Raw genomic sequence first — 140,320 nt, 5'->3', positions numbered from 1 at the left:
TCACCTTCCGCCGTCCACTGATGCGCGCGATGCTGCCGCCAGCTTTCGTTCCCAGTGATGCATTGCGAAATTACCCAGATGACTTAGCGGTCTTGTGAGACCGCCAAGTCATCTGGGTAATTTTGCAATGCATCACTGGGAACAGAAGCTGCCGGCAGCATCGCGTGCATCGGGACAGCTTCTGTGGACACCGGAGGGTGAGTATAACCATTTTTAATTTTAATTTTTTTTTTTACAGGGATATGGTGCCCACACTGCTATATACTACGTGGGCTGTGTTATATACTGCCTGGCTGCTATATACTACGTGGGCAGTGTTATATACTGCGTGGGCAGTGTTATATACTGCGTGGGCAGTGTTATATACTGCGTGGGCTGTGTTATATTACGTGGATTGTGTTATATACTGCCTGGCTGCTATATACTTCGTGGGCAGTGTTATATACTGCATGGGCTGTGTTATATATTGCATGGGCTGTGTTATATACTATGTGGCTTGTGTTATATACTGCGTGGACTGTGTTATGTACTGCGTGGGCCGTGTTATATACTACATGGCCTGTGTAATATACTATGTGGGCTGTGTTATATACTACGTGGGCTCTGCTATATATTACGTGGGCTGTGTTATATACTGCCTGGCTGCTATATACTACGTGACTGTGCTATATACTATGTGGCTGCTATATACTACGTGGCTGTGCTATATATTACATGGCTGTGCTATATACTACGTGGCTGTCTGTGTTATATACTACGCGGCTGTGTTATATACTATGTGGCTGTGCTATATACTACGTGGCTGTGCTAAGCACGACGTACATACATACATGCATATTCTAGAATTCCCGATACGTTAGAATCGGGCCACCATCTAGTTATCTATAAAATGATGGCAGAATCACATTCAAACAGTAGTGGATGGTGAGATATGGAGCCTGAAATTCAAAAGTTCAAAACATTGTTACCCTTTTGTTTGCCAATGTAATTAGCCAAATATGTATTGTGGGAATGCTGCTCACTTGGGTGCATAGGGAGGCGAAAAAGGAAGTGTTACCATTTAAATATCCATGCTGGTTCATTGCTGCTTCATAAACCAGCCATAAGCAAAGGAAGAAATAAACAGCCTTCAGTGCAGACAGAACAAAATAAACAGTTCTTTTGACAAAGTCTCCGTAGAGCCATTCCTAGTCACACAGGCTGGATAGCATCCAGTATACAGTATACAGTTCAGTCTGGATATCCTACACAGCAATACTCCAGGATAACGTAACAGATGAGAACTATCTCTGTGATACATACCTCCCATCAACTATGTGTCCGATAGCTGCCTTACATACCTTCCCCCTCTGTGTAAAGCTCTGCACCTTCTACTACTACTGTAGATACGGTATTCTTGATAGGGCATCGACATTACAACGTAGCTTCCCAGCTCTATGTTCCACATGGTAGCTGAAATCCTATAGGGCTATAAACTAGCTGGTGACCCTAGCATTTTTACCTGATTGGAGCATGGTCTGATACTAATTTAAATTTTCATCTTAAGAGATAGTACCGTAATGTGTCCACCACCCACTTTATGGCTAAGCATTCTTTTTCTACGATGGAATAATAATTTTCACTTGCAGATAGCTTCCTACTTTAGTAGAGAATAGGGTGCTCTTCTCTGTGTATTACCTAAGAAAGGATAGCTTCTAGACTGACATCTGAGGCATCGGTCTGGAGCACAAATTCCCTCTTGAGGTCAGGGGAAACCTGGAACGGTTGCTTACACAGACCCACTTTCAGTTCTTGAAAGGCCATCTCTGTCTCCAGAGTCCATTCTGTCATAGCTGATTTCCTCCCTTTAAAGAAGTTAGTAAGGGGTGTGACCATCAAGGCAAAGTTTGGGATGAATCTCCTGTAGTATCCCACAATTCCTAGAAAAACTCTAACTTGCTTCGTTGAGAGCGGTCTCTGTCAGTTTTGCATTGCATCCACTTTACTGATTTGGGACTTGATCTAGCCTCCACCTACTACATATCCCAGGTTTTTGGCCTCTTCTTTCCCCATGGCACATTTTTTTACGTTTATCGGAAACCCCAGAGTTTCAACGGGCTCTCTGTCTTGCCACAGTTTGTTGAGATTAATGTGGTACATCTGGTATGGCTTACGTTTCTGGTTGATGAATTTTGTAATTCACTTCACCAAGCTTTTCCACCACCTCATAAGGCACTTGGCCCAGAACTTACTTTACATGGGGTTAATTAGTACGAGGACTCTGTTCCCATGGTTGAACTACATCACTCTGGCTGACCTATTGTAGACCTTAGCTTGGGTTTCTTATGCCTGGAGGAGATGTCCTTTTACGATGGGCATCACCTTCGCAATCCTCTCCTGCATCTGTGCTCAGTGATTCTCTAGTGGGGCGTGACTTCGGCTTCCCATTTTACCTTCGCTATATCAAGAAGACCCCGTGGATGTCAACCATAAAGAAGTTTGAATGTAGAGAACCCAGTAGAGACCTGTGGAACCTCCCAGATAGAGAACAGTAGGTATGGTAGGAGACAGTCTCAGTCACTGCCTTCCTTTTCTATGGCCTTCCATTGAAGCATACTCTTCAATGTTTTATTGAATTTTTCCACAGGCCTGTCTGTCTGGGGGTGGTATACTTATGTCTTTAGTTGTGTAATTTCCAGGGCCTTACACAGTTCCCTCATCACCTTACTCATAAAGAGTGTTTCTTGGTCTGTCAGGATCTCCTTCAGTAATCCTGTCTGGGGAAAAAATGTGAAGCAACTCGTGAGCTACACTTTTCACAAAGCATTTTTCAGAGGAACCGTTTCATGGTATTGCATAGCAGAGTCCATGATGACCAACATATATTGATGCACATGAGCACATTTAACCAAGGGACAGACTAAGTCCATGGCAATTCTCTCAAATGGCAGTTCTATGATGGGTAATGGCACAGGAAGACTTCAAAAGTGAGAAGTGAGGGTGGTTAGTTGGCACGTGGGACAGGACATGCAATACTTTAGGATTTCCCAGTGACATTCGGGCCAAAAATACCGCTGCATGGTCCACTATTGAGTTTTGTCCACCCCCAGCTGGCCACCCACATGGGACTCAGTACCTTGGGATGTTTCAATGTCCACTCTGGCCACTGGATAGACTATAGCATCCCCATGAATGCAGTGGATGACAACCTTCATTCATGGAATCAGCAGGAGAGGAAGTGTAGCAGTCACAAGGGTCACCAAACTCCGAGTCTAGCAGTCCAGTTACTTGCCAACCATTTACCTTTAAGGGACAAGCTTGTGGCCCATCACTTTTATCACTTTTATTAGATATACCGGGTATTAAAATAGAAAGCAATTCTTAAATAGTAGCAATATATTATGGCCAAATATTAGTCGCTTATCTGCAAGGCAGTATAGAAAGTATACATTCACTCTATGCTTGGTCTGAGGTCACCCTACCTTGCCTCGGTATATGATTGCACCTTATCTTTTTCTGGCCATGTCTCCCTTTAATAGGACCTCACAAGGGCAAACAGGGAGAGTCGACCTCTGAGCGGTGGCGTCATTGCTCAAGCGTAGGGTACAAACTAGAGATGAGCAAGCACTAAAATGCTCGGGCGCTCGCTACTCGAGCCGACCAATTTCTAATACTCGCATGCTCGTTTCGAGTAACGTGTATAATGGGAGTCAATGGGAAAGCCGAGCTTTTATCTGGCAGACCTTATAAAAAGGTCTGCGGGGCAGTGAAAATGTTGAAATGGATGGGAAAAGGGCTGAATGGAAGGAGAACAGCATGGGGGAAGACTCCTAGAAGCATTTCTGATCCCCAGATCGCTGCCGAGAACAATGGTGTCACAGTTTTACTTCACTTTAAGGACTGACAATAAAACGTTCCAAACCCACAGGAAATTGAATTTTACAGGAATGAAAATGTTAAGAAACATTTTTTCCTATATAATCACTTGTATGTAAGGCAAAATGTAAAAAGGATTTAAAACAATATATATATAGAAAGTGCCTGTCTGTTATTACGCCCTCTGCCCCAGCTGCATTAAAACCTGCTCAGATGAGATGCTAGCGGCAGGCAGCATAACACCTCCAAGGCATAGAGGGACAGGTCATGCCAAGTGACTTTGAGATCCAATAGTTCAAAGTCACAGAAGAATTAGGGAGTATGCTGTTTTGTCGGCTAGGTATTGCTTGACTATGTCCAAAAACTTTTCCCTCCGTGTCAAAAATTCCCGGTCATCAGACCCTGGACTGATGTCATAAAATCGTCTCAATCCCTTGATAGTGTACCCCTTCCTCTGCTCTGTGTCTCCCTGGCCTTTCCTCCTTGGTTGGGCAAGTGAGCGTGCCTCCTAACGCTAGCGTGGTTTGATGGGAACTTTGTCAACATATTTTCTACAATGGCCTTCTGGTATATCACTATTTTAGAAGACCACTCCACCTCAGGAAGAAGAGATGCAAAGGTCTTCTTGTAGGGTTGGTCTAGAAGGGTGAACAACCAGTACTCTGTTTTTGACCAAGATGAATATAATGTGAGGGTCACGGTAAAGGCAGCAGTACATAAAGTTAGCCATATGTGCCATGCTCCATAAGCCAACATTTCCCTGTCTCCACCTTGATGACAACTCTCCATCTCCTCCTCCCTCTCTGCCTCCTCATTCCCATCCTCAGCCTATCCATGTACGAGAGGCAGGACGAAAGTTTTGCGACTACTAGCCTCTGTTGCGTTAGCCACCAGCTCCTGTTTCTCCTCTTCCTCCTCCTCCTCAGCATCCAGCTCCTCATTGATTCCCAATTCATGCTGAGCAGAAGATAGGCTCAGCTGGCTACAATCTCCCTGTGTTGTGACTTCATCCATTGCTATCTGGTTCGCAGTGACTGTTTAAGTAGGCACAGAAGTGGAATAGTTGCGCTGACTATAGCATCATCATCGCTCACCATCTTTGTGGAGTTCTCAAAGTCTTGGAGAACCGCACAAATGTCAGACATCCATGCCCACTCTTTAGTTGTTAAGTGTGGAGGCTGACCAGAATACCGACGGGCATGTCGGTGCTGGTACTCAACCACTCGACTCATCTGCTCACAAAGCCTAACCAACATGTGCAGTGTGGAGTTCCAGAGCATGGTGATGTCGCACACCAGTTGGTGATCTGGAACTTGCATGCAATGCTGCAGCACTGCCAGAGCAGCGGCAGCTGTAGCCAACTTGAGGAAATGGGCGCTGACACAGCATACCTTGACCAGAAGCTCTGGCAAATTTTGTTAGGTTTTCTGAAACCGCTAAACTATCAAGTGCCAAGCATGGTATGGGTGTGAGCTTGCCAAGCTTCACAGCCCTCCCCCAGGTTACGCCCATGATCACACATGACTATGCTTTGTTAGAGGTTCAGCAGCAAAAAACACAGATCTATTTGGTCTATTATTCGTTTAAGTAACTCTTCATACAAATTAGCTTCAGCAGATCCTGTTGGCACTTTGCTGAGGCAGTGCTGCAGAGCTTTCAGCTTCCGGTTGATGTGGGCGACGTGCTTTGAGATAGAAGATGGAGGATGAGGAAGATCAGGAGAGGGTGCAGGAACTGCTGTAGGAGGTGGAGGAAACCCTGAAATAAGTAGGGGCAGCAATACTCAGCGTCAGGAGCACATGCCATGCAAGGGTGTGACTCGGCCCTAGCCTCCACCATATTCAGCCATTGTGTCGTCAGGGAAATGTAGAGTCCCTGGCCACAAGTGCTTGTCCAAGTTTTGTGCATCACTTAACAGCATATGTCCTCCTTTCCCTCTTGGAGCATGCAGGCTTAGAGTCCACAATCAATAAATGTTGTTGTAAAGAGCTCATCTGACTGTCCTAGTGTGAGATAACTAGTCTCCTGGGACTCAACATGGTGGGTGGAAGGAGGATCAGGGTGAGGATTAAGTGATCCAAACTGTAGGGTGGTGAGAATGGACCATGTGGAAGACTGGGTTGTGCTGCCAAGCCTTCTGGAATCATGATCTGCAAATTCGCACCTGCCCCACATCCTTGGCATCTGCGTACACCATAGGCACTTCCACGTCCCTTACCGCACACCTTACGCATTTTGTAATTGCTAGGTCTCTTGGAACTAAGTTTATTTTTAATTAAAAAAAATTGGTCACCAGCAGCAGTCAAAACGTTTAGGGAGTTTAATACCACCATAATGTAACAGAATGCAAAAGTGTATTGATGACAATCAAATTCAATCCAGAAAAATGTTTCAACTCTTTTTTGGAGTATTATATGCCACAGAAATGTACCACAAAGCACGTCTTACTGTATGGGAGAGAAATTTCACCCAGCAAATTTTTGAAAAGCTTAATTTGAGTGTTAGATAATATCACAGAAATTTACCCCAGACCACGAAATAGTGTATGGGTGAGAAATATAATCTAACAATTTTTTTGCTGTTTTGGAGTGTTAGATATCACAGAAATGTACCACAGAACACATGAAATTTTAAGGCTGAGAAATTTAAGACTGCAAATTTTTTTAGCACATTTATTCAATTAAATAGATCCCAGAAAATGTCCCCCAGACCGCGGAATAGGGTATGGATGAGAACTGTAATCCAGCCAATATTTTTTTAACATTTTTTTGAAGTGTTAGATATTATCACAGAAATTTCCCCCAGACCACAGAATAGTGTATGGTTGAGAAATATAATCCAACTAAACTTTTAATGCTTTTTGGAGTGTTAGATATTACAGAAATGTACTAATCCCTAGTGCCAACCTCCACAGCAAGGTAGAATCACATTAGACCTTTTATAGGGTAAACCTTCTTCTCAAATGAGCAATGAAGATTCTGACAGTATGAGGACTGCACGGCTATACACACAGTTGTGCTTAAAAGTTTACATACCCCGGCAGAATTCTTGCTTTCTTGGCCATTTTTCAGAGAATATGAATTATAACACCAAACCTCTTTCTCCACTTATGGTTAGTGGTTGGGTGAATCCATTTATTGTCAAACTACTGTGTTTTCTCTTTTTAAATCATAATGACAACTCAAAACATCCAAATGACCCTGATCAAAAGTTCACACACCCTGGTGATTTTGGCCTGATAACATGCAGAGAAGTTGACACAAATGGGTGTGACTGGCTACTAACGGTAACATTTTCACCTGTGACCTGTTTGCTTGTAATCAGTGTGTGTGCTTAAAAGCTGAGTGAGTTTCTGGGATCCAGACAGATATTTGCATCTTTCATCCAGCCACTGACGTTTCTAGACTGAGTCATGGGGAAAGCAAATGAATTTTCAATGGATCTATGGGAAAAGGTAGTTGAACTGTAAAAACAGGAAAGGGATACAAAAATATATCCAAGGAATTGATAATGCCAGCAGCAGCGTTCAAACTGTGATTAACAAATGGAAGATCAAGGGCTCTGTAAAAGCAAAACCATGGACAGGTAGACCAACAAAAATGTTGTCCACAACTGCCAGGAAAACTGTTTGGGATACAAAGAAAAACCCACAAATAACATCAGTTGAAATACTGGACTCATACGAATTTGGTATCTTTGTAAGCGTAACAACTTGTACGATACAGTGAACAGATTATTTAGGATGATTGGTAAATGTGTAAAAAATGAAATACAGGTTAAATGCTTTTTTTTTTATCTATTAATCCCATAAAAATCGATTATACAAGTCTAACACATTTGTTTGACAACATGGCCACTACAAAACCTACAGTTCATCTTGAAAAAAAACAAGGTTTCATATGATGAAGCGCACTGTTACACTGTTACACTGTTACTGGCCTATGCAGCATTAATAGTAAAAATATGTCATGTTAAAAATAATAAAAAAACAAAAAACCTGCTATACTCACCCTCCATCGCCTTTCCCGCTCCTCGCAACGCTCCGGTGACTGCTCCATGCAAGCGGCAGCTTCCGGTGCCAAGGATGGTATGTGAGAAGGACCTGCCATGACGTCACGGTCATGTGACCGCAACGTCATCACAGGTCCTGCGCTCATACCAGCCCTGGGACCGGAAGCTGCCTCGTGCGGTACAGGGCCAGAACTTCATCGGAGGGTGAGTATATGTTTATTTTTTATTTTAAGTCTGTATACTACGTGACTCTGTGCTGTATACTCCGTCGCTGGGCAATATACTACGTGGCTGGGCAATATACTACGTGGTTGGGCAATATACTATTTTGCTGGGCAATATACTACGTGACTGGGCAGTATACTACGTGGCTGGGCAATATACTACGTAGCTCAGCAATATACTATGTGCCTGGGCAATATACTACGTGGCTGGGCAATATACTACGTGGCTGGGCAATATACAACGTTGCTGGGCCATATACTCTGTCACTGGGCAATATACTATGTGGCTGGCCAATATACTATGTGGCTGGCCAATATACTATGTGGCTGGCCAATATACTACGTGGCTGCCCAATATACTACGTGGCTGCCCAATATACTATGTGGCTGGGCAATATGCTATGTGGGCTGTGCAATATACTGCATGGCTGTGTTATATACTACGTGGCTGTGTTATATGCTGTGTGGGCTGTGCAATATACTACGTGGCTGTGTTATATACTACGTGGCTGTGCTATACGCTATGTGGGCTGTGTTATATACTGCGTGGGCTGTGTTATACACTACGTGGCTGTGCTATATGCTACTTGGGCTGTGTTATGTGTTACGTGGGTTGTGTTATATGCTATGTGGCTATGCTATATTTCTCTGCTGTATCTGCATCATGAATCGTGCTATGTGTTAAAGGGGGGGCCCACTGAGACTCTTTCGCCCGGGGCCCTCTAAAACCGCGGCCGGTGCTGCAGCTGTTTAATGCTATTGACGTGCGGGCCCGAGCCCGCACGTCAATAGTTAACAACAGCCACCAGCCATTTGGAGGCTGGCAGCTGAAATCAGCCGCAGCGCACACGTCACCGGCGTCTGATGTCATTGTCAGTTGCCGGCGAGTGTGCGCTGCTGGAGGGAGCTCGCCACATGGAGCGCTGGTCAGGTGAGGAGACTGTTTTTTTGTTTTTTTGATAAGCTAACGGTGGACACACTGGGGTAATGCTGGAGACACTGGGGCAATGCTGGAGACACTGGGGGCAATGCTGGAGACACTGGGGGCAATGCTGGAGACACTGGGGCAGATTGCTGGACACACTGGAGGCAATGCTGGAGGACACACTGGGGCAATGCTGGACACACTGGGGCAATGCTGGACACACTGGGGCAGATTGCTGGACACACTGTCTGGGGGGCAATGCTGGAGACACTGGGGCAGATTGCTGGAGACACTGGGGCAATGCTGGAGACACTGGGGCAGATTGCTGGACACACTGGGGCAGATTGCTGGACACACTGGGGGCAATGCTGGAAGACACACTGGGGCAGATGATTGCTGGAGACACTGGGGCAATGCTGACGTCATTGTCTGTCGCCGGCGAGTGCACGCTTCAACTGCGTGGAGAGAGCAGGAGCGCGAACTTGTTTTTTTTTCTTTTGCAGTCCCGATCATGCGTGTTGTCCTATTTTTGGTAACCTTTGTGTGTATTGAGCCGGGGGGGGGGTGGGGGCAGGGCGCCAAACTCGGGAGCAGCCCCGGGTGGCAAAAGCTCTAGCTACGCCACTGCTTCTGGGTTTTTTATTCACAATTTTTGATATTTTGTCTCATGGTCTCTGATGAGTCCTTTCTTTGTGAGATCCATTGCCCTCGGTTTCTTCAGTTCTTCAGAATAACTGTCTATATCAGTTATGTGCATTCAGTAGAGTACGTGATACACATATACACTGTAGATCTGTCCATGTTTAATAATAAAAGCATAAACCTTGAGCTTTATGGTTCCTTTTATCACACCCTAAGGTATTATTTCCTAATTATTCAGTCACACTGAGGTCACATGGGTTAATATATTATGTGCAAGTTTATGGCCGATTCTCGTTGGAGGTAATAATGAGTTTGAACTCAGGAAACCAGGGATTGCATATCAGCGATAAAGCTAAATCGTTAGTGACCATACGCAGTAACACTGGGAGACCCCCCTAATCTAATGACCTATGTTATACTTTCGGAGGTTCCAGGAAGTTGAGATATGGGGAGCCGCTTGGTCGGGGCCTCACAATGTTGAGCTGAGGTAGCTGTCCCTGTTCCTGTTTATGAAAGAGGGACACCGGCAGAGGCGTACATCACCTCCCAACAGTTGGTTCTCCATTCACATTCCATCTAGGAACGTATACGTAATGTCCCAGAAATGGTCTACTACCGGGCATCCTTGGAAAGGAGCCCAAATGGAGTCATCCGTTTCAGATTTTGGAGTACGTTTGCCTAATTAGGGCTTGATTCAGAGACGAGTTATGAACGTAGGGCCGAAACCTGATGAAAAAGTTGAAAAACTGGAAATTTGACACCAATACAATGATAACTCCTGCTCTAGAGATTAGAAGCTAATCTTGACCTTTACAATTACCCTTTTACTCCCTTATATCTAAACAGTTGCCTAATATGACATATCTGTTAGTGTCAGGTGGCCAGGATGGCAGTCAGCACTTAATTTACAAGGATTTCCCATTGTAATGATTTATAAATATTGTAGGTGTGAATCTGAGCATTCCGATGCTACCGATCACGATGTAAGTGATCACTATGTAAGTGAACTCTTGTAGAAGAATGCAATTCCTGAGGTCCTTTGGCATACTTATGTAATGTCTGGTGGTAGAATTATTTTTTTTAATCCCTATAAAACAGATGACCTGATTTGCAATCCCTGGTAGTCTGCTGGCTTACTCATGTTATCTTTTTTTACCCAGCAGTATAATCACTGGTGGTAGAGTAACTTACTTGTTATTTATTGCCCAGCTGTATAATTACCGGTTATAGAGTATCTTACTTTTGTTAACTCTTCTAACCCAGCAGTATAATCACTGGTGGTAGAGTGACTTAGTTATGTTATTATCACCCAGCAGTATAACCACTGGTGGTAGAGTGACTTACTTTTGTTAACTCTTCTGGCCCAACTTTACAGTCACTGTAGAGTAACGTACTTAAGTTAACTCTTCTGGTCCAGCAGTATAATCACTGGTGGTAGAGTGACTTACTTATAGTATTACCCAGCAGTATAATCACTGGTGGTAGAGTGACTTACTTATGTTATTACCCAGCAGTATAATCACTGGTGGTAGAGTGACTTTCTTATGTTATTACCCAGCAGTATAATCACTGGTGGTAGAGTGACTTGCTTATATTATTACCCAGCAGTATAATCACTGGTGGTAGAGTGACTTTCTTATGTTATTATCCAGCAGTATATTCACTGGTGGTAGAGTGACTTTCTTATGTTATTACCCAGCAGTATAATCACTGGAGGTAGAGTGACTTATGTTATTATCCAGCAGTATAATCACTGGTGGTAGAGTAACTTTCTTATGTTATTACCCAGCAGTATAATCACTGGTGGTAGAGTGACTTTCTTATGTTATTACCCAGCAGTATAATCACTGGTGGTAGAGTGACTTGCTTATATTATTACCCAGCAGTATAATCACTGGTGGTAGAGTGACTTTCTTATGTTATTACACAGCAGTATAATCACTGGTGGTAGAGTGACTTATGTTATTACCCAGCAGTATAATCACTGGTGGTAGAGTGACTTTCTTATGTTATTACCCAGCAGTATAATCACTGGTGGTAGAGTGACTTTCTTATGTTATTACACAGCAGTATAATTACTGGTGGTAGAGTGACTTACTTATGTTATTACCCAGCAGTATAATCACTGGTGGTAGAGTGACTTTCTTATGTTATTACCCAGCAGTATAATCACTGGTGGTAGAGTGACTTATGTTATTATCCAGCAGTATAATCACTGGTGGTAGAGTGACTTTCTTATGTTATTACCCAGCAGTATAATCACTGGTGGTAGAGTGACTTAGTTATGTTATTATCACCCAGCAGTATAACCACTGGTGGTAGAGTGACTTATGTTATTACCCAGCAGTATAATCACTGGTGGTAGAGTGACTTTCTTATGTTATTACCCAGCAGTATAATCACTGGTGGTAGAGTGACTTATGTTATTACCCAGCAGTATAATCACTGGTGGTAGAGTAACTTATGTTAACTCTTCTGACTCCGCAGTATAATCACTGGTGGTGGAATAACTTACTGATGTTATTTTTTTGGCCCAGTAGTACTCTATAACGATTGGTATTAGAGTGACTTACTTATGTTAATTTTTCTGGCCCAGCTTTATAGTCACTGGTGCTGGAGTGGCTTGCTTACATACGGTAACTTTCGGTGGTCCAGTTCTAAACCTGACCCCAACTGTTGAGTGGTTTTCCAAGGATTAAATTTTAGGTGACTATACTCTCTGTACCACACAAATTTATAAAGTTAATTGGACCTGCCGCTACTGAACAGAGGGTGTTCCACTGACCACCAGGTGTGGCCTTTATAACCATGGGTGCTCCAATTGATTTTTTTGATCAAATTTGTGACTAAATTATGTAATCCTAGGTGGTCATTGGTCAAATCTTTTTTGACTGGATCTATAATTTCTGATGGTTTTATGACAAAATTATGTAATCTCTTTATTAGAATGGTTTATGTTAAACGCGATGACGTGATGTTTAATACCTGGTGATTTAGTGGCTTGATAATTAAATCTCTTTTAGTCCATTGAACGTTACCATCACCTTTGGTAGAATGTATAGATTATACAATTGTCTGTGATCCAATGCTGAACCTTGATCCTGGTGATCAGTTACGCATTTCCTGTTTAGCACCAGGCGATCCCATAAAATTTTATAACCGTTCATGGTTCAATACATTTTGTAAACCCAGACAACCAGAACACCTGATCTATAATCCCTGGTGGTCTGGTGGCTTGATTATGGAATCTCTTCTGGTCAGTTGAGTGTTGCAATCACTCTTGGTAGACTGGCTTGATTAATTAATCTGTAATAGTCCAATGATGAACCTTGGTTCTGGTGTGGTGGAGCGTTACCTCTTTTGTACTCATAGTTCAGTTGTTTTGGTAATTTTAGTTGATCAGATGAACTGATTTGCAATCCGAGGAGGTGCAGTGGCCTTGTGTAAGATGTTGGATCATCCCTGTTAACCAATAATCTACCTGAACATTTAGAAGTCATTGCATTTCCAACTCATGCTTTACTGGATGGTGACTTACAGTGGGGCAAAAAAGTATTTAGTCAGTCAGCAATAGTGCAAGTTCCACCACTTAAAAAGATGAGAGGCGTCTGTAATTTACATCATAGGTAGACCTCAACTATGGGAGACAAACTGAGAAAAAAAAATCCAGAAAATCACATTGTCTGTTTTTTTAACATTTTATTTGCATATTATGGTGGAAAATAAGTATTTGGTCAGAAACAAACAATCAAGATTTCTGGCTCTCACAGACCTGTAACTTCTTCTTTAAGAGTCTCCTCTTTCCTCCACTCATTACCTGTAGTAATGGCACCTGTTTAAACTTGTTATCAGTATAAAAAGACACCTGTGCACACCCTCAAACAGTCTGACTCCAAACTCCACTATGGTGAAGACCAAAGAGCTGTCAAAGGACACCAGAAACAAAATTGTAGCCCTGCACCAGGCTGGGAAGACTGAATCTGCAATAGCCAACCAGCTTGGAGTGAAGAAATCAACAGTGGGAGCAATAATTAGAAAATGGAAGACATACAAGACCACTGATAATCTCCCTCGATCTGGGGCTCCACGCAAAGTCCCACCCCGTGGGGTCAGAATGATCACAAGAACGGTGAGCAAAAATCCCAGAACCACGCGGGGGGACCTAGTGAATGAACTGCAGAGAGCTGGGACCAATGTAACAAGGCCTACCATAAGTAACACACTACGCCACCATGGACTCAGATCCTGCAGTGCCAGACGTGTCCCACTGCTTAAGCCAGTACATGTCCGGGCCCGTCTGAAGTTTGCTAGAGAGCATTTGGATGATCCAAAGGAGTTTTGGGAGAATGTCCTATGGTCTGATGAAACCAAACTGGAACTGTTTGGTAGAAACACAACTTGTCGTGTTTGGAGGAAAAACAATACTGAGTTGCATCCATCAAACACCATACCTACTGTAAAGCATGGTGGTGGAAACATCATGCTTTGGGGCTGTTTCTCTGCAAAGGGGCCAGGACGACTGATCCGGGTACATGAAAGAATGAATGGGGCCATGTATCGTGAGATTTTGAGTGCAAACCTCCTTCCATCAGCAAGGGCATTGAAGATGAAACGTGGCTGGGTCTTTCAACATTACAATGATCCAAAGCACACCGTCAGGGCAACGAAGGGGTGGCTTCGTAAGTAGCATTTCAAGGTCCTGGAGTGGCCTAGCCAGTCTCCAGATCTCAACCCTATAGAAAACCTTTGGAGGGAGTTGAAAGTCCGTGTTGCCAAGCGAAAAGCCAAAAATATCACTGCTCTAGAGGAGATCTGCATGGAGGAATGGGCCAACATACCAACAACAGTGTGTGGCAACCTTGTGAAGACTTACAGAAAACGTTTGACCTCTGTCATTGCCAACAAAGGATATATTACAAAGTATTGAGATGAAATTTTGTTTCTGACCAAATACTTATTTTCCACCATAATATGCAAATAAATTGTTAAAAAAACAGACAATGTGATTTTCTGGATTTTTTTTTTCTCAGTTTCTCTCCCATAGTTGAGGTCTACCTATGATGTAAATTACAGACACCTCTCATCTTTTTAAGTGGTGGAACTTGCACTATTGCTGACTGACTAAATACTTTTTTGCCCCACTGTATATCTGAGGCGCCATAATGATCTGCTTGGTATTTTATTGTGATGTTTATGGGTTGTATTGTATTATACAGTATGTGATACATGGGATGTTACATAAGTTTATATTATGGAAGAGAATATCTATCAGACCTTGATCCACAGGATAATCCTCAGATTATGTTTCCAATTAAGATAATACAGAACAATTTAGTCTCAGACTTTGTACTTGGCTTTAAGAAAGTATCAACGTTACAAACCGGAAGGCAGCGCTAAAAGCCTCCTCTAGAGAGCGCCATAACGCGTGATGTGCAAAGGGTGAAACAGATCTCATAAGGGGATGTGCACACAATGTCTATCTCAGGATGATTTCTTCTGGAAATTACCTAAAAAATTTTTTTTAAAAAAGCCAAATATAATGAACATGTGCACTGCAATGTCAAAATGACTTGCGGTGCACGTGCTCTGTCTTTTGTAACTTTAACAGTTTCAGGTTTTGGGAAACATGGCCATAGTGCATTGTGGTGTGGTTGGCACTGTTATGGGGCACTGTGGTGTGGCTGGCACTGTTATGGGGCATTGTGATGTGGTTGGCACTGTTAAGGGGCACTGTGGTGTGGCTGGCACTGTTATGGGGCATTGTGGGGTGGTTGGCACTTTTATGGGGCACTGTGGTCTAGTTGGCAGTGTTATGGGGCACTGTGGTCTGGTTGGCCCTGTTCTGGGGCACTGTGGTGTGGTTGGCACTGTTATGGGGCACTGTGGTCTGGTTGGCAGTGTTATGGGGCACTGTTGTGTGGTTGGCACTGTTATGGGGCACTGTGGTGTGGTTGGCACTTTTATGGGGCACTGTGGTCTGGTTGGCAGTGTTATGGGGCACTGTTGTGTGGTTGGCACTGTTATGGGGCACTGTGGTCTGGTTGGCAGTGTTATGGAGCACTGTTGTGTGGTTGGCACTGTTATGGGGCACTGTGGTGTGGCTGGCACTGTTATGGGGCACTGTGGTCTGGTTGGCCCTGTTCTGGGGCACTGTGGTGTGGTTGACAGTGTTATGGGGCACTGTTGTGTGGTTGGCACTGTTATGGGGCACTGTGGTGTGGCTGGCACTTTTATGGGGCACTGTGGTCTGGTTGGCAGTGTTATGGGGCACTGTGGTGTGGTTGGCACTGTTATGGGGCACTGTGGTCTGGTTGGCCCTGTTCTGGGGCACTGTGGTGTGGTTGACAGTGTTATGGGGCACTGTTGTGTGGTTGGCACTGTTATGGGGCACTGTGGTGTGGCTGGCACTTTTATGGGGCACTGTGGTCTGGTTGGCAGTGTTATGGGGCACTGTGGTGTGGTTGGCACTGTTATGGGGCACTGTGGTGTGGTTGGCACTTTTATGGGGCACTGTGGTCTGGTTGGCCCTGTTCTGGGGCACTGTGGTGTGGTTGGCACTGTTATGAGGCACTGTGGTCTGGTTGGCAGTGTTATGGGGCACTGTTGTGTGGTTGGCACTGTTATGGGGCACTGTGGTGTGGCTGGCACTGTTATGGGGCACTGTGGTCTGGATGGCCCTGTTCTGGGGCACTGTGGTGTGGTTGGCACTTTTATGGGGCACTGTGGTCTGGTTGGCAGTGTTATGGGGCACTGTGGTGTGGTTGGCACTGTTATGGGGCACTGTGGTCTGGATGGCCCTGTTCTGGGGCACTGTGGTGTGGTTGGCACTTTTATGGGGCACTGTGGTCTGGTTGGCACTGTTATGGGGCACTGTGGTGTGGTTGGCACTGTTATGGAGCACTGTGGTGTGGTTGGCACTTTTATGGGGCACTGTGGTCTGGTTGGCCCTGTTCTGGGGCACTGTGGTGTGGTTGGCACTGTTATGGGGCACTGTGGTCTGGTTGGCAGTGTTATGGGGCACTGTGGTGTGGCTGGCACTTTTATGGGGCACTGTGGTCTGGTTAGCAGTGTTATGGGGCACTGTGGTGTGGTTGGCACTGTTCTGGGGCACTGTGGTCTGGTTGGCCCTGTTCTGGGGCACTGTGGTGTGGTTGGCACTGTTATGGGGCACTTTTGTGTGGTTGGCACTGTTATTGGGCACTGTGGTGTGGTTGGCACTTTTATGGGGCACTGTGGTCTGGTTGGCCCTGTTCTGGGGCACTGTGGTGTGGTTGGCACTGTTATGGGGCACTGTGGTCTGGTTGGCAGTGTTATGGGGCACTGTGTGGTTGGCACTGTTATGGGGCACTGTGGTGTGGCTGGCACTTTTATGGGGCACTGTGGTCTGGTTGGCAGTGTTATGGGGCACTGTGGTGTGGTTGGCACTGTTATGGGGCACTGTGGTCTGGTTGGCCCTGTTGTGGGGCACTGTGGTGTGGTTGGCACTGTTATGGGGCACTGTGGTGTGGTTGGCACTGTTATGGGGCACTGTGGTGTGGTTGGCACTGTTATGGGGCACTGTGGTGTGGTTGGCACTGTTATGGGGCACTGTGGTGTGGTTGGCACTGTTATGGGGCACTGTGGTGTGGCTGGCACTTTTATGGGGCACTGTGGTCTGGTTGGCACTGTTATGGGGCACTGTGGTATGGTTGGCACTGTTATGGGGCACTGTGGTCTGGTTGGCACTGTTATGGGGCACTGTGGTGTGGTTGGCACTGTTATGGGGCACTGTGGTGTGGTTGACACTGTTATGGATCACTGTTATGTGGTTGGCACTGTTATGGGACACTGTTATGTGGTTGGCATTGTTATGGGGCACTGTGGTATGGCTGGCACTGTTATGGGGCACTGTGGTGTGGTTGACACTGTTATGGGACACTGTTATGTGGTTGACACTGTTATGGGGCACTGTGGTGTGGTTGGCACTGTTATGGGGCACTGTGGTGTGGTTGACACTGTTATGGATCACTGTTATGTGGTTGACACTGTTATGGAGCACTGTGGTGTGGTTGGCACTGTTATGGGGCACTGTGGTGTAGCTGGCACTGTTATGGGGCACTGTGGTGTGGTTGGCACTGTTATGGAGCACTGTGGTGTGGTTGGCACTGTTATGGGGCACTGTGGTGTGGCTGGCACTGTTATGGGGCACTGTGGTGTGGTTGGCACTGTTATGGGGCACTGTGGTGTGATTGGCACTGTTATGGGGCACTGTGGTGTGGTTGGCACTGTTATGTGGCACTGTGGTGTGGCTGGCACTGTTATGGGGCACTGTGGTGTGGTTGGCACTGTTATGGAGCACTGTGGTGTGGTTGGCACTGTTATGGGGCACTGTGGTGTAGCTGGCACTGTTATTGGACACTGGTTACATTTGTACATTAATACTGTGGTGTTTTAGATGCTGGCTTATAACATTTTGTAGATATAACGGCTTTTACTTTTTTAGAGCGCTGTGTTCTGCATTTATGGGGTATTTTGATTAGGCTGGTGACAGTGCACTCTGATACTGTTATTGGGACTCTGTGATTGGACTTTGTATGGAGTTCTGTGATCCACATTTTAATGTGCTCTGTGACTGTAGTTGTCATTGGGTATTATGGTTGCCTTGTTATTGATGAGACGTGGATGGCACTGTTATGGGGCAATGTGATTGGCGCTGTTGTGGGAGAATATGGCTGCATTGTTATTAAGGAGCTGTGGATTTCAGTATTATGAGACTTTGTAGTTGGCACTGTTGTGGCTGCCTTATTATTGGGCAACTGTGAATGTCAGTCTTATGGGGCACTGTGGTTGACATTGTTGTACGATATTATGGTTGGCACTGTTGTGGAGTATTGTTGCTGCATTGTTATTGGGGAGCCATGGATGGCACTCGTATGGGGCACTGCGGTTGGCACTAGTATGGAGTTTTATGGCTACATTGTTGTGGTGGTTGCTGTGGATGTCACTGTTATAGGGCACTATGGTGGGTATTGTTATCAGGTATTATGGATTGCACTGTGGAGTATTGTGGCTGCTTTTGGGAAGCCATAGATGGCACTGTTATGGTGCACTGCAGATGGCACTGTGGTTTTGTGGCTGTTTTTGGAAGCCATGGATGGCACTGTTATGGAGCACTGCAGTTAGCACTGTGGATTTGTGACTGTTTTTGGGAAGCCATGGATGGCACTGTTACGGCGCACTGCAGTTGGCCCCCTGGTTTTGTGGCTTTTTTTGGGAAGCCAGGGGTGGCACTGTTATGGTGCACTGCAGTTGGCACTGTGGTTTTGTGGCTGTTTTTGGGAAGCCATGGATGGCACTGTTATGGTGCACTGCAGTTGGCACCCTGGTTTTGTGGCTGTTTTTGGGAAGCCATGGATGGCACTGTTATGGCGCACTGCAGTTGGCCCCCTGGTTTTGTGGCTGTTTTTGGGAAGCCATGGATGGCACTGTTATGGTGTACTGCAGTTGGCACTGTGGTTTTGTGGCTGTTTTTGGGAAGCCATGGATGGCACTGTTATGGTGCACTGCAGTTGGCACCCTGGTTTTGTGGCTGTTTTTGGGAAGCCATGGATGGCACTGTTACGGCGCATTGCAGTTGGCACCCTGGTTTTGTGGCTGCTTTTGGGAAGCCATGGATGGCACTGTTATAGTGCGCTGCAGTTGGCACCCTGGTTTTGTGGCTGTTTTTGGGAAGCCATGGATGGCACTGTTATGGTGCGCTGCAGTTGGCACTGTGGTTTTGTGTCTGTTTTTGGAAAGCTATGGATGTCACTGTTATGGTGCGCTGCAGTTGGCACTGTGGTTTTGTGGCTGTTTTTGGGAAGCCATGGATGGCACTGTTTTGGTGCACTGCAGTTGGCACCCTGGTTTTGTGGCTGTTTTTGGGAAGCCATGGATGGCAGTGTTATGATGCACTGCAGTTGGCACTGTGGTTTTGTGGCTGTTTTTGGGAAGCCAGGGATGGCACTGTTATGGTGCACTGCAGTTGGCACTGTGGTTTTGTGGCTGTTTTTGGGAAGCCATGGATGGCACTGTTATGGTGTACTGCAGTTGGCACTGTGGTTTTGTGGCTGTTTTTGGGAAGCCATGGATGGCACTGTTATGGTGCACTGCAGTTGGCACCCTGGTTTTGTGGCTGTTTTTGGGAAGCCATGGATGGCACTGTTACGGCGCATTGCAGTTGGCACCCTGGTTTTGTGGCTGCTTTTGGGAAGCCATGGATGGCACTGTTATGGTGCGCTGCAGTTGGCACCCTGGTTTTGTGGCTGTTTTTGGGAAGCCATGGATGGCACTGTTATGGTGCACTGCAGTTGGCACTGTGGTTTTGTGTCTGTTTTTGGAAAGCCATGGATGTCACTGTTATGGTGCGCTGCAGTTGGCACAGTGGTTTTGTGGCTGTTTTTGGGAAGCCATGGATGGCACTGTTTTGGTGCGCTGCAGTTGGCACCCTGGTTTTGTGGCTGTTTTTGGGAAGCCATGGATGGCACTGTTATGATGCACTGCAGTTGGCACTGTGGTTTTGTGGCTGTTTTTGGGAAGCCAGGGATGGCACTGTTATGGTGCACTGCAGTTGGCACTGTGGTTTTGTGTCTGTTTTGGGGAAGCCATGGATGGCACTGTTATGATGCACTGCAGTTGGCACTGTGGTTTTGTGGCTGTTTTTGGGAAGCCATGGATGGCACTGTTATGGTGCACTGCAGTTGGCTCCCTGGTTTTGTGGCTGTTTTTGGGAAGCCATATATGGCACTGTTATGGTGCGCTGCAGTTGGCACCCTGGTTTTGTGGCTGTTTTTGGGAAGCCATGGATGGCACTGTTATGGTGCGCTGCAGTTGGCACTGTGGTTTTGTGGCTGTTTTTGGGAAGCCATGGATGGCACTGTTATGGTGCGCTGCAGTTGGCACTGTGGTTTTGTGGCTGTTTTTGGGAAGCCATGGATGGCACTGTTATGATGCACTGCAGTTGGCACTGTGGTTTTGTGGCTGTTTTTGGGAAGCCATGGATGGCACTGTTATGGTGCACTGCAGTTGGCTCCCTGGTTTTGTGGCTGTTTTTGGGAAGCCATGGATGGCACTGTTATGGTGCGCTGCAGTTGGCACCCTGGTTTTGTGGCTGTTTTTGGGAAGCCATGGATGGCACTGTTATGGTGCGCTGCAGTTGGCACCCTGGTTTTGTGGCTGTTTTTGGGAAGCCATGGATGGCACTGTTATGGTGCGCTGCAGTTGGCACCCTGGTTTTGTGGCTGTTTTTGGGAAGCCATGGATGGCACTGTTATGGTGCGCTGCAGTTGGCGCTGTGGTTCTGTGGCTGCACTGTTGTTGGGGAGCTGTGGATGGTTGTGGTGCCCTGCCCCGGGGTTGGCACTGTAATGGAGCACCATGGTAGCCTTTTATGGAGCCCTCTAGCTGCCACTGGAATAGGGCACTGTAGGCTTGTCATTATGGGGCACTATTGTAGTTGCTCTATTATATTATAAATTATATATAATAAGAAAATTTTATTGTGAATTTATCGTGCTCCATTTATACCTGTCCCATTTGTAAAAATTATCAGGCGTGACAGTGTGGTAGCGAGTCTATCGTTGTTCTTACAAACAGGAATTACACCTCGGGGCTTCTCTATAGATAGAACATGGACGTCTACACGGGAGAAAGCAGAAGCTCAGCTATAATTATAGACCCACAACAGTAAAACCGAAATGTGGGGTCGGCGAGAGCACAAAACTGCAAGGACTAGCACTCGATGAAACACACAGGACCGTGGACACTCGCCTTTCCGTCATGTGGAAGGAATTTCTTGGGATTCTTGCTCTATTGCCTCTAACCTTTACTACCATGAACCGTAAGTCCAAGGGTTAATAATTGTCTAATTAGACTTATTTTAAAGGGATATTCCAGGGAATTGCTTATATGTCCATTACATGGCCAAAAGTATTGACACCCCTGCAATTCTGTCAGATAATACTCATTTTCTTCCTGAAAATGATTGCAAACACAAATTCTTTGGTATTATTATCTTAATTTAATTTGTCTTAAATGAAAAAACACAAAAGAGAATGAAGCAAAAAGCAAAACATTGATCATTTCACACAAAACTCCAAAAATGGGCCAGATAAAAGTATTGGCACCCTCAGCCTAATACTTGGTTGCACAACCTTTAGCCAAAATAACTGCGACCAACCGCTTCCGGTAACCATCAATGAGTTTCTTACAATGCTCTGCTGGAATTTTAGACCATTCTTCTTTGGCAAACTGCTCCAGGTCCCTGATATTTGAAGGCGCCTTCTCCAAACTGCCATTTTTAGATCTCTCCAGAGGTGTTCTATGGGATTCAGGTCTGGACTCATTGCTGGCCACCTTAGAAGTCTCCAGTGCTTTCTCTCAAACCATTTTCTAGTGCTTTTTGAAGTGTGTTTTGGGTCATTGTCCTGCTGGAAGACCCATGACCTCTGAGGGAGACCCTGATTTCTCACACTGGGCCCTACATTATGCTGAAACATTTGTTGGTAGTCTTCAGACTTCATAATGCCATGCACACGGTCAAGCAGTCCAGTGCCAGAGGCAGCAAAGCAACCCCAAAACATCAGGGAACCTCCGCCATGTTTGACTGTAGGAACCGTGTTCTTTTCTTTGAATGCCTCTTTTTTTCTCCTGTAAACTCTATGTTGATGCCTTTGCCCAAAAAGCTCTACTTTTGTCTCATCTGACCAGAGAACATTCTTCCAAAACGTTTTAGGCTTTTTCAGGTAAGTTTTGGCAAACTCCAGCCTGGCTTTTTTATGTCTCGGGGTAAGAAGTGGGGTCTTCCTGGGTCTCCTACCATACAGTCCCTTTTCATTCAGACGCCGACGGATAGTACGGGTTGACACTGTTGTACCCTCGGACTGCAGGGCAGCTTGAACTTGTTTGGATGTTAGTCGAGGTTCTTTATCCAACATCCGCACAATCTTGCGTCGAAATCTCTTGTCAATATTTCTTTTCCGTCCACATCTAGGGAGGTTAGCCACAGTGCCATGGGCTGTACACCTCTTGATGACACTGCGCACGGTAGACACAGGAACATTCAGGTCTTTGGAGATGGACTTGTAGCCTTGAGATTGCTCATGCTTCCTCACAATTTGGTTTCTCAAGTCCTCAGACAGTTCTTTGGTCTTCTTTCTTTTCTCCATGCTCAATGTGGAACACACAAGGACACAGGACAGAGGTTGAGTCAACTTTAATCCATGTCAACTGGCTGCAAGTGTGATTTAGTTATTGCCAACACCTGTTAGGTGCCACAGGTAAGTTACAGGTGCTGTTATTTACACGAATTAGAGAAGCATCACATGATTTTTTGAACAGTGCCAATACTTTTGTCCACCCCCTTTTTATGTTTGGTGTGGAATTATATCCAATTTGGCTTTAGGACAATTATTTTTGTGTTTTTTCATTTAAGACAAATTAAATGAAGATAATAATAACAAAGAATTTGTGTTTGCAATCATTTTCAGGAAGAAACTGAGTATCATCTGACAGAATTGAAGGGGTTCAATACTTTTGGCCACAACTGTATTTAGTACTCCTTAGTGATCAGCTTTGGAAAAACTCTCTTTGTATGACATAATGTACACCATATTTTGGGGCCAAAAGGCACTGCATAACAACCCAAAACACCATACCAACAGTGAAGTGTGGAGGTGGGAACATCATGGTGTGGGGCAGAGGCGTAGCTAGGGCTTTAGCTCAGGATGGGCGAAATATCTGAGTGTGCCCCAACCCCTGAATACAAATAAGGTGGTTCACCCTAATAGTGGGTATTGAGGAACTTCAGCAGGGGACCCTGCTGTAACTGGAAATAAATCTTTATAAAGATAGATACTGATATCACGGCCATATGGTGACCATATAGTGGTAGATACCAGTCCTGCAGAACATATAAGAGATCACAGCACAGTTACAGATGGTGTCTTACCGCTGACGTTCTTTCTGATGGAGTCGTCACTTTTCCCGTCTTTTCCATGTGGCCCAGACTGACATGACAACTTCTCCAGCCATGGCTCGTCTGCAGAGAAAACAACAAAGACACATCTGACTTCTCACATTTCCTGCACCGTCCCCATCTATTCCCAACCTGCACAAACCCCTCATCCTGCTGATACCCCAATACTGAGCCTCTGCTGCCGTATGTGTCCCTATTACTGCCCCTGATACCCCAATACTGAGCCGCTGCTGCCGTATGTGTCCCTATTACTGCACCTGATACCCCAATACTGAGCCACTGCTGCCGTATGTGTCCCTATTACTGCACCTGATACCCCAATACTGAGCCGCTGCTGCCGTATGTGTCCCTATTACTGCACCTGATACCCCAATACTGAGCCTCTGCTGCTGTATGCATCCCTATTACTGCACCTGATACCCCAATACTGAGCCGCTGCTGCCATATGTGTCCCTATTACTGCACCTGATACTTCAATACTGAGCCGCTGCTGCCGTATGTGTCCCTATTACTGCCCCTGATACCCCAATACTGAGCCTCTGCTGCCGTATGAGTCCCTATTACTGCACCTGATACCCCAATACTGAGCCTCTGCTGCCGTATGTGTCCCTATTACTGCACCTGATACCCCAATACTGAGCCGCTGCTGCCGTATATGTCCCTATTACTGCACCTGATACCCCAATACTGAGCCGCTGCTGCCGTATGTGACCTTATTACTGCACCTGATACCCCAATACTGAGCCGCTGCTGCCGTATATGTCCCTATTACTGCACCTGATACCCCAATACTGAGCCGCTGCTGCCGTATGTGACCTTATTACTGCACCTGATACTCCAATACTGAGCCGCTGCTGCCGTATGCCGTATATGTCCCTATTACTGCACCTGATACCCCAATACTGAGCCGCTGCTGCCGTATGTGACCTTATTACTGCACCTGATACCCCAATACTGAGCCGCTGCTGCCGTATGTGACCTTATTACTGCACCTGATATCCCAATACTGAGCCGCTGCTGATGTATGTGTCTCTATTACTGCACCTGATATCCCAATACTGAGCCGCTACTGCCGTATGTGTCCCCTATTACTGCACCTGATACCCCAATACTGAGCCGCTGCTGCCGTATGTGTCCCTATTACTGCCCCTGATACCCCTATACTGAGCCGCTGCTGCCGTATGTGTCCCTATTACTGCACCTACTGTGTGGTGCATTAACAGCGCTCATCTTACTGCCCCACATAATAATGCCACCGCTGTGCCCCTTACACAGTAAAATGCCTCCTTTGTGACATCAAATTAGCCCCTACACGCTTTAATGGTCCCCATAGTAGCTCCTATACTGTATAATGGTCCCCACAGTAGCCTTCATACTGTATAATGGCCATCACATTATCTCCAACACTGTATAATGACCCCTGTGTTAGCTCCAATGATATATGATGACCCCTGCATTAGCTCCCATACTGTACAATGACCCCTGCATTAGCTCCCCACACTGTTTATTTATTTTCACATTAGCTCCCGCACTGTATAGTGAACCGAGCATTAGCTCCCATGCTGTATAATAGCCCGCTGCATTAGCTCCCATGCTATATAATTATTTCCACATTAGCTTCCACGCTGTATAATGACCCCCACATTCTCTTCCATATTGTATAATGACTCCTCATTAGCTCCCACGCTGTATAATACATAGTAACATAGTAACATAGTTAGTAAGGCCGAAAAAAGACATTTGTCCATCCAGTTCAGCCTATATTCCATCATAATAAATACCCAGATCTACGTCCTTCTACAGAACCTAATAATTGTATGATACAATATTGTTCTGCTCCAGGAAGACATCCAGGCCTCTCTTGAACCCCTCGACTGAGTTCGCCATCACCACCTCCTCAGGCAAGCAATTCCAGATTCTCACTGCCCTAACAGTAAAGAATCCTCTTCTATGTTGGTGGAAAAACCTTCTCTCCTCCAGACGCAAAGAATGCCCCCTTGTGCCCGTCACCTTCCTTGGTATAAACAGATCCTCAGCGAGATATTTGTATTGTCCCCTTATATACTTATACATGGTTATTAGATCGCCCCTCAGTCGTCTTTTTTCTAGACTAAATAATCCTAATTTCGCTAATCTATCTGGGTATTGTAGTTCTCCCATCCCCTTTATTAATTTTGTTGCCCTCCTTTGTACTCTCTCTAGTTCCATTATATCCTTCCTGAGCACCGGTGCCCAAAACTGGACACAGTACTCCATGTGCGGTCTAACTAGGGATTTGTACAGAGGCAGTATAATGCTCTCATCATGTGTATCCAGACCTCTTTTAATGCACCCCATGATCCTGTTTGCCTTGGCAGCTGCTGCCTGGCACTGGCTGCTCCAGGTAAGTTTATCATTAACTAGGATCCCCAAGTCCTTCTCCCTGTCAGATTTACCCAGTGGTTTCCCGTTCAGTGTGTAATGGTGATATTGATTCCCTCTTCCCATGTGTATAACCTTACATTTATCATTGTTAAACCTCATCTGCCACCTTTCAGCCCAAGTTTCCAACTTATCCAGATCCATCTGTAGCAGAATACTATCTTCTCTTGTATTAACTGCTTTACATAGTTTTGTATCATCTGCAAATATCGATATTTTACTGTGTAAACCTTCTACCAGATCATTAATGAATATGTTGAAGAGAACAGGTCCCAATACTGACCCCTGCGGTACCCCACTGGTCACAGCGACCCAGTTAGAGACTATACCATTTATAACCACCCTCTGCTTTCTATCACTAAGCCAGTTACTAACCCATTTACACACATTTTCCCCCAGACCAAGCATTCTCATTTTGTGTACCAACCTCTTGTGCGGCACGGTATCAAACGCTTTGGAAAAATCGAGATATACCACGTCCAATGACTCACCGTGGTCCAGCCTATAGCTTACCTCTTCATAAAAACTGATTAGATTGGTTTGACAGGAGCGATTTCTCATAAACCCATGCTGATATGGAGTTAAACAGTTATTCTCATTGAGATAATCCAGAATAACATCCCTCAGAAACCCTTCAAATATTTTACCAACAATAGAGGTTAGACTTATTGGCCTATAATTTCCAGGTTCACTTTTAGAGCCCTTTTTGAATATTGGCACCACATTTGCTATGCGCCAATCCTGCGGAACAGACCCTGTCGCTATAGAGTCCCTAAAAATAAGAAATAATGGTTTATCTATTACATTACTTAGTTCTCTTAGTACTCGTGGGTGTATGCCATCCGGACCCGGAGATTTATCTATTTTAATCTTATTTAGCCGGTTTCGCACCTCTTCTTGGGTTAGATTGGTGACCCTTAATATAGGGTTTTCATTGTTTCTTGGGATTTCACCTAGCATTTCATTTTCCACCGTGAATACCGTGGAGAAGAAGGTGTTTAATATGTTAGCTTTTTCCTCGTCATCTACAACCATTCTTTCCTCACTATTTTTTAAGGGGCCTACATTTTCAGTTTTTATTCTTTTACTATTGATATAGTTGAAGAACAGTTTGGGATTAGTTTTACTCTCCTTAGCAATGTGCTTCTCTGTTTCCTTTTTGGCAGCTTTAATTAGTTTTTTAGATAAAGTATTTTTCTCCCTATAGTTTTTTAGAGCTTCAATGGTGCCATCCTGCTTTAGTAGTGCAAATGCTTCCTTTTTACTGTTAATTGCCTGTCTTACTTCTTTGTTTAGCCACATTGGGTTTTTCCTATTTCTAGTCCTTTTATTCCCACAAGGTATAAACCGCTTACACTGCCTATTTAGGATGTTCTTAAACATTTCCCATTTATTATCTGTATTCTTATTTCTGAGGATATTGTCCCAGTCTACCAGATTAAGGGCATCTCTAAGCTGTTCAAACTTTGCCTTCCTAAAGTTCAATGTTTTTGTGACTCCCTGACAAGTCCCCCTAGTGAAAGACAGGTGAAACTGTACAATATTGTGGTCGCTATTTCCTAGATGCCCGACCACCTGCAGATTTGTTATTCTGTCAGGTCTATTAGATAGTATTAGGTCTAAAAGTGCTGCTCCTCTGGTTGGATTCTGCACCAATTGTGACCCCCACATTAGCTCCCACACTGTATAATGACTCCTCATTAGCTCCCATGCTGTATAATAGCCCCCCACATTAGCTCCCATGCTGTATGATGGCCCTTGCTTTAGCTTCCATGCTGTATAATGGCCCCTGCATTAGCTCACATCCTTTTGATTCTGGTCTCTGTCTGTCCCTGTATGTGGGCTGCAACTTGCACAGCCCTGATTTTTATGACAGAAAGCTATATAGAAGAAAACAGAAACAGCAATGAGGTGTGCATAGAGGCCAGCATATGGGCAATGGGGAGACTATAAATAATGAAGTGGGGGGTACGACAAATGATGAAGTGAGGGGTGATGGGTACTGCAAATTAAATTAAATGAGGGGGGAACTGCAAATTATGAAGTGGGGGTGGGGGACTGTAAATGATAAAGTGAGGTGAAGCGGGGGACTGCAAATGAGGAAGTGAGGGGAAAAGCCTGCACATGATGAAGGGAGGGGGACTGCACATGATGAGGTGAGAAAGGAGGGGCACTGCAAATTTTCAAGTGAGTGGGGGGACTGTAAATGATGAAGTGAGGGGTGAGGGACTGTAAATGATGAAGTGAAGTACGGCGATGGACTGCAAATGTTTAAGTGAGGGGGGAGGGGGACTGCAAATGATGAAGTGAGGGGGAGGGGCACTGCAAATGATAAAGTGGGGGGGAGGGGCACTGCAAATAATGAAGTGGGGGGGGGGTGAGGGACTGTAAATGATGAAGTGGAGCTGAGCCTGCAGGGGATCTTCAGTGAGGTAAGTATGAAAAACTTTTTTATTTTTCTGCCCAAAAATAGCAGCCCGCAGCCACCCAGAAAAGGCACATCTATTAGACGCCCCAATTTGTGGTGTTGACATCACCTTTGTATTTTCCGGTGACATTAAGCCCACAGGTTAGTAATGGAGAAGCATCTATAAGACACCTACCCATTATTAATCCTATAGTTATATGGCAAATAAACACACAGCCAGTATAAAGTCCTATATTTGAAAGAATGACACAGACTCCTTTAATGATTGTAAATTAAACCATATTTACGTCATCGCCCATTCCATCGATTTCATATCCCTAACCTGTCCGTCTTCCTGTCCCACAACATAATCCATGTCTGGGGGGATAAACCGTTTTCAACCTGGACGGTGCCAAGATGCTAACGTCCAGGCTGAGAAACACTGGCGACTGAGCTTCTGTGAGCGCAGACTCAGTGACTAGCGGTGATGTCATCAAGGTTACTGCCGGTTACTGAGTCTGCGTTCCCAGCCAAGCCGATGAACGATCTGGTGAGAGGCTGGAGGGACATAACTAGGTGACCACCTGGGTTTTCACTAGAGCCCCTAATACTGTGGTTAGACTAGGGCCATAGGTGGATTCCAGGTGCTACTACAGGACAAATCCCAGTACCACAGCAGCTGACCTCATGTCTGGACAGTAGACACAAATACTGGTGGAACGGATAATAGGCATAATACAGATGGGATAGGGTAATGGTACCAGTTCATGTACTGCCTGAGTGGTTTCTGGCTTAGATGCTGCATGTGCAGTTTCAGGTTCATGTCCCGCCAGAGCGGTTTCAGGTTCATGTAATGCCGGAGTGGTTTCAGGCTCAGGTATCACAGGTGCGTTTTCAGGGTCACGAACTGCTGAAGCGGTTTCAGGTTTAGGTACTGTCGGTGCAGTTTCAGGTTCCAGTACTGTCGAAACATTTTCAGCTTTAGATACTGTCGGAGCGGTTTCGGGTTCTGGAACTGCTGGAGTTGTTTCAGGTTCAGGAACTGCCGGAGTGGTTTCAAGATTGTCTCAGACAAGACAGATACTGGAAAGCAAATCTGGTAAAGGTTTAAATAGACTGGTACAGGGACCTGATAACAGGGCTATCAGCTTGCAGACTAAATCACTACAATTGTTGCTCAGGCACCTCCCTACAGGTAGAGGTGCCTTAAGAACTAAGTGCCTCCCAGCTATTGGCTGGGGACACATAGGATGGTGCGCGTCTTTTCAAGAGACCGAAGTGCAGATGCACGCATGTGCCGCCAGTGGAGCAGAGTGGTGTGCGCCAAAGCTCAGATGCAGGAGCTGGAGCAGGGGACACGACAGGGTGGCCTGGTCGGTAAGTAAGTTGGCGTCCCTGCTGGGAGGGAGTATCGGATACATGCAAGGACGCCAGCGTTACAGCTAGAATGGCCGAGCCAATCACTGGACCTGAATCCAATAGAAAATGTATGCTCAGAGTTCTTAGATGGAGCTCACGAGACCTTCAGGATGTGAAGTGTGTTTGTGTGGAAGAATGGGCCAAAGTCGCACTTGAGCAATGCCTGCGACTAGTTTCTCCATACAGGAGACGTCTTGCAGCCATTATCACCAACAAAGGCTTTTGTATGAACTATTAATTACATATCAGTAAGCGTGTCCAGTACTTTTTCCCTGTGACATTTCTTATTATTATTACACATAATTTAATTTATGGAGATCTACAGTTTGATTTCTTTGCCTGTGTGGATTGGATGGGTTATCACCGACATCTGGTGAGAAGTTAATTTCATTAGCATCTTTAAAAGTAAATATACTTAGGAAATTGGTGACATGTTCAATACTTATTCTACCCGATGTAATGTATATATATTATTGTTATAGAAAATGGATCTTCCTGCGTACCATCATTAAATATCTCACCAAACACGCAGTCCAGAATCACAGAAGGACAGGCATTAATACTAAGATGTACGGTCCAGACTTGCTCCAAGAAATTTTCCAATGTGACCTGGTGTAGGACACAAGGAGAAGACGGCTGCAAGGCTGTGACATCTGGACGGGGAGTATTCTATGAATGGGAAGACAACATGTATGTGCTGAAATTGGTGCCAGCACGTAGGAATGACACCGGGCACTACCGATGTTCAGCCAAATATGGAAGACGGCGGATAACCGGGAATGTCATCACTGTCAATGTCATAGGAGCAAACGGTAAAACGTATAAAGGGGAACCTGGTTTATCCGGACTGGCAGCGTCTGGTCTCCGGTACTACGGACCTAAAGTAATGCAGTACATAATACAAGTGATCAGATGATTGAAGTGTAATGTCTAATAGAATGAAAAAAATAAATTTAAATATAATAAAAAAAAGATAAAAATATTAGAAAAAAAACTAAACTTTTCACCATGCAAAATGTTTTAAAAGAAAACAAAAACAAGTAGTAATCGCTGTGTATGAATGATAACACCTCCTCCTGTAGAATGACTGATAACACCTCTATATACAGTAGATAACACAGGATCCACCATTCACAATAGGTGATATCACAGCTCACCTTCTCCTCCTCCTGTACAATGACTGATAACCCCTCTATATACAGTAGATAACACAGGATCCACCATTCACAATAGGTGATATCACAGCTCACCTCCTGTACAATGACTGATAACACCTCTATATACAGTAGATAACACAGGATCCACCATTCACAATAGGTGATGTCACAGCTCTCCTCCTCCTGTAGAATGACTGATAACACCTCTATATACAGTAGATAACACAGGATCCACCATTCACAATAGGTGATATCACAGCTCACCTCCTCCTCCTCCTGTACAATGACTGATAACACCTCTATATACAGTAGATAACACAGGATCCACTATTCACAATAGGTGATATCACAGCTCACCTCCTCCTCCTCCTGTACAATGACTGATAACACCTCTATATACAGTAGATAACACAGGATCCACCACTCACAATAGGTGATGTCAATCGTCAGGAGGATCTGACCATTGTTATTAATGTACATGTGTCATCTCCTGAAATAACAAAACGTTAAGAGTCTAAATAAAACCCAGTGACCAGTGTGAAAATTACAAATTGCAGTTTTTATAATATAATACAGATAGTGATATGTAAAAGAAAATAAAATTTCCAATCTTATTTAAGGAGTTGAGGTTATTATTGGCTCAAATCAATGTAACATGCACTACAATGTAAACAGGATGGACTGGGTGGGGTTTTTGTCATATGGGAACCAATATATGATGATGGGACTTTACAGCAGGCGATTGATGTGAGCCTTTATCAGAAAAAAAGAAGAAAGTATCTGCAAAAACGGATGCAAGCCACACATTGTAGGAATGGGAATTATTCACTTTCACCATTAGAGGTCTAGAGGTTAATACAACAATGATGTCTCTACAGCTTTAAGAAGTGATTAATCCTGAGTATATTATTTTTTAATATTTATAATAATACTAGATGGTGGCCCAATTCTAACGCATCGGGTATTCTAGAATATGTATGACAGAGCTTGTTCAGTAAACGTAAATGTAGCATATAACAGCCCACGTAGCATATAGCACAGCCCATGTAGCATATAGCACCGGCCACGTAGTATATAGTACAGCCACGTAGTATATAACACAGCCCACATAATATATAACACAGCCCACGTAGCATATATCACAGCCCACATAGCATATAACTCAGCCACATAGCATATAGCACAGCCACGTAGCATATAACAGCCAATGTAGTATATAGCACAGCCACGTAGTATATAACACAGCCAGGTAATATATAGCACAGCCAGGTAATATATAGCACAGCCACGTAGCATATAGCACAGCCACGTAGTACATAGCACAGCCACGTAGTGTATAACACAGCCACGTAGTATATAGCACAGTCTTGTAGAATATAACACAGCCACATAGTATATAACACAGCCCACGTAGCATATAACAGCCCACGTAGTATATAGCACAGCGACATAGCATATAGCGCAGCTACATAGAATATAGCACAGCCACGGAGTATATAGTACAGTCATGGAGTATATAGCACAGCCCACATAGTATATAGCAGTGTGGGCACCATATCCCTGTTAAAAAAAAAAATAATGAAAATATATACTCACCTTCCGGCGGCCCCCGGATCCAGCCCAGGAGTTAGTGATGCTCTCGTCAGGTCCATTCCCAGTGATGCTTTGCGGCAATAACCCGTGATGACGTAGCGATCTCGCGTGATCCTACGTCATCTGGGGTCATTTCGCAAAGCATTACTGGGAACGGAGCTGCCGAGAGCATCGCGAGGATGGGGAAGGCTTCGGGGGCCGCAGGAAGGTGAGAATAGCACGATTTTTTATTTTTTAATTATTTTTAACATTATATCTTTTTACTATTGATGCTGCATAGGCAGCATCAATAGTAAAGCCTGTCGCTGATTGGTCTCGGCTGGCCGGGCGCGACCAATCAGCGATGCGGGATTTCCATTACAGACAAACAGACGGAAATGGACCTTAGACAATTATATATATAGATTATTCTTTTAAAATCTGGAAAGATCAAGGAAAAAATAATTATTTAACAATATAAAAATAGAATTATATATATGTATATACACACATCTGCTGAACAGCAAGTTCTCTAGTGATTTTACTAAAAGATCAGAACGGAGATGGGTTCTGGAAGCCCCAATTTTGGCTGCTTTTCCATCATCCTCCACTAGGGCCCAGCTCTGATCAGTGACTCCAGCTTAGCTGCGTTGTCTATTGGGAGTCTACGGCAGTCTCAAATCCATGTCCTTTCTCATCACAAACTTGGGTTTGTTTCTCTTCCTCCATGCTTTACACTGAAGCGCTTCCTCTTTAGACTAATCATATAACAGGGACATTTGAACTTAATCACTTCTTTTGTTTTTTTGCCATCAGCGCGTGTAATTGGGGACAGAAGTAAAACATGGATCACGTACTTCTCTATAGCGCTTCGGCTGTGGATGACGGTTGTGTTCTATGTGGGGATTTATTGCATTCTGCACCAAGTGAAAGGTAAATCCCTGTGATCACTGATCAATTTTCAATTGGATTGAGATCCGGACTATTTGCCGGCCATGACATTGACCTTATGTGTCTTTTTTTCCATGAATGTTTGCACAGTTTTTGCTCTATGGCAGGATGCATTATCATCTTGAAAAATGATTTCATCTTCCCCAAACATCCTTTCAATTGATGGGATAAGAAAAGTGTCCAAAATATCAACATAAACTTGTGCATTTATTGAAGATGTAATGACAGCCATCTCCCCGGTGCCTTTACCTGACATGCAGCCCCATATCATCAATGACTGTGGAAATCTGCATGTTCTCTTCAGGCAGTCATCTTTATAAATCTTATTGGAACGGCACCAATAAAAGTTCCAGCATCATCACCTTGCCCAATGCAGATTCTTGATTCATCACTGAATATGACTTTCATCCAGTCATCCACAGTCCACGATTGCTTTTCCTTAGCCCATTGTAACCTTGTTTTTTTCTGTTTAGGTGTTAATGATGGCTTTCGTTTAGCTTTTCTGTATGTAAATCCCATTTCCTTTAGGCGGTTTCTTACAGTTCGGTCACAGACGTTGACTCCAGTTTCCTCCCATTCGTTCCTCATTTGTTTTGTTGCGCATTTCCTGTTTTGGAGACATAATACTTTAAGTTTCCGGTCTTGACGCTTTGATGTCTTCCTTGGTCTACCAGTATGTTTGCCTTTAACAACCTTCCCATGTTGTTTGTATTTGGTCCAGATTTTAGACACAGCTGACTGTGAACAACCAACATCTTTTGCAACATTGCGTGATGATTTACCCTCTTTTAAGAGTTTGATAATCCTCTCCTTTGTTTCAATTGACATCTTACGTGTTGGAGCCATAATTCATGTCAGTCCACGTGGTGCGACAGCTCTCCATGGTGTAATCACTGCTTTTTAGATGCAGACTAACAAGCAGATCTAATTTGATGCAGGTGTTATTTTTGGGAATGAAAATTTGCAGAGTGATTCCATAATTTTTTCCTCAGAATTGAGTGATTCCATCATTTTTTCCCTATGCTTGGTTAAAAAAGTAACCATTACTGATGCACATTTTTTGCTCTTGATTTCTTTTAGTGTTTCTTAAACCCAGAAAGTTGCCATTTGAAATTACTTTAGTTTTGTGCCAGGTCTGTGATCTGCTTTTTTTCTACAAAATTAAACAACTGAATGAACATCCTCGGTGATTCCATAATTTTTGCCAGGGGTTGTAGATACATAGTACAATGGCTCAGTGGTTAGCACTATATGGTGGCTCAGTGGTTATCACTGTATGGTGGCTCAGTCGTTAGCACTGTATGGTGGCTCAGTGGTTAGCATTGTACAGTGACTCAGTGGTTAGCATTGTACAGTGGCTCAGTGGTTAGCACTGTACGGTGGCTCAGTGGTTAGCACTGTATGGTGGTTCAGTGGTTAGCACTATATGGTGGCTCAGTGGTTAGCACTGTATGGTGGCTCAGTGGTTAGCACTGTATGGTGGTTCAGTGGTTAGCACTATATGGTGGCTCAGTGGTTAGCACTGTATGGTGGCTCAGTGGTTAGCATTGTACAGTGGCTCAGTGGTTAGCACTGTATGGTGACCCAGTAGTTAGCACTGTATGGTGGCTCAGTGGTTAGCACTGTATGGTGGTTCAGTGGTTAGCAATGTACGGTGGCTCAGTGGTTAGCACTGTATGGTGGCTCAGTGGTTAGTGCTGTACGGTGGCTCAGTGGATAGCACTGCAGCCTTGCAGTGCTGGAGTCCTTGGTTCAAATCCCACCAAGAACAACATCTGCAAGGAGTTTGTCTGTTCTCCCCGTGTTTGGGTGGGTTTCCTCTGGGCACTCCGGTTACCTCCCACATTCCAAAGACTGATAGGGAATCTAGATTGTGAGCCCCAACGGGGAGAGTGATGATGATGTCTGTAAAGCGCTGTGGAATATGTTAGTGCTATATAAGTGAGTAAAATAAATAAATAAAAATTAGAAAGGTACTGTGGCATGCAAAAGTTTGTGCACCCATGGTCAAATTTACTGTTATTGTGAACAGTTATGTGAGTTGAAGATGAAATGATCTCTTAACCCCTTCATGACCTTGGGATTTTTCGTTTTTCCGTGTTCGTTTTTAGCTCCCCTCCTTCCCAGAGCCATAACTTTTTATTTTTCCGTCAATATGGTCATGTGAGGGCTTATTTTTTGCGGGACGAGTTGTACTTTTGAACAACATCATTGGTTTTAGCATGTCGTGTACTAGAAAACGGGAAAAAAATTCCAAGTGCGGTGAAATTGCAAAAAAAGTGCAGTCCCACACTTGTTTTTTGTTTGGCTTTTTTGCTAGGTTCACTAAATGCTAAAACTGACCTGCCATTATGATTCTCCAGGTCATTACGAGTTCATAGATACCTAACATCACTAGGTTATTTTTTATCTAAGTGGTGAAAAAAAATTCCAAACTTTGCTAAAAAAAAAAAAAATTGCGCCATTTTCCGATACTCGTAGCGTCTCCATTTTTCGTGATCTGGGGTCGGTTGAGGGCTTATTTTTTGCGTGCCGAGATGACGTTTTTAATGATAGCATTTTGGTGCAGATACGTTCTTTTGATCGCCCGTTATTGCATTTTAATGCAATGTCGCGGGGACCTAAAAAACGTAATTCTGGCGTTTCAAATTTTTTTCTCGCTACGCCGTTTAGCGATCAGGTTAATGCTTTTTTTTAATTCATAGATCGGGCGATTCTGAGCGTGGCGATACCAAATATGTGTAGATTTGATATTTTTTTTATTGATTTATTTTGATTGGGGCGAAAGGGGGTGATTTAAACTTTTATATTTTTTTATTTTTTTCACATTTTTTTTAACTTTTTTTTTCACTTTTGCCATGCTTCAATAGCCTCCATGAGAGGCTAGAAGCAGGCACAACGCGATCGGCTCTGCTACATAGCAGCGATCTGCTGATCGCTGCTATGTAGCAGAAATGGAGGTGTGCTGTGAGCGCCGACCACAGGGTGGCGCTCACAGCCACCGGTGATCAGTAACCATAGAGGTCTCTAGGACCTCTATGGTTACCATCCTGACGCATCGCCGATCATGTGACGGGGTCGGTGATGACGTCATTTCCGGCCGCCCGGCCGGAAGCGGTAGTTAAATGCTGCTGTCTGCGTTTGACAGCAGCATTTAACTAGTTAATAGGTGCGGGCAGATCGCGATTCTGCCCGCGCCTATTACGGTCACATGTCAGCTGTTCAAAACAGCTGACATGTCCCGGCTTTGATGCGGGCTCACCGCGGAGCCCTGCATCAAAGCGGGGCTTCTGACCTCGGACGTACTATCCCTTCTGAGGTCAGAAAGGGGTTAAAGGCCCAAAATTACAGATGACACATTTCCTTTGTATTTTAGACCAATAAAAATATTTTCATCTTTTACATTGAAATAATTACAAAAAGGAAAGTGATGCAAAAGTTTGGGCACCCTGCATGGTTAGAACCTAGTATCACTCACTTTTGCATCATGACAGCTTGAAAACACTTTTTGTAGCAAGACAAGAGTCTTTCAATTCTTGTTTGAGGGATTTTTATCCATTCCTCCTTGGAGAATTCCTCCAGTTCTGTGAGATTCTTGGGTCCTCTTGCATCTTCTGCTATTTTGAGGTCAAGCCACAGATTTTCAATGATGTTCAGATCAGAGGACTGTGAGGGCCATTGTGAAACCTTCAGCTTGCGCCTTTTGAGGTCATCTATTGTGGATTGTGACGTGTGTTTAGGATCATTATCCATTCGTAGAAGCCATCCTCTTCCTCTTTTCACCTTCAGCTTTTTTACAGATAGTGTTACGTTTGCATCAAGAATTTGTTAAAATTTCATTGAATCCATGCTTTCTTCTACATGTGAAATGTTCCCCGTGCCATTGGCTGCAACACAACCCCACAGCATGATTGATCCACCGTCATGCTTAATGGTTGGCGAGATGTTCTTTTCCTGAAGTTCTGTGCCCTTTTTTCTCCACACATACCTTTCATCATTGTGACCAAAAAGATCTATTTTAACCTCACTGTCCAAAGGACTTGTTTCCTAAATGTATCAGGCTTGTTTAGATTTTCTTTTCATACTTCTGAAGCTGAATTTTATGCGGAGGACGCAGGAGAGATTTTCTTCTGATGACTCTTCAATGAAGGCTATATTTGTGTAGGTGTTCTCTGAACAGTAGAACAATGTACCACAACTCCAGAGTCTGATAAATTTTTCTGAAGGTCTTTTGCAGTCATGCGGGGGTTCTGATTTGACTCTCTAGCAATCCTACGATCAGCTCTAGCTGAAATCTTGCTTGGTCTTCTAGACCATATCTCTTGACCTCTACTGTTCCTGTTAACTGCCATTTCTTATTTACATTTCGAACTGAGAAAAGGGCAATTGACGCTTTGCTATCTTATAGCCTTCTCCTGCTTTGTGGTCCTCCACCATTTTCATTTTCAGAATGCTAGGCAGCTGCTTAGAAGAACCCATGGCTGCTGTTTATTTTACACAAGGTTAGAGGAAGCTGGGTTTTTATAAAGCTGGAAATTTTCATCATCTGACCTTTTCTAATGATGATAGTGAACAAGCCATAACCCGAACAGGCTAATTAAGGTCTGAAACCTCGGTGAAAGTTATCTGAGCACTCAAATCTCCGAGGGTGCCCAAACTTTTGCACCAACCCATGTACCTTTTTTAAAATTTTAAAATGTAAAAAATTACAATATATTTTGTTTTCTCCTAAAATACAAACATGTGTTATCTTTAACTTTATGCCTTTTAGAGATCATTTCATCTTCAACTTGCTTAACTGTTTGACCATGGGTGCCCAAACTTTTACATGCCACTGTAGATATGTCAGTGGTTCGGGAAATTCCATATTCTCAATGTTCTGTACTGTTTGACCTTTGTTATCGTTTCTTGTTTCTTCCGTTGAAATACAAACATTTCTTGGTACTTTTCTTTGTAATTTCCTTCCCATTTTCGACATTCAGAATCTAAATTCTTTTTGCATTAAATTTCTTTATTCGGTTGCGTAATTTGCAGATCGCAGATTCAGATTCTGTATTACTTAGATGCAAACATGCTGTGTGTAACCTACAGGTATAGGGCCTCATTCCTTCCCTCTGAGAGGTGGATGTACTTCTATCCATCACTGGTGTGATGTAAGATCACTGAGATAATCGCATCATGCTTTCCCCTGTACCGGAAGTCCGCTGCCTCGGAGTAACCTTTGACTCTGCCCTGTCCTTCAAACTGCACATCCACGCTCTTTCCACCTTCTGTTGCCTCCAGCTCAAAAATATCTCCAGAATCCGTCCTTTCCTCAACCGTCAATCTACTAAAATGCTTGTGCATATCCTCATCATCTCCCGCCTTGACTACTGCAACATCCTTTTCTGTGGCCTCCCTGCTAACACCCTTGCACCTCTCCAGTCCATCCTTAATTCTGCTGCCCGACTAATCCATCTCTCTCCTCGCTACTCCTCCGCTTCCCCCCTCTGCAAATCTTTTCACTGGCTCCCGTTCCCTCAGCGTATCCAGTTCAAATTACTAATACTGACCTACAAAGCCATCCATAACCTGTCTCCTCCGTATATCTCTGAACTAATCTCTCGATATCTTCCCTCACGTGATCTCCGGTCCTCCCAAGACCTCCTTCTCTCCTCCACACTTATTCGCTCCTCATCCAATCGCCTCCAAGACTTCTCCCGAATATCCCCCATCCTCTGGAATTCTCTGCCCCAACACGTCCAGTTATCCCCCACATTTTGATCCTTCAGACGGAACCTAAAAACCCACCTCTTCAGGAAAGCCTACAGCCTGCACTGACACCGCTGCTGCCTCATCACTATCGAAGCTACCGCCTCACCAACACCGGAGCTACCGCCTCACCAACATCGGAGCTACCGCCTCACCAACACCGGAGCTACCGCCTCACCAACACCGGAGCTCCTGCAACCCCCAACCTACTGTCTCCTTCCCCATAATCCTGTAGAATGTAAGCCCACAAGGGCAGGGTCCTCGCCCCTCTGTATCAGTTTATCATTGTTAATTTGTTTACTGTAAGTGATATCTGTAAATTGTATGTAACCCCTTCTCATGGACAGCACCATGGAATCAATGGTGCTATATAAATAAATAATAATAATAATCTCCCCCTACAGCTTCTCCTCCCCTATCACAGTATGCAGTCTCAGAAACTGCAGCTGCATCCCCCTCCTCTCCATACCCTTTGTGGTGATCTTGATGACTTTTGGTTTACCACATTTGTTTTTCCACAACCTTTTCTACTAGAAGAGCGGTTCTCCGAGTTGCTAAACTTGACCACACACACGAGATAAAAGTGGCTGAATCCTTGACCAACAATCGCTCAGTGAACGCTCCTTACGTTGACACAGTTTTGATCCACATTGACCATTAATTATTCAACCTGGCCATAAATGTTCAATGACACCGGGTGAAGAATGATCGATCTTTCTGGGACTATTCTTTCAACAATGGATCATTCTTGGATCTGTTTCTTGACCAGCCTATCGGCCAAATACATTTCAGACACTGACATTGTGTGATCATTCGGCAAATGGAGTCCACCGAATCTCTCAAAATTTGAATTGGGAAGATTCACTCAGCCAAGGAAGGAGAGATTTTTTTTGTCACCGGAAAAAAATTTGGGTCAAATTTTATCAGCTGGGTAAGAAAAAATGTCTTAACTTCACCACTTTTTTGGCCCATCCCAAACTTGTTACGCTGCTGTCCCTCCTACACCTTGTTTTGCAATCAGCACCTCCTCAGCTTTCTTCTTCCTGACCACCGGGCAGGCACTGACTTTGACTTCACCTGTCGTTGTCACATGGTCATCAATTCCGACCAGACATGACCACATGGGGTCTAATCATCGAAGATGCATGACCAAAGACTTAGAAGGAGAAGAAGGACAAAAAGGAGTTGATCAGTATGTAGGAGGGCCAATGAGAGGCAAGTGCAAGAATTTGTTGGGGTAATACCTTCTCAGCCCTCAGAATCAAACATAATGGCATCCACCTAGAATTCACACAAATTGAATCCCACAAAAAATTGTTTCGTCAAAATCTAAAACTTTAGGGGAAAATTATAGCAAAATCATTTTTTCTTTTACAATCTTTTTACTAATTTCTTCTAATGGTCACTAATATTATTGTCCCCGGACAATTTTTTGAATGTTTAGAGAATTTCTGAACCGTAAAATTTTCTAACATGTTCTCATAAGATTTGTAAATTGCTGAAAGCTCAGACTTGAACGTTTTAAGAAAAAATGTAAAGACGTTGTGGGTGATTTAACAAGACAAATGCGCCAGATTTCTGGCTTAGTTTGCACCATAAAGTTGTCTTTTGCGACTCGCAACATATTTGTTTAGTGTTAGACACATTTTACGACTTGTCTGACAAGGGGGCGTGTCCTTGTAGAAAATGGGAGTGTCTTAGCAGGAAAAAAGGCAAAGACCAACGCGTGATAACGTGCAAAAAATGAGCAAAGATTGCGTATTTTTGGCCCAAAGAAAGCCAACTAGACGCTCTTACAAGAGCCTGATCCGCTGTGATAAGTCTGCAGCATTTTTTGACAGTCTAGTCTAGATTTTCGCTGTCTAAAATAAGACCGTTTTTATAAATATGGCTTAATGTCGTCTTTTGAGCAACCTAATTGTGGTCTAATTTTTATTTTGCAGGAAAGACAGAATTGAACAACAAATTAATTCCTTGCGAGGTAAGGACGGGGGAATATTTCCCAATCTATCAATTATAACGATTTCCTAGATTTCCTTAAGAAGCTCCCTATAAATTTGTGCATCTTTTTATGTCACCTGACCTGTCACAGTTCACGCTGATGTTTCCTTCCTTACCTTTTCTCTTGGTTCAATACCTTCCGAAATGGTCCGAAAAGACGAGATCTTCACCCCTTTAGGACCGGGCTATTTTTCCTTTTTTTTTCTCTCATTTCCATTTATTCCTCTCTATAACTTTTTTTTATTTTTTCGTCCACATAGCCACGTGGCGGTACATTTTTTTACAAGACAAGTTGTACTTTTCAATGACACCATTCATTTTATCATGTGATGTACTGGAATGGAGGGAATAAAATCCCAAGTGTGGCAAAATTGCAAAAAAAGCAAAATTCGGCAACCTTTTTTAGTTTTTTTTTTTTAATTTACAGCATTCATTTTATGATATAAACGATATGGCAATATGATTCTCCAGGTCAGTACGAGTACACAGATATTAAACGTGTAATTTTTGTTTTATTTACGTGGTGAAAAAAAATCTGAAATAAAAAAAAAAAAATTTTGCTTTCTTGCCATTTTACGAGACCTGTAACATTTTTAATTTTTGGGATATGGTCCCGTGTGAGGGATCGTTTTGTAACCCCTCGCCAATATTTTTATTGACATTACTTAGGGTTAGGTACAATGTTTTGATTGCTTGTTACTACATTTTTTTTGTATTGTCATTGTGGCCAAAAAACGTAATTCTAACATTTTGATTTTTTTTTTCTCGTTATGCCGTTTACTGCCCAAATTAAGTTATTTTATATTTTGCTAGATCAGACTCTTACAAACGCAGCGATACCAAATATGTATACTTTTTATTTTTGTTTTATTTCTTAATTTTTTAGTGTGGGTAAAGGGGGATGATTTGAACTTTTAATATATTTTTTTATTTTTTCAGATGTTTCAAAACACTTTTTCACTTTTTACTGTATTTGTTAGTCCCCTTAGGGGACTGGAACCTGTGATCATCTGATACAGCAGTACCACAGTTTGAACGCCAGCTACTTTTTCCTGCTAAGCCACTCCCATTTTCTGCAAGGACACACCCCCTTGTCAGACAAGTCGTAAATAGGATTACCGTCATGAGAGGCACAAATGTCTTCATGAGAACCCTGGTCATCATGGCATCCCATTGGCGCCTCGCGTTCACTCAGTTCCAATAGAATGGCGTGCCCCTCCAGTGGCTGTTGAAGCACATGATGGTTGAGTATCACTGCCATCATCTGTCAGAAAAAATGTGGGCTCTGTCATATAACACAGTGCTTATATTGTGTATTGCAGCCTTTCATTGTTTTTACTAATGTGTCACGATAATGTATTGGATTTGTGCAGCAAGACATTAGTGGAGAGTTAAGGGTGGTCACATCTGTATAGTTAGTCTTCTGCCGGTGGTGGTCTCTCAGGTTGCCTAGAACTGTGTGTCAGTTATACGACAGTACCATACGCTGAACTGTATGCAACAACCGATTAAATGTTGACAACTATTTTGCAGGTAAATTATGTGCCCCCCTCAAAAAGAGCTGCAAGTGTCCAGTAAAAATAATCTCATTGAGACGTCACCCCAACCTATGGATGGAGATCCACCGACAGAGTCCTTCGATATGATTTGTGAAGATTTGGACACGTGGGACGATGAACTGATGCAGGAGTCACCACAAGAACAAGACTCCATTAATGAAGAATCAATATGCTAATCTGTTTAATCTATCTAGAAACAAATAAGTGACCAGCCCCTCTGAACAGAAGGATCTCCTAGGATGCCATAATCTCCACCATGGATGGGAAATCCCTGCATTCTAGCATCCCACATGAAGATGGACGAGTCACCCGCCTGATGTTTGTGAAGCCAATCGGATTCCTTCTGAGTCTGTATTACAACTCACAGGATGTATCATCATGTATAATTTGTTCCCTTTCAGTGAGGAGCTAAATCTAAAATGCACCGGAACTACTATGGTCCCCAAAACAGCACCCAAGTACGCAGAGGCGTAGCTAGAGTTTTGGTTCGGGGGGGGGGGGGGTGAAACTTCTGAGTGGGCCCCTAACCAGGTAAGCTTGATTACAAATGGGTATCGCACCCTAATAATCGAGGAGAACCTCAGCAGATGACTGCGATGTTACTGTAAATAATCTCTATACAAAGGCCAACATGGATATTACCGCCATATGGTGACAGTCCAGCCCTGCCGAACATATAAGAGATTACAGTACAGTTACAGATGGTGACTTACAGATGAGGTTATTTCTGATGGAGTTGTTCGCTTTCCCCGTCTTTTCCTATATACTATAATGCATCCCCCATAGGCAGATTCTATATACTATAATGTACCCCCATAGGCAGACTCTATATACTATAATGCAACCCCATAGGCAGACTCTATAGAGTATAATGTAGCCCCCATAGGCAGACTCTATATACTATAATGCACCTCCCATAGGCAGACTCTACATAGTATAATGCAGCCCCCATAGGCAGACTTTATTTACTATAATGCACCCTGTTGTGAATTCTGTTGTCGAACTCCCTCCTGTGGTCGTGAATGGTACTTCGGCGAGTTCTGTCTATGGGCTCCCTCTGGTGGCTATGAGTGAAGCTGCGGCTTCTGAGGTTCCTTACACAGGTGACGTGGTTTATCCTTTGGTTGGCTGCTCTATTTAACTCCGCTCAGATCGTTACTCCATGCCAGCTGTCAATGTTTTTGCATTTGTTCAGTTCGCTCCTGGATCTCTCTGGTGACCTGCCTTCTCCTGCAGAAGCTAAGTTCCTGATAGTCATTATTTGTTCACTGTTTTCTTGTCCAGCTGGTTATCATGATTTTGTCTTGCTAGCTGGAAGCTCTGGGATGCAGAGTGGCCCCTCCGCACCGTGAGTCGGTGCGGAGGTCTTTTTTGCACACTCTGCGTGGTCTTTTGTAGGTTTTTGTGCTGATCGCAAAGTTACCTTTCCTATCCTCTGTCTATTTAGTAAGTCTGGCCTCCCTTTGCTGAAACCTGTTTCATTTCTGCGTTTGTGACTTTCATCTTTACTCACAGTCAATATATGTGGGGGGCTTCCTTTACCTTTGGGGAATTTCTCTGAGATCCAGTTGGACCACTCATATACATAAATCAACTTTCTGGACACCACCATAAAAATTAAAACCAGTTCGATACAGAAATCTTGGTATCTTGAATCTATTGACCGGCCTCCATACCTCAGATGGGACGGCTTCCACCCCCATTAAAAAGCTAATCATCTGTAACCATCAGATGTAATTGTATCTGTTCCAGCCCAACGGACAGGAATGAACACTTGACTCCTACAAGGACACCTCTCTTGATGATCAGATCATCAGTGCCACCCAGAAGCTCAGAAATCAATCAGCTTCAATATACTTTGTAGAGAAAAAGAAGGAACAATTGGGTCCCTCTGGTAGTGACCAATGGCCGTAAGCTAGAGGTATTGAGAAAAACAGCTAGGAAACGTCCCCATATTCTACAATTGGATCACCGACTAAAACCAATATTCAAAACCTTCCCTTGTGATGCTACAGACAACCTCCAAATGGAAGAAAGATCGTGATCAAAAGCTCAATTCCCTCTGATACACCAAGAAGAACGTATTCTTGGAATGTGAGGAGCCGTACAACCTGCACTCATGTAAGGACCACAGACAGGATACAGATCCCACTGGACAGGTGTAAGGATTCCAGACTTTCCTTGTGCCTGTTTGCCCTGATCCAAGATGGACTCTTGGATCTCACCCTGTCATGGAACTTCCTGTCTGTCCCGATTATTTAAGTCCGGCTCATGTGTTCTCCTGTGCCTGAGTATTTTGTGCTGTTGGCTCCTGAGCTTCTGCCTGTTTGCTGGTAAACTCCCTGCATCTGCTGCTCATTAATTGGTGGTCTCCCTCGCCACGTTCAGCTGCCATCCATCTTCCATGTGTTCCTGGATCCTGACTGGGGTTGTCTTGAGTGCTCCTCTCACCTCTGGAACTGCTGTGAGGGGCAGCACAACCTGCACTCATGTAAGGACCACAGACAGGATACAGATCCCACTGTACAGGTGTAAGAATTCCAGACTTCCCTTGTGCCTGTTCGCCCTGATCCAAGATGGAGTCTTGGATCTCGCCCTGTCATGGAACTTCCTGTCTGTTTGATTATTTAAGTCCGGCTCACATGTTCTCCTGTGCCTGAGTATTTTGTGCTGTTGGCTCCTGAGCTTCTGCCTGTTTGCTGGTGAACTCCCTGCTTCTGCTGCTCATTACTCAGTGGTCCCCCTCGCCACGTTCAGCTGCCATCCATCTTCCGTGTGCTCCTGGATCCTGACCGGAGTTGTCATGAGTGCTGCCTCTCGCCTCTGGAACTGCTGTGACGGGGCAGCACACCAGTGGAAGGATCATCCTTGTTTGCAAAACTTTTCCCAGTGTTCTGCCTCTTTGCACAACCACAGCAGGTGAGCAAGATTCAAGTTGTGCTTTTCTCACCAAGAAAGATTTACTCATCTGCTACGCTTAGATAGCGCTCTCCCTCTTTCTCCCCTCATCCTCTCTTTCCCAGGACTTCATTCTCACAACGCACCATCTGTGTATTATTGAACTTCCACAAACAAGTACTGTGCGCCCGTGTGATCAAGTTTTGTGGACTTCCTCATATAAGTTCTGTGTGCATTCCCCCATTCTGCTGGATTCCCACGTTTAATTACTGCGTGCATTCGCACTAATAACCTACTGGACTTCCTCGTTTAAGTGTCTTGTTCGATATCGCGTCATATCCTTGCTGGACTGGTTCATACTAGTGTTCGTGCCCCGCTATTCGGTGTGCTGTGATTACCATATTGTGCTGAGCATCTCGTTACAATTGCAGGAATATCTGTGTTAGTTCTGTTTGCATTTCCGTTTTGTTTAAATACATCTTTTTGCTGCAGCTTTCCTCTCGGACTGGTTTTAGCCCACGCTATCCGATTCCTTAGTACCTACATAATTATTACAACAGGACACAACCTAAAACCATATTGAAGATGTCATATTAACCCCTTTACCCCGAGGGTGGTTTGCACGTTAATGACCGGGCCAATTTTTATAATTCTGACCACTGTCTCTTTATGAGGTTATAACTCTGGAACGCTTCAACGGATCCCGGTGATTCTGACATTGTTTTCTCGTGACATATTGTACTTCATGACCGTGGTAACATTTCTTTTATATTACTTCGTTTATTTGTGAAAAAAAATGGAAATTTGGCAGCTTTCCAACTTTGAATTTTCATGCCCTTAAATGACAGAGATATGTTACACAAAATACTTAATAAGTAACATTTCCCACATGTCTACTTTACGTCAGCACAATTTTGGAACCAAAATATTTTTGCTAGGGAGTTATAAGGGTTAAAAGTTGACCAGCGATTTCTCATTTTTACAACACCATTTTTTTTTTTAGGGACCACATCACATTTGAAGTCACCTTGAGGGGACTATATGATAGAAAATACCAAAACGTTACACCATTCTAAAAACTGCAACCCTCAAGGTGCTCAAAACCACATTTAAGAAGTTGATTAACCATTCAGATGCTTCACAGGAATTTTTAGAATGTTTTAAAAAATGAACATTTAACTTTTTTTCTCAAAAAAATTACTTCAGATCCAATTTGTTTTATTTTACCAAGGGTAACAGGAGACATTGGACCCCAAAGGTTGTTGTGCAAGTTGTCCTGAGTACGCCGATACTCCATATGTGGGGGGTAAACCACTGTTTGGGCGCATGGCAAAGCTCAGAAGGGAAGGAGCGCCATTTGACTTTTCAATGCAAAATTGACTGGAATTGAGATCGGATGCCATGTTGCGTTTGGAGAGCCCCTGATGCGTATAAACAGTGGAAACCCCCCTCAAGTGACCCCATTTTGGAAACTAGACCACCTAAGGAACTTATGTAGTTGTGTGCTGTGCACTTTGAACCCCCAATTGTTTCACTAAAGTTTATAATGTAGAGCCGTGAAAATTAAAAAAATCCTTTTTTTCCCACAAAAATAATCTTTTAGCCCCCAGTTTTGTTTTTTTCCCAAGGGTATCTGGAGAAATTGGACACCGAAAGTTGTTGTGCAATTTGTCCTGAGTACGCTGATACCCCATATGTGGGAGAAAACTACTGTTTTGGCGCGTGGCAGAGCTCGGAACGGAAGAAGTGGTGTTTTGGAATGCAGACTGATGGAATGGTCTGCAGGCATCACATTGCATTTGCAGAGCCCCTGATGTGCCTAAACAGTAGAAACCCCCCAATTCTAACCCCAGCCCTAACCACACCACTAACCCCAACACACTCCTAATCCTAATCCCAACCATAACCCTAACCACACCCCTAACCCTGACACACCCCTAACCCTAACTTTAGCCCCAACCCTAACCCTAACTTTAGCCCCAACCCTAACTTTAGCCCCAACCCTAACCCTAATGGGAAAATGGAAATAAATACATTTTTTTCATGTTATTATTTTTCCCTAACTAAGGGGATGATTGGGGGGGGTTGATTTACTATTTATAGCGGGTTTTTATAGCGGGTTTTTATGATTGGCAGCTGTCACACACTAAAAGATGCTTTTTATTGCAAAAAATAGTTTTTGCGTCTCCACATCTTGAGAGCTATAATATTTCCATATTTTGGTCCACAGAGTCATGTGAGGTCTTGTTTTTTGCGGGACGAGTTGACGTTTTTATTGATACCATATTTGGTCACATTAATTTTTTGATCGCTTTTTATTCCGATTTTTGTGAGGCAGAATGAGCAAAAACCAGCAATTCATGAATTTCTTTTGTTATTTACACACAGAAATGTATTTATTGGAGCAATATTTTATTTTTTTTCTTTATTTAGGAATTTAAAAAAAATATTTTTACACAGTGTAATATTTTTTTTAACATTTCTATTATTTATTTATTTCATTGTCCCAGGGTGGGACATCACTATATAAAGTCAGATCGCTGATCTGACACCTTGCAGAGCACTGTGTCAGATCAGCGATCTGACAGGCAGTGCTGGAGGCTTGCCGGCGCCTGCTCTCAGCAGGCACTGACAAGCCACCTCCCTGCAGGACGTGGAAGGACCATGTGGCCATCTTGGATCCGAGGGCCTGCAGGGAGGAGACAGTAGGAGATGCTCAGATCTCAGGGAAGCACGCAGGGAGCCCCCTCCCTGTGCGATGCTTCCCTATGCCACCGGAACGCTGCAATCATGTTTGATCGCAGTGTTCCGGGGGTAAAAGTGCCGGGAGCGGTCCGTGACCGCTCCTGGCACATAGTGCCGGATGTCAGCTTTGATAATCAGCTGATACATGGCCGCAATCATCCACACTATCCCGTAAGCGCGGCTGATCGCATATGACATACTATCCCGTCGATGGTCATATGGGCCCAGGTCACCTCGACGGGATAGTACATCTAATGTCAGAAAGGGGTTAAAAGGCTTCTGCAAATCATAGAGAAAGAAGGGTCTGGGAACACAAAGTTATCACTATCTATGACACTACGAAAGACAAAAGGGGCATTTACACTGCAAGATAATTGTGTACAAAAGTTGTTTCATGATTTTTTTGACCATGTAAACAGGTTGCTGATGATCACACAATGAAAAAACAAAATGCTTGTTCGTCTCGTGAAATGATCTTTTAAGCACAGCAAAAAGGTCATAGTTATCGGCAGCACATTATTCTGTGCAAAGAACACTTGCGCTGCCGAGAACTATGGCAGCCTTGTACAGCTCACACATCGTATGCTTTGGTCTACCTGGGCATTTACACAACCACCTATCTGTAAAAGTTTACCGATCAGTGGTCGTATCATGCCGCCGGTCAGTCCCTCTAAACGAACCCTAAATCTGATGTGAGGATTTATCTCTTAATACAACATCCTTTGCTTATTCGCTCTCACTTTATGCTCAGATAAGACCCTACTGTGCTTATTGACTCTCCAGTTTATTTCTCATTTTTGTATATTTATGAGTTTCTCCATATACTTTGCTATACCATGCCTGATGGAGAGACAGAAGTAGTCCACATAACTCTCTGTGTAACTCCATTCATGTTATTTTTGTAGCAACTACAAGGTATCATATCTACATGATTATTATTTTATGTTTTTCTTTAACATTTGTAATAAATCACCAAGAGTGTCACCCTCAACGCGCCCCCTCATCACCTCCCCACACCATCACGCCTCCGCCTCCATGCTTTGCAGTTGCACCAGACATGTAGAAACCATCCGCTATCCACTTTTTCTCACAAACGTAAGGTGGTTGTGAGTCGGGACCAAAAATTTTAAATTCTGACTCATTGAAGCACAGTACAGATGTCCACTGATTTAATATCAAGTCTTTGTATTGCTTTCCTCAAAAGAAATCTCTTCTTGTCTTGTAGCAGCTTCTTTGCAGCAATTCAACCATAAAGACCACTTTTCATAGTCTTCTCTATGCATCATTTATCGGGGCTTATCTGAGCTGCTGTCAATTTGCTGGTAATTCTGGTGAACTTATCCTCTGCAGCAGAGGTCATTCTTGGTTGTCCTTTCCTGGGGTGGACCTCATGAGAAGCAGTTTTATTATAGCAATTTATAGTGTATAAGACTGCACTTGAGGATATATTCTAGCAATTTTCTGGATTGACTGACCTTCATGTCTTAAAGTTATGATGGATTTTTGTTTCTCTTTGCTTTGTTGAGTGGTTCTTGCCTTGTTCTGGTTTATAACCATTGTGAAATTAGTATAGTATGAATGTGTCTAAGCGTTTTGTCTGCACACCTGATGGTTTTGAACACTTTCTGAAGGCCAGTGATTCCAAAAAATAGGCTCGGATGAGGTGACCTGTTCATTGAAAGCCATTCCAGGTGATGACCTGATGTATCTGCTAGAAAAATGGCAAGGGTGGCATAATATAGTTGTCATCAGAGTAAATAGGGGGTATTCTCAGGAATCTAAAGTGTAACATTATATTCCGCTTTGTTTAATACGTGTTTCTTCGCTCCTCGTTCCCATATCTGCTCCTTCGTGGTTTTACTGCCTTCAGTCAGAATCCACCATGTGCACAGTCCAGTAAGAACAAGGAAAACCATTGTATGAATGGGGTGTCCAAACATTTGACTGGTATTGTATTTGCATTTTTCTATTAGCTCTTGGGTGTAGTATAGGGTTGTATATTGCAAATGTAATGTGTTTTGGCGATCATGCAACCCTTATCTGCTTGACACCAATTGTCTCTTAGACACCATTATTTTTGTTTAGTTTATTTGTCTTTTAACATTTTTGAACAATTTTGAGTGGCTCAAAAATGTGGGACATTTGGAAGGTGTATTATGCCAGAATTGGACAAAAATACCATGATGAATCGAGGGCCTTTGTCTTTTTTACTTTTTGTTTTTAGGCAGATCTATATATCTAATGAATCGATCTATTCTAAGGATCGCTTGCTTTCTGGCAGCGCTTCTGGTGTACACAGACACGAAGCTTCTTGGTGCAACAGGTAGATTTTTTAAAGGAAAGCATAAAGGAAAACAAACTGCCTTTGCTCCAGTATAATTAAGGTACATAAAATGAACGAACCTACGGCTCAAAATTAAATCCAGTGTTAGTCAGTCTTTAGCAGAGACTGACAAGCATATAATAGGTCTTTCCATCTCCTCCCACGGACAGCTCTGAGGCAGCACAGCTACCTTAAATAAGCCTTTCAAATCTCGGAGTGGAGGCATGGGAGCAATGAGTCCCACACAGCTCTTCTAGCCTCTCCTCAAACCCGGACCTAAAAATCAGGGCCCATTAGAAAACCCTCTTAGCAACTATTGTTCCTGGAACCTTCTTTTCCAGGACTCACATCACTGAGGTTAGCACCCTCGGTACATACTTCCCATAGAGGATCTTGTCAGCTATTTTCTTACACTAGGTATCTAACTATCTGTCTATCTAAAATCAGAGGATAAGGTTTATAGAAGTACAACATGTAGACTTAAAAAATACGTGGTTATCCATGGTTCTATACAAGCAGTTGACAATTCTTCTGAAATCCCCCCATACACATGGACCATTTCCTGTTGCGCAGTTTGTGGACCTTCGCTTGTTTCAGGTTGTATTTGTGAAAGATGGACCAATTTCTCTAGCATTTTGTTTGAACTCTGGTCATGTACTTTGCCTCCCACAAACAGTAAGTGTAATTTTCTTGTCGTCGTTTCCCCTTGATAAAAAGTTTTCTATTTTTGGTAACGCAGAATTATTACAGCCACCACATGAAGCTCTTGTGTGAATAAGTGCGTGGAACACTGAAAGGTGACTGAATGTCATAAAGTGTCATCTGAAAGAGTATTTCCATCAAGTTTAAAAATAAAATTAGACCTTATAGTGAAAATATCCGCACATTGAAAAGTCTTGGTTCTCAGCGCAAAATCTGTAACAAAGGTCACTCCACCAAGAATGAGTCACTTACCACATCTTCATATTTGCAGAGATTCTTTTAGGCAAACGATAGACACCAGGACCCAAGTATGACCTATTCACCATAGTTCACTACATATCTTCATGATGGCCAAGGTGTTTTTGGGCAACTTGTGGACCCCAGGACCAAAATGTGACAACTTTTGCTGCCTGTTTCACACCATCACTGACGTTGATAATTGAGTCTCGCCCCAGTCCTTTTGGGCAATATCACAAGACCATGTCACCAAATAAACTTTTAGGCAGAGTTTGGGACTATCCCTGAATTTATGGGATACTTTCTAAAAAAATTGAGACAGTCCCCGAAAATTCAGGTCTGTTGGCAACCATGAAGTTGAGGCAATGACCCAGAACATAGGTCTTTTGCGGAAAGAGTCTACCTGCATATCTCCCTATATCAACATTTCCTGCTCCGTTCCTTTTCATTTTAGTGACATAAGCCCTTAGAAGTTGGATTGAAGCACAATTTCCCTCCCTCAAAAAATCAAGATTTGAGCTATTGCATTGAGGCACCGTTTACCTATGATAACACTCAACCACCAGGGCATAAAGGAAGAAGAGTTGTAGGGTCAGTCAAAAATTATTTTGACTTAACACTTTGTTCCTTCCAATGTTCCTACAACTGCCGTAAAATGTGAGAATCCACAAACAGCTCCTCATATGTCAGCTTCAGAGAAGGAGAATTTTCAGGGAAGTTATAGTTTACCGTTCAATTCCAAGGGTACATGTAAAAAATAAGTGTACTTATCAACTCTCCTGGTAAGTTTAGGAGGCTTGGAAAAAAAGAGAAGACACCCTAGACTCCAAAAAGAGTTGGAAAAAATCCCGGGCACTGCGAAAACCATCACAACCCAATGATTCTTAAGGTTTTGTGCCCTGGTGTCCAATGGCATGTTAGAGGAGGTGGGGAACAGGGCTGGGTGTGGGTGTGAAGTGGGCAGAAATGGTCATTAAGGGGGCATGGCTTATAAAAGGAGTTATGGGTTTGACCAAAATATTTTTACATAAGGTTTAAAAAATCATTTTAATGCCCTGAATCTTAACTTTCAAGTGATTGAAAGCTCAATCATCCAACAAATGATTGCCCGATCAACAAATGTTAAGCCTTAAAAGGATATAGGGCTTGTAATAACAAGCACTTTTGCAATCTTCTGCTAATTAAAATTAGTCGGCATTTTTCAGATATTATCTCTTTTCTTATGTTTACAGCTCGTTGCCTAGAATACCGACCACCGCTGCTGTCTACTTTGTAAGCACTGTATTGAGGCTGGCCGCAAATAGGAGGTAACAGCGCAATTTAGCGATCCTTGCCAGCTTGAAAACAAGTGCTTACAAACTCAATAGAAAAGATCCTGTAAGCACTGTGCATGCTCTGCTATTTAGCCACGGTGGTCGGTCTCCAAGACAATGCGCTTTAAGGGTTGAAAATGTTAATAAGGAGCAAATTACAAAATAGTCTGTATTCACAAGAACTATCTGACAATATCCATTTATGAAGGTGGGAATAAACCTTTGACAGTTGTTCAAACACGCAATACATGCTGAAAGGAGGAACAATGTTATGGGAATATTTCTTAACAGTTAAGAGCATTTTGGATAAAAATTTTGAACATGGTCGACTTTACAATGACAATAATTTTTTTTACCACTTCACTATAATGAATATTTGTTGTTAAATTTCACCTCATTAACGATATGTACAAACTTCTATGACTGTGGGTGAAGAGGATACAGAATCTGTTCTTCGTTATCAGCTCCTCTTACCAATCACAATCTGCCACGATCATCTTCTTCCTGTATACACACTGCTCAAAAAAATAAAGGGAACACTAAAATACCACATCCTAGATATCACTGAATAAAATATTCCAGTTGTAAATCTTTATTCACTACACATCGGAAAGCATTGAGAGCAATAAAACATAAAAATTATCAATGTAAATCAAAATTAATATCTCACGGAAGTCTGGAGTTGGAATGATGCTCAAAATCAAAGTGGAAAATGGATGCAGGCTGATCCAACTTCAGTGGAAATGCCTCAAATCAAGGAAATGATGATCAGTATTGTGTGCGTGGCCTCCACGTGCCTGAATGACCTCCATACAATGCCTGATGAGGCGGCAGATGGTCTCCTGAGGGATCTCCTCCCAGACCTGGACTAAGGCATCCGCCAACTCCTGGACAGTCTGTACTGCAACGTGACGTTGATTGATGGTGCAAGACATGATGTCCCAGATGTGCTCAATCGGATTCCGGTCTGGGGAATGGGCGGACCAGTCCATAGCTTCAAAGCTGTGCAGGAACTGCTGACACACTCCAGCCACATGAGGTCTGGCATTGTCCTGCATTAGAAGGAACGCAGGGCCAACCGTACCAGCATATGGTCTCACAAGGGGTCTGAGGACCTCATCTCAGTACCTAATGGCCACCTCTAGCGAGCACATGGAGGGCTGTGCGGCCCTCCAAAGAAATGCCACCCCACACCATTACTGACCCACTGCCAAACCGGTCATGCTGAAGGATGTTGCAGGCAGCAGATCACTCTCCACGGTGTCTCCAGACTCTGTCATGTCTGTCACATGTGCTCAGTGTGAACCTGCTTTCATCTGTGAAGAGCACAGGGCGCCAGTGGCGAATTTGCCAATCCTGGTGTTCTGTGGCAAATGCCAAGCATCCTGCACACTGTTGGGCTGTGAGCACAACCCCCATCTGTGGACATCGGGCCCTCAGACCATCCTCATGGAGTCGGTTTCTAACCGTTTGTGCAGACACATGCACATTTGTGGCCTGCTGAAGGTCATTTTGCAGGGCTCTGGCAGTGCTCCTCCTGTTCCTCCTTGCACAAAGGCTGAGGTCGCGGTCCTGCTGCTGGGTTGTTGCCCTCCTACAGTCCCCTCCACATCTCCTGCTGTTCTGGCCTATCTCCTGGTAGTGCCTCCAACCTCTGGACACTACGCTGACAGACAGAGCAAACCTTCTTGCCACAGCTCGCATTGATGTGCCATCCTGGATGAGCTGCACTACCTGAGCCACTTGTGTGGGTTGTAGAGTCCGTCTCATGCTACCACGAGTGTGAAAGCACAACCAACATTCAAAAGTAACCAAAACATCAGCCAGAAAGCATTGGTACTGAGATGTGGTCTGTGGTCCCCACCTGCAGAACCACTCCTTTATTGCGGGTGTCTTGATAATTGCCGATAATTTCCATCTGTTGTCTATTCCATTTGCACAACAGCATGTGAAATTGATTGTCAATCAGTGTTGCTTCCTAAGTGGACAGTTTGATTTCACAGAAGCTTGATTTACTTGGAGTTACATTCTGTTGTTTAAGTGTTCCCTTTATTTTTTGAGCAGTGTACTTTACTGTTTTCAGTTACTCATATGAGGAAAGAATACAGAAACTCCTGTCAATCTCAGCCTGTGTTACTGTCATCTATTTCCCTGTACTGCCTTCAATATCCTAGGGTGAGGAATACAGAAACTTTTCTTCACGTTATCACCTTTCTTAACAATCTCAGCTCGTTACTGTCATCTCTATCCATGTACTTCCTCCGGTGACCCAGGAGGCGGAACACAGAAACTTTTCTTCATGTTATCACCTTTCTTAATAATCTCGGTTTGTTTACTGTCATTTCTTTCCCTGTATTGCCTTCAGTGACCCAGGGTGAGGAATATATAAACTTTTCTTCATGATATCACCCCTCTTAATAATATCAGCTTGTTACTGTCATCTCTATCCATGTACTTCCTTCAGTGACCCACAGGGAGGAATACAGAAACTTTTCTTCATGTTATCACCCCTGCTGCTAGTCACAAATTGTTAATGTCATCACTCCCAATATAAGGTCTCCATCAACAAACTCCATTCCTCTGTAAAGCTACATAAATGTCAAACTTCATGCCATAATATTTTGGCTTAACGACAAAATTGAAAACCTAGTATTCTGTAACTAGCAAGCTCTGTGCAACAATTTGACATATATAGGGATTTAGCACAGATTATTCACATATCCTTTAACATAACCTTGTACTATTCTCTGTTTTTGATATTGGGGGTATTGACGCATCTAATGTTGGCTCTTGGTCGTTGATATGGATCAGATCACCGCAGGTTCAATACCATGTCCGTAAAAGTCTCAACTATCAAAATATAAAATGAATTTACCGTGAGCGGTAAATGCCATAACAAGAAAAAAAATTAAAGCATCGGTATTGTGGATTTTTTCAGTATTGCAATGACACACAAAAAAAGAAGTAATCAAAAATGACACCATGAAAAACATCAGCTTACCACACAGAAAACAAGCCCTAAAACGGCTCCAACAATTGAAAATTGAAAACGTTATGGGTCTTGTAAAATGGGGTGACACAAGCAAATTCTTCTTTTTTGATAATTTTCTGAATTTAGTTTTACCGCTGAAGTATAAAAGTAACTTTATAAGTTTGGCATCACTGTTGATCGTACTTACCTGAAGAATCATGTTGTTAGGTAATTTTTATCATAACATGGACACTGTAAAAAAAAAAAGGAATTTGCGGAATTTAGTTCGGAACTTGTCCCCATTTTTCATTTTATTATATGTTAAAATTATTGATGAGCAAATACATTTGAGTGGAATTGAATTGTACTCAAATATTACAAAAATCCGCAATTGCCAAATTATAGATTTTTTTTGTAATTAGCTTCCACATGGATTCAGCCAAATTATGGATACTGGCAGCCACTTTGCTTGAGGGCCAGCAAAAGGTTATAAAATAAAAAGATACTTCTACAAAGGGGTTATAAATGTAGGGATGGACCACTGGAGGTTTGGGTCCATCGAGTTCGGCTAAACTTTATAAAAAAAAAAGTTCGGCTTGGGTTCCAAAACAGTTCCCGAAGTCGATCCTTAACCCAGATCCTATTCAAAATCAATGGGGGCCTGAACATTCTGCGGTTCCCATGCTGTCACTTACTGACGTAACCGCCGGTCACAGCGATGTGGTTCCCATGCTTTCGCACAGATGACAGTGTGTGAGCCAGCAGCTGTGACCAGCGGTGAAAAGGTTACTGATTGTCAGGCGTCAGAAGATGAGTACTGCTCTCATCAGATTACGCCTGGTCTCGCTGATAGCGGGCGTACGTTGATGAAAGTATGCACTAGCGCCTGTGCATAGTAGAAATACGTCAGAGAGAAAATTACTGCAGTGTGTGTGTAGCTTTCTGTACATGTATTTACCTAATAAATGAAAAAAATGGCTTGGGGTCCCTCTTATTTTTACAAGCCAGCTGAAGGAAAGCAGACAGCTGCGGACTGGTGTAGTTATTCTGGGAAAGGGCCAATATCCATGAAGCTTCCCGGGCTATTAATATCAGCTCACAGCTGTCTGCGTAGCCTTAACTGGTTATTAAACTGGAAAGACCCCCACCAAAAAATGATGTGGGGTCCCACCCTATACTCAATAACCAGCAAAAAATAAAACAGACAGCTGCGGGCTAATATTAATAGGCGGGGACGTAGCCATGGATATTGGCCCCCTCCCAGACTAAAAACACCAGCCCTCAACTGCCCCAGAAATGATGCAACCTTAATGTCATCACCGCCGGTCACATGAAGCTGTGTTCTCACTCTCAGCTCAGTGTGATTTAGTTGCCGGGCTGAGCGGTAACATTACTGTTACAGCTCAGCAATGCAACCAGATGTAGCAGAGTTGTGGATCGTCATGGGACATCATTATTGTGGATTAACGGCACACAGGTGAGGATTACTTTGGGTTTTTTTTATTTTCATGTTAATAAATGGGAAAAAGAGGGTAATTGTCGTGAAGTGTTTTGTTCAATTAAAGCACTATTTTCTGTGTGTGTCATTATTAATTTTCACTATGGGGTTAGTAATGGGGGTGTCTGATAGACACTTCTCCATTAGTAACCCCTGGGCTTGATGTCAGCTGGCATTACAAAGCTGACATCAACCCCAAAATATTATCCGCTTGCCAACGCGCCAGGGTAAGTGGGAAGAGCCGTGCCAAAGCACCAGAATTGGCGCTTCTAATCCAGTGGGCCAAACATCCATGGCACTTCCCAGCCTGAGAATGTCAGCCCCCGGCTGTCTGCTTTAGCTTGGCTAATTATCAAAAATGGGGTGATCCCACGCCGTTTATTTAAATAAGTTTAAAAAAACAGTGTAGTGACCCCTTTATTTTTGATAACCAGCCAACATAATAAAGCTGATAGTTGTCTGCTTTACCTGCGCTTGTTTTCAAAAATAGAGGCAACCCCACGTTTTTATTCATTTATTTTTTTTAAATCGGCCTCCGGCCAATCACAGCCATGCCAATACTTGACATGGCTGTGATTGGGTTGAAATGCCAAGCACAGAAAAGCCCAGGAAAAGCGTGTTCATTGACTGGCTGTGCTGCAACCTTTAATAAGCTTTGTTCAGTCTGCCGAACACTGACACGGACATCCAGGAGAAGTCTTTGTTCAGGGTCCATACATGCACGCTAGGTGTCCAGCAGGGACTCTGAACTGTGCCGTTCAGGTTCGCTCATGTCCATTAATAAGAAATTCTGAGACTAGTTATCTTTATATGAAAATCACATCATTATTTTCTTCTATTTATATTCTTTTCACTCAGTTTTTTTTTACTTTATACTGTCATTCGCAAAGTATTTGGTGGGAATTTCTTGTTACTTTGAAATTCAATAGAGAGCTATTTTCCTGGCTCTAAAACCCAAATTATTCTTCCAAAACAAGCAGCAAATGCTGAGAAAATTACAAACTCAGGATCACAATAAACTATTCATATTATTGGCTGCACTTGGACTCCACTTCTGACCTCTACCTCTCCATCTTCTTGGGGCTATATGCTACATACACATATAAACCACGGATTATTGACCCAGTGTTGAAAAGTCCATCACCCAATGGGTCTTGTCATGCCCATTTTTGCATTTTTGTCATGACTGTTCCCCTGTGAACACGAGCTTCAGGCTGGAGTTCAAGGAGACCATGATTTTTCTGTACACAGCAGTACTGCAGTATTACTGTGTGAAGTGCAAGCGATTGGATAACCCCAAGTTTAAGTCCTTTAAGGGGACTAACAAATACAATGAATAGTGAAAAAAATAGTTTTTAGAAATAGGAACAAAATATATAAAAGTTGAAATCACCCCTTTCAAAGTAATGAAATAAAAAAAAACGCACATAATTAGTGTCTCTAGTTCCGTAAAAGTCTGATCTATTAAAATCTAAAATTAATGAACCTGGCCTGATAACTCTGTAATAACAGAAAAAAAAAAATCAAAACGCCATGTTTGTGTTTTTCAACCTGTCACACCACCACAAAAAAATGATATAAGAGGCGATCAAAATATTGTATTTATCCCAAAATGGCATCAGTAAAAAAGTTGGCTCAGGGCAAAAACAAGTTCTCACACAGCTCTGTGGACTAAATATAGAAAATCTTACAAGTCTAAGTTGAAGGTGACAACATAATTTTTTTTTTAACAAATTTCTGAGTAAAAAAAAAAAGAAAAAAGAAGGTATTGTCGTAAACATACTGACCTGGAGAATGTTATTGCCAGATTATTTTTTTTACCAAATACTGACCATTGTAAATAAAATTAAAAGAAACTATTGCGGAACTGCACTTTTTTTTCAAAATGTTGCTGCTTTCCAGTACATCACCTGATAAAATGAATGCTGTTAATTAAAAGTACATAGCCATGACGTGAAGGGATTAACAAAGGAAAGCACTATAAATAATAAGAAAGGACACTATGTAATAATGGACGTTGCCATACATAATACGAATGATGCTATGTAATAATCTTCTGTGAAATACATAATAAGGGAGGACATTATTTACATAATATGAGAGGACACTATGAAAAGAGAGGCAGTGCTAGACGTAATAAAGGAGGAAACTATGCAATAAAGGACAATACTGTGTACATTATAAGGAAGGACACAGTTTAACAAGGAAAAGCACTTTCTATATTACGAGAGGACAATAATTAATACTAGATGGCACTATACATCATAAGAGAGGGCACTATGTAATAACTCTAGTCCTAGTATATCAATAAAAATGATATCTGGCTTGTAGTAATTGTATGTGTCAGCGCTGAGAAACTGAACATTAAGTCTCATGCAAAATAGCCTTGAAGTGCTTTTGGGGGTACAACAACGCAATCTCATACTCGCAGCTTAAGGATGGCTTGTTTCACCTGCATGGACAGCTCCTTTGACCACATGTTTACTTCACAGCAAAACCTTCCAAATGCAGCACCACATCTCAAATCAACTCCAGGCCTTTTATCTGCTTAATTGAGAATGACATAACGAAGGGATTGCCCACACCTGTCCATGAAATAGCCTTGGAGTCAATTGTCCAATTACTTTTGGTCCCTTTAAAAACAGGGTGGCACATGTTAAGGAGCTGAAACTCCTAAACCCTTCATCCAATTTTAATGTGGATACCATCAAATGAAAGCTGAAAGTCTGAACTTCAACTGCATCTGAATTGTTTTGTTTAAAATTAATTGTGATAATGTCTATAACTAAAATTAGCAAAATGTTGTCTCTGTCCAAATATATATGGACGTAACTGTATACAATACAAGAGAAGATAGTATTCTGCTACAGATGGATCTGGATAGGTTGGAAACTTGGGCTGAAAGGTGGCAGATGAGGTTTAACAATGATAAATGTAAGGTTATACACATGGGAAGAAGGAATCAATGTCACCATTACACACTGAACGGGAAACCACTGGGTAAATCTGACAGGGAGAAGGACTTGGGGATCCTAGTTAATGATAAACTTACCTGGAGCAGCCAGTGCCAGGCAGCAGCTGCCAAGGCAAACAGGATCATGGGGTGCATTAAAAGAGGTCTGGATACACATGATGAGAGCATTATACTGCCTCTGTACAAATCCCTAGTTAGACCGCACATGGAGTACTGTGTCCAGTTTTGGGCACCGGTGCTCAGGAAGGATATAATGGAACTAGAGAGAGTACAAAGGAGGGCAACAATTAATAAAGGGGATGGGAGAACTACAATACCTAGATAGATTAGCGAAATTAGGATTATTTAGTCTAGAAAAAAGACGACTGAGGGGCAATCTAATAACCATGTATAAGTATATAAGGGGACAATACAAATATCTCGCTGAGGATTTGTTTATACCAAGGAAGGTGACGGGCACAAGGGGGCATTCTTTGCGTCTGGAGGAGAGAAGGTTTTTCCACCAACATAGAAGAGGATTCTTTACTGTTAGGGCAGTGAGAATCTGGAATTGCTTGCCTGAGGAGGTGGTGATGGCGAACTCAGTCGAGGGGTTCAAGAGAGGCCTGGATGTCTTCCTGGAGCAGAACAATATTGTATCATACAATTATTAGGTTCTGTAGAAGGACGTAGATCTGGGGATTTATTATGATGGAATATAGGCTGAACTGGATGGACAAATGTCTTTTTTCGGCCTTACTATGTTACTATGTTACTATGTATGTGATACCAAAATAAAGTAGCAAGTATTTGTGAAGTATAATGGAAATTATACAGGTTTTCTAATTATTTTAAAAATGTAAATCTGAAAATTGCGCATTTGTATTCAGCCCTCCCGAGTTAATACTTTGCAGGGCCACCTTTGGTACAAATTATTGCTGCAGTCTTTTGGGGTCTGTCTCTACCAGCTTTGCACATCTAGAGGTGACATTTTTGCCCCTTGTTCTTTGCACACTCGCTCAGTGAGATTGGATGGATATTGTCTATGATCAGCAATTTTCAAGTCTTGCCACAGATTCACACTGGGATTTTGGTCTGGACTGTAATTGGCCGTTCACATACATGAATATGCATTGATCTAAACCATCAATTGTAGTTCTGGCAGGATGTTTAGGGTCATTGTCCTGCTGGAAGGTGAACCTATTCCTAAGTCTCAAGCCATTTGTTGCCTCTAACAGGTTTTCCTCCAGGATTACCCCATTTTTAACTCCATCCATCTCCCATCAACTCTGACCAGCTTCCCTGTCCCTGCTGAAGAAAAGCCTCCCCACAGCATGATGCTGAAGCAATAGCCGGGGAACCACCACAGTGCAGGAAGACTACTGTACACAAGATGAGGTGCAAACAACAATGGGTAGAGTTATTGGAAGGCAAGGAATGAAGTGGATGAGGAAGATGCAAACAGGGGTATGCAATGGCAAAAGTTAATTTACAAGAGTTATAACCTTTATATATATATCTTGTTTCTGAGCTAGAGACTATATAAGGCTTCCCCAGTCTAGTGTTTCACTGGTTGGGCCCAGTCCTTTTGTCTGCCCTTATTCACACTGAGGTCAACATTGACACAATGTAAGGTTTTAATATTAGACCGTGTAGGACTGTCCCGATCAGAGTTACCGTGACGAGGTGGGATGGCTTTTGTGCTATTTTTTGATCAATAAACAGTATTACTAAAAACTCTGTGTTATTTAAATGCACTTTTGCTTTTTTACTTAGTTACATCAGGGTTTTTGTTTACTTTTTTCTCTTGTAGGTTTCAATGTTTTGTGGCCAATGTGAACATGCGTTTAACCTCTGCATGTGTATCAACTCCATTTAAGCTCAATTTTGTGTTGTTTTTTTTTTTTTTTTTTTTTGTCCGTAAAATAGCACAGTGCTCCAACTGTTACAGACTCAATATATGTCACACAAGTAAATGCAAACAATAAACAAAGAATGATGCTACTCTACGTATAACCTCCCTGGTCTTTACTAAGCAGCCCTCATGGCTGCTGTGTTCTGACTATTGAAGCCTACACTGGGCCCTGACATGTGCACAAAACAGGAACAAACTCACGGTGATGTTGGGGACTCAGATCCAGACCCAGGGGCCCCAACAATCTAGTACGGTGGTGCGTACGGCTATCTGTCAGCTCCGTGAAACATGGTCTTCTCCTTGCTTCTGGATCCTGGAGGTGCTCCTGGAAACTGTAAATCCCTTTCTCGGTATCTTCTTGGCTCCTCGAACTAACAAAGGACAGCCACCCTCGCTGCACTCTGAAATTTCTGTCAAATCTCACAAGTCCATTCCATTACAGGCTGGGGGTCCTCTTTTGCAGCTATATCAGGACACAGTTCTCCTCTCTTGCAGCTATCAGCACAAAGTTCTCTCTGCACAGCCTCAGCTCACACACACTGTTCAGGCTTCACCCCTGCCATCTGCACAGTCCAGTTCATTCACACAGTCTATTGCATGGGAGAAGCAGAACATTCCATCCTGCCAGACAAGGGGGTGCAGTCTCTTAAAGTAACAGCGTGGTCCTTACTGTCCATAACAGCAACACCCTCCTACAATGCTGCCACCACCATGTGTGATGGTGGGGATGGTGTTTTCAGGATGATGTGCAGTGTTAGATTCCCCCCACACCTAATGTTATTTATTATTATTATTAGACATAAGCCAGAAGGAGAGAGGACCCTGCCCGCAAGGGCTCACAGTCAGGATGGGATGGGTCAGGATACACAGGAGAGGATTGAGCTAGTTGTGCGGTGGTTCAGCAGACTGAGCCTCACTGCAGGCTGTAGGCTAGACAGATTGAGGGGCAGCCAAGCTGATGTGAGCCATTCTATATTAATCCCCCCCTCAGGGAGCAGAATGCCGGACTGTGAAGTTTAGATATTCCTGTAAGTTTTCTCCCTTTATTTTTATAACTGTTTTGCACATTTGTATGTCACTTTTTATTTCCATATTTTTATATCCTTTCATTGTAAGCACTGTACCTTTTCTATTAAAGCTTAAAACTTTAATAAGTTGGAACCTTGTATGCTCTAAAAGAATCCATAGCCTTAGAGTGTGTGATCCTGGTGATGTGATTGGCAGACAGTACTAGTAATATTTCCGGGACTCATCGCTCGTGTGTTCGGTGAGTGGTGGCAGCGTGTATGAAGTGGGGTGCATGGTCTGTGTCTGGGTGTGATTTATGCTCTCATTGCAGTATAGAAAATAGGCTGAATGCTGGACTGAATGAGAGGAGATAGATTAACCCCCCAGGCACGTGCTGAGAAGCGGGTATGTGACAAATGTTTTGCATTTAGCCCATAAAGTTCTACTTTGGTCTCATCTGACCAGAGCCCTTCTTCAGCATATCATCCAGAGCACACAACTAGCATGGTTACAAACTAATATTTCTCCACGACAGTTTTCCTTCTGTAGGAGAGTGAATATACATCTTTGTCCCAATGAGCTTTGCTGTAAAAACATCCACATCTAGATCTCCACAAGCGGAATCAACACTTTCTGAGGTCTAAGATAGTTACTAAAATGGGACGTTTCTTACAAGAGATTTAACTAATTTTTTGTGTGAAGTCAAGGTAATCTCAGATCGGATGGGTACCTGACCTGTCTGCCTAGTGTGAACACTTACCTCTGGCTAATAACATGGTAAAGCCTGCATTTATAGGAAGGTCGGAACGAACTGTGTTTGGATGTAATTAAAATCACAGCATGGTGAAGGGCGGGGCTTTCAAGTCAGGAAAAATAGTACATAGTAAATATAGGAAAACTGACTGAACAGCAATCTAGTCTGAACTGGTGCATAACCAAAAAAGACTTACATAGCAAATAGATCAATCGCTGCACTCAACTGTACTAAAGCAAGGAAATTTGCGATACATGAAATGTGAATAGCATAATGGCTTGTGAAATCTATGAAAAAACACATGAGATGCTTAGCACAAGATTTGGCCAAAAATAGTACATAGTAAATATAGTTTTCCTATATTTACTATGTACTATTTTTTCTGACTTTTCTGCGTTTGGGACGCATGCGTCTTTTTTGGCGCACGCGTCAGAGGACGCAGCAAGTTGCATTTTTTTTTGCGTCCAAAATCATGGCAAAAAAGGACGCATGCGTCACAAAACAATGTGTTTTGGTTTGCGTTGTGCGTTGCGTTGCCGACGCAGCACCGCACAATGCAAATGTGAACGTAGCCTAAGAAGACTCATGGTTGCACTAGCTCTAAAGGTGCTTCTACTCAATACTGAGCAAAAGGTCAGAATACTTATGGCTAGGGTTGAGCGAAACGGATCGTTCATTTTCAAAAGTCGCCGACTTTTGGCAAAGTCGGGTTTCATGAAACCCGACCCGATCCCTGTGTGGGGTCGGCCATGCGGTACGCGACTTTCGCGCCAAAGTCGCGTTTCGTATGACGCGTTGGCGCCATTTTTTCAGCCAATGAAGGAGCGTGGGCAGAGTGATGACATAGGTCTTAGGGGCGTGGACGGTTATCGTCATCTTGTCGCTTGTGCGCTGTAGCGATTTGAAATGTGTAACACCAGTTTTTCCAGTTCAGGGACGGAGAGAGAGAGAGAGAGAGAGAAGGAGAGGAAGAGGGAGAGAAAAAAAAAAAAAAAAAATTCCCATTGACTTTGCATTGGGTTTCGTGTTTCGGTCGATCCCCGACTTTACGCCATAATCGGCCGATTTCACACTACTCGACTTTAGAGATAGTCGGGTTTCGCGAAACCTGACTCGACCCTAAAAAAGTAAAAGTCGCTCAACCCTACTTATGACCATGTGATATTTCAGTTTTTCTTTTTTGTTAAATTTGCAAACATTTCTACATTTCTGTTTTTTTTTTTTTCAGTCAAAATGGGGTGCAGAGTGTACATTAATGGGAAAAAAATGAACTTTTTTGAATATACCAAATGGCTGCAATGAGGCAAAGAGTGAAAAATGTAAAGGAGTCTGAATACTTTCTGTACCCATGATGATAATGTCTGTAAAGCGCTGCAGAATATGTTAGCGCTATAAAAAAATAAAAATAAAGATAAAGAAATAAAGTACCCACTGTATAAAAAAACTACAAGCATAAAATAAAAAACAACAAACATAAAATAAATCACAAATAAACAGATGCAAAAATAAAATAAACAAATACAATACAAATAGTAAAACACATAGAACTAAAAATCAATGAAAATGCAAATGTAAATTAAAGTGTTACATATATAACACAATAAAATAAAAAAGCATTGCTAAAATAAGCATGTAAAAACATACTTATAAAAAATTCATATGTAAAATAAATCCCATGAAAAAGTCAAACAAGTAAAAATAAAATAAAGTCTAAAAAATAGAAACCAATGAAAAATAAATGAAGTATGACATAAATATCAGAAAAGAAAAAATGATATATATATATCACTGTATATTTATTTATAAAGAAATATACATAAAAAAATCAGCACCAAAACTTTCTTTTATCACCCGTTCTGTATGACATCAGTGATGAGATACTTAATTTCGACAATAGCTGGTTTATGAGGCAAAATTTTCTTCTTCTGTGCAAGAACAGGAAGTTGAGTAGAGATGAAGGGTGTGATACGTCGTTGTGTTCCTTATAACGTGGGCTGCGGTGAATGTTCTCTTTCTCTATAGCAGCTGACTATCTGCATGAAACATAGCTCATCCGAAAGTAAGAAGTTGACTCTCGAAGACCGTGCTGAGCTCTGCTACAACAACTTTTAAAAACAATTCCGATACTCCCAGGACTTGGTCTCACCCTTACCATATAATAGTAAAATGATGACAAATCTAATCACTGCTACATAGAAACCTGTGAACCATGGACACCTGTGAACCATGGACAGCTTCTTGGAGGGGTCCTTTCGTGCTCTACATGATTGTCGTGTTATCACCCGCGAGGAGCTTGGTGAATGGTGAGTACATGTATCAAACCTTCAGGACACATAATTTTGACTGTCATATTGTTGTTGAGGAGTTTATTTTGTCATGGATGTCTACAGGGGCTGAGTTTGTGATATATCATGATGGCTTATTAGCAAATCTTGATGATGTATTGGGTCATCGATGGTATTTAATGGGATGATGGGTGCAAGAACTTCATCCCAATACACAAGAGAAACAGTTTGAAGACTACGGTGGGACCTGTTCTTCCAATAGATGGAGCATCTAGGGATAGGTCCACTATCGATCACCAGTCCTAAGGTTTATGGGGGAAATATTCCTTTGAGCATTTCTGAGTTTTGGACGTTTTGCATTTTTTAAGTTTCTTGATGTAACTCAAAGGGGTAGCCCCATCTTGGACATTTATAGCATATGGTTAGGATATAGATGGGACCTGCATTCATCTTGAGAACAAGGCTCTCAGGACAAGATCTTATAGAATGAAAAGGTGGCAAACACGACTCTTTCCAAACATTTATATGGTAGCTTCGAAAATTGATGAGCACCCCATCCCATGAGAGTGACCGCCAGGTTTTTATCCTAAGTCATTTAGTACGGTTCATTAAAGGGTCGATATTGACTATTAGGATTTCTACTTTCAATATGTGGCACTGGATTTCAAGTCCTCTTCCTCTCTGAAGAGGAAATTTGCATATCTAATCTTCTAGAAGAGTATGTATGGCGTTTAAGTCTCCTCACTTTGACATGCCAGGCCTGGCTTGTCACTCTCTGCAAGTCTGATTTCATACATATGTGTTTTTCGGTCTGTACTCGGACCATTCATGAACTGAACACAGGTCTACTGGCCACAATGTCCCAGCCTAAAATATGCCTCTAGGAGACCCGAGGTTAGGCCATACATCACGGTCCAAGTATGGACTGGTAAACACAGATGTGTGAACTCAGCTTCACCATAATTTTTTACAACACGTATCCAACCATAGTCTTTGTTGGTATTTACTCGTACTCGTTTTTTGCAATCATGGAGACATGTCCATTTTTGATACAAGTCTATGAGTCTGGAAACATCCCTGACGCCATACACAGATGACATCCGTGTGCCATTTGTGCGCTGTCTGTATTAATACTGTGATGGGTGAAAGCTTTTTCATTTTATCACTGATGGTAAGAATAGACACAGGTGCTAATATTGCTGAAAATCCAATCCAAGCACAGGCCTCCTTCAGGCTGAACTCCTCTCACTTTTCAAAAAGACAACAGAGCTGGTCAAGACTTGGTGCAAAAATGCCAAAAGGTTGCAAAGTTTCTACAAGTTGCCCAAAGATGTTGAGAAATTTCAAGCACTTTTAAGCCAGAAAACTGTTGAAGACCGACACATAGAATAAAAACTAAAATTTAGAAGAATCAGAAAGGATGTCACAACTAAAAAAAAAATGGATTTTTATAGTATGAGGACATAAGCAGATCTGCGGAAATGACCATGAGGACGACAAGCTTTGTAGTACAGGTTTGCCCCCTTTAGCAGAAACATTCTTGAGCACACATTTCTTAAATCTACCTGCCTCTGACGTTAATTAAGAGATTCTTTTTCTTTTTCCAGAAAGTATTTTCTTAGTTGTGCAATATTTGGGGGATTGTCCTATGCACGGCGCATTTCACATCTCTGAGACTTTGACGTGACCATTCAAGAACCTTCCAATTTTTCCAGGTTTACTTGATGGTATGGGGCAATGTAATGTTGTAAAATCTTTCACAGATGGTGTCATCTGGGACCTGAGGGCATATAAATAGGATATTCCATAAATTCCCAATAGTCCCATATTTTCCTACAAAATGGTGTGCTGGTGGCCACTGTCAAGAATAGATAGGCCAACTTGCACTTGGACAAATCTTCAAGATCCTCTGCTGGCAGCTCTTCTTTCATCATAGATCAATGATGTCCTAGATGTGCATGTATAAGTGGGTGCACATAGTGGACCTTGATATGTATGGCATATCATATTAATATGCAAGAAATGTTTGAGATGCGGCAACTCCTAGCTATTAGTAACCTGTGGTGCATTAAAAAATTCATAAGGTTGCCTAAGCATTGATGGAGTTGAAGCAGGTCTTAAACCAGAATATCTGCCCCACCCTGTTTTACACTTCATGAATAAAGTTTGAATTTTTATGCAATTAAATCACAGAGATATGTCACACAAAATACTTAATAAGTAACATTTCCCACATGTCTACTTTACATCAGCACAATTTTGTAACCAAAATATTTTTTGTTAGGGAGTTATAAGGGTTAAAAGTTGACCAGCAATTTCTCATTTTTACAACACCATTTTTTTTTAGGGACCACATCTCATTTGAAGTCATTTTGAGGGGTCTATATGATAGAAAATAACCAAGTGTGACACCATTCTAAAAACTGCACCCCTCAAGGTGCTCTCAAAACCATATTCAAGAAGTTTATTAACCCTTCTGGTGCTTCACAGGAATTTTTGGAATGTTTAAATAAAAATGAACATTTAACTTTTTTTTCACAAAAAATTTACTTCAGCTCCAATTTGTTTTATTTTACCAAGGGTAACAGAAGAAAATGGACCACAAATGTTGTTGTACAATTTGTCCTGAGTACACCGATACCCCATATGTGGGGGTAAACCACTGTTTGGGTGCATGACAGAGCTCAGAAGGGAAGGAGTGCCATTTGACTTTTCAATGCAAAATTGACTGGAATCGAAATGGGACGGCATGTTGCGTTTGGAGAGCCCCTGATGTGCCTAAACATTGAAACCCCCCACAAGTGACACCATTTTGGAAAGTAGACCCCTAAGGAACTTATCTAGAGGTGTGGTGAGCACTTTGACCCACCAAGTGCTTCACAGAAGTTTATAAAGCAGAACCGTAAAAATAAAAAATCATATTTTTTCACAAAAAATATCTTTTTGCCCCCAATTTTTTATTTTCCCAAGGGTAAGAGAAGAAAATGGACCCCAAGAGTTGTTGTACAATTTGTCCTGAGTACGCTGATACCCCATATGTGGGGGTAAACCACTGTTTGGGCGCATGGGAGAGCTCGGAAGGGAAGGAGCGCCGTTTGACTTTTCAATGCAAAATTGACAGGAATTGAGATGGGACGCCATGTTGCATTTGGAGAGCCACTGATGTGCCTAAACATTGAAACCCCCCACAAGTGACACCATTTTGGAAAGTAGACCCCCTAAGGAACTTATCTAGATGTGTGGTGAGCACTTTGACCCACCAAGGGCTTCACAAAAGTTAATAATACAGAGCCGTAAAAATAAAACAAAAATTTTTTCCCACAAAAATTATTTTTTATCCCCCAGTTTTGTATTTTCCCGAGGGTAACAGGAGAAATTGGACCCCAAAAGATGTTGTACAATTTGTCCTGAGAGCGCTGATACCCCATATGTGGGGGGGGAACCACCATTTGGGCGCATGGGAGGGCTCGGAAGGGAAGGAGCGCTATTTGGAATGCAGACTTAGATGGAATGGTCTGCAGGCGTCACATTACGTTTGCAGAGCCCATAATGTACCTAAACAGTAGAAACCCCCACAAGTGACACCATTTTGGAAAGTAGACCCCCTAACGAACTCATCTAGATGTGTTGTGAGAGCTTTGAACCCCCAAGTGTTTCACTACAGTTTATAACGCAGAGCCATGAAAATAAAAAAAAAACTTTCCCCCGAAAAATATTTTTTAGCCCCCAGTTTTGTATTTTCCCGAGGGAAAGAGGAGAAATTCGACCCCAAAAGATGTTGCCCATTTTGTCCTGAATACGCTGATATCCCATATGTGGGGGGGAATCCACCGTTTGGGCGCATGGGAGGGCTCGGAAGGGAAGGTGCGCCATTTGGAATGCAGACTTAGATGGAATGGTCTGCAGGCATCACATTGCATTTGCAGAGCCCCCCATGTACCTAAACAGTAGAAACCCCCCACAACTGACCCCATATTGGATACTAGACCCCCCAAGAAACTTATCTAGATGTGTTGTGAGAACTTTGAGCCCCCAAGTGTTTCACTACAGTTTATAATTCAGAGCCGTGAAAATAAAAAATCTTTTTTTTTCCCACAAAAATAATTTTTTAGCCACCAGTTTTGTATTTTCCTAAGGGTAACAGGAGAAATTGGACCCCAAAAGTTGTTGTTCTATTTGTCCTGAGTACACTGATACCCCATATGTTGGGGTAAACCCCTGTTTGGGCGCATGGGAGAGCTCGGAAGGGAAGGAGCACTGTTTTACTTTTTCAACGCAGAATTGGCTGGAATTGAGATCTGACGCCATGTCGCGTTTGGAGAGCCCCTGTTGTGCCTAAACAGTGGAAACCCCCCAATTATAACTGAAACCCTAATCCAAACACACTCCTAACCCTAATCCCAACAGTAACCCTAACCACACCTCTAACCCTGACACACCCCTAACCCTAATCCCAACCCTATTCCCAACCGTAAATGTAATCTAAACCCTAACCGTAACTTTAGCCCCAACCCTAACCCTCGCCCTAACCCTCGCCCTAACCCTAGCCCTAGCCCTAGCCCTAACCCTAGCCCTAACCCTAGCCCTAACCCTAACCTTAGCCCTAACCCTAACCCTAGCCCTAATGGGAAAATGGAAATAAATACATTTTTACAATTTTTCCCTAACTAAGGGGGTGCTGAAGGGGGGTTTGATTTACTTTTATAGTGGGTTTTTTAGCAGATTTTTATGATTGGCAGCCGTCACTCACTGAAAGACGCTTTTTATTGCAAAAAATATTTTTTGCATTACCACATTTTGAGAGCTATAATTTTTCCATATTTTGGTCCACAGAGTCATTTGAGGTCTTGTTTTTTGCGGGACGAGTTGACATTTTTATTGGTAACATTTTCGGGCACATGACATTTTTTGATCGCTTTTTATTCTGATTTTTGTGAGGCAGAATGACCAAAAACCAGCTATTCATGAATTTCTTTTGGGGAAGGCGTTTATACCGTTCCGCATTTGGTAAAATTGATAAAGAAGCTTTATTCTTCGGGTCAGTACGATTACAGCGATACCTCATTTATATCATTTTTTTATGTTTTGGCGCTTTTATAAGATAAAAACTATTTTGTAGAAAAAATAATTATTTTTGCATCGCTTTATTCTCAGGACTATAACTTTTTTATTTTTTTGCTGATGATGCTGTATGGTGGCTTGTTTTTTGCGGGACAAGATGACGTTTTCAGCGGTACCATGGTTATTTATATCCATCTTTTTGATCGCGTGTTATTCCACTTTTTGTTCGGCGGTATGATAATAAAGCGTTTTTTGCCTCGTTTTTTTTTTTCTTACGGTGTTTACTGTAGGGGTTAACTAGTGGGCCAGTTTTATAGGTCGGGTCGTTACGGACGTGGCGATACTAAATATGTGTACTTTTATTGTTTTTGTTTTTTTATTTAGATAAAGAAATGTATTTATGGGAATAATATTTTTTTTTTTTCATTATTTAGGATTTTTTTTTTTTTTTTTACACATTTGGAAATTTTTTTAAAAACTTTTTTACTTTGTCCCGGGGGGGACATCACAGATCGCTGATCTGACAGATTGCACAGCACTCTGTCAGATCAGCGATCTGACTTACAACACTGCAGGCTTACCAAGCGCCTGCTCTGAGCAGGCACTTGGTAAGCCACCTCCCTCCCTGCAGGACCCGGATGCCGCAGCCATCTTGGATCCGGGGCCTGCAGCAAGGAAGGAGGCAAGAGACCCTCGCAGCAACGCGAGCCCCCTCCCTGCGCGATGCTTCCCTATACCGCCGGCACACTGCGATCATGTTTGATCGCGGTGTGCCGGGGGTTAATATGCCGGGGGCAGTCCGTGACCGCTCCTGGCACATAGTGCCAGATGTCAGCTGCGATAGGCAGCTGACACCCGGCCGCGATCGGCCGCGCTCCCCCCGTGAGGGCAGCCAATCGCGTATGACGTACTATCCCGTCGGTGGGCATGCGGCCCCACCCCACCTCGACGGGATAGTACGTCAGATGTCAGAAAGGGGTTAAAAGTGATGGAAAAAAGTCCAATGGAAAGCACAAGTACAGTGAAATGATCGCCAAACAATGTCTTGGAAACCCCTCTTGTCACCAGCAGGCATGTCCACTCCTCAACATTGAAATTGCAACACAAAGAAGGAAAAGTTGTAGAGTTATTGAAATCACAGGATGGAGACATGTTACTGATTTGCAAATCATGAAAAAATGGAAAACCGAGTGCAGAAATCCCAGCACTTCCGCCATCAGTGAAGTTATTAATGGTTGTTTGAGGAAGGCTGTGCCTCTAAATGCACTTGGGCAAATCATCAAGAGCCTCTGCTGGCAGCTCTTGTGTAATCACTGACCAATGACGTCCCAGATATGCTCAATGGAAGACAAGTCAGGAAATTCTTAAGCCATGGGAGCAGGTTTAGGCCATGCAGGCTGCACAAAGAAATGCAGCTTGTGGTAGTCATGTTGAAAACTGCTTCTGAGAAATGGCTGCACCACTGCTTCCACCACCAAATTAACCCCTTCATGACATGAGCAGTACATGTACTGCTCATATCGTGTCTCCCCCTTTGATGTGGGCTCCGGCGGTGAGCCCACATCAAAGTCGCGACATGTCAGCTGTTTTGTACAGCTGACATGTGCGCGCAATAGCGGCGGGTGAAATCGCTATTCACCCGCCGCTATTAACCTGTTAAATGCCGCTGTCAAACACAGACAGCGGCATTTAACTACCGCATCCGGCCAGGCGGCCGGATATGACGTCATCGCCGACCCCCGTCACATGATCGGGGGTCGGCGATGCATCAGGAAGGTAACCATAGAGGTCCTTGAGACCTCTATGGTTACTGATGCAGGTCTGCTGTGAGCGCCCCCCTGTGGTCGGCGCTCACAGCACACCTGCATTTCTGCTACATAGCAGCGATCTGATGATCGCTGCTATGTAGCAGAGCCGATCAGGCTATGCCAGCTTCTAGCCTCCCATGGAGGCTATTGAAGCATGGCACAAGTAAAAAAAAAATGTTTTTAAAAATATGAAAAAAATATAAAAAATATAAAAGTTTAAATCACCCCCCTTTCGCCCCATCCTAAATAAAACAATTAAAAAAAAAACAAACCTACACGTATTTGGTATCGCCGTGTTCAGAATCGCCCGATCTATCAATTAAAAAAAAGCATTAACCTGATCGCTAAACGGCGTAGCGAGAAAAAAATCCGAAACGCCAGAATTACGTTTTTTGGTCGCCGTGACATTGCATTAAAATGCAATAACGGGCGAGCAAAAGAACGTATCTGCGCAAAAATGCTATCATTAAAAACATCAGCTCGGCACGCAAAAAATAAGCCCTCACCCGATCCCAGATCACGAAAAATGGAGACGCTACGGGTATCAGAAAATGGCACTTTTTTTTTTTTTTTTTTTTTTTTAGCAAAGTTTGGAATTTTTTTTCACCACTTAGATAAAAAATAACCTAATCATGTTTGGTGTCTATGAACTCGTAATGACCTGGAGAATCATAATGGCAGGTCAGTTTTAGCATTTAGTGAACCTAGCAAAAAAGCCAAACAAAAAACAAGTGTGGGATTGCACTTTTTTTGCAATTTCACCGCACTTGGAATTTTTTTCCCGTTTTCTAGTAAAAGACATGGTAAAACCAATGGTGTCTTTCAAAAGTACAACTTGTCTCGCAAAAAATAAGCCCTCACATGACCATATTGACGGAAAAATAAAAAAGTTATGGCTCAGGGAAGGAGGGGAGCGAAAAACGAAAACGCAAAAATGAAAAAGGGCCGCGACTTGTAACAACGAGCAGTTAGTGATCTTGAAACAAAACTAGTGGGGATCGGCCCTTATACATTATGCCATTCCAAACCCTAATCCCGAGAGTAGGACCTCACACAACAACACTCAAAGTCTATTATGTTGCAGGGCAAGACAACAATGGGGGCAGGAATGGAGGTCTAGCCTCATCGGTGATGAGTTCTCTCTTTTATTGTGTGCAGTGATAATAGGCCGATGGTCTGGAGACCATGTGGTCAAGGCCATAAAGAGGCCTTCATAAGGGCACGGCACACCGATCCTACTTCCAGGATTTTTGTGTGAGGTGACATAATGTATGGTAGCCTGACCCCTCTAGGCATCTTTCCAAGTAAACAGCAACAGCAAATTCTCCAGGAGCCATATTTCAAAACATCAGCTACAGGTACTGTAGATTCATTGACTACTGCTTATTCCTGTTCTTGGCTTTGTTTTTGACTATGTTCCTGTCTTGCATGTTGGATTGTCTGCTCAGTATCTCCAGTCCAACTCCTGGCTTTGACCCTTGGACACGTTCCTTACTATGCTCATCTTTTGGCCTCATATTTCCTGACTAATAGGTCATCAACAATACGTGTCTCCATTTCTTCTTCTCTACTACTAATGGTGCCGCATACAACATCAGCCACATACATAAAGAATGTAGGATGGTGGTAAAGGGGGCATCAAACTCAAGACCAGAGATTTAAATTAAATCTGACCCAAGCTCAGAGCCCAAAATAAATCAATTCAGACCATGAATCAGACCCCAAATTAGTTCATTAAGACTCAAGAGCAGATCCAAAATTATTTTCAGATCAAGTCCAATATAAATCCATAACACAGATCAGATCCTCTAAATAAATGCAGACCACGGACCAGATCTGTAAATGAATTCAGATTCCAGAGCAAATCTCAAAATTAGTTTAGACCATAAAACGCAAAAATTGATACAGACCCCAAATAAGACCCTGAAATTAATTAATTAAGGTTCAAGATCTTGAGACCCTAAACCTGAACCCAAAATTAGATAAAATTAGTTAAAATCCCAGACCAAGCCCCCAAATGATCTTAGACCCCAGATAAGAACCTTAAATTAGTCAAAGTGCCGAAACTATGCAAATTCTCCAATGACTATGCTAAAACATAATTTTTAAAATGTAGTTTAGTGTTGCATAAGAGTGAGTACATGTACAATGTGTATGTTAAAAACACGGATTCAAGAGATGTTTCTACATAAATCTGGAGATGCATTGTAAAGTTTACATTATAATTTATACTAAGCCCAGATGGGAATTACTGGTGATGTGTTTCTGGGGGTGTGCACATTTTCCCCTGTATGACATTGACCAATCATAAGCAGGAGGTGTTAGGCACCTAAAAAATGTTAACATGCCTTCTCCTGACAGATAGCCCCACTTGCAGCTTTGGGCAGAGGTGAGTGTCATCACATACACAGATTTTAGCAGGATTGTCAGTGTGGGGAGGGGAACAGAGAATACAGCAGAGTGTAATTGCAAACACTTCTAGATCCTCTCTCATCACAAACACCTCCAGCTTTCATCCCACAACAGCCAAAGGGGGGGGGGGGGGGGGCTGAGTGAGATTAAATAAAAAAAGTGAGTGTGATTGCAAGCACTTCCAGTTCTCCTCTCATCACAATCACTTTCAGTTTTCATCTCAGGACAGTCAGTGTAGGGGGGAGCACTGCATACCGGAGTATGATTAGTCCTTTAGTTTTAATTTTGCAGAAGTCAGTGTGGTTAGAAGGGAAGTAATGCAGAGCTGAATGTCAAACACCTCTGCTGCTGCAGCTCTATCCTCACAGCACTGTCATATCAGCTGTATGTATCCCCTGCTCCACAATAACTGCTGTGGAATGAAAGCTGGATGTGTTTTTAATCACACTCTATTCTGCTTTATACTACATGGTTATCATAGCTAAGTGAAGGCATGTCTGTAGTTACACATTTCACAGGAGAACACATTTTCTTCTGAGTTTCAGTGGGCATGCTCTCTTTTCCCCAAAGTGATTCCTACTGTTTTTTGATTAATCAATATCATACAGGGGGAAAAAAATACAAGCCCGCAGAAAAGAATCTCTGGTGACTCTTCCTTAGACATGTTAAAACCTAAACTTGACAAGCTAAAATCTCTGCAACGGAGAAGAGAAATAATGGCTCTGCCGCCGTTATTGCATGATTAATAGATACCAAAACAGAGACCATAATTAGAAAACTGCAAAAGCATCCTGTATCCATGTGGAGGGGCCCACTGCAGTACAAAACAAAGGTATGCTCCAAGACTGAGCAGAAACAATACAAAAACGGAGCAAAACGTCCAGCAAGTGATGTATAAAAGGTATAAGTTTATTGCAAACACATAATATATATAAATATCTCAATGTATGTAGAGAGAAAATCATTTAATATAGAGAGAAACTAAGAAAGAGATCAGGTAGAGAGCTGCATGAACAACCATATTACATCAGATTGGCTTATTTTATAACATACTCAGTAGTAAAGTGCATAGTGCTTATCAGGGGAACCATGCCAGTTTTTGTAATCATTTATTTAGAGGGCAGGTGTCTGCTGATGAATGTGATGATTACTCCCATCAGCCGCAACCTGCTCTCACTGTTATTAGCAGCAGCAGGCATAAGATGATGGGAGCAGTGCTCTCATGAGCCGACGCCAGTGACTGTCATTTGACAGCGTGGGAACCGCGGCTAACTGACTGGCAGTAATGATTTTACATCAGATCAGAAGCAGTGTTTGCCACACTCTTATGCACGTGACAGCACACCCAGCATTTGGGGGCCGAACCCAAATAGTAACACAGGCTTCCTGGTGAAGTCCGTGTTCAGTGTCTGTGCCCAAATAGTAGTTGTTCGGTACGGATGATACCCCAATACTGAGCCGCTGCTGCCGTATGTGTCCCTATTACTGCACCTGATATCCCAATACTGAGCCACTGCTGCCATGTGTCCCTATTACTGCCCCTGATACCCTAATACTGAGCCGCTGCTGCCGTATGTGTCCCTATTACTGCCCCTGATACCCTAATACTGAGCTGCTGCTGCCGTATGTGTCCCTATTACTGCACCTGATACTCCAATACTGAGCCGCTGCTGCCGTATGTGTCCCTATTACTGCACCTGATATCCCAATACTGAGCCGCTGCTGCCGTATGTGTCCCTATTACTGCCCCTGATTCCCCAATACTGAGCCGCTGCTGCCGTATGTGTCCCTATTACTGCCCCTGATTCCCCAATACTGAGCCGCTGCTGCCGTATGTGTCCCTATTACTGCCCCTGATTCCCCAATACTGAGCCGCTGCTGCCGTATGTGTCCCTATTACTGCCCCTGATTCCCCAATACTGAGCCGCTGCTGCCGTATGTGTCCCTATTACTGCACCTGATACTCCAATACTGAGCCTCTGCTGCCGTATGTGTCCCTATTACTGCCCCTGATTCCCCAATACTGAGCCGCTGCTGCCGTATGTGTCCTTATTACTGCACCTGATACCCTAATACTGAGCCGCTGCTGCTGTATGTGTCCTTATTACTGCCCCTGATACCCTAATACTGAGCCGCTGCTGCCGTATGTGTCCTTATTACTGCCCCTGATACACCAATACTGAGCTGCTGCTGCCGTATGTGTCCCTATTACTGCCCCTGATTCCCCAATACTGAGCCGCTGCTGCCGTATGTGTCCCTATTACTGCACCTGATACCCCAATACTGAGCCTCTGCTGCCGTATGTGACCCTATTACTGCCCCTGATTCCCCAATACTGAGCCGCTGCTGCCGTATGTGTCCTTATTACTGCACCTGATTCCCCAATACTGAGCCGCTGCTGCCGTATGTGTCCTTATTACTGCACCTGATACCCTAATACTGAGCCGCTGCTGCTGTATGTGTCCTTATTACTGCCCCTGATACCCCAATACTGAGCCGCTGCTGCCGTATGTGTCCTTATTACTGCCCCTGATACACCAATACTGAGCTGCTGCTGCCGTATGTGTCCCTATTACTGCACCAGATACCCCAATACTGAGCCGCTGCTGCCGTATGTATCCCTATTACTACACCTTATACCCCAATACAGAGCCACTGCTGCCATGTGTCCCTATTACTACACCTGATATCCCAATACTGAGCCACTGCTGCCGTATGTGTCCCTATTACTGCCCCTGATACCCTAATACTGAGCTGCTGCTGCCGTATGTGTCCCTATTACTGCACCTGATACCCCAATACTGAGCCGCTGCTGCCGTATGTATCCCTATTACTGCACCTGATACCCCAATACTGAGCCGCTGCTGCCATGTGTCCCTATTACTACACCTGATATCCCAATACTGAGCTGCTGCTGCCGTATGTGTCCCTATTACTGCCCCTGATACCCTAATACTGAGCCGCTGCTGCCGTATGTGTCCCTATTACTGCCCCTGATTCCCCAATACTGAGCCGCTGCTGCTGTATGTGTCCCTATTACTGCCCCTGATTCCCCAATACTGAGCCGCTGCTGCCGTATGTGTCCCTATTACTGCCCCTGATTCCCCAATACTGAGCCGCTGCTGCCGTATGTGTCCCTATTACTGCACCTGATACCCCAATACTGAGCCGCTGCTGCCGTATGTGTCCCTATTACTGCCCCTGATTCCCCAATACTGAGCCGCTGCTGCCATATGTGTCCTTATTACTGCCCCTGATACACCAATACTGAGCCACTGCTGCCTTATGTGTCCTTATTACTGCACCTGATACCCCGATACTGAGCCGCTTCTGCCGTATGTGTCCCTATTACTGCCCCTGATACCCCAATACTGAACCTCTGCTGCCGTATGTGTCCCTATTACTGCACCTGATACCCCAATACTGAGCCTCTGCTGCCGTATGTGTCCCTATTACTACACCTGATACCCCAATACTGAGCCGCTGCTGCCATATGTGTCCCTATTACTGCACCTGATACCCCAATACTGAGCCTCTGCTGCCGTAAGTGTCCCTATTACTGCCTCTGATACCCCAATACTGAGCCTCTGCTGCCGTATGAGTCCCTATTACTGCACCTGCTGTGTGGTTCTCTGTGCCCTCTAAATTCTAAGGCACTCCTATAATATACCAATGCCAGGTGCAAGTGCCCTAAAAACAGTGCCCATATTTTGCCCCCTAGAAAGTAATATTGCCCTCTGTGTGCCTCTTGATAGTCACAGTAACCTGAGTTCCCCTATAAGAATAAGTGCCCACTTTACATTTAATAATGTCCCAAGTCTCCCCTATAACAGCATGATGCTCTCTTATACAGAGTATACTGACCTCTTAGTAGCCTCCAAACTGTTTGATGGCTCCAACACTGTAATCCCCACATTGTATGATGCCCCTCTAGATAGCCTCCATATAGTATAATGCACCAGATGGTCCTCAATATAGTATAATGTACCAGATAGTCCTCAATATAGTATAATGCACTCCCCATAGGCCTACTCTATATTGCATAATGCACCCCCCATAGGCAGACTCTATAGCACAAGGCAGCACCCATAGGCAGACTCTGTAGTACAAGGCAACACCCCTATAGGCAGACCCTGTACTATAAGGCAGCACCCCCATAGGCAGACCCTGTACTATAAGGCAGCACCCCTATAGAAAGACCCTGTAGTGTAAGACAGTACCCCCATAGGCAGATCCTGTAGTATAAGACAGCACCCCCATAGGCAGACCCTGTAGTATAAGGCAGACCCCCCATAGGCAGACCCTGTAGTATAATGCAGACCCCCACAGGCAGACCCTGTAGTATTAGGCAGATCCCCCCATAGGCAGACCCTGTAGTATTAGGCAGACCCCCCATAGGCAGACCCCCATAGGCAGACCCTGTAGTATTAGGCAGACCCCCCCATAGGCCGACCCTGTAGTATAAGACTGCACTCCCCCATAGGCAGATTCTGTAGTATAAGGCAGCACACCTTAAAAAAATAAATAAATACTCACATCTCTTCTTCCTGGTTCCTGCACTGCTCTGAGCTCCCACTCGTCTCCTGACAGCGGGCACTGGGCAGTGATGTCATAGCGCCCGCTGTCAGCATCGCCGACGTCAGATGCTGACGGGGGATGATGGGGGAAGGAACGCAGCGCTCCCTCCCTCATCATTGCGGTCAGCTGTATCGACTAAATGCCGTTACAGCTGGCCCTGCGATGACAGGCGGGGGGTCCACTGCTGACACCGGGCCCCCGGCCTGCTCAAGGGCCACATAGCGGCAGAGTAGGGAGATCGATTCTCCCTGCTCCGCCGCAGAAGGTAACTGTATCGGCGCGCTGTGTAGCGTAGCTCTGGGTGGGCCCCCTCAGAGCATCTGGCCCGGGGCACCCTCTGCCCCCCCCCCCCCCCGGTAGCTATGCTGTAGCTTTAGATTTGTGGGAACAGTTTGAGGAAGACCCTTTTCTGTTCCCCATTACTGTGCCCAGAGCACAAGGTCCATACAGACATGATTGTGAGAGTTTGGTGTTAACAACAAGACTGGCCGCACAGAGCCCGGATATCAGCCCCATCTAACATCTTTGGGATGTGCTAGATCAGAGGTAGTGAGCCCTTCCTCTCCTCAACATCAGGGTCTGACGTCACAAATGCTCTTCTGGATGAAGGGGCAAAAATTCCCACATACCGATACCGCCGCAGAACCTTTTACCTACTTTCAGGACCTTTACCATGTGACCATGTCTCCTCCAATGGCAGTGGGCCAGGTGGAACGCACGCTTGTATTGTGTTCCAGGTGACTCGCGTCCCTCTGGCTCCGTGTCAGCTGATCGCAGTGCTGATGGTCACGTGGACCGATAGGGTGGAGTCTCTTGGCAACCTCCAATGCAGGCGCGTGTCATGCCACGGCCATCCCCACTCCCATTGGTCGCCCTAACTATTAATACCCTCTCCCCTTTGGATGGTACCACCCCCTGATGAAGGCAGACGCCAAAACGCGTGGCGGGGTTAGACACATCCAGGGGACACACATAGTGTGCATCAGGTATTTATATGTGGCTTTGATTTGCTATTGACAGCGTCACTTATAGTACTTATATTGCTACTTTACATATACTATTGATAGCTGCGGTTATCTTCCCTTCCACATACTGTTTGGCACAATGCACCTTACCCACATCATAGTCCTCATTCCTAATATTTGCACATATTACTTCCTCTTTTGATCGCTTTATTTATACTATTTTGATTAAAATAATGAATCATTGCTTTCAACAATGGTTATCTAGCACAAAGGCACTTTATTACCGTTAATTTGTATTCATCTTGTGCGATACTGCTTGCATCATTTTCTGTGAAACATATTGCAGTCTTTTCTGTCCCTTGTGGTGCATCCCCTTTATTTTGGTATCCTCCCCCAACCCCTGCCTCACTTGCTGTCAATCATAATTTAAATAAATAATTATCAAATTATATATTGGACTCTCAGATTCGCTTTTTCCTTTGTTCCTTCACAATGGTAATAAGCAGAATGTACTCACTGATTGTTGTGCAGACATTGAGCAGTGATGGTAATACATAAAAGGGTAATTTTCAGCCTTGACGAGCGGAGAACGACAGGAGGATGCTGTGGTTGGAAAATTTCCCACCTGAAACAAAAGCAAGCACCAAATGTGTGTCAAATGTGCTCTGCTTTGTGCGAAAATGAGCAAAGTTGGGCAATGATAGTGAAATACTGTGCAGAATATACTACATAAAAGTCAGATGCAACTGTGTCAATTTCAAGGGAAATGTGAAATTCACCAGTAACGAGAACCAGCACATACGATACGATACGATACGATACGATACACTTTATTGATCCCGTGGGAAATTATGGTTTCACAGCAGCACAACTTAAATCATAAAAATCATAAAGGAATTACATAGTTGACATGACAGTTTGTTGACAGAAGAACATTATACACTAGAATAGGACATACACAACAAGTGAACTGAAATGTAGAGAAATAAGTAGACATTCACCTTGGTGGTTTAACCCTAGTGTTATTGTTGTACATTCCCATGGCAGTTGGCACAAACGATTTCCTATATTTTTCCTTCTTACACCTCAGAAGTATTAGCCGGTTACTGAAGGTGCTCTTCTGTCTCATGAATAGCTCATATAATGGATGTGCATTATTGTTCATAATTGCCATACACTTTTTCAGAGTTCTTCTCTCCACTACCTCCCCAAAAGAGTCCAGCTTGCAGCCCACAGCAGAACTTGCCTTCTTGATAATCTTATTCAGCTTATTAGCATCAGAGGCCCGCACACTACTACCCCAGCACGTGATTGCAAAAAAGATGGCACTTGCCACCACAGATTGGTAGAACATTTCTAACATTTTGCTGCACACATTAAAAGACCTCAGTTTCCTTAGGAAATACAGTCTGCGCATCCCCTTCTTGTAGACAAACTCTGAGTGGCATCTCCAGTCCAGTTTGCTATCCAAATGGACCCCCAAATATTTGTAACTCTCCACCTGCTCGACCTCCTGACCAGCAATAGTGATCGGTAAGCATTCCATCTTTATCCTGCTATAGTTGGCCACCAACTCCTTAGTTTTCTTAACATTTAGTTGTAGATAGTTACCATTGCACCAATCCACGAAATTCGACAACACCCTTCTGTATTCCTCATCCCCCTGATCTCCCCTAATGCATCCCACAACCATGGAGTCATCCGAAAATTTTTGAAGGTGGCAAAGTTCAGATTTATACTGAAAGTCTGAAGTATACAGAGTGAATAGAAAGGGCGCAAGCACCATTCCCTGGGGGGCACCTAATCTGCTTGACACCACTGCTCCCATCTGTACAAACTGTGGGCGATCTGATAGGTAGTCAGTTATCCAATTTCTCATCCCCTCCTCAACCTTCATATCAGTCCTCTTTTTGTGTAGTAAAAGTGGCTGCAGGGAGTTAAATGCACTCGAGAAATCGAAGAACATCGCTCGCACCGTGGTTCCGTCAGTCTCCAGAAATGAATGTACCCTATGTAACAGAGAAAGGATAGCATCATCCACCCCCAATCTATGTCGGTAAGCAAACTGAAGGTGATCGATAAAAGCATTGACCCTTGGTCTTAAGTGAGCAAGCAATAATCTTTCCAAGGCCTTCATAGCGTGAGATGTTAAGGCTACAGGACGATAGTCATTTAGGGTTGCAGGAGAAGTCGTCTTGGGTACCAGCACCAGACAGGAAGTTTTCCATAACACAGGTACCCTCTGTGTTTGTAGACTTCCATTAAATAGGCGCGTAAAGACAGTACACAGCTGGTCTGCACAAACTTTAAGGACACGTGAGCTGAGTCCATCAGGTCCTGCAGCTTTACCAATGTTAAGTGACTTAAACTGCCTCCTCACATCATTTTCGGATACTCTAAAATTGGTCTGCTCATCCTTCAATATCGATGTTGCAGAATTTGCACCCAGTTCCCATCCACTATCAGTTGGCATTACACATGTACTGCTAAATCTATTGAAATACTCATTCATCTCATTAGCCTTGTCCATTGTTCCTGGCAGGGCTGCCACTAGAAATTTCGGGGCCCCATACTGGCAAAATTTTCGGGGCCCCCTTGAGACTCCGCCCAGGCTCCACCCCAGCCCCGCCTCCACGCTCCACCCCTCGAACTGTCCACAGACCCACCGCTCTCTCTTGGAAAAACTCCACTTCTCACCTATCACACATCAACAGTTCCCATCACCAGATCATAAATATAGCCAGCAGCTTTTGTTTTGGCCAAAAGATTTTTTAAGCTGCCACCATAACATGGTAGACACTTTTGGCCGGGCCCTACTCTACTGTAACCTATTAAATATTTGTTAAAATATGCAATACAATTTAGGTATATTTTTATTTATTTTTCAATTTTTAAAATGACCAATAATATCACATACAAGGAACAAATACCGCTACACTGCTCAGGAAGGATATAATGGAACTAGAGAGAGTACAAAGGAGGGCAACAAAATTAATAAAGGGGATGGGAGAACTACAATACCCAGATAGATTAGCGAAATTAGGATTATTTAGTCTAGAAAAAAGACGACTGAGGGGCGATCTAATAACCATGTATAAGTATATAAGGGGACAATACAAATATCTCGCTGAGGATCTGTTTATACCAAGGAAGGTGACGGGCACAAGGGGGCATTCTTTGCGTCTGGAGGAGAGAAGGTTTTTCCACCAACATAGAAGAGGATTCTTTACTGTTAGGGCAGTGAGAATCTGGAATTGCTTGCCTGAGGAGGTGGTGATGGCGAACTCAGTCGAGGGGTTCAAGAGAGGCCTGGATGTCTTCCTGGAGCAGAACAATATTGTATCATACAATTATTAGGTTCTGTAGAAGGACGTAGATCTGGGTATTTATTATGATGGAATATAGGCTGAACTGGATGGACAAATGTCTTTTTTCGGCCTTACTAACTATGTTACTATGTTACTATGTTACACCATGACCAGATGACATATTACCACCACAGTGATCGGATAATATCACATACAAGGAACAAATACCGCAACACCATGTCCAGACCACATATTACCACCACATAGTGACTGAATACTACAATTCTGATCAGTAATTAAAAAAAAGCACCATACTATCACCATAAGTGCCATTATACACAGGAGATCTGTACTTAGTATGCAGTGTCTGTGTACAGATAATACAGTGATCAATGATGAAATTATACACAGGAGCTCTGTATACAGTATACAGTGTATAGTGTCAGTGTATAGGTAACACACTGACTCACCAGTGACGTCTCTAGGTGAAGTCCTTCATCTTTCATCCAGCACAGACCGCCATCATTTAATCCAGCCAGGACTTCTCTCTGCAGGAAATAACACAGTTATCTCGAGCTCCGCTTGTAGAATACATTACTTAATTTTTCCCACCTTCTACATTACACCACATGAAGAAAAAGAGGCGACATAGTGTCACTCTACACAGTAACAGGACCGCCCCCCCATTTAAAACCGTGTCCTCAAAAAATAAAATAAATACATCACTGCAGTAATAATATCCCTAAATTAGCCCCTATGGTAATAATATCCCCCAGCCTGGCCACCGTGTGTCTCATTCCTGGCGTCAGCCACATGTTCTCCCATCCTGCCCTCATGAGTATCCATTCTGCCCCATATGATCTCCCCATCCTGCCCCATATGATCGCCCCATGTGATCTCTCCATCCTGCCCCATCTTTCTGCATCATATCCATCCTGCCCCATGATCCTGCACGATCTGTCTCCAATCATGCCCCATGTCTCCATTCTGCCCCCTATGTCTCCAACCATGCCCCCATGTCTGAAATCCAGCCACTTGTCTCCAATCATGCCCCCTGTGTCTCCATTCTGCCCCATCTGTCTCCAATCCTCCCCCATCTGTCTCCAGTCATGCCCCCATGTCTTTCATCCTGCCCCGTGTCTCCAATCATGCCCTGTATCTCCATTCTGCCCCGTGTCTCGCATTCTGCCCCAATTTCCAGCATTCTGCCCGAATGTCCAGCATTCTGCCCTCGGGTCTCACAGTCTGCCCCTGTGTCCAGCATTCTGCCCCTGTCACTGTGTCCAGCATTCTACCCCTGTCACTGTGTCCAGCATTCTGCCCCTGTCACTGTGTCCAGCATTCTGCCCCTGTCACTGTGTCCAGCATTTCTGCCCCACTGTGTCCAGCATTTCTGCCCCACTGTGTCCAGCATTTCTGCCCCACTGAGTCCAGCATTTCTGCCCCACTGTGTCCAGCATTTCTGCCCCACTGTGTCCAGCATTTCTGCCCCACTGTCCACTGTGTCCAGCATTTCTGCCCCACTGTGTCCAGCATTTCTGCCCCACTGTGTCCAGCATTTCTGCCCCACTGAGTCCAGCATTTCTGCCCCACTGTGTCCAGCATTTCTGCCCCACTGTGTCCAGCATTTCTGCCCCACTGTCCACTGAGTCCAGCATTTCTACCCCACTGTGTCCAGCATTTCTGCCCCACTGAGTCCAGCATTTCTGCCCCACTGTGTCCAGCATTCTGCCCCACTGAGTCCAGCATTTCTGCCCCACTGTGTCCAGCATTTCTGCCCCACTGAGTCCAGCATTTCTGCCCCACTGAGTCCAGCATTCTGCCCCACTGAGTCCAGCATTTCTGCCCCACTGTGTCCAGCATTTCTGCCCCACTGTGTCCAGCATTTCTGCCCCACTGTGTCCAGCATTTCTGCCCCACTGTGTCCAGCATTTCTGCCCCACTGAGTCCAGCATTTCTGCCCCACTGAGTCCAGCATTTCTGCCCCACTGTGTCCAGCATTTCTGCCCAACTGAGTCCAGCATTTCTGCCCCACTGGGTCCAGCATTTCTGCCCCACTGTGTCCAGCATTCTGCCCCACTGAGTCCAGCATTTCTGCCCCACTGAGTCCAGCATTTCTGCCCCACTGTGTCCAGCATTTCTGCCCAACTGAGTCCAGCATTTCTGCCCCACTGTGTCCAGCATTTCTGCCCCACTGAGTCCAGCATTTCTGCCCCACTGTGTCCAGCATTTCTGCCCCACTGTGTCCAGCATTTCTGCCCCACTGTGTCCAGCATTTCTCCCCAACTGAGTCCAGCATTTCTGCCCCACTGTGTCCAGCATTTCTGCCCCACTGAGTCCAGCATTTCTGCCCCACTGTGTGTCCAGCATTTCTGCCCCACTGTGTCCAGCATTTCTGCCCCACTGTGTCCAGCATTTCTGCCCCACTGAGTCCAGCATTTCTGCCCCACTGAGTCCAGCATTTCTGCCCCACTGAGTCCAGCATTTCTGCCCCACTGAGTCCAGCATTTCTGCCCCACTGTGTCCAGCATTTCTGCCCCACTGAGTCCAGCATTTCTGCCCCACTGTGTCCAGCATTTCTGCCCCACTGAGTCCAGCATTTCTGCCCCACTGTGTGTCCAGCATTTCTGCCCCACTGTGTCCAGCATTTCTGCCCCACTGTGTCCAGCATTTCTGCCCCACTGAGTCCAGCATTTCTGCCCCACTGAGTCCAGCATTTCTGCCCCACTGAGTCCAGCATTTCTGCCCCACTGTGTCCAGCATTTCTGCCCCACTGTGTCCAGCATTTCTGCCCCACTGTGTCCAGCATTTCTGCCCCACTGAGTCCAGCATTTCTGCCCCACTGTGTCCAGCATTTCTGCCCAACTGAGTCCAGAATTTCTGCCCCACTGTGTCCAGCATTTCTGCCCAACTGAGTCCAGCATTTCTGCCCAACTGAGTCCAGCATTTCTGCCCCACTGTGTCCAGCATTTCTGCCCCACTGAGTCCAGCATTTCTGCCCCACTGAGTCCAGCATTTCTGCCCCACTGTGTCCAGCATTTCTGCCCCACTGAGTCCAGCATTTCTGCCCCACTGTGTGTCCAGCATTTCTGCCCCACTGAGTCCAGCATTTCTGCCCCACTGAGTCCAGCATTTCTGCCCCACTGTGTCCAGCATTTCTGCCCCACTGTGTCCAGCATTTCTGCCCCACTGTGTCCAGCATTTCTGCCCCACTGACAGGTCCCCGGGCCCCGCTGCCGCCGGCGCTTGCCTCTTCTCCTCTGCTCTGCCGGTCCCCCGGGCCCCGCTGCTGCCGGTGCTTGCCTCTTCTCCTCTGCTCTGCCGGTCCCCCGGGCCCTGCTGCCGCCGGTGCTTGCCTCTTCTCCTCTGCTCTGCCGGTCCCCCGGGCCCCGCTGCCGCCGGTGCTTGCCTCTTCTCCTCTGCTCTGCCGGTCCCCCGGGCCCCGCTGCCGCCGGCGCTTGCCTCTGCCCTCTTCTCCTCTGCCGGTGACCGGTCCCCCGCTGCCGCCTGCCTCTTCTCCTCCGCCGGGTCCCTCGTCGTCCGGTGGTCCCCCACTGCCTCTTCTCTGCTCCCTCGGCCTCCGCCGTCCACGTGGTGTGCCGCCACACGCTGCTCTGCTCTGGTCCCGGAATGAGGAAGTGGAGCAGGGCAGCGTGTGACGTCACTAACTTGCGGCGGGCGGGCCCATGAATCACCGCCGCCTTAAAGGTACAAGGCTCATTTAGAGACAGCAGGCACAGCACAGTGGCACTGCAGCCGCAGCCTGAATAAAAATGTCAGGGGGGGCCCGAGCAGAGCGCGGACCGGACCGGCTGCCAGCGTGCTCGCTCGGGCCCACCTTTTTGCTCCTCATCACCGGGCCCCATACGGCAGTGATGCCTGTAATGCCCTGATGGCGGCCCTGGTTCCTGGAATATTTTCAGGCCTCAGCTTAAGCCCAGTCAGTAATATCATTCCTGCCCAAACCTCTCTGGTATTATTGTGGGACAGTTTCTTTTCAAGTTTAATTCTGAAGGCTTCCTAGGCCTCCTTTATTTTATGCTTCAAATCATGCTGTATCATTTTAATTTCCTCTTTGTCACCCAGTTTAAATGCCTTTTTTTTCCTGTTGAGCAAATGCTTCAATTCCTTTGTTATCCATGGCTTGTTGTTTGCAAAACACCTAATCTTTTTAGTCGGCACCAACATATCAGTGCAGAAGTTAATGTAGTCAGTCACTCTACCAACCACTTCATTAACATTTGTATACTCGTCCATTGTCCCAAGCAGCACATCCCAGTCTGTAAGATGAAAGCAATCCTGTAAAGCCTGTTCATTTGTTGGACTCCACATTCTAACTGATTTAATCTTAGCAGGCTGTGTACTAACAACAGGTTGGTAGACTGGTGACAATAGTACAAGATTGTGATCAGACTTCCCCAAGGGCGGCAGGGTAGACGATGAATAAGCATTCTTGACATTCGCATAGAGTAAGTCCAACGTAATTTTGTCACGTGTTGTACATTTAACAAATTGATAGAATTTAGGTAAGGCAGTAGACATTTTAGCCTGGTTAAAATCCCCAGAGATTACAGTAAGCGAGTTGGGGTGTTTCATCTGGAGCCGGGCAATGACTCCTGACAGCACTTCACCTGCAGCCTCATGGTTTGCAGTTGGTGGTATGTACAACACTATTGCAGTAACAAGCGAGAATTCTCTAGGAATATAGTAAGGTCTGAGGCCAACAGCTAGCAGTTCAATGTTCGGACAACAATGGCGCTCCCTTACAGTCACATGCCCCTGATTGCACCAACCATTGTTTATGTAGAGTATAACTCCACCACCCTTTTTTTTGCCGCTCTTCATAGTGTCTCTATCCGCCCGGACCATGTGAAATCCTGGTACTGAAACACTTGAGTCTGGGATCTCGCCACGTAACTATGTTTCAGTAAAACATATCAAACTGCATTCTTTGTATTCCCTCTGGGTCCGTATTAATGCCAGTAGTTCATCCGACTTATTACCCAGTGATTGAACATTCCCCATGATGATGGACGGAACTACAGGTTTAAACCGTCTTCGCCTTGCCTTAAGTTTTTTGCCCGCTCTGCAGCCTCTGTAGGGTCGCCTTACCTCACACGGGACACGTGGTCTGCCCACTGCAGGAGAAGGCATTAGCCTGCGCAGCTCCAGAAGTCGGCCCCTTGAGTAAGCAACGCGTTTATGAACAGACTTAGGGACATCAATCAAAACCTTGCCCATGTTAGTCGCACTAAGCCTGTCCGTGTAGGGAGGTATACAGTGCACTCCTCCAGACATAGCTGTGCCAATTCCCAGACAGGTAGTGGCCGCCTGGCAGTAGGTGCGTATAATACCAGTCCTAGGTTGCAAGGTGATCACAAATGCACTGTAAATCCAGATAGCTGCGGGTAGCAGCAAACATCCAAGGGAAACCTTCCAGGGGAGCCAAGGATCAGAAGCATACATCCAGAAAGCTGTGGGTAGCAGTATGCATCCAGGGGAAACAAATCAGAGGATCCAAGGTTCAGAAGCAACCAGCCAAGGGGAAATCCAAGGGTTCAGCATAAATCCAAGGGTTCAGCATAAATCCAAGGGAAGCATTCCAGCGGATCCAAGTTCAGAAGGAGAAGGTACTGGGGAAAAGAAATTCCTTAGGAGTACCAAAAAAGCTGAGGTTCAGAAAGAAAAAGGTTCACACATAACAAAAATAATTCCAAAATAAAATAAAGTAAAGTAAAACAAAACAAAATAAAACAAAACTAAACTAAAACAGAACAAAACTATTGCTGCTGCAATGGGCTGCCACTAGCATGGCGCCTTATTGTCCTCATCCAGCAGAGAGCAGACAGACACGTCTGCTCTCCTTGGTGTCTTGGTGAGAACCGAGGGACGCGGGAAGTCAGTGTAGGGCCCACGATGCCTGGTGGGGCCCACTATGCCCAGGTTTGGTGGATGTGTGCACTATGTGTAGTGAGCAGGTTCTATGTAGTCAGATGTAACGATGTCTACCAAGCTGGGGTACCTCTTTCAGTACCACCCCGTGTTTCAGGAGGTCCACTCTGCTTTGGCTGGAGTCGGAATGAAGGACGCTGGCTGGAATTCCTTGATTACATGGGCGCATATAAAAGATCACTGCGTCTCCACATATTTCCAGTATGACAACACTTTATTCACAGGACACAGAATATATCACACAGATACAGAGGGCAGGCGAATAGAAAAGCGGCAGGCCAGACATACATTACAATAGCCGCAGGTGGCCGGAGCCTGACGATATTTACTGTGGGAATTACAAAGGTGGGGGAGGACAAAACGGGAATATCATGTCCCCTCTGCCCAGAGGCACAGCCTGTGGGCTGATGCATTAGGAACATGCATCTCACATGGAACCTATTATACATACATATAACTCCACAACATATTCTTGGTGTGGTGGGGTTCCGTAACATCAGCAACTGAGCCTAATCAATCAGGACAGCGCCACTCAAGAGCTTGACCCCCATTGACTCCTGCACTGTCATGGCAGCTTACCAAAGGCCCCCGTGTTTACCATGTTTGTGAATGGGCTTCATACGAGATTGGTAATTTTAGTACACAGTATTGAAATTTATTGTACAATAAATAAAATCTAAAAAATAAAACAATATTTCATATTGCCGGGTGCGTAATTGTCTAAACTACGGCAATAAAATGTCTTAATCTTAATCCCATACAGTCAATGGCAGAATATTCAAAATGGCAGATTTGCTGATATTTGGTCATTTTGCATTTGAAAATAAAAAATGGAATAAAAAGAGATCAGAAAGATGAATGAACAATAAAATGGTAAGAATAAACTCTACAACTCGTACCAAAAAATCAAGCCCTGATACAAGTAATTGGATTTGCGTGGATTGGCGTTGATGACATTTTTTAACTATCTACAGTATATTATTATTATTATTATTATTATTTATTGTTATAGCGCCATTTATTCCATGGCGCTTTACATGTGAATATGTGAAGGTTTATGATCCCCCATTTGATTCATCGCTAGATTTGTCCCTTTTTATTGTTGGATTGTTTCGAGCCTTGTTAATAAACCTAAGCATGAACAGAGGTATACCGTTAGTTGGTGAGCTGACTCTCGCCTTCCTTATTCTTCCTTTTGTTTGAAAAGTAAAGAACGTATAGCTCTTGGAGGGCAAAGAAGAAAAATGAAAAGCAAAGAGAGGCTCATTGAGACTTGACCAAGAGCCTCAATAAGCCTGGAAATGGCCCTAGTTTTACAAGATATGAAATGAGGAAGACAAGTAGCAAAGCCATCAAGAAAATGTTGGGGTGAATCCATGAGGTCATACGCAACCTCCGTTTAATGTAAGAAGACTCCAAGGGTGTACACATTAATGGAGAGGGATGAAAGTGAGAGTAACAAAGACTGACCTTGAGAATGTTTTATCTATACTCAGGTCTGGAGATACCAGAAAAGTATTAAGCTCTGTGAAGTTTAGCATCAGGGAAGCGATGGCAGATAAAGATACTGTGCAGAAGTTTCCATGTAAAAATGTGAAATGATTGTGTAACCATGAGAAGGAAATAAAAATAATGTATGCAGGATATATGAAAGCTAAATTTGTCATTTACTTCTCCATAATATGTGCAGTGTAATCAATAAGTATAATAAGTATTCCTGCAGCCATCTGCAAAACTCCAAACAGTGATGTCACCATGAGACGTGTTAATATGATAAATTCAGCTGCGCTGTATGTGATAATCTCAGCCTTAATATACCTTCTCCTCTTTTTTTGGTTGCTCTTTTTTCGGTTGCTCATATCTAGTTTTCCATCCTTCCTTTTAATTGTATCATACTTGACATCATTGCTGTGTAGACAGAAGCAGAATAAGCAGATAGTGATGAGCGAACGTGAGCAGATAAGGTGTTATCAGAGCATGGTCAAGTGGTAATTGAGTGTCTTCGGCGTGCTTGAAAAGCATGTTCAAGTCCACACGGCTGCATGTCTCGCGACTGTTACCTAATTGTTGCCTGTTCTCTAATAAAAAGGAAATCCCTGCATGTGTTGGGGCTGTCTAACATCCGCGAGACATGCAGGGGTGGGGACTTGAACATATTATTCGAGCACGCCGAAGACACTCGGATAGCACCAGCAGGTTCGCTTATCACTATAAGTAGAGACATCTCAGTATACTTAGTGGCTGCACCAGTTAATGACACATCTATTTTACTACTGGAGGTGTTAGCTGTCAAATTCCCACCACTGCAGCGGGGAATTCGCGAACCATGTCCTCTGCAGTCTCCCAATTCTTCCTCAGCTGCAGAAGAGCCTGCTTAGCAGATACGATGGTCCCAGCATCTTGCTCAAGCTAATGTTGCGCGTCTGGTTGCTGCTGCTGTCCCAGGTCCAGCTATTGTAACCAGAATTAGTCAGCGGTGAGCAGACGCTCCAGGGACTAAGTCCTGCTTTTTGCCTACTGAGCATGCCCATAGGACGACCTCTCATTAGAGGTGGGAGGTCACATGCTCAGGTCCTCAAGCGGCTCTGATTGGACCACTGGCAAGGTCCCGGAAGGCTACAACTATAAAGGTTTGCATGGACGCTTGGCCAAGCGCTAGTATAAACTGAAATCTTGTGTGAGTAGATGTGTGCATGTTATCTGGTGAAAGCTCCTAATCATCCCCTTCCCTAGCGTTGTTGTATGTGGTTGGGTGTTTGGAGCTGACTAGTGCCAGTTTATGCCATCCAGCACTAGGAACGACCTTACAGCGATTCAGCAGCGTCCGCCAGTGCGGCGCCGTGCACAGCTAGTGCGCTTTCTGATCCCTAGTTAGGGTGCTAAGTGGCGTCCGCCAGAGCGGCACTAAATCTTTATTATTTACACTCCCCTACAGAAGTTATGTTGCTTATCCATGTTATGTAAATAAAAGCTTATAACCTGAAGTTAAATTCTTGCATTGGTTGTATTTATTATTCTTTTGAAAGCTGAAACCCTACAAAATGTGGTTTAGGTTAAGAAAATAAATTGGCATCAATGTAGAAAAATTGATCAGTTAATGGACACAGAATGGTCAGATTTTGGCAAGACAAAAGTTTTTTCGCCTGGTCATATAATGCACCCAATCCTAGCTTACATCCTCACTTATGCTCAGTAAATGATCAGTTAATTTGCGTGCGTGTATATAAAGAAACCCAGCACCCCAGACCTTCACTTGAACTGAAATTTGAGCTCTGACAACATGCCAAAAATCCACCCTGCGACCAAAGCCTGTGTTATCAAGAAGCTGAAGACCAGATCCACTGCAGAGGTGGCTGGCACCAATAATGTGTCTCAGCGTCAAGTGCAAAGAATTAAAAAAAGATTTGAAGAGATTGGAGATGTGTTTGACAAGCCCAGGTCTGGCAGACCCCGCAAGACAGCTGCTCAGGAGGAACGTTTGTTTCGTTAGAAAATCCAAAGCGAGCCCTCTTCCACTGCAGCAGAGCTCCAAGAGGCCTGGTCACCTCAAATTCCTGTGTCAACTAGAACAGTTTGTATAGAAAGGTAGGAGACAAAAAAAGCGCAAATAGGGTCTTATCCCCAGGATTGTTTCCAATCAATTATGAGAGAACTGCTCACCTGGTGGTACACAGTAAAAGCGTGTAGTTGTCAGCTGCTGCAGATCCACAGGTCGGCGCTGGGACCTCTCAGAACCGTTATAATAGATGAATGTGTATAAAATCCGCGCTGTTGCGACAAGTGATGGATCCAGATATAAATATAGGATGTTCGGGTGGTTTATTCAACGCGTTTCGAAGCTCATGGCTTCTTCTTCAGGAAGTGTCCACAGAAAGATATGACACATGGTACTGTTGCCTCGCTTATATACATTCAGAATTCAAATAACGGCGCCAAGCAGTCTTCCGACGTGACAAACAGTGTCAAAGTTTAAGAAACTTTTTTTCTATTTTCTTCCGTTCTGGACTCTGAAAAATGAATAAAATTTTACTATATTGTTCATCAATTGTAATCATGATACCAACAATTTACGAACATGTTGAAAATAACTTAATTTTATGTAATATGGTTTTCTTGAACTTTGACACTGTTTGTCACATGTCGGAAGACTGCTTGGCGCCGTTATTTGAATTCTGAATGTATATAAGTGAGGTAATAGTACCATGTGTCATATCTTTCTGTGGAAACTTCCTGAAGAAGAAGCCATGAGCTTCGAAACGCGTTGAATAAACCACCCGAACATCCTATAATTATATCTGGATCCATCATTTGTCGCAGCAGCGCGGATTTTATCCACATTCATCTATTATAACTAGAACAGTTTGTAGGATTCTGTCTCGAAATGGCCTCCATGGTCTAATCAGTACCCAGAAGCCAGCACTAAACAAAAGGCAAATAAAAAAACGTGTGGCATTTGCAAAGTCCCACAGCCTGCTAAACAGATGGACGCTGGAAAAGTGGCAGAAGGTGGATTTCTCTGATGAATTTTCAGTAGAATTATACCACAGCCGCTGCAAATACTGCAGGAGACCTACTGGAGCCCATATAGATCCAAAATACAACCAGAAAACAGTTAAATGTGGTGGTGGAAAGATCACGGTATTCAGTATGGGGGTGTGCGAAACATTTGAAAGGTGGAAGGCAATATCAATAGCCTAAAATATCAAGAAGTATTAGCTACCTCTTGTATTCCAAATCATAAAATGGGTCAAATTCTGCAGCAGGATGGTGCTCCATCTCATACATCCATCTCTACAACAAAGTTCATCCAGGCAAAAAGGATCAAGGTGCTCAAGGACTGGCCAGCCCAGTCACCAGACATGAACATCATTGAGCATGTTTGGGGTAGGGTGAAAGAGGAAGCTTGGAAGACAAAACCATAGAATCTAGATGAACTCTGGGAGGCATGTAAGACTGCATTCTTTGCTATTCCTGATGACATCATTAATAAATCGTATGAATCATTGTTGAACCACATGGATGCAGTCCTTTAAGCTCATGGAAGTCACACAAAATATTAAATATGACTCTAATAGTACCACAACTTCATTTACCAATGTTATGCAACATATATTTGTATTTTAAGTTAATTATTTGTTTGAATATCACATTACTTTCTGTGGGCAACAAAACCTTTGTCTTGCCAAAATCTGACCATTCTGTGTCCCATTAACTGATCAATATTTCTGCATCGATGACAATTTATTTTCTTAACCTAAACCACATTTCAGATGGTTTAAGTTTTCAAAAGAATAATTTGTACAACCAATGGATGAATTTAATGTCAGGTCATAAGCTTTTATTTACATAATATGGATAAGTGACATAACCTCTCTCAGGGAGTGTAGTTTCTCCCTGGCACCGCAGTTGTGGCGCTGAGCGCTAGTGGGTCTAGAGTGACGTTAACCCGTGTGTGTTCTCATTATACTGCTGTATACTGTCCTCCATTAAGGGAAGCAGGTAATATCTCTGCACGGTGGACCCGGGACTGCAAATGCACCTTATAGCTTCCTTTATATTATTTGGTGCGTTCCGCCAGCCCTGACATTATACTAGCGCCAGGGTCTGGCTAGTAATGGCGGACAAACAGCGACTGCAGCGGTACATCCAGCAGCTGGAGGGTAGGTTGGCAGCTCTTGAGTTCACAACCTCAGCTGTGGATGTTACCGCAGTAGCTGTTCAGGCTGCTAGCGTGGCTGCAGCCAGTCTGTCCGCTGCCACCCCTGTTCCAACCTTATCCCACCTCCCGCTGCCAGATAAGTACCCTGGCGATAGCAAGTCTTGTAGTGGATTCGAGAGCCAGTGTGCAATACACGTTGAGCTCCTGGCTGCATGTTTTCCCACAGAAAGGGCTAAAGTGGAATTTATAATATCCCTCCTGTCACACAAGGCGTTGGAGTGGGCTACGCCACTGTAGGAGCGTGACGACCATGTGGTGCAGAGTGCTCCATGGTTCCTCAGCACTCTGAAACAGGTCTTTTTGGGACCTCGAGTCACCCATGGCATGATGCTCCAACTGCTGGCACTGACACAGGGCTCATCCATGGTCAGCCATTTTGCCGTCAACTTCCGGACTTTAGCATCTGAGCTGGAGTGGCCGGATAAAGTCCTCATCTCTGTATTTTGTAGGGGGCTGGTTGACCATGCGAAGGATGCTTTGGCCACTAGGGAGAGTCCTGCCACACTGGAGGAGCTAATAGCGGTCTCCATTCGCATCGACCTTCGTTTTAACGAGCGAAGTTTGGAGCGAGACCAGTGTAGGCAGAAGTTTCGGCTGGCTCCCACCTTTGCCAGACCTCTGGAATCTCCGGATCAGGTGTCCGAGCCACATGAGGCCATGGAGGTGTCACGAGTAGGATCTAAGTCCTGGACCGCTCATGCACTCAAAGTCTGCCATGTCTGCCAGCAGTCAGGACATCTTGCCTCCAGATGTCCTTAGCAGTCGGGAAAGCGTTCCAGTCTAGTAACCATAGGAAGAGGTTCACTAGACACAGTGGCGTTTTCCACCAAACTGTCCTTTAAGGGGACAATTTCCATAGGCCCATCCACTCATACGGTAGAGCTTTGGGTGGATTCCGGGCCGGAGGGCAACTTCATGTCTTCTGCCTTCACCCAATGGCACACAATACCCGTGGTGATGCTCGCCAAACCAGTGACCATACGAGTGGTAAATGGGTCGACACTGCCCTCACCGATAACACACCAAACCATCCCATTTACTCTTTCCATATCTCCTTCCCATCATGAGATTATCTCCCTGCTAGTCATTCCCGAGGCAATTGATGAAGTCCTGTTGGGGATACCTTGGCTATGTTACCACTCCCCTCATCTAGAGTGGTCCTCAGGGAGAGTTCTGGGATGGAGTGAACCTTGTGAGGGTAGATGCCTGAGTGAGTGCGTTCAGGTTGCTACTACAGAGGTACCCGCAGATCTTCCCTCTCTCCCCAAGCACTACTGCCCCTATGCGGACGTGTTCTCCAAAAAGGTTGCGGAGACCCTTCCGCCTCACTGCCCCTATGACTGTCCTATTGACCTCTTGCCTGGTGCTGAGCCTCCCTGGGGTCGTGTCTATCCACTATCTCTCCTGGAGATGGAGGCAATGACTCAGTACATCCTGGAGAATCTGGCAAGAAAATTCATTAGGAAGTCAGTATCACCAACAGGGGCGGGGTTCTTCTTCGTGCAGAAGAATGGAGAACTACGTCCATGCATATATTACAGGGATCTTAATGCCATAACCGTGAAGAACAAGTACCCTCTGCCCCAATATCTGAACTCTTTGATAGGTTGCGGGGAGCAAGGGTTTTTACTAACCTTGATCTGCGGGGTGCTTACAACCTGATTCGCATCCATGAGGCGGACAAATGGAAGACGGCATTTAACACCAGGGACGGCCATTATGAGTATCTGGTGATGCCCTTCGAGATCTGTAATGCCCCTGCCGTTTCCCAAAACTTTGTAAACAATATCTTCCAGGATATGCTCACCACCTCGGTCGTAGTCTATCTAGATGATATTTTCATCTACTCTCCAGATATAGACTCCACCGGAGAGATGTTTGCAAAGTCTTCAACCTCCTATGGGCTAACTCCCTCTATGCCAAGTTGGAGAAGTGTTTGAGGAGGAGTCCTTGCCTTTCCAGGGCTATATCATCTCTGCCCAGGGATTGGCCATGGAACCTGCCAAGCTACAGGCTGTGGCGGACTGGCAGGAACCCCATTCTCTCAAAGCGGTGCAGCGCTTTATGGGGTTCATTAACTATTATCGCCAGTTCATTCCCCACTTCTCAAATTTGTTAGCTCCCCTGGTTGCCCTCACCAAGAAGGGAGCTAATCCTAAATTGTGGTCAGAGGAGGTCTCCAAGGCCTTCCTATCAAGTCACACTTCGCTAGCTCTCCCATTTTACATCACCCTGATCTTGATAAACCATTTATTATGGAGGTGAATGCCTCATCTGTCAGTGCTGGAGCAGTCCTCTTCCAAAAAGATGCTCAAGGTCGGAAGCAACCTTGCTTCTTCTTCTCTAAGATCTTCTCACCGGCAGAGAGGAACTATTCCATCAGGTACAGGGAGTTGCTAGCCATGAAGTTTGCCTTTTCGGAGTGGAGACACCTCCTGGAGGGGGCTCATTTTACCTTCCAAGTTTACACCGACCACAAGAATTTGGTCTATTTACAAATTGCCCAGCGGCTAAACTCTTGCCAGGCTAGATGGTCCTTGTTCTTCTCCCGGTTCCATTTCACCCTCCATTTTCTCTTTGGGGAGAAGAACATTTGTGCCGACGCTCTCAGCCACTCCTTAGTGTCATCAGAGGAGGAGGAGCCTCGGCTAATTGTCCCTTCAGAGAGCCTGAGAACTGTGGCCCTGGTCTCACTAGAGTCTGTGCCCCCGGGCAAGACTTTGCCACCTAATTTGCGATCAGAGGTTCTCTCTTGGGCTCACTCATCCAGGGTGGGTGGACATTTTGGGATCAAGAGGACATCTGAGCTCCTGGCGAGGATGTACTGGTGGCCACATATGGCCTTGACATCGGAGACTATATTCGGGCCTGTGTCTCCTGCGCCAAGACTCGGTCTCCTCAGCAACAGCCTGCTGGGCTACTTTACCCCCTGCCAGTGGCAGACAGGCACTGGGAAATGGTCAGGACGGACTTTGTGGTGGGCTTACCCAAGTCTCGTAGCTGCACCATTATCTGGGTATTCACTGACCAATTCTCCAAAATGGTGCACTTGGTGCCTCTTCCGCGGGTACCTTCTGCACGGGCCTTGGTGGCGTTATTCATTAAGCACGTTTTTTGCCTACACAGTATGCCTGACAAAATGTGACCGGGGTCCCCAGTTCGCGTCTTGGTTCTGGAGAAAGCTTTGTCGCCTACTCAGCATTAACCTGAACTTCTCTTCAGCTTACCAACCCGAGATGAACGGGTTGTAGAGAGGGCCAACAAGACCCTGATCACATACCTGCAACATTTTGTTTCGGCCAGGCAGGATGACTGGGCATCATTGCTACAGTAGACGGAGTTTGCTCTGAACAACGCCATAGCTGACTCCACTGGGCAGACCCTGTTCCTCCTTAACTATGGCCCGCATTTGGACATTTGGGACCACACACAGGATGCCATCCGGGCCTCCAAGGAGAGAATGAGGCTTCTGCCAATGCTCACCGGCGCCCTGCTCCGACTTTTGTTCCTGGCAACTTAGTGTGGCTCTCCGCTCGTAACATCAGGTTGCGAGTTCAGTCCACTAAGTTTGCGCCTCGCTACATAGGTCCCTTCAAGGTCCTGGAACTGGTCAATTATGTGGTCTATCATCTGGCCCTTCCTCCACGCATAGGTATCACTGACACCTTTCATTTGTCCCTCTTAAAACCTGTTCACATGTCCCGGTTTTCCGAGTAACCTGCCGGGACATCGGGCTCTTCCACGGACGATTATGAGGTGAATGCCATTGTTGGGTGCAAGGTGGTACGTGGCAAAAAGTACTATCTGGTGAACTGGAAGGATCATGGCCCAGAGAACAGGACCTGGGAGCCTATTGAGCACATTGGGGCTCCTCAGCTCATTGCAGCTTTTGAGCGTAGCGAGGCCCAATGAGGGGGGTCCTGGGGGGGGTAATGTTAGGTGTCGAGTTCCCGCTGCTGTACAAGGGAAATCTCCAACCATGACCTATGCAGTCTCCCATTCTTCCTCAGCCATAGCAGAGCCTTTTTAGCAGAGACATCGGTCCCAGCGTCCTGCTCAAGCTGATGCTGTGCGTCTGGTTACTGCTGCTGTCTCAGGTCCAGCTATTGTAACCAGCATTAGTCTAGTGGGTCTAGAGGGACTCTATCCCCGTGCCCTTGGGGCAGAGTCCTGTGACCGAACACTAGCGTTAACTCAGCGGTATTGCAGCTCTGTGATGCAGCAGGGTCTGTTTCCTTACATACCCGGTGACGTTAACCCATGTGTATTCTCATTATATCGCAATATACTGTCCGCCATTACCGAGCAGCAGGCAATATCTCAGCACGGCGGACCCCGTGCTGCGAACGCACCTTATAGGTTCCTTTATATTATTCGGTGCGTTCCGCCAGCCCTAACAGGAGGCCTAAGTAATGCAAGATAGTAACATACTATATTCTAAAAGGCTCCCATACACAATAGATAGCTGTTGGACAATCATTAGGCTGTTGGCTCTTGACCCTGCCATACACAAGAACGCCCTCCTTTGTTTGCTATGAACTATCTGGTAGAACATTCCCTTTGTTTAGACTAAAAGGAAATTTACGGCCGGATACTTCTCGTCCCTGAAATCATGTGTCAGGGAAGAGTCAGAGGTCCAAATACACATTAGATGGTTGGCCTATCTTACCGAAATCGGTGGATTTGGCCAACTTTCATCTAATGTGTACGAAGGGTCTGCATGCAGTTGACCTGTCACAACTTGGTCTATAGTAGAGGGATCTGGATTTCAACACTTCCAGGAACAAGTAAGATAAAGCTGAGATATCCTGCTGTACGGTTCATGCTAAAAGTTTAGGAAGGGAGTGTGCCTCCACCAAAATGTCCTTCTAGGGGAACAGTTTTTTAAATATAAAATACATGACTACAGTTGAAACCAGAAGTTTCCATACACTATATAAAAAGACACATAGACATGCTTTTCTCAATATCTGACATGAAATCAGTATAAACCTTTCCCGGTTTAGGCCAATTAGGATTACCATAATTATTAATATTTGCCAAATGCCAGAATAATGAGAGAGATAGGATGTTATATTACTTACTGCAAAGTCAAAAGTTTACATACATTTCATTAGTATTTGGTACCATTGCCCTTAAAATGAATGACTTGGGTGAAACGTTTGGGATCTCCTTCCACAAGCTTCTCACTATAGTTGGTCAGAATTTGGGCCCATTCCTCCTGATAAAACTGGTGTAACTGATCCAGGCTTGTAGGTCGCTTTGCTCGCCTTGCTTTACATACAAACCTGTATGTAAACTTCTGGTTTCAACTGCAATTACACAAGGTCAATGTCAGGATTCAAATGGAAAACATGATACTAATGTGAAAAGAAGCCCTGGCAGGGTAGAGAATGTTTATCGCATAAGATCAGACAATTTATTTCACTTCCCTTTTTTGTTTAGTACACGTGATAGAAAAAAACAAAAATCCCTAGCGTGCCCGTGTGTCTGAGGTGAGGTTAATGTGGGCTACCATAACCTGAAACAAGGAACTGACAACGAAATGTAGAACATGTCCAGTTGTGGATGTGGATGAAGTCATAGAGGATTATAGAACCAAGGCCGGAGTCACACAACCGTAGAATACGGGTGAGTGCTATGCAAGAAAACGTCACATAGCACTCGTCCCAGTGTTAATCAATGGGGAAGCTCACATCAGAATATTCTGCGTGAGTGTAAAATCGCAGCATGCTGTGATTGTCATTAAGACTTGGCCGGGACTTGCCAATGCAAGCCTATGGTGCCAGAAAAAAAATCACAGAACTCGGAGTACTGTCTGATGTTTACGTCCCAGTGTCCTTTGAAAAGCTAGCAAATCATGTGCGTGTACAGTAAAATCACAGAGTGACAGGTTAGAATAGAATAGATAGAATATACTGTATATATAGTGTGTACAGAAAGTATTCATACCCTTTTAAATTTTTCACTCTTTGCTTCATTGCAGCCATTTGGTAAATTTTTTTTCTCATTAATGTACTCTCTGCACCCCATCTTGACTGAAAAAAAATGTAGAAATTAATGCAAATATATTAAAAAGAAGAACTGAAATATCACATGGTCATAGGTATTCAGACCATTTGCTCAGTATTGAGTAGAAGCCCCTTTTGAGCTAGTACAGCCATGAGTCTTCTTGGGAATGATGCAAAAAGTTTTTCAACACCTGGATTTTGGGATCCTCGGACATTCTTCCTTGCAGATCCTCTCCAGGTCCGTCAGGTCGGATGGTGAACGTTGGTGGACGCCATTCTCAGGTGTCTCCAGAGATGCTCAGTTGGGTTTAGGTCAGGGCTCTGGCTGGGCCGGTCAGGAATGGTCACAGAGTTGTTCTGAAGCCACTCCTTTGTTATTTTAGCTGTGTGCTTAGGGTCATTGCCTTGTTGGATGGTGAGCCTTCGGCCAAGTCTGAGGTCGAGAGCACTCTGGAAGAGGTTTTCATCCAGGATATCTCTGTACTTGGCCACATTCATGTTTCCTTCAATGACAACGAGTCCTCCTGTCCCTGCAGCTGAAAGACACCCCCATAGCATGATGCTACCACCACTATGTTTCACTGTTGGGATTGTATTGGGCAGGTGTAACACCCCAGGAGTTTGGTTGTTACAGTGGCATCACCTTCCTCTCTGGGAAGGTGATGCCATCCCAGGAAGTGACAAGGATCCCTTTGACAGGTAACACATACATGCAACATGTTTTGACTATAGGCCAGAAGGGGGCGCTCAAGACCTGGTTTGAGGGTAGCTCCCCTATATATTCTGGCTGGAGGAGGAGTTAGTGGTCAGTCAGGGGTCAGTCAAGAGGAGAGCTGGAGCTGTTCAGATGGTTGGTTCTGCAGCTCCTTACTGGTCAGTCTGTAAGAAAGTGTGAGGGGAGAAGGAGCACAGGAGAAATGAGGATCTGGAGGTTAGCTTCGACTGAGCTCCCTTCATGCTGAAGTGCAGGAACCAGACACCGGGAGTGCGAGGCTGTGTGTATGCCCCACAGCAGAAACAAGAAGGCAGGGAATTTCAAGTCACCTGTCCACAAATGCACCCAAAGGCACAGCAGCATATAGAGCCTGGAGTCGCCACAAGTAGTGACTTGCATTGCCTGCCATGTGGGTACTGTCCTAGGACAGAGAGAGGACCTTCTGAGAAGCCTCAGGCAGCAAGGGACGCACATTACAGCGCAGTAAGGAAGGCTTTCAACCCCACCTGGCTAAGGGGATTCCAAATTGCTTCCAGGCTGCCCAGATTCCAAAGACCATCTGTAACCTGTGTACTTTAACTTCCTCAGTAAAAGGTAAAGAGACTGTTACCTTGTGTCCTTTAATTCTTTCTGACACTACACCATCTAACAACCTTGCCACGGCACCGGGAGCCCTGGGGACTAAGCTTCATCTGTGGGAAGTCATACAATCCCTGCTGCAATAACAAAATCCCCAGTGGTCCCCTTTAAGCAGCGTCGTTCGTCCCTGACCGAATACCACAGGTGGCGTCATGAACATTCTTTATTTTCTTTCAAAACAAACCCTTTAAAGGCCTTCCCTTTAACTTGGAAGTCTAGGGCCACAGGCTGAGTCACCACCACCGTGACTACTCCTTTAACGACCACCGGACCCGGCCCGAATACCCCACGGTCCTAGCTAGCACTCCACAGGTGATGAGCAGTGGCTTATTTTCTCCACACATACTGCTTAGAATTACCACTAAAGAGGTCTATGTTCGTCTCATTAGACCAGAGAATTTTATTTCTCATAGTCTGGGAGTCCTTCATGTGTTTTTTTAGCAAACTCTGTGCGGCTTTCATATGTCTTGCACTGAGGAGAGGCTTCCGTCAGGACACTCTGCCATAAAGGCCCGACTGGTGTAGGGCTGCAGTGATAGTTGGCTTTGGGAAAACTAAGAAGGAACTACGCAGGCGTATTGGCGAACACTTTGGTGACATAAAGCATAAAAGGGCTACACCCATAGCTAAACATGTTAGGTCTGCTCATTGTAATGATACTAAAGCAGTGTCCTTTTGTGTCCTTGAGGTAGTGCGATGTAACTCACGTGGTGGGAATCTTGATAGGCTTCTTCTTCAAAAAGAATGTCAATGGATATTCAGACTTCGAACTCTTGTGCCGGATGGCCTAAATGAGCAACAAAACTATTGCTGCTTTATATGATTCAGGAGCTCACTATCACTAGCCAGTTCTTTGACTGGATGTTCATCCAGTTATATTTTATCATATATCTTTCTTGTATATTTAATTTACTTTTGTAATCCTATCTTGTATACCTGAGATTTTGGAGTAACTTATGGCTACATATTTATATTGTTTATTTCACTTTTATGGTCTATCTGTGCAACTTTGTATGTATATATGTAGTTATGTGTTGTGGTTGTCATTATTGCACTTTAGTTCCATGGTACTTTCTGATTGGACATAATGTAATGTATACACTTTAACATTATTATCTGTATTTTCTTTGTGTTTAGTCTTTGGGTGCTTAATTTTTATCAAGTGGTAATGGCGCTGATATATAAAATAATCATACGCCTTGCCCTTGTTGGCGACGCGTGTGCAGCATTACCCGAGTGCCCTGTTGTGTCTTCAGCGTGAAATGTACCGGCGCATGCGCTGTGATGCGCCTATCATGTGATCGGTACATCTAGCGTCTCCCATTACTATGGAGCATGCGTATTAAGTGCGGAAGCGATCCGACTTCAGGAAGATGGCGTTGATGAGGAATATATTGGCGCTGTGGGCGTGCCCTTATTGGCAACGTGTGCGCAGCATTACCCAAGTGCCCTGTTGTGTCTTCAGCGTGAGATGTACCAGCGCATGCGCTGTGATGCGGCTATCATGTGATCGGTACATCTAGCGTTTCCCATTACTATGGAGCATGCGTATTAAGTGCTGAAGCGATCCGACTTCAGTAAAATGGCGTTGATGAGGAATATATTGACGCCGTGGGCATGCCCTTGTTGGCGACGCATGCGCAGCATTACCCGAGTGCCCTGTTGTGTCTTCAGCGTGAGATGTACCGGCGCATGTGCTGTAATGCGCCTATCATGTGAACGGTACATCTAGCGTCTCCCATTACTATGGAGCATGCGTATTAAGTGCTGAAGCGATCGGATTTCAGTAAAATGGCGCTGATGAGGAATATATGGGCGCCGCGGGCAGATAGTCTGCAGCGGCGTTATAGCCCTTGTGTCCGCCAAACAGGAAGTAAGTGTCCACATGCACTTGGTGGGGTATTTAAGCAGGATCCGTAGGTATGTAGTCGCAGCCTTTCTATGGACAACTCTATACTGACACATTATCGTCTATCCTCTCCTGATGAACCCATGTCTGGGGGAAACGCGTCGAGAATTCTGTTTTGATCTGTGCGAGGAGTCACTCTATCAGGACCTGCAACTGCCCATTCATCGTAAATCCAACAGGTAAGTATCAGATTGCACAATGAGGGTATTTTTGCTACAAGGGGCAAACGGTGCACCTGTTGGTTTGTGGACTGCGGTTGGTGGGTGCAGTGACGCAGTATGATATCTGTATTGTGGTATTTATTTATATACATGTTGTTCACAAACACTTTCATTATAGTAGTACCAGCTTATTTAAAATGACTTTATCTCTGGTATGTTGTTTGTCAAGGTAATGATGATGTTGCAAAGTACCTAGACTTTTTGTTTCCCTGTGTTTATCTATTTGTATAGGATATGCCTGTGAGTATCTGTCTCTTTATATCACATTGTTGGTGGGCCCCATATTTTGCTATTTAAACACTATATGCCATCACAAGTTATTACAACCATCTGGCCTTCTATTTCTGACTATCTCCTTTTAGGGTATAGCTCGGAGATTAGGGACAGTCATCGTACGAGCGGGGGCGCCATTCTCGTATCCCTTAGGGTGCCAACCTCCGCATCTAGGTAGGCATAGAGATATATACAGCATTTTTTAGTGTTTAGGGAAATTTCACCTATATCTGCACATCTGTAGAATTGAGTGATTGTCAACATTGTTGTATCACGGGTACTACTATTTGTAGGTGTGCTTACCTCTTTATTAGTCTATTGAGGTTTTTTGTGACTGGATATTTATTAGTCTAGTCTTATTGTGGGAGGATATCTCCTGTAAATTCCTGAGTTATCTACTATTTTGGCTATTCCTTTTTTTAGGGTATTTCTTTTTGATATTTAATAAAGTATATATATTTTTATGGGTTTTTTTTTCTTTTGTAAAACTTGTCTTTTCCCTCATTGGAGATTTAACGTGTGAGTCAATTTTGTGGAACTTTCTCCCATCTCCCTACTGCATCTCTGGAGTTCAGCCACAGTGATCTTGGAATTCTTCTTTACTTTCTCCCATGATTGCTCAGTTTGGCAGGACGGCCAGGTCTAGGAAGACTTCTGGTTGTCCCAAACTTCTTCCATTTAAGGATTATGGAGGTCACTGTACTATTAGGAACCTTGAGTCCTGCAGAAATTCTTTTGTAACCTTGGCCATATCTGTGCCTTGCCACAATTCTGTCTCTGAGCTCCTTGGCCAGTTCCTTTGACCTCATGATTCTATGAACTATGAGGTCTTATATAGACAGGTGTGCGCCTTTCCAAATAAAGTCCTATCAGTTTAATTAAACACAGCTGGACTCCAAAGAAGGAGTAGAACCATCTCAAGGAGGATCACAAGGAAATGGAGAGCGTGTGACTTAAATATGAGTGTCTGAGCAAATGAAATGAATAGAGGAACTCAGGATTTGGGTGGAATTGGGTTTTACATGTCTACATTGGTAACAATCATTTTGTTCTTTTCTCTAGGAGACAAATCATCCTGTACACCTGGAATAACCATGGCAAGAAACCCAAACTCTGGCACATTATCAGGGCAGTCTCTTGTCCTGAATTGCATTGTGCAGCTCTGTGAATGGGAATTACCCAATGTTACTTGGTGTAAAATAGCGGGACAACAGTGTGATCCCTTGAGAACCAGAGATGGGATCTACTCTAAGCTGGAGGCCCAGAGAAAAGACAACATTGTTTATGTTCTGAAATTTGACTCTGTACAAATTAACGACACTGGATATTATCAATGTAAAGCCAAGTTTAAGAATCAGCAGATAATAGGAAGCCCGGTAGAACTTAATATTGCTGGTGAGTTCCATAGGTTTTCATTGTGATCATGTAAACTGCAAATTATATATGCTCATAGGCCAATGTCTTCGTGGAGACAGCAGCTGCCGAAGGGAAACTGATAGACCACAATCCTTGAAAAAAGGTATGTACGTTAGAAGAATGATAGCTTTCTCTCGTGCCACCTATAGAAGTATAACACTCTCTACACCAACTGGTGGTCTCTGCAAGGAAAAATATCTCCTTAGATCCAACGTCAAAGTCCTCTTAGCCAACTGACACTGTCAAGGTGGCAAGACACCTAAAGTATCTATTCTTATCAGTGAATATGGCAGCAGCTTCTGCCTTGACCCCAAGAACTGAAGCCATGGGAATAGTAGTTTGAGAGCAAAAAGTTTAGAGGTTGACCATGGGGTACCAGAATTCAGTGTGTGGGGTCCCACATCTGTCACAGCACAATTGCATACACTCCTATTCTACGTCTTTTGGTTAAGATGCAAAGTTTTACATTCCCAGCTGAAGATCTGATTGATCAGTTTTACACTGTAAATCTTTCACTATTTTTTGTTTTTGTTTTACTGTGTGCCCTTGTCACAAAGACTTCTCGGGACGCAATTCCCATATGGGTTACCATTTCCAGAGAGAGGATTGTGTGGCCATCAAATTCTGTTCCACCCTACATCCCCTGACTCTTCTTCTTTTGGAGGAGAACTGAAGCAGACTGAGCTCTCAGTTCCTCTAAGGTGGCAGCCCGGGAGGATACAGGGAGAATACCGGACACTCACAAACCTTTGTTGCGGGGATTCCACCGATCCCTGATTCTCCCTGTGGCTTTCTGTCCAGAGGGATTGGGAAAAGATTCGAGTGGGCTGCCATGCACCACATTCTTGTGCACTTTATTGTGTGACACTGCTCACATTTTTGCTCAGTTGGATTTAGATCCCATGCTCTTGAAAAAAAATTAAACAACTCTGCTATTGGATGTTTCCTAACGATATCACCCTGGTTTGGCTAATATCCTTTAATCGTCTGTCACATAAAAAGCCATTAACATTATAAATAGCACATGGTAGATGGAGCCCAATTACATGTTTTCAAGTTATTATAATATATATTGTATTAGCTATTAGGTTATATATTAGTTATATTATTATTAATATTTTATTGTTAATATATAATAATATAATTTATATGTACAAATATAATATAACAATGTAATACAAAATAATAAAATCATCATCATTATATTATATATTACTTATATTATTTGTTAAAGTATTATATAATTAATATATAATATATGTACATTATCATTATAATAATCTATGAATAATATTATTATTCTTTTAATATTATTTTATGTATTACATTTGTTATTTATATTCTTATTAATATTATTATATTGTCAATATACAATATAATATAAGAATAATATATAAGTGTATTATATTATTTATATTATTAGTATTATATTAGCTATTATATTGTATATTAGTTATATTGTTTTTAATATTGTTAAGTTATTAATAATAATAGTAGTAATAATACAATGATATATTTATATATTATTTTCATAAATTATTATTATTATTTATTAATATTATTATTATATTAACTTTTATATTATATATCTATAATATAGCGCTGGGAGCGTCACTCTGTCCGAAGCCTTTATAGACTGCTCAGGCGCAAGCGCCGGTGCAGTCTGGCCCCCACAGAGTGACGCTCCCAGATCGCGGTATGCGTAAGCACTGAACGCATACCGCGATCTCCACTGGAGAGTCAGGGACCGCCAGGAGGGAGGGTAAGTATATTCACCTGTCCTCCGTTCCAGCGCTGCGTGCGGCTCCGTCTCCCGGCTCCTCTGCTGTGACAGAGTCCAGTCACAGGCAGAGGAGACGGAGTGTGTGTTCAAGAAAATGGCGCCTGAAAGCGCGGACTGCGCAGGCGCCGATTCCTGCTGCCGGAATCGGCGCCTGCGCAGTCCGCGCTTTCCGGCGCCATTTTCTTGAAGACACACTCCGGCTCCACTGCAGGTGTGTCTTCAAGAAAATGGCGCCGGAGAGCGCGGACTGCGCAGGTGCCGATTCCTGCTGCCGGAATCGGCGCCTGCGCAGTCTGCTCTTTCCGGCGCCATTTTCTTGAAGACACACCTGCAGTGGAGCCTGATGATAGGTGAGTATGGTATTTTTTTTTTTTTTATATGGCAGCAGCATACGGGGGCATACACACTGGAGCATCTTATGGGGGGCATATAATACAATAGTGGCGCAGGATGGGAGCAGCACATGACAGAACGGGCGCAGGATGGCAGCAGCACATGACAGAACGGGCTCAGGATGGCAGCAGCGTATGACAGAACGGGCGCAGGATGGCAGCAGCACATGACAGAACGGGCTCAGGATGGCAGCAGCGTATGACAGAACGGGCGCAGGATGGCAGTAGCACATGACAGAACGGGCGCAGGATGGGAGCAGCACATGATGGAGACCATATACCAATATAAATGCTCGCCACCCGGGTGTAGAACGGGTTCAATAGCTAGTAGCTATATATTGGCTAATATAGTGTGTACAGTGACAAATATTTGTCAACCAATTTTAATTTCTTATGTACGATATCTTTGACAAATGCAAAATACATTTTGGAATAAAGCGAGAGCAAGTTAGTGATTAAAAAAATTATTTTTGCATAATAGATCTATTTAACCCTGCTGTGGAACCATGGGGTCTTATAGACCCAAGCGCTGAATACATTGAAATATTTGTAAAACTGGTCAATCTCAGACATAGACCTTCTATGTATATTCAAGTAACATATTTCTGCTTATGTTGATGATATTTTGAATTTGTTTTTCAATTTTGTTTCTAAGTTAGTTTCAATTTTCTGTGTTTGGGACTCTCCTGACCCCATAGTACCTTTATTGTCTCACATTTTTTATATATAATTTCTGTTTATTCCCAGATTTTGTAATATAATTGTAAATAAACAATGGCTACAATAATAATAATAATATTATTTATATAGCGCCAACATATTCCGCAGCGCTTTACAGTTTAACAGTTTCAAACACAACAGACATAAGTAACAACGTTAACAATACAATAATTAAAGCTAAATAAAATGGCTAGATGAACTGTGATGACTCCTGATAAAATATTGGCAGCTTTGGATGCTTCTAGTGATGTTGATAATGAAGGTAATTTGGAAGATAATTTGAGCTGAGTCGAAAGGCACCATCAGACGTTCCAAGTGACACCAGCAGTGTTACAGGACAGCGCAAGCGGTGCTATGTTTGTCCTCGATCGAAGGACAAAAAGACGAGATTTGTTTGCAATGACTGCAAGAAGTTCATTTGTGAAGAACATGGCAGTATGACGTGCAATGAATGAAAGGGCTAAATTTATTGCCAGATCATTCGTTGTCATTATGTTTTTACTAAAAATCCACACAGTTGCAGATATGGTGCATTTTTTTTAATTGAATTTGAATACTTTTAGTTATTATTAGTAAAGCATTTTGGTATAAATTTCAGTTTGTGTTTGATGATGACAAATAAATCACTTCAACGTTACGTTTGATTTCATAACTGTGTTCTGAAATGATGACAGAATAAAACTTGATTATTCTGAACAGCTAGCATGTTCATTTTTAATGAAATATGATGATTTTGAGCCTGGGGTCATATAGACCCCATGGTACCAAAGCAGTGATTTTTTTTTCATGGTTCCACAGCAGGGTTAAAAATATTATATTTGTTTTTTTAGTGATTTAATTTACTGTATTTTCTTTTGTTTAATACAAATAAAATCTAATAAAATCACCTCTGCTAAACAGGCCTATTCTACATCCCTCGTATCTTTTTTATCCCACAACCCCAAACAGTTGTTCAACACTTTTAACTCCCTCCTCCGCCCACCACTGCCCCCTCCGAGTTCTCTAATCGTTGCCGAGGATTTTGCCACGCACTTCAAAAATAAGATCGACCAAAGGCAAATCTTTGTCGTCAAACCACCTCAACCCCTTTGTATACCAGACCAAATGCCCTAACCCCATAACTTCCCTCTCCAAAATCACTGAAGGGGATCTTGCTCTCCAAATCACACCTCACCACTTGTGCTCTTGACCCCATCCCATCCAACCTCCTCCCCAACCTCACCACAACACTAATCCCATCCCTAACCCATCTCTTCAACCTATGACTAACTTCTGGTACCTTCCCCTCTGCTTTCAAAAATGCCACAATCACACTTATCCTCAAAAAGCCATCCCTTGACCCGAGCGCTATGTCCAGCTATCGCCCAATAACTTTGCTCCCATTTGCTTCCAAACTCCTTCAGCAGCGCGTCCACGCTGAACTTTCCTTTCACTTTGCATCTAACTCTCTCTTCGACAACGTACAATCTGGCTTCCGTCCCCACCATTCCACTGAGACTGCCCTGACCAAAATTAAGTAACGACTTACTTACAGCCAAAGCTAACAGACAATTCTCTGTACTCCTCCTTCTAGACCTGTCCTCTGCCTTCGACACAGTTGACCACTGCCTCCTACTACAGATCCTCTCTTCCTTTGGTGTCAAACGCTTTGCCCTATCTTTGATATCCTCATACCTTATCCTTCATCTCACCCCCTCTCTGTTGGTGTCCCTCATGGCTCTGTCCTAGGGCCCTTACTGTTCTCAATCTATACACTCGGCTTAGGACAACTCATAAGGTCCTATGGCTTCCAGTACCATCTATATGCCGATGACACTCAGATCTACCTCTCTGGCCCAGATGCCACCTCTCTGCTCTCCAGAATCCCAGAGTGTTTATCAGCCATATCCTTCTTCTTCTCCTCTCGCTTCCTCGAGCTCAATGTGGACAAATCTGAACTAATTATCTTTCCTCCATCTCGCACATCTTCCCTACCTGATCTATCTATCACCTCCATCTTAAAAATGTTTCCAGAATCCGTACTTTCTTCAACCCTCACCCTAATCATCTCCCTCCTCGACTACTGCAACATCCTCCTCTGTGGCCTCCCTGCTAACACTCTCGCACCCCTCCAGTCCATCCTTCATTCTGCTGCCCGAGTAATTAATCTCTCTCCTCGCTACACTTCTGCTTCCCCTCTTTGCAAATCCCTTCACTGGCTCACAATTTCCCAGCGTATCCAGTTTAAACTACTAACACTGACCTACAAAGCCATCCATAATCTTTCTCCTCCGTATATTTCCAAACTAATCTCTCAATATCTTCCCTCACGTAATTTCTGTACAGTCTGTCATTGTTAGTTTTGTTTACTGTAAGCGATATCTGTATTTTGATGTAACCCCTTCTCATGTACAGCACCATGGAATTAATGGTGCTATATAAATAAATAATAATAAAATAATAACAATATTCATTTTCCTTTACAAATTACTGAAAAATGCAGAGAAATGTTGAAAAATTGTGATTCTGACTTTTTCTTGCTTTTTTTTTTTTTTTCTTGTATTCATTTTACAATAAAAATGACCTGGTAACATGATTTTCCAGGTCACTAAAATTACAGTAATACAAAATGTGAATATTTTTTCTGAGGTTTTTTTTATTTGAGTGACGAAACAAAAAATGTAAAATTTGTTAATGAAAATTTGGTTTGAGTCGACTTTTACTGAGACTCCTAAGGTATTACATTTTTGGGTCGATAGAGCCGTGTGCGGGCTTGGTTTTCATTTGTCAAGCTGATTTTTTTTTTTTCATGCAATTTTGGCGTGCATGTGATATTATGATTGCTTTTTATTGCATTTATAGGGAGCGAAAAAAAACGCAGTTTTCACAATCTGATTTTTTTTTAGTCTATACTTCTTTTACTGCTTAGATTAATTAGTTTTATATTTTGATAGATCAGCCTTGTGCTGTGACATCAAGATTACTTTTTTTTCCCCTTTCTCTTTTCTTTATTTTTACTGGTGGAAAAGAAACAAGATTACAGTTTTTATATTTTCTATTTCCTTTTCAGCTTTATCTTTTCTTTTTTTTTTAGCTGCCAAGACAAACAATTGGATCCCTGTGATTGCGTTGTGGGGAGCCAATGGTAGCCGATGCACAGACAGCTGCACTTAAATGGTTAAAGAGCAGCAATTGGAGCTTGTTCAGATCTCTGCTATTACACAACCTGTCAACAGTTTAAGACAAAAAAATATAGAAAAAAGCACACAAAAAAAAGCAGTCTTTTCTTTAGGATATTAAGTTGGTTTGAGTCATAGTCTCATAACTAGATCAAGCGTGTAAATGAGGATGTAACACATAATTTCTCTTTTTGTTTGACCAGATTGATTATGTCTTGTTTCATTTTCAGGAGAAAGTGTGATTGAAAATTCCACTGCAATAAATACCACAGAGACAGGTAAATGCTTTTTATTCTAAGATACTGTAAATATCTGCAAAAATTGTTGGTAATTTTCGTGTATTTTCTGGAAATTCCTTCAAATACAAAATAAAAAGGAAATTTTCACCTAAACGTATTCTGTAATTCCCCCTTTTTACCAACTGTTTATAAGAGGACATATAACAGGTTGTGATTGGACAGTCATATGATTTCCTAGGCCAGTGGAGAAAGAGAAAGACTTGGGCATGGGTGGGGCTTGTCAACTCCCTGAGTTTCTGGGTCCTAAACTCTCGCCTCTATGAGCCTGCCAATTAGTTCCTATCAGGTGTAAAAGATCTGTGCGGCTCATATTATTTATTATCTCATTATAAACATTGATCGCTAGGTGATCAAACAAAGTTACTAATAATTAAAAAGTAAAGAAAAAAGTTTGGTTTGGTCCAAAATATGAATGCAATGTGGAACCTGATGATATTCACATCTTATTAATATTTTTCAACGTCTTTAATGTTCGACTTCTGTTTTTCCTCCAAGGCAACACCACAAAGGGAACAGATACAATTCGGAATATGACATTATTGTTATACATTGCATCAACCCTGGGAGGGCTCTGTGTTTTTATTATCACCATCTCCTTGTTGACTTACTGTATAAGACGTCTTAAAGGTAACTTTTTGGCAGTTTGTATTTTAAGTATCTCCGAGAGATGATTCTGTACCCCGAGTGTCAGTGTCATTACCCTGTACCCCCAGTGTCAGTGTCATTATCCTGTACCCCGAGTGTCAGTGTCATTATCCTGTACCCCCAGTGTCAGTGTCATCATCCTGTACCCCCGAGTGTCAGTGTCATTATCCTGTACCCCCAGTGTCAGGGTCATTATCCTGTACCCCGAGTGTCAGTGTCATTATCCTGTACCCCCAGTGTCAGTGTCATTATCCTGTACCCCCAGTGTCAGGGTCATTATCCTGTACCCCCAGTGTCAGTGTCATTATCCTGTACCCCCCAGTGTCAGTGTCATTATCCTGTACCCCCAGTGTCAGTGTCATTATCCTGTACCCCCAGTGTCAGGGTCATTATCCTGTACCCCGAGTGTCAGTGTCATTATCCTGTACCCCCAGTGTCAGTGTCATTATCCTGTACCCCCAGTGTCAGTGTCATCATCCTGTACCCCCGAGTGTCAGTGTCATTATCCTGTACCCCCAGTGTCAGGGTCATTATCCTGTACCCCGAGTGTCAGTGTCATTATCCTGTACCCCCAGTGTCAGTGTCATTATCCTGTACCCCCAGTGTCAGGGTCATTATCCTGTACCCCGAGTGTCAGTGTCATTACCCTGTACCCCCAGTGTCAGTGTCATTATCCTGTACCCCCAGTGTCAGTGTCATTATCCTGTACCCCCCAGTGTCAGTGTCATTATCCTGTACCCCCAGTGTCAGTGTCATTATCCTGTACCCCCAGTGTCAGGGTCATTATCCTGTACCCCGAGTGTCAGTGTCATTATCCTGTACCCCCAGTGTCAGTGTCATTATCCTGTACCCCCAGTGTCAGGGTCATTATCCTGTACCCCGAGTGTCAGTGTCATTACCCTGTACCCCCAGTGTCAGTGTCATTATCCTGTACCCCCAGTGTCAGTGTCATTATCCTGTACCCCCCAGTGTCAGTGTCATTATCCTGTACCCCCAGTGTCAGTGTCATTATCCTGTACCCCCAGTGTCAGTGTCATTATCCTGTACCCCGAGTGTCAGTGTCATTATCCTGTACCCCGAGTGTCAGTGTCATTATCCTGTACCCCGAGTGTCAGTGTCATTATCCTGTACCCCCAGTGTCAGTGTCATTATCCTGTACCCCGAGTGTCAGTGTCATTATCCTGTACCCCCAGTGTCAGTGTCATTATCCTGTACCCCGAGTGTCAGTGTCATTATCCTGTACCCCCAGTGTCAGTGTCATTATCCTGTACCCCCAGTGTCAGTGTCATTATCCTGTACCCCGAGTGTCAGTGTCATTATCCTGTACCCCGAGTGTCAGTGTCATTATCCTGTACCCCGAGTGTCAGTGTCATTATCCTGTACCCCCAGTGTCAGTGTCATTATCCTGTACCCCCAGTGTCAGTGTCATTATCCTGTACCCCCAGTGTCAGTGTCATTATCCTGTACCCCCAGTGTCAGTGTCATTATCCTGTACCCCCAGTGTCAGTGTCATTATCCTGTACCCCGAGTGTCAGTGTCATTATCCTGTACCCCCAGTGTCAGTGTCATTATCCTGTACCCCCAGTGTCAGTGTCATTATCCTGTACCCCCAGTGTCAGTGTCATTATCCTGTACCCTGAGTGTCAGTGTCATTATCCTGTACCCCCCAGTGTCAGTGTCATTATCCTGTACCCCCAGTGTCAGTGTCATTATCCTGTACCCCCAGTGTCAGTGTCATTATCCTGTACCCCCAGTGTCAGTGTCATTATCCTGTACCCCGAGTGTCAGTGTCATTACCCTGTACCCCCAGTGTCAGTGTCATTATCCTGTACCCCCCAGTGTCAGTGTCATTATCCTGTACCCCCAGTGTCAGTGTCATTATCCTGTACCCCCAGTGTCAGTGTCATTATCCTGTACCCCCAGTGTCAGTGTCATTATCCTGTACCCCAGTGTCAGTGTCATCATCCTGTACCCCCAGTGTCAGTGTCATTATCCTGTACCCCCAGTGTCAGTGTCATTATCCTGTACCCCCAGTGTCAGTGTCATTATCCTGTACCCCCAGTGTCAGTGTCATTATCCTGTACCCCCAGTGTCAGTGTCATTATACTGTATCCCCAGTGTCAGTGTCATTATCCTGTACCCAGAGTGTCAGTGTCATCATCCTGTACCCCCAGTGTCAGTGTCATTATCCTGCACCCCCAGTGTCAGTGTCATTATCCTGTACCCCGAGTGTCAGTGTCATTATCCTGTACCCCCAGTGTCAGTGTCATTATCCTGTACCCCCAGTGTCAGTGTCATCATCCTGTACCCCCAGTGTCAGTGTCATTATCCTGTACCCCCAGTGTCAGTGTCATTATACTGTACCCCCAGTGTCAGTGTCATTATCCTGTACCCCCAGTGTCAGTGTCATTATCCTGTACCCCCAGTGTCAGTGTCATTATCCTGTACCCCGAGTGTCAGTGTCATTATCCTGTACCTCCAGTGTCAGTGTCATTATCCTGTACCCCCAGTGTCAGTGTCATTATCCTGTACCCCCAGTGTCAGTGTCATTATACTGTACCCCCAGTGTCAGTGTCATTATCCTGTACCCCCAGTGTCAGTGTCATTATACTGTACCCCCAGTGTCAGTGTCATTATCCTGTACCCCCAGTGTCAGTGTCATTATCCTGTACCCCCAGTGTCAGTGTCATTATCCTGTACCCCGAGTGTCAGTGTCATTATCCTGTACCCCGAGTGTCAGTGTCATTATTCTGTACCCCCAGTGTCAGTGTCATTATCCTGTTGCCCAAGTGTCAGCGTCATTATCCTGTACCTCCAGTGTCAGTGTCATTATCCTGTACCCCCAGTGTCAGTGTCATTATCCTGTACCCCCAGTGTCAGTGTCATTATACTGTACCCCCAGTGTCAGTGTCATTATCCTGTACCCCCAGTGTCAGTGTCATTATCCTGTACCTCCAGTGTCAGTGTCATTATCCTGTACCCCCAGTGTCAGTGTCATTATCCTGTTGCCCAAGTGTCAGTGCCATTATCATGTACCCCTATATTTTTATATCATTTTTGTTACATTAATACATTATATTGCAACATATAAAACCTGTGGTAAATACACTGTCATTATTGGGGTTTCCTTTCTATAGTATATTATATACTTTTACTCTGACAATGTTTTTACTGTGATGTGTGTTAATAAAAAAAGCCATAAATTGTAGGTAATAATTATATTTTCTTTATTTCTCCAAAGTAACGCACAGATCATCATCTCAGGACCGTGCGACTACTGAAGAGGTGAGTTTTGTTTCCCTGGTTCCATTACAGTCAATACTTTATTTGACTTTTTACCTTTTCCTCGCTCTGCTCTGGATGGGACTTCACCATGCAATCATTTAATCGTTCAGTAATCACCTGCAATATTTCGGTATTTCTGTGTATTATGCCTCTGAGTATTACACTACTTAGCCCATTAGGTTGCCGAAAAGACACTTCAGGTAAAATGAATGCACTGTGTAAAGCCAAGTGCAGGGCTTGAGCCTGCAGAACCTCCCCAAACTCTACCCAAGTCATATCCCACCAATGACGACATGCAGTGACTTGATAATGTTCATCGAGTATTAATACGTCCCTATTTTTTTTTAGCTCCAGTTTGTAGCCATGTCAGGAAGTCTGAAGAACTGTTCGAAACAGACACATGGAGGAACTCTGAAGGACACAGACCAGACTGCCGTAGCTGTTGAGGTCACATATGACAATGCTCACTTGGGTTACAAGTCCACTCCAAAAGAAGAAGACTCCATTGTCTATGCTGATCTAAACTACAACAGCAAAAAGACAATTTTTCAGTTTGAAGACGACAATGAAATTGAATACGCCACAGTACATACACAGTCCTGAGAAAAAATGATCATTAAGATATGAGATGACCTAATATGTCATATCCAAATGATGAGGCCAGATGTTCTTTGGAGAACTGGAGTTATTGTAGTCCAACACGAACGATCATTTATAGCATTACTCTGTGGAGAACCCAAAAAATGAAAACAATTCTTCAAGATGTCTACTCTGAGATATGAGCTCCTCACATTGGTCAAGGCTAAGATGGACCTACTGTTTTCGACAGTTTTGGACTGGTTAAACGTCTAGAGTAATATATACATTAGATAAGGTTATAATACATTTCTAATTCTCCAATGTATAGAATAATCATTTAGCTAAAAAAAACAAGAGCTATTCAATGATTGTATATTGAGAAGTAAAAGTGGTATATTGTCTTTTGAACGTTCTAGAAGTCTTCTGGGACAAAAAATATCCCAATTTGTCTTTGACTATTCAACTTTGAAATTATAGATAAGGTATAGCTTTATGAAAAGGAGATAAAGGTGCTACTTAAAGAGAGTTTATTGAGATTTCAATGTTGGGAACCTCCCCAAATTCCCCAAAATTGGCACAGGAAAGAAATATATCTTGGTACCGTGTTAGCCAGTAGATAGAAAAATATTTAGAATTGAGAGTCCTCAGTGGTTGATACCTTTTTTCCTGATGAAGAGACCTGTGTAGTCTCGAAAGCTTGCAATTTGTTACCATCTTTTCAGTTAGCCATTAAAAGGTATCAACCACTGAGGACTCTCAAAAATTGGCAACATTTTGGGGTTATATGGTGCTTCTTACAACTCTGATGTTCTGAAATCTAAGAAGACCATTGAGATCAGTGTTAATTACAATTAAAATTAATGATTCTTCTAGAGACACATTCTAGAAAACACCACAAATTGTAGATGGGGTTCAAGCACATTAGTCTTAAAATTGGTCTCTTTACCTTTGGAATACGTGAAAGTTTCAGCTGATAGACCCTAATAAATTCATGTCAGGTTGGGGTTTCAGCTCACGGATCCCATTAATGTTGGAGTGTTAGCTCTCAGACCTTCATTATGTTTTCTTAGGTTTGGGGTTCAAGGTCATAGATTCCAATTTTTTTTTGGTCAAGATATGAAGTCTGTTGGCTTGTCTAGAAGTTTCCAAACTTGTAATTATTTACTGAATTATAGGCAAATGAATGTATATGTAGCAGGAATAAATGTCACGTCCTACGCTCAATACAATAGTTGAACTTCCCTACGGTGCCCGAAAACTGATTTAAAAACTCGATAAAATTAATAAATAAGAAGTGGATGAGCCGTCTCCAACTCAACTTGGAATGATGACGTCAATGTCTACTTGACGTCTAGTGGACTGATCAAGGTTTACGGGGGCTCCTTGGCAAAATAATGAAGACTGAAGAAGGCAAGCAAAGTTAACTCATGACATAATAATCATGTTCTTACTATGAGATTTAGAAAATGTGAGATTGAAGCTAGCTAAAAAGGAGTTTTAGAAACCTATGAAGGCTTTCACTTTCTGTAGACAGGTTGAGGAAATGATGAAGATGTCTAAAGGCTTGGCTCGAAGTTTGATTCTAGCGGACATCACAATCTTCTGGGTTTCCGTCTAGTAATTAACAGAGACTCATTCATGCACCACTGCGGGGTTTGCGCTATGGATGGGTTGGTGGAGACCCCAGTTAGTTTTCCCCCAATTACACATTTTATGATATAGACGTGTACTGCTGGGTAAATCTTGTACTTCTTTTGTGATTTTTTTCTTGCTATCATGTCATGTGCTGCTCTATATAATCCTTACAGTATATCTATTAGATGAAAGATCACAAATAGATTGCTACCTCAATGACTTTATTTCCTGAGACTAGACCTAACACGTTCCTGTGTATATATAGAGCTATTATTTTGTACTAAATGACTAAAATTCTATGAGATGTTGAATGATTGTAATTTAAAATAGACAATTAATGATTGTAAATTATATGACGAGCGATTAAAATATATTCATGCTTTCCGTGATATGTTTGCAACTTTTTAAAAAGACATCATCACAGTTTTTCATGTACATTTTTGAAACAGAAGTTGATTAAAGATACCAAGAGTCGCCCATCAGACCATCTACTCAACCCGGAGGTCTAAACATTAGGAAGCAAGACAACAAAGACCTACGGCCTATCCTAAAAATGGACATCAACCGTCTCATCTATCAGAGGTCTATTGCCAGGGATCCCTGCTGGTCAGCTTCAATTAAAAAAAAAATCTGTGTGAATATGACCCTTATTCCCATCCCAAATTCCAAGATCCAGTAGTATATGGGCCCTTGGGAAACAAAAAGTCACAGGACGTCCCTTGTCTACAGCACCTTAGGCATAAAGGGAATCTGTCATCTGAAAATGAGCTATTGCTTCAATTTAGCTTCTATATTAAAAGCTATTTTTTTATTTCATACCACACTCTACATATTTTTAAAAAAATCTGCAATCCTATTTTATCTACTGTATATAGAGGTGTTATAAGTCATTGTACAGGAGGGGGAGGTGAGCTGTGACATCTAAGGTGAATGGTTGATTCTGTGTTATTTACTGTATATAGAGGTGTTATCAGGCATTGTACAGGAGGAGGAGGTGAGCTGTGACATCACCTAGTGTGAATGGTGGATCCTGTGTTATCTACTGTATATAGAAGTGTTATCAGTCATTGTACAGGAGGAGGTGAGCTGTGACATCACCTATTGTGAATGGTGGATCCTGTGTTATCTACTGTATATAGAAGTGTTATCCGTCATTGTAGAGGAGGGAGAGGAGGTGAGCTGTGACATCACCTATTGTGAATGGTGGATCCTGTGTTATCTACTGTATATAGAGGTGTTATCAGTCATTGTACAGGAGGAGGAGGTGAGCTGTGACATCACCTATTGTGAATGGTGGATCCTGTGTTATCTACTGTATATAGAGGTGTTATCAGTCATTGTAGAGGAGGGAGAGGATGTGAGCTGTGACCTCACATATTGTTAATGCAATCTTGTCTGTGGTAATAATGAGATGACTGTGGAGTAATTATCTTTACAAAAGCGGAAGTGTAATTCTATTATAAAGCGCAATGGCCAGAGTTAAGAGATTGTAGATAAAGAAGGAAAACTTGACCAAAAATTGTTAAAATAGGTTTAATGTAAAAAGTAAATCTTTGTCTCTCTCAAAAACAAAAAAATTCATTTTTTTTTATGTAGGTGTCCATACACAGGCGTGGTGCAGTTTCCGAATAAAGCATCCATCCGTGTCTAATATTGGACATCCCCTTTCAGTGCAAAGATGTCGTGTACAGGATTATACAAAAAAAAAGTAATAATATGAGTCTCACAAAATCACTAGATTTGTCGGGGTTGAAATGTGATGTTATTTTACGAGAAGGCAATTGAGATTTTTTCAAGGTTGGGGAGATTTCAGTGATAATTTTAGAAATAATTATCACATAGACAATAATAGTGAAACTCAAATACCACACAATCACATAACTATTACAATTACATCATGCACGAGCCTGACAGTCTTCCGGTGCTTTTTGAAAATCATAGAGTTACTTTTTGTATAATTTTGTGCTCCTCCTCACAGTTCCTGCACTGACACATTGAAACAAGCCATCAGACAGGAAAGAATTCAGCTCTTCGTGTGCAATATTGCTTATCGAGCCGCATTTATCAGAAATGTCTTACAGAAAAATAGCTTTTATTTCTCATAGCCACCAATCAGTGCTCGGCTTTCACCAGAACAACCAATCAGAGCTCAGCTTCACTTTACCAGAGCAACCAATCAGAGCTCAGCTTTCATTTTACCTCAGCAGTGTTAGTAATGTGTGTGGCTGTCGTCTCCTTCCTGTCAGAGTGTTTCTCTGCAGAGGACATGTCGTGTGTAAAAACATGGCGTACTGTGATAATAGAGGTGATGTTACTGTGATAATGGAGGTGGTGTACACACAGGATCAGTCACAGAAACACACGACTGTTCTGCTGGGCGATGTCCAGACCTTCACGATCCAGTAATAAGCAGTATATATGATTTGGAGTTAAAATAGTATAAAACAGGATCCATGGCCAATGCGTAAAGAAATAAAAACTCATGTTCAAGACACCCCTCTTTGTTTTAGATGTCCAGGAGTGGATCTGTAAAAAGTTAAGTTAGCATTTTCACTGAAATTTGTCCAAATTTTTTTTATTTTATTTGTTTGCAGTTTATTCAAAGTGAGTCAAGTGTTCCTTATTACAATCTGGGGTCCCTCCATACCCCAAACTATAGCAAGTGGGGTAAAAAAAATATACCTACTCCAGGCAGCTTTCTGACTGTTCCTCACAGTTCAAGCCCTGACTTCAGTAACAGCAGGTCATCTTCACTGGTTTCATTTGGTCGTTGGCGCCACGTGATATTGTGAAGCGCTTTGCCCCATAACAGAATTATGTCACATGGTTTAAAGGGCCCATATACATTGGCAAATTTGGCCAACATTTATTTAATGTCAATGGCTTTGGCCTACAGTCTAATGTGTATGGCAGTTCGAAAAGGTTTGGAGACTCCAATCTTTTTGTTCCTAAGGCTACATCCCCACGGTCAGTAATCAACAGCGCTTTGGATGCAGCACACGTCCGCTCCGTCCAAAGCGATGCCAGCTTTTGAACGGAGGTGATTCCTCATGTTTTCATTGAACCGAGCCTAATCACTGCGCCCAATACATTGGACTAGTGATATTTATCTTAAATAAATAGATAAATAAATAGACATGCTGCTGTCTCGAAAGACGCGTCGCATGTCCATCTCCGCAGGGAAGCCGGAGGCGTCGGTGTACGCATAGTGGAGACGGGATTTCTTGAGTGAAATTTTTTGGTTGAAATTTAAGTCGAATTAGATTTACGGTACCTAAAAGTGATTAATTCATGTCTACGAAAAGGCCAAAGAAATCGATGCGAAAAATGGTGAAATCATGTGCCTCCTTCGGGGGAACAATATATCGACGTGTACGGAAATCGCTGGGGAACTCTACCAAAAACACTGAATATTTTAAGCAGAGATTGTCAGATACTATTAATAAGAGGTACCCTGATGGCACTACAGTGGGGTGGGGATACCATAGTATTTGGCGCTATCCCTTGAGGGCATCCTGCTAACACTTTTATGTATGGGACCACCCTGCTGCTAATCCTAATTTTGCTGGCAATAAATTAGGATACTACGTAGAAAGGCACTGCTGGATTATTTATGTATGGGGGTGGCATGCTATTAAATATGAGGGTACTCTAATGACAATATTAAGGGGGTCACCCTGCTGACATAAATAATAATGGACTCGGTAAAAAAGTACTTAACTAAAACAATTAAAGTGTTATTGTCAATACATTAAGTATTCACCTATCCATAGGAGACCACTGAGACCCTAAGTCAGGGCTGGCTTCAGGTTTTTGAGGGCCCTGGGCGAAAGAGTTTCAGTGGGCCCCCCCTTTAACACATATCAGGATTCATGATCGCATATATCACAGTCATGTAGTATATAACACAGCCATGTAGCATATAACACATCCATGTAGTATATAGCAGCCCACGTAGCGTATAACACAGCCACGTAATATATAGCACAGCCCACGTAGCATATAACAGCCCATATAGTATATAGAACGGCCACATATGATATAAAACAGCCCACGTAGTATATAACACAGCCCACGTAGTATATAGAACAGCCCATGTAGTATATAACACGGCCCACGTAGTATATAGCACAGCCCACGCAGCATATAACAGCCCATATAGTATATAGCACAGCCCACGTAGAATATAACAGCCCATATAGTATATAACACAGCCAAGTAGTATATAGCACAGCCAAGTAGTATATAACACAGCCAAGTAGTATATAACACAGCCAAGTAGTATATAACACAGCCATGTAGTATATAACACAGCCATGTAGTATATAACACAGCCATGTAGTATATAGCACAGACATGTAGTATATAGCACAGACATGTAGTATATAGCACAGACATGTAGTATATAGCACAGACATGTAGTATATAGCACAGACATGTAATATACAGCACAGCCCCCTCCCCCCAAGAATGGCCCCATAGTCCAATACTCTTTGTTATAGTTACAAAAAAAAAAAAACACTCCTCACCTCTCCGGTCTCGGCGGCTGCAGCTGCACTGCCTGACACACAGCAAGTGCGCGATGATGTCATCGCGCAATCACAGCGGCAGTGTCAGAGGCAGAGTGGGGAATGATGGGAGAGGGAGCATCAGGTGACGCTCTCTCCTCCATCATTTGCTTTGAACTTTACCGGCAGACGCCGTTATAGTTCAATGCGGAGACGGGGGAGTTGGCGCTGGCGACAGGCGGGCCCCCCTGCCTCACAGAGGCCCCATAGCGGCTGCATGATGAGCCGCTAGCTGACGGCCCCTGGAGGAGCGGGGGCCCTAGGCAGCTGCCTGCCCCTAATGCTGGCTCTGAATGGGCCCCCCTGTCTCGCCAGGGCCCCGGCACTTGCCTGGGTACGCCGGGTGCTGACGCCGGCCCTGCCCTAAGTGATCACATGAATGGAGCTCTAGAAGTCTGTAGAGCCCCATTTTTTAAGGAGCGGAGGTGCGCGTATTTTGTCTCCACTCCCTTTATTGTCTATAGGACTGCAAAAGAAAGCCAAATACAGTGATTCCCCAAGAAAATGTAATGGAGCTATAGCTGAGCATGTGCACCTTCTCTCCTTTCCAGACTGGACCCTGCAGAGCTCAGGTCCCAATTTCCAGAGCCCTGTTTTTGGGACCACTGGTGGTCACGACAGGAGAACTCCTAGTGATCAGTTATCTCCTATACAATGTTTGAGGGGCATAACTTACCATCTTGGCAATAATCCTTCAAGGAAGGGTACTGGGTGCTCTGATTACATCAGTAATATCCATTTGCTGGCACTGTAAATGGGGTCCTATACTGACACTCCCACGGGCAATTTGTTGGCTTTACAAATGTTGGTATTCTGAGGACAATAATTTGTATCGGGCACTTTTTCTACATTATTTGGAGCTCTGCGCTGACACTATCACTAGAAAGAAGTTTGATGATGCTGAAAATGGCAAGAGAACTACAATAACAGAGGAATAGAGGCTTCATATTTTATTCATTGCCTTGCCCTCTAACTATTATGAGACGACTCTGCTAATATTGTTCCAGTCTACACGGCAAAGCTGTAATTTGTGTGAAAACTAAAATATTTCAGATTTTTTTAATATATGGATAGTAATGGAAAAAAGCGCTATCAGCTGGCAAAGTGTTTATGTACCGTAAGTGGGGAAGTCTACTGACAGCTTAAGAGGAAGTGGAGAAGAGCAATTTCAATAACAGAAATATAACAAATAGCCATTAGTTATGCAATCCTCGGCTTTGCATGTGTAGCTTTACCAACGAATACAGTATACATCACAATTCTCAGTAAGAGCCAATGACACTTCCACGTGGGCGTCTTGTTGTGTTGAAGTGCCGGAGAGCTATCAGCCTTATCTTTCAAAACTTTCACTTGCCGCCCACTGCTCATATTAAATTTCCTTTGATGTGGAAGGGCAAGGAAAGTGCAAGAATTTAGGTTACGTCTTCATCTGTAGAACCAATGTAAGATGTGTTATTCCAGTAGATTTGCATCAAGAACTTAAACTCACCAGACACTGTAGATAACTCTTGGTCAAGTGTTCATTCGGGTGGCATTGCTTGGCACATTTGTACATGGGTGAGTTGTAAGGAGTATCTAGGAGAGGAGGTTGACTTTTCTCCCAAAGGAAAAATGTACTGTTCCCTTTATAAAAAAAAATTTCAATTGAAACACACAGGATTACACTTGACTGAATCCCTCTTTTCTCCTATATCAGAGAATGAGGACTTGTATTAGATATCTGGTCGGTCTGGCTAAAATCATCGGGTTCCGCCAATTTACATCTAAATTGTACCTTTAGAAGAAAAGATGCTCCATAGCCTTCGTCCCCACCACCTCCATCATTGCCTTCTACCCCACCACCCCCCATGATTGCCCTTTCCACCACTTCCATCATTGCCTTCTCCCCCACCACCCCATCATTGCCTTCTCCTCCACCATCCCCATCATCGCTCTTTCCACCACCTCTATGATTGTTTTCTCTCCCACCACCCACATCATTGCCCATTCCACCACAACCATCATTGCCTCCTGCCCCACCACTCCCATCGTCCTTTCCACCACCACCATAATTTCCTTTCCCCCCACCACCCCATCATTGCTTTCTCCCCCACCACTTCCATCATTGCCCTCTCATCTCCTCCATCATTGTCTCCTCCCCTACCACCCCATCATTGCCCTTTCCACCACCTCTATCATTGTTTTCTCCCCACCATCCCCATCATTGCCCTTTCCACCACCTCCATCATTGCCTCCTCCCCCACCACCCGATCATTGCCCTTTCCACCACCTCCATCATTGCATCCTCCCCACACCCCATCATTGCCCTTTCCACCACCTCCATCATTGCCTCCTCCCCCACCACCCCCATCGTCCTTTCCATCACCCACATCATTGCCCTCTCCACCACCTACACACTCACCTCACACACACATACACACACATACACACACACACACAGCACCACTCACCTCTCTGTCCGTTCCCCAGCAGCATCTTTTTTCACTGCCAGCGTCCTCTCTGGCACTGCCACGCGTGGAATGATGATGTCATCCAGCTGCACTGCTGTGTCAGACAGGAAGCGCAGGCAGGAAGCAGGAAAGATCCCTGCAGCTCCACTCCGCTGACATTTTCTCCTGTAGGCAGCGGAGCTGCAGGCATTGGAGCCTTGGGGTCGAATAAACAGGCCAGATTGCACTCAGTGTTAGCCGCCTGCAGGGGCCCCCCTCCACGTCCGGGCCCCGATGCAGCCGCACCGGCTTTACATGCAGTATGTTAGCCGCAGCTTGCAGCTAACACTGCCAGCTATTACAGTGAAATGAATATTCACCCCTCTATATGTCCATGGGGGCATGGGGAAGAGTGAATATTCATTTGTCTTTAGCAGCGGGGACAGGCTTCTGCCTCCTGACTCCTGCTGCTGCTCTGCTGGCTATTAGCGACACGTCGCAGGCTCTTCATGCATGTGTTGTGACTGTCACACAGCCGCGACACATGCAGCTGCGGCACTGAACAGTTGATCAGCAGGAGGGATCCTGGAATCCGGGTTCCCATGGCAGCTTGCTCGATAAGCCTATAGCTTGGCGAATAAGGAGGGAGCCGAAGATATTCGTTGAGCTCTACTGTTCACCACCAAATTCAGCACATGTGCCAGGCAAGGAATGTGCGTCAAACCGGCTAGATCCAGAGCTGCAATGAGATTTTGCCCATTATTGCACACCACCGGACTTGAGGTTTATCGGCACCAACCACAGATCTGTCTGTTACTTGATCCCCGTGTGGGATTTGTCCCACAATCAAATGATTTTCAATATTGCCTGTTGTAGCTTCTCAATTGCTGTGCTGAAGTTGGTGGTGTAGGTGTTACGTTGACGGAATGAGGAGGCGGATCCACAGCTCCTGCACGGTGTGGCATCAATGACACATGTCATACCCTACATGACTGTGGCGGTCTAGTCAGTGCTAGAAAATACAAAGACCAGAGGGAGCGAGCAAGGAGCTGAGGTGGCAGCAAAGATGAGGTTGTTGGCCTAGGACCTACAACAGTTGCGTATAATCTTTTATTATTGTTTTACCCGTTCCTTCTCCTCTATTTACTGCACTTTGGTGTTTTGAAAAGACCTGAGAGCATAACAAGCGTCTTTTTTTAAGAACGGTACAATTTGGATTCGGACCCAATTTATTTAGACCAAATCAAACCTGATGGCCGAATTGAGAAAATATGGTCAAAACAAATTTCAGGAGATTTACTCTACAGTGGAGCAACCTCCTCGTTTCTCCACCTCCTCGTTTCTCCACCTCCTCGTTTCTCCACCTACATACGTATGTAGCGTAGACTTATTCAAGAATTATTTACACAGAGCATACGTGTGAATGAGAACAAATGGGAAAGGCCAAAGAGATTATTAAATGACTCCAAATATGAAAAACATTCGGGGAAAAACTGAAGTTTACACATAGATGGAACTTTAAGAACCGCACAGACTTCCTGTTACCTGAGCTCAATGCAAATATCAAAGACTCGGTACAGCACCACCCAGGATGGTACCAGACCACATCAATGTGAGTTATGAATTCATATTCTTCACCCACAATTACACCAGGCTATATTTCTCTGAATACGTCCCACTCTCGTGTCATCGGGTCCTAAACAATATGCAGTCAAAATTATTCACCCCCTCCCCCCACCATTATAAATTTGATTTCTTAGCAAAATGTACATGGAGCGCCCCCACGTAAGGGAAATGGGGTACGCGGTATCGGGTCCTTCGGTTCCTCAGCGGGGATGTCACGGTGGCCCGACCTGGCCCGTGGCCCTGTGAGGGGCGTCCAATAAAAGGTAGAGTTCGTATAGAATGGTAGTATTCAGGACTCCTTCTGGTTTTGTTCTCCTTGTGCTATGACTTAGTTTCTCACTCCTTAGAATACAATTCTCTTCGTGTCCTTTCTTAGGATGCTGCCGCACGTGGGGCAGGCGCAGCTCCGTGTCTTTCTGTCTTTATAGACTTCTGTCAGGATCCCACCCCTGACAGGGACCCTCTGTCTGCAGCTCCGATGTTCCTCCTTTTCCCTCTGTCTGCCTGACAGGTGTTGTCTGGGCAAAGCCCAGTCAGCTTCTCTCTCACTTTCTATCCAATCCACCAGTTTTACCCCAATGTGAGGAGTGCCCTAGTAGATAGGAGCAAGGCTCCCCCTGGTGGACTGGAGTGGGAAGTGTGTTGTGTGTTTTGTGATACCTGGTAAGGTGAACTCCTTTGGTGCCATCAGACGTAACATCACTCCCCTGGGTGGAAGAATAATATTGCTGCAACGACCAGGACTCTGGGGCGCTGCACTACCCCCCCTCCCCCCACCCCGGTAAATCCAGCACTCCCGGGCTGGGAAAAGAACACAACAATTACAGGTTAGCAAAAGACATGCAAAATTTTTGAAATGCTATAAAACAAATTAACTTAACAGTGCTTCCCTTTATGGGAGGTGAGAACACTTGAACGTTACAAACAAGAACATATTTACATTGTGCATTTGACTTTCAAAGGAAAATAGAAAACAATTACTATCTAACTTATGAAACACAATTACCCATACAGGTATTCTATCTACTAAGTGCAATTACCCTCTAAGGGTATACTATCATTAACCCTTAAAGTGCAAATCAACATTTTCTTTATTCTTCTTTCACTTCCACATATGCAGGACTATCTGTCTACCCCCACGGGCCTACTGCATTTTTCTTCCCGAAACCTCAATTTTATTTAAAGTACATCATTAAACATTCTATCACTTCCTAACTTTCTAGCTACATATTATCAGCTATGTAAACATTATTGCTATCTAACTACTTAAGGCAACATTATCAAGGTGCAACAAGTAAACATTCCCTTTAAAAGGGAACTCAAGTCTTCTCTGAGGTAGTGCAAACAATCAACAAGTCAGTTATCAGCTTTAAAACGGCAAATTTTCACGATGTCCTCAGGAACAGTTTCTTCGCAAAGTCTTCTTGTAAAACCAGTAGAGAGCACCCTTAAGAAGGTGCAAACTATATACAGGAACAGCTTGTGACCATGCTCAGTTCATGATTCCGCAGTTCTTTAAAGGCAATGGTAACTTGTGTAAAACTTGAAACAATAGGGATCCCGAGTAAAGGGATCCCTTTAAGGATTAACCCTAGATGGGTTTTAAAGCAGCAAAGAAAGAACAGTGAACTACTTACAGTTGTCAGGGTTTCGAAGTTTACTTCTGCAACTCAGGGGGTAGCACCGGTGGGGGCAGTCCTGTTGGATATCGGCTGCCACTGGGTACTACGTAGAGTGCGTCTGCACTCCAGATAGGGGTCTGTGTACTCACAGTTCTCCTTGCCACTGAGGTCTGAGTGCATTTTGAGCACATGGTGACCGGTGCAGGGGTCACCTGTTTGGCTGTAGAGTTGTAAGGCGATGATACAGTGATCTCTGACTTGTATTTATAAACATGGAGGGCATACCACCCCTTGTCTCCCCAATGACGGGTGTACCTTACACGGTCACCTGGGTACAAATCCCGGCCTGGGTGTCCCTCGATGAGGTGCGCCTCCACATCCCACCGATTCACAAAGACTTCATGGTCACACTCCTTTATGAAGCCCCAACCCCCTTGCTTATGGAAGGTTACTACGGTCCCATAATGCTGTGTGCCCCAGTCCTCCTCAGCCATCTGTCTAGCCCTAGCTTTGGCCTGCAGGTCTCTCTCGTGTTCGGCCTGACGTCGGAGCTCCTTCTTCCTGGCCCACTCCTTCTCCTGCTGGCGCAGCTGCTGAAGATAGTCCTGCTGGGAGACAACCTCAATACTTTCTCCCTCCGGCTGAGCCTCCCCTGGGAACCCGATCAGATCGGTGGTAGTATGGGTCCACTTGAACGTCATCCATTCTCCCTGGACATTCACCATCTGCTTGGTGGGCTGCAGCGGGATGTCAGAGGTCTTTAAAGTCTCCCAGGGCCTCTCCCAGGTTAGACGGTTACACACCCAGCCGGATGGTCGCGGTGGGGGGAATCTACATCTACCAGCAGGGACTCCTCGGCTACCGGAGCAGGGTCGGTGTCGTTACCTGCCTCCGCGGCATCTCCGGTGCAGGTCTCCTCTGCTGCAGGCTGAAGTTCAGACGGCGGGCTGCTTTGCCACTCCTCGCTGACGGGGGCCGCGCGTTGGTACAGACTCCGGAGCTGGTGACATTGCTCCTCTCCCATTGGCTGGGTCGGGTGCGGGTTTCCTCCACCTCTTCCGGGTGACCTCCGCTCGCCATGCTGCCAGCCTGGTTCTGCCTCGTGGCGTCCAGCGATTCTTGCTCCTCCTCTGGAGGGCGGTTCCTTCTTCGTCCTCCACCATCCCAGACCAGGAGGCGGACCTTTCTTGTTAATGGGCATATCTCTCAAACATAGTAGTATCTGTGAGGGGCTGGCTCCACTTTCGCGCCATTCTTCCAGGCTACGCCCACGATAACACGCCCCACTCTTCCTGCACGCCACATGGCGTTGTAATGGCGGCGGTTTTGGCGGGAATTTTTGGCAGTAAATGGCAATACACAGTTCTTAAGCAAATCACAGTTCAAATACGATTCTGGCACACATGACCCGATTTTTCAGGCTTAAGTAGATCCTGTTCGTGACGCCAAGATTTGAAGCGCCCCCACGTAAGGGCAATGGGGTACTCGGTACTGGGTCCTTCGGTTCCTCAGTGGGGATGTCACGGTGGCCCGACCCGGCCCGTGGCCCTATGAGGGGCGTCCAATAAAAGGCAGAGTTCGTATAGAATGGTAGTATTCGTGACGCCACCTGTGGTATTCAGTCAGACTGACCGATGCTGCTCAGGGGTCCGCTGGGGTGATGTGATGGCAGCTAGATGGTGTACCTTCCCACAGGTGAAGTGTTTCCCTAGGGCTTCCCAGAAGTGTAGATGGTGATGGTGGATGATGTAAGGCGCGGTGAATAACAAGGACACAATGGGTGCAGTCTCTTTACCTTTACTGAAGGCTTCAGCATCCACAGTCCAGAGTGCCGGATGACAGGGTAGGCAGAGTTCGGCCGGTCTGATGACAATTCCAGAGTCCCCTTATCCAGGTGGAAATCAGTAGCCTTCCTATAGCGCTCGTGCGTTGTAGTACCTCCCTGCTGAGCAACTCGGTAAGGTCCTCACAACTTTTATAGATGTTATGTCTTCCTCTCTGTCCCCCAGATGGTATGGATAGGACAAACCCGTATGACGGGGTGGCCTGAGGCTTTTTACAGGAACTGTAGAGACGCCCCGGCCTCCACAATTTGCCACCTGTGTCTTCTTAGGTATTAAGGTCGGGCAGCTAACTTGGAATTGACTGTTCTGCCAGTCTCTGAAGTAAAGCATAGAGTCTATTACTCCCTCGGTGTTCTGGCCACCGGTCCGCGCTCCAGAAGGAGGCAGCCTCTCCCAGGACAGGACTCCTACTGGTTTTGTTCTCCTTCTGCTATGACTTCATTTCTCACTCCCTACAATACAATTCTCTTTGTGTCCTTTCTTAGGATGCTGCCGCACATGGGGCAGGCGCAGCTCCGTGTTTTTCTGTCTTGCTAGACCTCTGTCAGGATCCCACCCCTGACAGGGACCCTCTGTCTGCAGCTTCGATGTTCCTCCTTTTCCCTCTGTCTGCCTGACAGGTGTTGTCTGGGCAAAGCCCAGTCAGCTTCTCTCTCACTTCCTATCCAACCCACCAGTTTTACCCTAATGTGAGGAGTGCCCTAGTAGATAGGAGCAAGGCTCCCCCTGGTGGACTGGAGTGGGAAGTGTGTTGTGTGTTTTGTGATACTTTGTAAGGTGAACTCCTTTGGTGCCATCAGACGTAACATCACTCCCCCTGGTGGAAGAATAACATTACTGCAACGACCCGGACTCTGGGGCACTGCATACACATTTTCAACTCAATACAACTAATATAACAAGCGGTTTCTCCAAATTCACTGCAAAACGTCACTTTTACTGACTCCTGCAGTCTCAGAATTATTCAACCCCCTAAATCAGGGGTGTCAAACTGCATTCCTCAAGGGCTGCAAACAGGTCATGTTTTCAGGATTTCCTTGTACTGCACAGGTGATAATTTAATCACCTACACACATAAACATAATGATTGCAGCACCTTGTGCAAAGCTAAGGAAAACTTGAAAACCCGCATGGTTTGCAGCCCTCGAGGAATGCAGTTTGACACCCCTGCCCTAAATAGAGTCCTTCACCGGAGCGCACATTTGGAAATCAGATTTCATATCTTGTTGCATCAGGTGCGTCAAATACCCGGACTGGCTAGGGCGTTTGTGGAATTTGCCATTTGATTGGATGTTAGCAAGAGGGTGATCCAAAAAGTAAAGAGAAGAGATCGACGTCTTGCACAAACAAGAAAGGGGATAAAAAGAAAGGCATTCAGTTATGTGGATATGAAACATGTATGTTTTTTTCCTTAATTTAAGTGGTGAAAAAAATTTAGACATTTCTAAAAACATTTTGATTGCGTTGACATTTTCAAAGACCCATAATGTTTTCAATTTTTAATGGGGATGGGTGATGGCTTGTTTTTTGCACCCTGAGCTGACGTTTTTATTGATACTATTTTGGCATAGATATAATATTTTGATTGCCTCTTATTGCAATTTATTGCAGTGTTGTGGCGACTGAAAAAAATGTAATTCTGGCGTGTAGATTTGTTTTTCATGACGAGGTTTACCGATCAGATTAATTTATTTTTTATGTTGATGGATCCGACTTTTACGAAGAGTAAAGTTGCAAAATATGTGTATTTTTTATTTTTTCTTTAAAATAGAGGCGACTTGAAATTTTAGATTTTTTAAAACTTTTCAATGTATTTGTTAGTTCCCTTAGGGGACTTGAACCTGGGGATCATCACTTGGGAATGCCATACTAATGATGTATATAGCAAAAATCATGGTCTCCTATGACTGCCAGCTACTGCACGGCTTTCACAGGATTACCATCATGGGCAGGGGTGTCAAACTGCATTCCTCGAGGGCTGCAAACAGGTCATGTTTTCAGGATTTCCTTGTACTGCACAGGTGATAATTTAATCACCTACACACATCATGATTCCAGCACCTTGTGCAATGCTAAGGAAATCTTGAAAACACGCATGGTTTGCGGCCCTCGAGGAATGCAGTTTGACACCCCTGATCATGGGGATCTTCAGGAAACCCCTGGCCATCATGGTAACTAATCGTCACCTGCAATCAAGTTTTTCTTTTTTATTATGTTTGCAAAAATTTCTACATTTCTGTTTTTTTTCAGTCAAGATGGGGTGCAGAGTGCACATTAATGAGATAAAATTAACTTTTTTGAATTTACTAAATGGCTGCAATGAAACAAAGAGTGAAACATTTAAAGGGGTCTGAATACTTTCCGCACCCTCTGAATTTATGGTTGAGTTCTAGGTTTTCTTTCAATTGGCATCATGCCTTTGTATTACCCCAAACATATAGTAATTACAATTTTTTGCCTTTTCTGGGTGATTATCACTTACGTCCTTAGGCTGCAAAGCAAAACTAGGGCGATGTTTAGAAATTTTGCTCTGAGGATTAACGTCAAAAACACCCCCAGCCTTGAACCTGTTAATAATGTATGTGCATGTGTTCTGCCTGGATGTGAGCGTCATGTCCTCGGGTGTGCTAAATGGACCCTACTCCAATAGCAAAAATTGTTCAGTCTTTGATTTTTGGCTGAGCAATTCTCGATCTGTCTAGATAAAACGCTGAGCATCGAGATCACATCATTGTAATGACTCGTTTATATGTGTTCCGCAGGTAACGGCGGAAGTGCGCCATCGTGTGGCCATCCTTTGCAGTCCAATCCTCGTGCTTCCTGCAAAACGTCAGTCTGTCTTTGATGTTTTTCTTGGAGAAAAGTGGCTTCTTTGCTGTCCTTCTTGACGCCAGGCCAATCACCAGCTGTGAAGCTCACAACTAAGCTTCCGTGCAGGTGCAGACGAGCCTATTTTTGGTCCCATCACACTAGTACCAATGTTATTCTATGGGGCAGTGCGCGTGAAATTTTCAGACTCTGTCCGAGGAAAATCAAAGCATGCCACAATTTCCATCCGATCGGATCACACTCGGCCATGCAAGCCAATGAGTCCGTGGAAATCATCGGGCTGCACTCGGATGACATCCGAGTGCAGTCCGATTTTTCACGCACTGACAAAATGGAGACGATGGAGAGAAATTGTTTCCATCTCCTCATCCCCCCCCAAAAAAAAATCAGATCACACTATGATAAGAGCATCAGTTGCATAATCGCCCCAATACTCTCAGATGAGTGAATACATGGTCGTCTGCACCTGCCCATATAAGAGACTCCAATTTTCACAACATACTGAAAAATTGTTATATTGCAATATCGTATAAGAGATTAGACAATCTCAGCTTCAAAAGAGCTGAGAGAGCAAAAAAAATTTTTTTTAAAAAGTAAAAAATAAATAAAAATTAAAATCACTCCCCTTTTTTCTCCCAATAAAAACAAATAACTAATAAAAAAAGTACATATATGTATATTTGCTATTGCCGTGTCAGTAAAAGTCAAGTCTAGCAAAATATAAAATTAAATTATCCATACAGTAAACACCGTAAGGAGAAAATAATAATAATAATAATAATAATAATAATAATAATAATAATAATGCCAGAATAGTACCGTGTTTTGTTTGCCACTACAGTTCCAGAAAAAATGCAATAAAAATGATCACAATGTCGTATGTGCGCCAAATTGGTAGTATTAATAAAAAAAAATGTCAGAAAAATAAAAATGTTACAAGTTTTGGAATATGGTGTGACAAAACAATTTTTTTTACAGACTTTTATATTATAATTTCACTTTTATCCTAAAATATCAAGTTACCAGATCACTATGACGGCACAATGATAAAAATGCTCTAAAAAAAAACAAAATGAAAAATCCCAAGTAACATAATTAGCTTATTGATGCTGAAAATGCTGCAGAAAATCTGCAACATCAAAAACTCAGCAAATACTCATCGTGGTAACGGAGTGAAAAGTTTTTATCTGAAAAAAAAATGTACCCGGGGACTTTTATTTTGGTTGAAGTCACTAGAAATAATATTATTTACTGTAAAAAAAAAAAATCTCACAAATAAAAGCCTTATGATGAAGATTTAGTCATGGTGATATTTGATTTTTTTTTTTTACCTTGTGAGTCATGAAAGAAAAAAAATTCATTTTGTCATATACGGTAAATGACTGCATCGCATATCACTACCACTAGGTGGCAGTGGGGTAGAGTCACATTAACCCCTTCCTATTATTTGCCCTACAATTATGGCGCTGGAACCAAAGTGATCAGTGACGGGTTCCAAAACAGTAAAAACAGGATATCTGCCAGGACGGCCGCCCGCGAGAGGACGGCACCTGCTCTATCTGCATCCTCTGCTGTTGTGGTCGAAGATCTGCTGCCATTAACCCTTCTGATGCTGCGTGGCATGTGGGTGATCCAAGCAAAGGGAGGAGACTCAGTCACCAGCTCAATATTAGAGATGAGCAAATTGATTAATCACAAATAGAATTTATTACGAATTTCCAGAACCATTTTTGTGATTTGACTCATGCAAGTCCCGGCAAAATTGTAGCCAGCCGGATGTCACTTTTCTTTATTCTGAAGGTAGGGAAGGGATTAAAAACAACCCCCAAAATACTGTCATACTCACCTTGGCTTGTCCCATATATTTTCACCACTTTCAGGGCTTTTGGAGCAGACATTCTTCAATAAACCCCCAGAGGTCACATAGGGCGAAACGCGTCATTGAATTTTGCTGAAAATTACGCAAATCAAATCACACAAAAAATTGCATTAATTTTTGAGTAAATTTGTACTGCATTTGATTTGTTCGCTCATCTCTAATATTTAACCCTTCGTTTTAGACATATACTGTAGATCAGGGGTCCCCAACTCCAGTCCTCAAGGCCCACCAACAGGTCATGTTTTCAGGATTTCCTTTGCATTGCACAGGTGATGCAATTATTACCTGGGCAAGACTAAGGAAATCCTGATAACATGACCTGTTGGTGGGCCTTGAGGACTGGAGTTGGGGACCCCTGCTGTAGATGCCACAGAGCTGTTGACCGCAGCGTCTAAAGGGTTGATTAATACACGATTTTCAATCATAAGCCGTGATGCAGGAAAGCCGCTACCCCATCAGCCATCCTTACACTGGTGATAGTAATGACACAAATCATCACCTACTTTCACATTTTTTAATGCTAATTTACCCTAAATGTCAAAAACTCGGATCAAGCTGCTTGAAAAATACAAATTTTTAGATTTTTTTTTTCATTTTGGCAGTTTTAGATATCTATTTTTAATACTGCACATATTTTTGCAAACATATTTTTTGCATTTTTATTCTGCTTATTTTTGTATAATTTATGCACATATTTTATGCTTCCTTTTAGTTTTAGTTTTTAGTTCTATTTTTTATAGAACACATTTGCAAGCAAGATGTACCAAAATTTTAAAGATCGAGCACCGTGGACTGAGCCATGTTCACGTAAAATTACGAGTTATTTTTATGTATTTTTTTAAAAATCTTTTATTTTTTCCAATTTTTTTTTATTTTTCTATGCTACATTTTTTTTGCTGTTAAGTGCACCCATAGGAGTGGAAATCTAGGACACTGCTGTCTGTTGTGGTAACATGACTTCTTCCTTGTGTTCTCATGCTCTCAACATTTCCCGTGTCAATTATTAGAAGAGGCTGACAGTTCCCGCGTCGCTGCTGGGTTACTGAGGAGCACCGGACACAGGGTCTCAGACTCAATTACGAAAGTATTTTAAAAGTTACGTCTTGAGACAATGGAAAGTCTAAAATGTAACTAAAGTTTTATTTTTTGTTTAATGTTTTGCTCGGATCGGAAAATTATGAAACTTTGCAAATCACTTTATTAGGGGATTTGTCTTCATTCCTGTAAAGAAAATTGCATGTACAGCCTGTGGCTTCCAAACCTCGGCTGTTCCTCTGTCTATTTCCTGTGGCAGTGAATTTCATCAGATCTTCATTAGTTTTATTGGAGTTTGGTGCCAGATTCATCAATTTTTCTCCATCTCCTCCTATATATCTCTCTGTGAAAAAGGGACAGCACTTCAATCGATGGCATTTTCCAATATCTTTCACAGACCCATAGACTTGCATTTTGATTAGTCACATGTCTCTGAAATTTTGCTCAGTCTATTCAGTCCACAAAACATTACGGACTTGTGAAGAACCCTATAAACTATCACACATACAAGTGCTAAAAAGAAAGCACGTGAAGAACATGTGTACGCAGTAGTGATGAGCGAGTGTGCTCATTACTCGAGATTTCCGAGCATGCTCGGGTGTTCGCTGAGTATCTTGGGCATGCTCGTATATTATGTTTGTGTAACAAAAACTGTACTCAAAGGACAAATCATCAGTGAGGTGACACATAATCCAGATTTGGCCACGACAATCCAGGGGACCGTACAGAAAAAGGATTGGGTTCAAGAAGGAGTGTGTTCAAGAAGGAGTGGGTTCAAGAAGGAGTGTGTTCAAGAAGTAGTGTGTTTTTAAGAAGTAGTGGGTTTAAGAAGGAGTAGGTTCAAGAAGGAGTGTGTTCAAGAAGGAGTGGGTTTAAGGAGTGGGTTTAAGAAGGAGTGGGTTCAAGGAGTGTGTTCAAGAAGGAGCATGTTCAAGAAGGAGTGTGTTTAAGAAGGAGTGGGTTCAAGAAGGCGCTTGTTCAAGAAGGCGCGTGTTCAAGAAGGAGTGGGTTCAAGAAGGAGAGGGTTCAAGAAGGAGTGGGTTTAAGAAGGAGTAGGTTCAAGAAGGAGTAGGTTCAAGAAGGAGTGTGTTCAAGAAGAAGTGTGTTGAAGAAGGAGTGGTTTAAGAAGGAGTGGGTTCAAGAAAGAGTGGGTTTAAGAAGATGTTGGTTTAAGAAGGAGTGGGTTTAAGAAGGAGTGTGTTTAAGAAGGAGTGGGTTCAAGAAGGCGTGTGTTCAAGAAGGAGTGGGTTCAAGAAGGAGTGGGTTTAAGAAGGAGTGGGTTCAAGAAGGAGTGGGTTCAAGAAAGAGGGGGTTTAAGAAGAAGTGGGTTCAAGAAAGAGTGGGTTCAAGAAGGAGTGGGTTAAAGAAGGAGTGAGTTCAAGCAAATGCCACCTAGCCGTGAACTAGGGTAATAAAATAGTTACAGAAAAAAACACAGAAATGTAATAAAAAATAAAAAGTAAAAAATATTCGTAACCCTAATATATTGGTGGCAAGCGGTGGGATATCATAAAACGTTAGTGATCTGGGGTGAGCAATTATCTCTGTCACTAAAACCCTTGCACAATCCCTGCAAGGTTTCTGTGCAGAGGTTTGGGGATTGGAGGACTCAGTGTCTATTTATACCTGGGACAATACTGTGCATGTAGCAATTGCATACCTCCCTCCTCTTTTGTTTTTCTGTCCTGTCTTTTATTTGACAATCATGGCTACAGCTGGGGAGGCCTGGTACAACCAGCTGAAGAAGGAGGCTCTTGCTGCCATCTGTATAGTCAGAGAGATAGACTCCACTGGCAAAAAAGGCAGTAAATGATCTCTAAGCTGGTGCAACAGGACACAGAGCATGGCTGTAAACCGAGCCTTGATGAAGAGGAGACAAGCAAAGACATAGATGGCTTTGATGCAAAGGTCCCACTTGTGGATGCAAGCCACATCTACAACCAGGGTATTGTGGCCCCCCACCAGAAGATGGCCTTACTGCAACTTAACACAGACAATCATGAGGGACAAGTAAATCTGATTCAGCAATACTGAGAGGCTGCTGAGTGACAAGCCGAGTGAGAGGCTGCGGAGTGACAGGCTGAGAAAGAGCATCAGCTTGTGTTAATCCGACTCCAGAAGGAGCAATCTATCCCACTGAACAGTGAGTTCAGTAATGTTAACACCTTTAAACCCCGTCCTGAACATTTTACTGTTGTGAGCGGCAGAGCCAGGGCCGTAGTTGTGTCTGAGCATATCTGGTTATGCGTGCACTGGCCTCCAGACACATATAAACAATGTCCCTTTTCTTGCATACCTTCTGCTGCACCCTCTGAACCGTCAAGGTCCCATCCGGGCTGCTGAAGTTCCGCTGCTGGTGTAGTTGAGCACAAAGACACAGAGCCCATTTCAAACTTCAAATGCAAAACTTTACTCTCTTGTTTTCGCAGCACATGCATATTTGTTACAGCATCAACAACAGATTCCACACTGCACATTTCTTCCTCTTTCCCTGTGCTCCACTCCTTGTCATACA

General features: G+C 43.7%; 1 protein-coding gene and 1 long non-coding RNA gene across 2 annotated transcripts; both read left to right on the top strand.

The window, feature by feature from the left end:
- The first annotated feature begins 33,439 nt into the window (after positions 1-33,439).
- LOC138672553 (uncharacterized) lies at positions 33,440-46,277 on the top strand. Its single transcript, XR_011319745.1, has 3 exons — positions 33,440-33,559; positions 41,272-41,309; positions 42,863-46,277. It is a non-coding gene; the product is annotated as an uncharacterized lncRNA (long non-coding RNA).
- Positions 46,278-66,218: 19,941 nt separating this feature from the next.
- Positions 66,219-120,362, top strand: BTLA (B and T lymphocyte associated). Its single transcript, XM_069760640.1, has 6 exons — positions 66,219-66,508; positions 107,124-107,456; positions 113,761-113,808; positions 114,325-114,456; positions 117,716-117,759; positions 118,108-120,362. Exons 1-6 carry the CDS (start codon positions 66,415-66,417, stop codon positions 118,360-118,362), a joined length of 906 nt encoding a protein of 301 aa, XP_069616741.1. The 5' UTR covers positions 66,219-66,414; the 3' UTR covers positions 118,363-120,362.
- Positions 120,363-140,320: the final 19,958 nt, after the last annotated feature.

Source organism: Ranitomeya imitator, chromosome 3 (assembly GCF_032444005.1).
Source record: "Ranitomeya imitator isolate aRanImi1 chromosome 3, aRanImi1.pri, whole genome shotgun sequence".
Classification (NCBI taxonomy): Eukaryota; Metazoa; Chordata; class Amphibia; order Anura; family Dendrobatidae; genus Ranitomeya; species Ranitomeya imitator.
Note: the sequence above shows the minus strand (reverse complement) of the source record. Positions and strands in the feature narration are given on the sequence as shown.

Coding starts and splice junctions, on each gene's coding strand:
- BTLA (XM_069760640.1), top strand. CDS start 66,415: ATGGACACCTGTGAACCATGGACAGCTTCTTGGAGGGGTCCTTTCGTG. Junction 66,509..107,123: donor CGCGAGGAGCTTGGTGAATG/GTGAGTACATGT, acceptor TCTTTTCTCTAG/GAGACAAATCATCCTGTACA. Junction 113,809..114,324: donor AATAAATACCACAGAGACAG/GTAAATGCTTTT, acceptor TTTTCCTCCAAG/GCAACACCACAAAGGGAACA.